The sequence below is a fragment of the Pseudorasbora parva genome, chromosome 19 (assembly GCF_024679245.1).
Source record: "Pseudorasbora parva isolate DD20220531a chromosome 19, ASM2467924v1, whole genome shotgun sequence".
Classification (NCBI taxonomy): Eukaryota; Metazoa; Chordata; class Actinopteri; order Cypriniformes; family Gobionidae; genus Pseudorasbora; species Pseudorasbora parva.
Window position 1 is genome coordinate 30,147,554 of NC_090190.1, and position 144,179 is coordinate 30,291,732.

A 144,179-nucleotide genomic window follows, 5' to 3' on the forward strand; every position below is an offset into this window, starting at 1 on the left:
GTTTGCAGTGGAGAAAAACCTAGTTTTGGTTGCTTTAATGTCGTGGCTCTGTCTCCTCCTTCGGTCGCCGACGCCCCACGTTATCTTTAGCGTTCACCAACGTGGAGAGACTCTTCCTGGGCATAAGTTGCACGTTACATAAACATTCTTACCTTTCACCTCAAGGAGGGAAAAGTAGTGCTTATACTTCTAGTTTGCGAAAGCTACTTTTGAAGTCATTGGACATGATATCGCTCTGACTCCTGATCGCTAGTCGCATGTGCCGTGTGTGTGTGCCCAACACGCACACACGATTGTTTTTGTGACATATGGGGACATTCCATAGACGTAATGGTTTTTATACTGTACAAACCATATTTTATATCTCTATCCCCTTACATTGCCCCTACCCCTAAACCTACCCATCACAGGAAATATTAAGCATTTTTACTTTCTAAAAAAAACTCATCCTGTATGATTTATAAGCATTTTGATAAGGACATGCCCAATGTCCTCATAAATCACCCTCTCCTTGTAATACCTATGTCATACCTATGTCACATACACATTTGTGTCCTCATATGTCACAAAAACATGCCTACATACACACAGCTGCAGGTCCGATGACAGAGTAACGCTAAATTATAGTAACGTCACATTTTATTCTCAATAACGGTAATGGTGTTGTAACGGTGGAAACAGTCATTTGTTTGATTACTCATTACTGAAAAAATTAACGCCATTAGTAGCGCTGTTTATCTATAATGCCATTATCCCCATCAGTGTTATAGTTTCACCAAATAAAATAGAAAAAATAATGTAATTTTTTCAGACAGGTAAACGCTCTAACGACACAGATGGTCTCACCCCAAATTCACATCATTGGTTGTGTGTTGCTGTGGTGGACTGGAAAATATATTTAATCAAAAATGAATTTCGATGCAAGAGAACCACTATGTTTACAAGGAATTCGGGGTTGCACAGACTAGTCGACTTTAATGCTCTGCTATGCTTGACGTCGACTAGTCGCTGGTCATTGCCTACAGAAGGCGCAAAAATGATAAGAAATTTTTGAAATCCACTTTTACGCTTTGTTTCCAAAGAGTTAAAATGACGAAAGCATACAGAGAGCGTTCTGAAAGACATTTAATTATACCATATAGCTGCTCAAAATCGACTGGGAGAATGCACATTTTAAACGGCTTATTTATAGAGTGGTGCAGATATGACATCACTTTGCTGGCCAAAACGCAGAATGAGTTAACATTTTAGCATTTCCGGTTCTCTTGTCCCGAATTCAACGGGTTTTTTGAATGGGGCTTTGAAATAAGGCTTGTGGTCAACACAATCTCAAGACATTTTATTCATAAAATACAGTTACGTGTCTTGAAAAAGTTGCTAACACGTGTCTAAATGGGACTACAGAGGCTGTCGCAGAGATTAAAAGCCATCATGCCAGCAAGGTAAACTCAGTCCGCTTTTATAGCCTCATGCCGGTGGGCCAACGCACTTTGGGGCCGGTAGTGTTTTTAACATTTTTTTTTAAATTGTACCACTGACAACATGCAGCGACAGCGGCCCATTGGTTTGTTTTCTGAATTGACAAGCCGAAGCGAGACAGACCTCCCCTCCATATTATGCGCTTTTTTCTATTTATTTATTTATCAGTATTTGAGCACATGGAACTGCAAAAGGCGAATATCCGCACAGCGCAGCCGCAGATGAACGTACGCTGCGTTTAAATGCTGCTCTTTGACTTCGAATTTTGTTTTGTACAATCGTATGATATGGAAACATTACAGGTTCTGTGTTGAATCAGCTGAAAACAGCCACGAGCATGTATTCATGACGAGGTAAAGTGGAAAACGGCAATACACACAAACGTTTCACTTTAGCACAACCACAATTTACATTGTAGCTAACAGCGAAGAAATATGGTGTTTTGGAAGAAACATTTATTAAAAATGTTGCTATATTACTTAAATTAATATTGCATAATATAAATCACTTTTATAGAGCCTGTTTTCGTATTTTCTACAGGTGTTTACATTTTTTTTACTTACAAATATAATAGTTTATTATATATGTTTTATATATTTTCGAAACCATATAGCCATATAATGAGGAGCAAAGTTTTTACAGTTTATGTTTTTTACCCTGTGACTACCATGATCTTACAAAACAGCTTTAAAGTCTGGATCCCATGAATTTAGGACAAAACTTTTTTCCTCTTTAAAAGTTTTATTAACTTTTTTTAAAAATAGATTTAATGAAATTGAATAGCCCCATGAAAGATAGATATCAGTGTCTTACTTAAATTATGTGTTAGCTCTTGAAAAATATGATTGTTCAACCCAAAAATGAGATCATTTACTAACCCTGATGTCATTCCGAACCTAAATTTATGTATTTCTGTTTAGCATAAAATAAAATAACTTGAGTCTGTTTTTTTTGTTCATACAATATTCAAATGGTAGCCTAACCAAAATGGCTTGGTTGCCAACATTCTTCAAAACATCTTATTTTGTGTTTCACCGAAGTCATACAGGTTTGGAATGACACGAGAGTGAGTAAATGATGACAGCATTTAAAAGAAGTAAATTTACAAGATACATTTAGTAAGTTTATCTGCATTTGCAGAAAATTAAATTATATCTATCATTATTTGTCCTTGTCCTAGTTTTATTTATATACTCCAATTTAAGGCCCCAACCCCAGCAAAAACATTCACGCGGAACTCATGGGCCGGATGTGCTGGGTATGCCAGAGCCGAATTTTAGCCCCAGTCCAGCCCTGTTTGAGATAAAAACTGAAAGAGTTGGAAGCTTAGTGATGGTTACGTTCAAGTCGAGCGCCCATGGTGTAGTCCGTTTATAGCCTACTTTAAGCGTTCTGGCGACTACATTTAGGCTTCAAAATTCATAAAAGTTGTGTCTTGATGGACAAAACTTATAAGTATCATAAACTTTTGTTGAACACAGAGCTTGTTTTTTTGCGATAATCGAAAATCCTATTGGGTTTTTCTCGAGGGTACCAGTGTGTTATTCTAACTGCCAGTTGGCCTACAAAAGGACATCATACCGGCACCACTCTATTGTGCACGGAAGTTAAACTAATGCTGCATTGTAACGCACACACATAGCTTGCACAGGTATCTATTCAGTAGTGCATAAATGTATAGCCAACACTGTTCTCTAATTTTATCAGTAAAAATAGCTTAGAAACCGAAAAGTACTAGCATATATTTTTATAAACTTAAACCCACACTATTAGTAGAGAGACAATACCAGAATTAAACAGCTTTTCTTCTGAGGTAAATTATTCCAGGATTATTCCTCATCGTGTCTCAAAGCGATGGAAAGAAGCCTACATGAATCTCACTAAAGTTGATGCGGGCGGTGATGTACTCTCATAGACAGCGTCAGAATTTGCCTTGGAAAAGAACACACTGTGTGGCCGCATATATCTCTAATCAAACAGATTACGTAAACAGAGAATATTTGTTTTTGATTTGCTTTACATTATTTAAAACCTGACATTTCAAAAAATTAGGACACATCTCATGTTTCTGTGACAAGTATTTACTAAGTTACAGTTCATTTTCTGACAAGTCTCAGAATGGACTTCATTGAGCGAGGGGCGTTCGTTTTCTTTATTTGGCAAAAAGCACAACATATCGTTTTTATCGAGTGTACACAGATAAAATTAGAAACTTAATAGATTTGATTGATGTGTAACACTTGCCTGAATGACCAAAATCGACTGAGTATTTTGAGTCTCTTGCACTAAGAAAAAAAAAAGCGAATTGGTCGCGCCTGAGCAAACGTCGACCTCAATTCACAAGCAATCGCTCGAGGAGAAATCTGTGAGAAATATAATGACCCAAAGACAAAATAATTGATAAAAAAATAAGCTGTTATGTAGGAGCAGTAACATTTATGTGAATAACAGATTGCATTTTTGTGAATTAGTGAGAGAGATTGCTTGTGAATTAACCCCTAGAGGTCGACGTTTGCGCAGGCGCGACCAATTCGCTTTTTTTTCTTAGTGTAAGAGACTCAAAATACTCAGTGGATTTGGGTCATTCAGACAAGTGTTACACATCAGTCAAATCTATTAAGTTTCTACTTTTATTAACCTTGTGGGCGGCGCTATGCACAAGGCAACCGTCTCAGCTCGAGGTTCAGGCTTATTTGTTAAATAATGAAGTCGACTTGACTTTCATCTACTCCAAGGAATAAAAAATAAAAAAACCTGGAAAGGTGAAAATTGTTAATATTTTTAAACAACAGAAATTTTAATCTATAAAATAAAACAAAAATGGAAGAATTTTTTTTCTTCTTATTTTTAAGTTTTAAAACATTTTCACTAGTGGTCTCAGACTCTTGGACCCCACAGTAAATCCATTTATTATTTTATTTTTATTTTATATTTGATTGAATGCGTCTCTTCAAAAGCACATCTTGAGTGTGGTTAAACATACCTGTAAAATGTCTAAATCTAAAGTGTTCCTCTGATACAGAGAGGAAATCAATTCCTGTCTGTCAGATTTCTCTCTTCCACATGGTTTGTTTTAGTAATTTGTTTTAACGCTGGCAATCTTGACAAGCTCAAGAAGGTGAAAATGGCAAACTATGTGGGACCAGCTGAAATATTTCAAAACGATTCTCAAACATTCCCTTAGTACATTTAAAATATTTCTTCTTGTTTTAGACCTATTGACATTTTCCAGCACTGGTAATTAAAAAATCATCAGATAATGACCCAGCAGTATAATGCTCTTCTTATTTATTCAGAATAAATGAATAAACACATTTATTATTAAATAGTGAAAGATACTCTCCATGACCTTTCTAGAGTTTGAATGCAAAGTATCTTTAAAAAAAAATTGTGCTGCTGGTATTGAGCATTGCACAACGACTGACTTTCACCTCTAGAATTCTTGATTCTTATTGGTCGATCTATAGTCACATGTTTTTTTATAATGATAGTTATTTTAATTTGTGCCATGCAACCGATTTCTGTAATTTCAAATGATTCAATAAAAACAATTAAATAATAATTTTATTACAATTATTAAGTTTTATTAACTAAGTATTTATTAATTTGTCAGCATGAGTTAAATACATTAGGTAATATGAACTAAAAAAATGAACTATACTTTTACAGCATTTATTAATCTACTGTTAATTTCAAAATGTACTAATACACTTTAAAGATCAAATATTGCATGTTAATTTTACATTTATAATGTATTAATGTTAATTAATGTTAGTTAATGCATAACGAGACCTTATTGTTAAGTGTTATCAAAATCATTGGTATGCTTTACAAAAAGGTTTCATTTGTTAACATCAGTTAATTTATTAACTAACTAACATTAACTATCCATGAATAATAAATTTGTTACTGTATTTGTTCATCTTTTTTTTCATTTTACTTCACAATGCATTAAATAATGTTAGCAAATACATTTTTTGATCTTAATAATGTATTAGCAAATGTGACCCTGGACCACAAAACCAGTCATAAGTCACAAGAGTATATCTGTGGCAATAACCAACAATACATTGTATGGGTCAAAATTATAGATTTTTCTTTTATGCCAAAATCATTAGGATATTAAGATCATGTTCCATGAAGATATTTTCCTACTGTAAATGTATCAAAAGTGTATTATTAGTAGTAATATGCATTGCTAAGGACTTCATTTGGACAACTTTAAATGCTTTACTTTCTCAATTTTTAGATATTATTTGCATCCTCAGATTCCAGATTTTCAAATAGTTGTATCTCAGCCAAATATCGTCATATCTTAACAAACCATACATCAATAGAAAGCTTATTTATTCTGAAATTTATTTGATGCATAAATCACAAAAAAATAAGACAATGGTTTTGGGGTCCTGGGTCACAAATGTTGAAATTAATATTCACAAAGATTAATAAATGCTGTAGAGTGCAGTTCATTACGAGTTCACTAATGTAGTTAAATTATAGTTAAATTTTTTATTCTTATGTTAATGTGAAATGTTACCAAATGTCCATTTGATTTATTTGTAATATTAGTCGTTTTTGCAACAACAACAACAACTCCATGGTGGTTTTATGATGCGATTGTGACTGTACATTATGTATCCCCTTACTGGCCTACGTCCGTCACATATAGTACAATAATAATATTTACAGCACTGTTGCATTTAGCCCCCTTAAGAGTGGCACTTCAGAGCCCCAAGTTTCACTTGTTCACCTTGCATTTCACAACACCGTTTAAATCCAGCAAATGAAACAATGATCTATTATTTCTTACTTTAACTAGTTTTGTTAGTCTATCATAGCAACGGCTCGTACACCTGCTTTTCTCCATTGTTACAGATGGGTCGTGCGCTATCATTCGGCACAATAGCTGCCTTTTAACTCACAGAAATAGCTTTGGAGTGACACATTAACACAGGTGTTCCTCTCACAGCTAAGTGCTCCATGAGGTGAAAGGCCTTTAAGTACCTGTTGATAGGTGACAGGGAGGGACATGTTAATAAATACTGTTAGGCTGCGGAGAGGGGCCTGGTGTAATCGTGTGCAGTAAGTCAGATTGCTGTCTGGCTCTCCAGCAACAGTAAAGAGTTAATGACACGCTGTGCCAACCGCACGCCTCCTCTGCCTCGCCTCTCTATTGTAAAGGCCCTGCGCTACACAAAGCTGAGAAGAGGGATGAGCGGAGAGAGGCGGCATGCCTGCCGATGAACAGGAAATGAAACAAAGAGAGAGAGGATGGCCTGATAGCAGTGATTATTACCCAAAATATCATATAAAGATGGCAGCGAGCATGAGGGGGAGGACTAGCGTGCCGCCCACTTAGCCTCGCATAATGAAAACGTGCAAGGTGCGAACGCGGGCCAGAATCGTGCTCGCGAATGTGTGTGTGAAAGCGAGCAAGGGGGTGGGTGGGTGCGCGGGGGGATAAATGCTAGGAATGCAAGTGTATTTTTCGTGAATCCGGCAGAATATCAAGGTTACTAGAATTCATTTGTCCTTTTGCCATTCTTCGGGTTTACCCTGGAGAGATGGACCACGGTTCCACCTTTTAAAAAGGTAGTTAATCTGGAACTGAAATGTATACCGGCTCGACGTGCCCTTGTAATCTGTTGCTCGAATGAAGGAGCCGATCAATCTGCTTTTGATTCATGGACATATTTCTCCGATTAACTCTCCGCTGCCATTAAAGTCACCGGAACACTAGTGAAACGAGGTTACAGCGTGCAGGGATAGGTAGCGTTTCCTGTTTATGGTGATATTACCATGCATTAACAGCTCTCGCTCTTCCAAACAAATGAAATCCACAGTAAGCTGACTTTAAATCGATAGTTTTCATCTGAAGCCTGCAGAAGTTTGACCGAGCTCAAACAATGCCTCGGACAATGAGCAGGGCGAATACATTTTAGGATTACGAGTGGGACGTGCACAAGCTGTGACTTTACTAAAACTGAAGTAAATTAAATTACACGTTACGAACAATGCTGTTTCTGATTGGACGAGCCACACCTGTAACTCCTGTGGATTCTATAATAATGTGCCAAGTTGCTTATGTTGCTTGGCAACCATGAACAGCCAACAGTTAATGATCTTAAAGAAATAATCATTATTATTTAAATTATTATTCATAAATGTAACTACTTGTATTGTTTTTTTTCTTTTCTTTGTATTTTTAACGTTTGGCCACTCAATATTAATGGTTTTGTCCTACAGGAATTTTCAAGCAATTTCTTTACTTAAATGTGATTATTGACTAAGGATTTTTAAAAATCATTTTTGATTCACATTGAATCATTCAGACTGATTTCTAAAAAAATAATAATAATGATCTGAACCTTTCTGCAAGTTTTACATTCAACAGCAAAGATCTAGCCAGTGAAATATTTTAGAGTATAATTAGAAGAAAAGAAAAAAAGAAATAATAATATATTCAATATGAATTGTCACCATTACAGTCATTTGTGTTTATAGGAAAAATTCAGGCTGATTTTTTTTTTTATAATGAATCATCCGTTAACAGATTTAGTCAATTCATTGAAAAGAACCAGCTCCGAAGAATGATTCACTCACTGTTTGAAATTCACAAATGCTTCTATTCATGAAATACAAATGAAATATTTTGAACAGAGCATAGACATTGTCACCATAAAATGTACCTGATGTATTCAGGTTTTCCATGACTGCGAGTTTGGCTTTGACTGACAAAAAAGTTCCCTGGCTTAAATTTTAACTGTGACATTTTTGAAATTGAAACCTGAAAACTTCCATATTAGCATGAGCGTGAACTCCCCTCCTTTACCTGCCGTCTGTTCCCGCGGTCTGACCTCCTTGTATAAGGTGTTCTATTATCTTTTAAAACGATGGGCAGATTCTATTTCCTGTCCATCAATCAGCCACTTAAAATGTACTATGCTTGAGATTATGACGAGCAAATTACACATACAAGAGCTCTCAGCTTCAAAATGGTTATGGGAGTCGTTAAGAGTGTAATTAACCTTGTGTTAAGTGGCATTTACTAATGATTAATGTGCAGTATTATAAAGGCAGATTGTTTCCTAAAATGAATACCTCGAACATACCCAGTTTAAGGCTAATTGATCCAGACATCAATAACCTGATGCGGGATCAATTACAGCGCCTATTATCAGAGCGATGGCAGAACGGGCCTGCTTTTAGTTGACACAAATGGCTTACTTACTTAGTGATATAAATTGATTGTGCCATATTTGCTGACAATACATTGTTGGAAGTATAGGTTTTGTTGTGAACTAAACTTTGCGTCTGGAGAGTTTGCGACGTACCAAATACAGGAATTTCAGTCTCTTCAAGAGCCGTCATGTCAAATCTTGATGAAAAGGGGCATTTGAGGACTCTCTCCTTGTTCTTTGTCCGCTCCGCTGACCCGCTGTTAAGCTCTGTATTTGTGTAGCTTCTGCTATGTGTTAGGCCTCTGCCCCTCTGTCCCTTTCTTTCTCTCATCCTCTCTGTCTCCCCCTTTTGCTCGCTCTAGTTTTACATGAGTCCGTGCATGTGTGTTTGTGTGCGTGTGTGAGGCCCTGGCCTCTCAGTCTGCCTTTCACAGAGCAAGATGCCTGTCATTCTAATCAGCCGGCTGCCCATCTCTTCCACCACCAGCTGGCTGAGTCAACAAGAGAGAGGGCGAGTGTCTGAGTTGACTGGGCTGCCAAAGAACATATGCCCCTGTAACGGTATCTACTCCCCGAGCCCTGAGCGCTGGAACTCGCAGTCTTCTCTAGCTGGCAGGGCCGTCTATGATCCGTGTCTGTTAAACCCATGTCTGACTGACACTGCCAGTGAGCTGGGTCCTGACACACTGACGCTCAGCCGATCTGACACGGCGGTGCTCGCGCTGGATTCCTCCGTCGGCCGCAGCAGCGGAGCATAGAGGGGAAGGGGGGCCGGAATGGAGTAGCGAGCACGAGACGACAAGATTTCAGACAAATAAGAGGGATGAGATAACGATGGATGGGTAAAATGACATTCTACAAGCAAGAAATGAAAAAATGTAGCACCTTTAGAGGTGACAAGAAACTACTGTCATCGCTCTCCGGCCATTTCTATTCAGTACTAAACGTCTGAATAATCAGGTAATTTCATGCAGTGCAATAAATGGAGACTGTAAAGGGATTAAAACACAACGGAAAACTGCACAGCGATTGCTGACCTCTCTGAAAAGAAATTTCTGGAGGCAGTTTTCTCTCTGAAACTACCTCCAGCCCTCAGTAATAAGCCGCTCCAGGGTGCTCTGCTTACCGTAGCGCGCCATCTGCTGGCTGCCTTAGTAACTGTAATAAGACCCTACTGACTCATTTGATGAAATGTCACTCATTACAATAACAAGATTTAGTGCAATATTTAAAAACAGGTTTGGTTAATTATTATTATAGATCAATTTCATACCGTTCCTCAAAAACTGTGATATTGTCACCATTTATGAGCACTTTGTGAGTAGGCTACCGTTAAATTGAAAAGTTTTGCGGTAGGCTAAGTCTTCTTTGACAGTTTTTCTATTCATAAGCTACATTTCATATCCCTTTACTTAGAACCTACCAGGAATTGGGGGAGCATGTTTTAAGAAGTTAGACCGTCATGTTTGTTTCATAAACTTCAGCTTTGCAATTTAATGTACGTCATTTAGGGAGCGTTTAATCCGCTGACGACAACCGTGTTAAAACTCAAGTGCAATGATGGTCGTTATAGCCGTAGGTTCAGTTCACCTTCATAAAGTCACTCTTGGCTCATTAAAGGTTCTCCCATTAACGATAATCCTTCAGCATTTGGCTTAAGGTATTTGGGCAGAGGAGAAGCACGCAAATGCTCCGCTTTGTCGACTTTACGGCAACACTGGAATACATTAAACTCCTGCGCCCTTCTCCATAACTGTTTCCCGCTGTGAGTAATTAGCATTTCTGGGGTAAAAGATTCCAGCATGATTGTCAAGTGTATTACAAAAGACTCAAATTACTCAGGTTTTTTTTTCTTCTTCTTTTTTTGCGACCATTTATCTAAGGACTGACAAAGTCTGCTTCTGTTCCTTGTAAAAGAGAAGGGAGGTGGGAATAAGTCTAAGACACTTTGCCTTGTTGAGAGAAAAAGCATACGAGAACCCTAAAATGAATTACATTTTACACGTCTTTGGATAAATATTCTTTTGAGGTAGTATATAGGGTACATAGTACTAAATTATAATATACAATTATATATAAATAGTAGTTTCCAAACAAATAAAAATAGTAATGTTGAAGTATAAAATGCGAAACTGTTTTTTTTTTTTTTTTTACATTGCTGGTCATTCAAGAAGTCTAACCACACTGACATGGCAACACTGGCTCATTGGTGTGTGTTTGGGGGCAGGACTGTCTGTTTGTTGACCAATGACTGACGGGGTGGGAGTGTTCTGGAAACAAGTTTGAAAACAGTGTTTTGCAGTTCCATCCACTTGGGTACCCCTAGTGGTGGACAACTTGCTTTTAAGACGGTCACGTGAACATATTGGGTTTTGTTGCCAGATGCCATTCATCATTTGTCTACTAAACATCCAGTTAAATACATCAGCACTTCTACTTATGCTATTGTTACCATCACTGTTTGTTTAGAGAGCTTTCCTCCTCCTTCGAGCTCATTACCAGCTCAATGCATGGGAAGAGGCCTAATCAGAAATTCCACTCCACTTGGTCCTTGAGAGTCGAGTCTTCCTATCACAGTTGCCAATACTGCGGGCTGTGCCTATAAAGAAGTCCCTAAAGAAAATTACACAAGAGTTTAAACCTTCAGGCTAATAGCATTGGCACAGACACTTTGCCAATATACATTTATCACCTTCAGCTCTGGCTGGGCCAAAGGTAGTGGGCCAGAGTCATGTCCTTCTTAGAAGTGTCTGGTTGGAAGATTGGACTGTCCGTCATCATTGGCTCTGCCCATTTCCCATGAGTGTACAGAAGGTTGAAGAGTTGTTTGTGTTGAAGGCGAAGTGATTGAACCATTGTCCTTACACTGCTCTGACTTTGAGAACATCAGTTCTAGGGCATTGTTAGAGATCTTTGCGCCACCAGCTTAGAGACCGCCGTTGACAGAAGAGGACAAGCGAGTTATAAATGGTACATGAGAATGTTTATAACCGCGCTAGTCCATTCATCTTAACTTGTGCTGGTCTAGATGAACAAATGACACATGAATCTGGTGGGCACACTAGAAGAGCTGTAGAATTAGCCCCTTTTGACTAATCCCACGCTAGTCGCTTTAGTCGAACACTGGACGGTTTGTTAAGAGTGCCTGACTGATATCCCGGGCCCTGTATTACAGGATTTACTTTAAACGGCTTCTTTAAAATGTTCTGTTTCTCTTTGCTGTTTTGTCCTTTTGTCACAGAATAGACTATACTGGTGCTCTTGCTATACTTCTGAAGGATTTCTGCCAAAAGCGCAGCATTAGTTTAAGCTGTAGGATCCAGCTACATACATCAACTGTTAAGTATCAGTAAAAAAAAGAAAATTAATGGGGAAGGGGGATGTATGAAATGTCCTTAATGTTAATGCTAATCACTTTTTGCCTATTAAGCACAAATTAGTGAGGGCGATGTTAAATGTCACTGGATGTCCTGGGAACCATTTGCACTTTTGAGAGTGCAGACCTACTGAATAGCTTCTGATTAGCATACTTTAGATATGGTTTAATTCTCTCCTCTGCTGATATGAGTCACGAATCACACAGAGCCATAAAGCTTTGACAATGATGCTAAAAGACAAAGGCTGCTGGCTGTCGGAAAAATTCCTGGACAGGTTGATATGTAAGATTGGGGTTGTTCCTCTTAAGGTACAGTATATGTGCCTAAAGTGTGTTAGGGAAAACAAAGTATATGATCAGCTCTAGAAGTAGAGTATAGCCGTTTAGAATGGGTTACAATTTCTGATAATGGAGTGATGCATTTATATAAAAATTCTGGCTAATACAATAATAATGTTAACGTTATGGCTGATAACCGTAAATGGCTAATATTACAATTCTGTACTATTTTGACCAAAAGAAATACATATGAATTTTTTTTTTTTTACAAATACATTTAGGCCATACAACTTTATACAAAATTGGATTTTAATTTTGAGATTTACTTAAAGATTACATTAAAAAATTTTAGTAAATGATTCGTGTTTTTAAAGACTAAAGGGTAAGTTAGCCCAAAAATGAAAATTCTGCCTTTATTTCCTCACCCTCATGCCGTTCCAGACCCATAAGACATTTGTTCTAGCCTGTCTCTACTCTCCTACATACTTCTGCTCAATTTTCATTTTCCTTCAGTACTACATCTGGGACTACGGTGTATTTTTAGGTTTTCTCCCCAAAAAAATGTACCAGTCCAATCAGCGGACAGAGGGAGTGGCTGAGAATGACGACGTTGATGTTGTGCGCCAGTTTGAGTTGTAGTTCAGTAATGGCGGCGGAGAGAGATGCGAACTAAACCATTCATTCCGTTGTGACAATGCTGCTGAAAATCAGAAGTTAAAGCCGGAGCAAGAACAATCTTTGCTGGGATTTGTTGGTGGCCATGATGTTGTGGCCCTCCTCCCAAACAGGGTGAATTCGGGAAAAGTTTGATTTTCCAGCTAACACCGTCAGTGGTGAAACAGTTGGCTGAAGCCCTATTCGGACAGTAATTATTTCTCTTGGGGTCGGAAGGTATTGCCATCATTTAAGTTACAGGGGCTAGTCAGTTATTTTATTGCCGCCCGTCTCCCACCACCCGCCTAAAAATCCCCGGCCGAGTTACCAACTGCTTTTGACAGACACCATGGTTGTGTGGTGATGTAATAGCTGTCCAAATCCACATCTCTGAGTTTTCAACAATATATCACTTCAAAATCCACTCTTTATATCCCTTTTGACCACTGCAGAGCACCGTACAGTTGGACTTTGCTGTTATTTGGATGCATTTCTAGACTTGTATTTCTTTAAAATGCTGCCAAGTATTGACGAGAGCAATATATTTCATCACCGCTCAAACAAATGAAAATAAAAGCATGTAAACATTTGAATTGGTCCGTTATTTATAGCAGCATTTATCATCATACCAATCATATGACATTTTGTTTACAGCATACAATCATGTTACGGACCACGTGAGCGGCGTGTTCCCGTTCACAAAACTCTCCCCTCCACCGTGGCATGAATAAATCACAATCTGAATGCACAACTTTTAGGTTTTATCCTATAGTTTTATCAGTGATGTGGCCTGCACAAGTGCACATTTATTTTTGAAGGATTTGTGTGAAACAGGCGAAGGGCGCGTGACATAGTGATTGGTTATGGCAGATCCAGCATGGCTCAGGGCAGATCTAATAGTTAAACTTTAACAGAGTACCCACCTTCGCGGACGTAAACGCTTGTCAATGGAGAGTGGCCAGACTCTATGTACAAATGAAATGTACGAGAGTCTGGTAAGACCAGACTACCTTTGTTCATCTTCGAAACACAAATGAAGATATGAGGAGCTCTTTTCCAAAACGCTATAAATGCATTTTAATAGTTTTCATGAAAATGTTTTTTTTTCTTTTTCTTTTTTTTTCTCTTTACCTTAACCCATACATTTTGTTAATATTCGATTTATCCTGTGAAAATGGTCTGTTGATTCAGTCTGAACATGTTAAACAATGATTGTTAAATGAAACAATATTGTTGATTATTAATTCAAAGGTTTTTTCTTTTCTTTTTTCAAAACACTACAAATCCATCCTTATTTATATGTAGTTGGTTTATGTCTTTAAAAAACAAAAACAACAACAAGCAACACATGCAGCATAAGACATCAGGGGTCAAGACGATTGCCCTTTAGAATCGCGGGGCGGGTGGAGGGGTGGGGTGGGGTGTCGTAGATTGCCGGTAAGAATCGCGATAAGATTCTGTTCCAGCCGGGATCGTGTTCGCGGGGGCACCTCAGCGCGACGAAAAGGCACTTTAACTTTCAAAGGGGCAGAGGCTCAAGACGAGACGAGAGGATATATCGCATTTAGGCTAAAAACTGGCTCGGCGCTTATAGCAGTTTCGAAAGAAACCGCATCTTGCAGTACATTTAAACAAGGAAATATAGCGATTTGGAACCAAAGATTGATGGAGCAGAGAATAGGTTCAGTACACAGCCAAATGGCATGACAAACTCTTTTCTTTTTCTTTTTTTGGCGTTTATTGCGTTTTGGAAAAGAGCTTTTCATATTTTTCTTGAAATCCGATGGCTCAGAAAGGCCTTCATTGATACCAATGTTATTTCCTCTCTTCATATTTTTCTTGAAATCCGATGGCTCAGAAAGGCCTTCTTTGACACCAATGTCATTTCCTCTCTCAAGACCCTTAAAGGACAACTCCGGTGAGAAATGAACCTAGGGGTAATTAACAGATGGTTACAGAGTAGATCGTTCTCTGGGATGCGTTTTCATGGAAATCGAATGTAAAGAGTTTTATCTTTAAAAACAGATTAGCTTATAACACTAGTCTATGGGGCACAGAGTAGTGAAATTAAATCGCTAGTTAATACCACTAACAAGGCTAAAAATAGCCTCACACTAACGCAGTAGCATAATGAGGGTCCCTACATGCAAACTGAAGCATTGAGAACTTTGTAAGAGTACAAACAGTTTAATAAGAAGACACTTTATAAACATAGTGCAGTACGCGTTCACGGACAGGCGCCATCTTGGAAAACAGTCTCGACTCATCGAGCCACGAGCGCTGTTCTAAGTGATGAACTGTGACTTGGAATCTCATATGGTTCGTTGTTTCTGGAAGAAAACACTGAACGCGACAGAGAAAATAAATAAATAAAAATAAAAATGTCCATGTTATTACATTTCACAAACTTAATTCCTATCGACCAGCTCACTTAGAACAGCGCTCGTAGATCGATTCATCGAGACTGTTTTTCGAGACGGTGCCTGTCCGTGAACGCGTAAGGCACTATGTTTATAACGTATCTTCTTATTAAACTGTTTGTACTCTTACAAAGTTCGCAATGCTTCGGTTTGCATGTTGGGACCCTCATTATGCTGCCGTGTTAGTGTGAGGCTATTTTGAGCCTTGTTAGTGGTATTAACTAGCGATTTAATTTTACCACCCTGTGTCTACCCTGTGCCCCATAGACAAGCGCTATAAGCTAATCTGTTTTTAGAGATAACAGATTCTCACCGGAGTTGTCCTTTAAAGGCATAAAAACATTGTTACAAAGCCATCTCACTACAGTGGTTCTATAATCATTTTACAAAGCAAAGAGAATAGTTTTTGTGCACAAAAAAACCTAAATAACAACTTATATAGTGATGGACCGATTTCAAAACAAAGCTTCAAACCGTTATGAATCAGCGTGTCGATCACGTGACTTAGGTGATCCGAATCATGAATCGACACACTGATTCATAACAGTTTGAAACTTTGTTTTGAAATTGGCCCATCACTATATAAGTCTTTATTTAGTTTTTTTTTTTTTCTCGCACAAAAACTATTCTCTTTTATGGGTCTTGTGTTCCGAAGATGAACAGAGGTCTTATGGGTGTCGAACGACATTAGGATAAGTCATTAATGACAGAATTAAAATTTTTGGGTGAACTAACGCTTTCTAAAGAAAAATATACAGAATGCACAGTACAATTTCACACTGAAAAAAATCTCATGTATTATTTAGCAATAATCGATTTGGTCCTGATATATTTGTGCATCACTAATAACCATTGTGGTATTTGTGATTTCAAGAGAAGCTAAAGAATATGATGGTACTACCATGGTATATGTTCCAAAAGCAGTATTTCCATGGTAACAAAATCTCTTTTTAGCAACATTACATCATGACTTTGCGTAAACATACACGCCACTTTCTAAAGGCAAGTGGCGTGTTATCTATACGCATTTTGAGCTATCCGCGTGTATGTCTACGCCGTGTGATTCCGTGTGTATGTCTACCCCTAACCGAAGCATCATCTCCGCGTGTATGTCTACGCCGTGTGATTCTGCCAACCTGATCTCACAGAATTACCCACTCTCAACAATATAAAACACGTAACAGGCAAATAAATGTACAGTCACATGTATTTATTGCAAAAACGGACCAAAAATAGTATAAAAGTATTAACTCATGTTGCATTCCAAGTCTTCTGAAGTCAGACGATATCTCCATGTGAAGAACAGAGTTGATATTAATGTTTTAGTCGTTGAAATGATGATCGCGCCCCGTCGTGAACAGAACACACACACACTCGTTAAAATTTCTGATTCAAATGATACACCAGACGACAATGATGAGAATGATGCAATTGGTCACGAGACACACGACAGCCAATGCTGTCAAAGCTGACCTGACGTTTCTTTAGGCGGCAATATTTGAAATGTATTATTAATCTTTGGCGGATGGACTCGACGTTACTGATCGCTTTTGGGAATTTTCTTCACACAAATCAATCGTTTGGCCTCAGAACATTGAATAAATTGCGCCTGCAGTCGTATCTGCCTGTTATCCTGTTTTTTATAATACACAAATGGGTAGGTTTAGGGAAGCGTTTGAGTTACGTGTTCAAAATGTGTCTGAATATGTGTGTCCACAAGGTAAATGAATTTACAAACATACTAAATTATGTTTTTTTGAAAATGTAAAAATGCAGAATGTTTCTTGTGATGGGTAGGTTTAGGGGCTGTGTGTGTATGATGGGTAGGTTTAGGGGGCTGTGTGTGTGTGTGATGGGTCGGTTTAGGGGTAGGGGCAGTGTAGGGGGGTAGAAAGAAATGGCATTGATAAACACGCTAAAAAGCGATTATGCGTCTTTATAGCACGCCAAAATGGCATACGAATTGGCGTGTCATACACGCCATTTCATGAGATCAGTCTGCTTTTTAGTGAATTTTTAGAACTGAAGGGTATAAATTAAAATGTTAATCAGACATTTCAATGTTTTAGTTAAAATGTCATTCTTTTTTTGTCATTTTAGCTAGCACGTTTAACGTTTAGAGAATCTTAATCGATCCATAACCGAGAGCTTTCACATCGAGAGACTTAATTTCCTTGGCCGCCAGCCTCTTGCATTTGACAATGGCGATGCGAGGCGAACAGAAGAGACTGTCTGTGTCCCTGATGACTAGCGTTCGCTCTCTCTCAGCTGTTTGGCTGTAAATAATCGTTGATATGCATAAACAGCTCTCTCCATTCATTACTGTCAGCATAGTGAGGGGCCTGCAGGCAGAGGTCGTCCGCCAGGGGTCCGCTCTCCGCTCTCAACCCCGCGGTACCCGTCACTCCAACCTGCTCCGCCGGTGCCCTAAACCCTCCATTAGCAAGGCTCCGGGTCACGACCTCGCTGTGGCATTTGCAATTCCAGATCGTTTGATTAGCAGCGTATTTACATATTTCCCGCCACAGACACTGTTGGGGTGTCGGAAACACTTGAAGTGTTGTAATTTTCTCTGGCCTTTTTGTCGTGTGGCGATCGGGGCCCACACACACACAAAACTGCACATGCACTTCTTTTCTACTCACCTCCGATGACAGTGACAGCGTCCTTCGCTTTCCTGCGACAACTCCATGGTTCTGCTCTGACCCTCAGAGAAGTGCCCAGTGAAGTGGATCACAATCCCATCTGAATTCACCAAAGATGCGTGGCCTTTTAAATCTAGTCTGATTAACGGCACTGAGTTTTTAATGCATGAATCAGATTTGACCAATGACTGCTCTTCATTCTGGGACTGAGAAGGCACTTTAACTGCTCCAGTCAAAGAAATTCATTTAATACAGCTGCAGAGTAAGTTATTGGTAGGAAAGAAAGATCACCGATGAGATCTGAATTTTCTTGCTCAAACAGGAAGTTTGGGCAGAACTTATTGCTCATTGCAATTTTTCTCCTATTTTATGAAAAAGTGAAAATGAAATAAAAAAAAAACACCAACATTGATGGTTTATTTAATAAAGCTATGCCAAAATGGAAAAGCCATGGAGGATAAATTAAGTACTTAATTGATTATCAGCCATCAGCAAGTGTGATTACCTCTATAACAGTTTGCTGGTCTTGAGCATTCAGGTGTGTGTTCACACAACACCAAAGGAGGAAAGACATCAGTAATGGTCACAGAGTAGCAATTGTTGCTGCCATCAATCTGAGAAGGATTATTCGGCCATTTACAAACAATTTGAAGTTTTTAACCATTATTCTACAGTGAGGAAGATTATTCACAGATTATTCTCTACATGCCTCAGTTAACATGCTACATGTTTTTTTTTTGTTGTTTTTTTTGCTGTATTTTCCTTATATTTTACCTTTAATTCCACACAGCTGTCTCCACTGTCCTTTGAACGGCTTGTTTGCTTCCTGCTTCCAGCGGCGTAGCACCAAATTTTGGGCCCTGGGTACAAACCATCTTGCTGGGCCCCCGCACCATGTATGTGTATGTATAGAAAACTGACTTGTAAGGGCCCCCCCCCCCTGCCTTGGACCCTGGTTACTCGGTACCCTTTATCCCCCCCAGTCCGACGCCCCTGTCTGCTTCTATGAAGTCCATCTCTCCGAAAAACGCAATGGTCTTAGATTGGTTAGATGGCCAAATGTAGTTTCATGTATTTTTATTGGCTGAAGTGCCAAGCACAGGTTGTCTGGAAACGCCACGGCCCTTACCATTACGGGCATGATTGGAATGCAACATGAGTTACTATTTTTAAACTGTTTTGGTCCGTTTTTGCAATAAATACTTGTGACTGTACATTTATTTGCCTGTTATGTATTTTATATTGTTAAGATGTGGGTAGGTTTAGGCTAGGAGTTGGGTTAGTTGTTCCAAAATATAAAAGTAGCCTTTAAATATTCATAAAATCATGTCTGCTTTTATAAACGCAAATAATTAAATGCGTCTGTTTATGACACCAAAGGTTTATCATTGAAATGAATGGAGCACCCAGCACCTTTAGCGTCTTTAGCACCTTTAGTGACGCGGAAGGCACTTGACCATGCTTCGGATATTGATGCCTTGAGAGTGAGAACAGGTTGCAAATTTGCACCTGAACAAACCATAAGACTTCTGGAACAATGTCCTTTGGACAGACAAAACCAAAGTGGAGATATTTGGCCATAATGCACACCACAAAGCTAGATGAAAACTAAACACAGCATATCAGCATGAACACTTCATACCAACTGCCCATCACGCTGATGGAGGGTTGATGATTTTGGGCTTGTTTTTCAGCCACAGGACCTGGGGCCTATACCATGAAGCCGGTTTAGCTGGCTTAAGCTTAGTTTATGCCAATCCTGGGTTTTGGGTACCATTAAAGTGTTTTGTCTTTTATCTGTGTTCATCGCCATAGTAACTTACGCTCCACGGCTAACCTGCTCCAGGGCAGGTTATGTTCTGAATAAGAGATCTCAAACTGAAATTGGACCAATCAACTGTGAGTTAAGTGACACGCTTCTGATGCAATAAAGTCACTCCCCCTGTTTCTACTCAAAATTAAAGGTCAATACATGACTTTACAAGAATGATTTATTACTGATTGAATGATTTAGATATCATTTATGTAATTATTATACCCTAAATCAATTACACATTTATCATTTTAGTTAATCAATCATTAATAGGCACTTTGTTCAAATTAATATAGACTATATAAAGTCATACAAATAAGCTTTCGAATCAATAAATAAAGCTATTAAAAAAAAGAAGCTTACTGAGCTTAAATGTTCAATTATCTATATATCAACTAAACTAACTTCATAACTTTTACTTGCATTGACGTATAATATTTGTTCTATAAGTTGTCCTCTTTCATAGACAGCTTTTTTCTTTTTGCTGTGTAAATTTGTTTAAATCCTTAATATTTTTCAGTCTTATATAATCTGCAGAAGAGAAAAATGAATCTCACTGCTTCTCTTGCAAGAAGTGAATCTTAGTTTCACTGATCCCCAGCATGTGATTGGCTGTTCACTACTGACGTCACAGCTAAACTCTAAACTCAGGATCAAAGCCTGAGTTGACAGAGAAAGCTGATGATCAGCATCACGGTATGAACAAAGCCTGAATATATTGGTTTGTTTTTGTCAACTCAAAACTAATTCTGTAACCCTGAGTTTGTTAAACTACCATCATGGTACAGGCCCCTGGGCACCTTGAAGTCAAAAAGTCAACCAACAGCTAAAGCTTGGCTGAAATTGGGTCCACTGGACAATGATCCCAAGCAAGCACAGCAGCAAATCTACAACCGAATGTGTGAAAAAGGAATCAAGGTGTTGCTCTAGCCCAGACAAAGTCCAGACCTCAACCTGACAGAAATATTGTGGTGGGACCTTAAAATAGCTGTGCATAAACAACATAATTGCCAACTTCAATAAACTGAAGCAACATTGTAAAGAAGAGCAGGCCAAAATTCCTCCATAACGATGCGAGAGACTGATACCGTCATACAGAAAACAATTCCTTCAATGCTACAATGCTAAAAATGTCTCTAAAAGCAACTGAATCAAAGGGTGTGCTTTGTTTTTAACCCATGGCTTTTCCATTTAGGCTTTATTTAAGTGAAATAAATAATGACACAGTGTCATATGTGATTTGTTGTTGTTCATCTGAGATTGTATTTACCCAATTTTAAGATTCATTTTAAGATTAATTCTAAAGGATGTCCTTCCTTTTTCACATGACTGTGTGTGTGTGTGTGTGTGTGTGTGTGTGTGTGTGTATGTATGTATATATATACATACATACATACATACATACATACATACATACATACATACACACACACACACACACACACACACACACACACACACACACACACACACACACACACACACACACACACACACACACACACACACACACACACACACACACACACAGGGGCAAAAAAAGTATTTAATCAGCCACCAATTTTGCATGTTCTCCCACTTAAAAAGATGAGAGAGACCTGTAATTTTCATCATAGGTACACTTCAACTATGAGAGACAGAATGAGTAAAAAATTCCAAAAAATCACATTGTCTGATTTTTAAAGAATTTATTTGCAGAATATGGTCACCTACAAAAAAAAGCAAGATTTCTGGCTCTCACAGACCTGTAACTACTTCTTTGTGAGGCTCCTCTGTCCTCCACTCGTTACCTGTATTAATGGGACCTGTTTGAACGTGTAATCAGTATAAACGACACCTGTCCACAACATCAAACGGTCAGACTCCAAATTTCACTATGGCTAAGACCAAAGAGCTGTCAAAGGACACCAGAAACAAAATAGTAGACCTGCACCAGACTGGGAAGACTGAATATGCAATAAGTAAGCAGCTTGGTGTGAAGAAATCAACTGTGGGAGCAATTATTAGAAAATGGAAGACATACAAGCCCACTAGTAATCTCCCTCGATCTGGGGCTCCACGCAAGATCTCAACCTGTGGGGTCAAAGTTATCACAAGAATCACAGGGGGGGACCTAGTGAAGGACCTGCAGAGAGCTGGGACCAAAGTAACAAAGGCTACCAGTAACACACTACGGCGCCAGGGACTCAAATCCTGCAGTGCCAGATTTGTCCCCCTCCTTAAGCCAATACATGTCCAGGCCATCTGAAGTTTGCTAGAGAGCATTTGGATGATCGAGAAGAGGATTGGGAGAATGTCAGATGGAACCAAAATATAACTTTTTGGTAAAAACTCAACTTGTCGTGTTTGGAGGAGAAAAAATGCTTTGTTGCACCATACCTACTGGGAAGCATGAGGGAGAAAACATCATGCATTGGGGGGTATTTTTTTGCAAAGGGACCATGATGAGTGATCCGTGTAAAGGAAAGAATGGGGCCATGTATCATGAGATTTTGAGTAAAAACCTCCTTCCATCAGCAAGGGCATTGTAGATGAAACATGGCTGGGTCTTTTAGCATGACAATAATCTCAAACACACTGCCCGGGCAACAAAGGAGTTGCTTCATAAGAAGCATTTCAAGGTCCTGGAGTGGCCTAGCCAGTTTCCAGATCTCATCCCCATAGAAAATCTTTGGAGGGAGTTGAAAATCTATGTTGCCCAGCGACAGCCCCTAAACATCACTGCTCTAGAGGAGATCTGCATGGAGGGATGGGCCAAACTACCAGCAAGTGTGTAAAAACCTTGTGGCGACTTACAGAAAACGTTTGACCCCTGTCATTGCCAACAACGGGTATATAACAAAGTATTGAGATTAACTTTTGTTATTGACCAAATACTTAATTTCCACCATAATTTGTAAATAAATTCTTTACAAATCAGAATTTTCTGGATTTTCCCCCCTCATTCGGTCTCTCATAGTTGAAGTGTACCTATGAAAATTACAGGCCTCTCTCATCTTTTCAATTGGGAGAACATATATATATATATATATATATATATATATATATATATATATATATATATATATATATATATATATATATATATATATATATATACACACACACACACACACACACAAGAACAAACTTTGTTGTGTCTTGCTTTTATCTGTTTTGGTCGCAGCATAGATTTAATTGTAAGCCTGAACAGCGCCCCACAGAGGTTTGTTTCTGGTCAGAGGTTTATTGTGTGGCTAGTAGATCAGACAGACTCCTGCAGTTGTTTAGCAATGTAATCCCAAGTCATTTGTCACAGCACAAAGCAGCAGCAGTAGCTATGCATGCACAAGAGGAGATCAATGCAATTAGCAGCCATTTCAATGCAAAGGACTTCAATACTAATGTAAGTGAACACACATGACAGAGAGAGGTCAGATAGAAAAAGAGGGAGAGAAAGAGATATGTCTGTTTGAGTAAAATGCAATTTAGGGCACATTATCATTTGGCTAATGTGTGTGTTTTAGACATTTAACACTTACACAAATAGTAAAGATTAATCCTTAATGTAGATTACAGTATTCACACGCTGCAGTGCAGTACCTTGAATAACAGTGTGCATAGATAGACTTTTAATATGCTGTCTAGTATTTCCCAGACACAGAAATATATTCAGAACAACCACATGATTTCAACTGGGATTTTGCTTTTTACACAACCCCTCAATAAACAAAAATAGTGACACTTTAGTTTGGGATCCAATTCTCACAAGTTGCTTATTAGCATGCATAGTATTGGCTGTTTATTAGTACTTATTAATGCCTTATTCTGTATCACCATATTCTACATCTCTTAATCCTACCCAATATCTAAACTTAACAACTGCCTTACTAACGATTATTAAGCAGTAATTAGGAGTTTGTTAATAGTGATAATTGGACCCTAATCTAAAGTGCGACAACAAAAATTTATATCGAATTATAGCATCCCACTAAAGGGACTCTTCAAGGGCTTGAATATTTTGAATCTGGTTGCTAAAAAAGTTCAGTGACTCAAATTTGTGAGTACTACTACAAACATACTTAAAAAAAAAGTATGTTCTACATAGTATGATTTTAATTTGGAATTACTACATCTGGCATGTTGTCAACTTCATGTGACTTATGGCATCAGTTACGTTACTTTATTCCCATTCACACCTCTTCTCCCGTGGCCTCATGGGATAGTAAAGTGTCCATTAGATGTGCACTCCGGAATCTCAGCAGATCTAGAAGGTCATCTGGGTACTTTAACCCAATTTTATGAATACTATGCATTTGGACATAATACTATTTTCAAAAACTGTCTTTCATCTAGTAAGAATGTAGTCATTCAGACACGGTGAGTCGACTCGTTCACGGTGGTAGATGAAAGTCGTTACTAAAAAATGGTGGTGTTTCTCAAAATATCTGTAGATGTAGAGAGTTTAAGCAACAAAATAATTTTAAGAGAAACATGCTTATCACACTATAGAAAAAGACTAATAAGTTTCAATAACATTATCACATGATTTTAATATGGTCATCATTCATTTTTGCACATATCTGCCCATCTGTCTTGTAAATTACAATGACACATGACAAATTAAACGCATTGCATACATGCTTCCTCTTTTTCAATTGGTCAAAACTGTCCCTCTCCTTCAATTGACTAGTCTTAAAACAGTGATTTGTGAATGTTATTTCACAACTTGAACTCAAATACGATTGGCTCTTACTACTCTTAGTCTTTAACGCCAGCAGAGCAGCCATACACTTCAAAAGGTCAAGACCTTAGTAAATGAAAAATGAGTCATAAAAAAGTCAGAATCGTCTATGTATGAAATGTCAAAGTGCCGATCGCTTATCACCCCTGATTGAGAAGCACTGGTCTAGATCAGTGGGTCCCAAACTTGTCCTGGAGGACCATCCGTATCTGAATCTCCATTTCGGGTCTTACAGTCAAAGCCAGTTTAAGGCAAGCCTCCCAGGTTAACAAAAGATAGTGTAACGCTGCGGTACGCAGGGAAGGAGGATGTTTTATTTGATCTACTCTTCAACATGTTTGCTGTTAAACATTTGAATTGATATAATTTTAGAGTTTACACAGATACAAATGATGTTTTCTAGGAGAAGTCACAGACAATTTGCCGACATGTATGATTTCTATGGTATCCACAAACAGTGATTGACTTGCACAACTCTGAACGAAATGCAATGACGTCAAGGCTGTAATGTGTTTGGTTATCAAGGCACACATGATCCAAGTTGGTCGTTATGCTTTCTCTAAGGGTAGAGCCATGGACCCTTGTATCGCCCATAATAAGACAATCTTCGAATAAGCTGATGAGTTGAATTGGGTGTGTTTGATGAGGGAGAAATACAAAATGTGCAGTGCCGGGGTTTTCCAGGACAAATTTGGGAACCATTGGTCTTGATAAATAATAACACCATTTAATATTTAACACCATTTAGACCAAAAGTAAGGGTAAAGTTTAATTTAAGCGGTTTAAAACTTCAACAGTTGACAATGTATGAGATGGAGATGATGTGATGATGACAGTTGGCAGGTTTTGTGAAGTTCATTGAACAAAATATATGTGGAGGGAAAAAGAAAAGAAAACTTTTAACCACACAAAATACATTCCATACATTCAACTACTACTTCTATTCAAACCACGAAATTAATAGTGTTACATAAAGAAAAACAATCCAATTGCAAATGAATTCATAACATGCTATTTAGTTTTCTTAGGTCTTCTGCTCTAGTACTTAAGGGGTTTAATTTAGTAAAAAGCTAACAGGAAAAGCTATTTATGTTTTTTTGTGTCCTAGGACAAATTTTAAAAGATTCCATGATTTACTGTTAGTAAATTACAATTAAGCAGTCACATTTCATCCTATGCATCAATTGCAGGAACATGAAGTCCCTATAGAATGACCAAAGGTTAAGTGCATTGCTCAAGGGCAGTGGTGATAAAACTGTTCTCAGTAACTCTCAGTTCCTGGGTCAACACCACTGCTTAGAACCTGCAACATGTTACAGTTTGACTGCTGAGCATCAACACAAATTCACACGAGAGATTCTTCTAAAACAAATTTGTAATGTAGGATCAGTTTTCTTGGCTTAGTTTCCAACACAAGGACTTAGGCAATATAAATGTTCTAGATAAATGTTCGTTTTGGACTGTTGTACATATCTAAATGCAATTAAAAGTACACAGCTGTGCAGGACTGTATCCGTAAATACCTAATTACCATATACAACATCCATAGAAATGCATGGACAAAATATCTTTGCTTTTAAGTTTTCGAACTCTAAAAAATATGGCATTCTAAAGCTTTATAAGTAGCAATATAAAACGCACTAAAATCCCTCAATCTAGTCTTGCGCTAATTACTAGTCTCTCTATGATGCAATAATTTAAATGATTATACAGACAACTCTTCATGTTAACATTAAAATAGATCCTTCATCAAAAACTTCAGTATTTTAGCATGGCTTTAAGACCTGATGTGCCATTGAATGAACAGTTTTCTTTCTTTTTTTGAGATACAATTATTCAGAATCCACTGAGGCAAACATGTTCGATAAAAAAAAAAAAGGAGAAACACATGAAAAATCAAGCGCGGACAAATAATATTCCTGACTTTGTTGGACCAATCAGATGACACTAACGCAAAATATGGCATGTGTCTTTACCATAAACTCTTCAGAAAGACAGTTTATGAATATGACACTCAACGCAAATGGAAAACCCATGTTACAATACAGCTGTGCTTACATAAATACTTTAAACCCCTAGGTATAACACAACACTAAAGAGTTTAGGACATATTTTGATGATAGTGCCAAGTGTTTGTCCAACCAGTGACAAAACACACACATCTATATTATATATGCCTATAATCAGCAAAACTCAAATCTAAGTACTGAATTTCACTGCATGTGAATGAATGAATGCAGGCTTTGGAATTTCATCTAACTCAAGTCCTGAGAAATAGAATGTGGAAAACACAATCGCACACGCACGCACAAACTACACTCGTTGCGGGCTAAGGCTATTTCATTTTACAACTAGTCATTCGGGGAACTCGGAGGCAGCATTTCAAGTTTAGGGGATCAGCGGAAGTCCTTGGGTTTGAGAACGCAGCTCACTGTCATACTCCATCAGCTTTAACCTTGTGTTGCCAAGGCTTTAGCCCTCAAGTGTTTTGCAAGTTCTGGATAAAGGAGGTGTAAACATGTTGCAAACATGTCGTCGGTCTGTTTTCTGCGTAGTTTCGTTTTAATCTAGAGCTTTGTGTCGGGTGAAAATCAAAAGGAAACACTTCCCATCAAACTAAACTAAAAACGCGATCAAATCCAATGCCGTACTTTACACAAAGTCTTCCTCGAATGCGCATTTGTGCATCAAACAGTCAATGATGGACTTTTTATAGTTTTCGATCATCATTTGGGCTGGTCGTGAGGAGGTGGGGGTGTCAGTGAGATCCGGAGGGGTCCGTGGGTTCATTGGTAGGGGCTTGGCGGAGTCTCCTGTCTGGGTACTGTGCGTTGTCGAAGGCTAGACGGTGCACGGTCTGGACATGAGTCTTCAGGTTACCTTTCTGCGAGGCGCTGTAAGGACAGTATCGGCACTGGAAAGGTCGCTCACCTGAAATGGACACACAAAAAACAAGATGAGGTCAGAGCCTGGACCCGAAGGTGAGAGCGGAGCCGAGGTTGGAACCAGAGAGGAGAGAAAGGTGACGTGGCGGTGATGTCGAAGGGCTGGCTTTGAGAGCGCTGCCTTCCCTTTTCAAGAGGAAAGAACAGAGGCAGGTTGGGAAGGTGGGGGGAGGGGCCGTGGCATGATTGATGGGCTGATGACATGCCATATGGAGACGGTTGACTGTTCCCCCCGAGGGGACGTCAGCCTTTTGTTTTCTGTTTCTGTCAGCTGTTCGTACAAACACACAAACTCACAGACACAGGAATCTCTGCCTGCCTGCCTTCCCCTGAGCAATAAGACGTCACACCGATGGTAGATGTCGAAAGTCTGGGCATATCAAGTTTTGCGAGGAGAGGCGAACTTGACAACCACACACAGACCTAGTTTCTCCTTCTGCCCATGTCTGTTTGGGGCTCAACACCGGAATAATTGTCAGAGTCCCAGTTTCGGCGTTTAATTAGACTGATGTACAACGTTGTCCTCGCGCAATCGCATAAAAATATCCCCCCACACCTGAGCAAAACAAATGAGTCTGCCATTCAATTTCTCCGTATTATTATTTTTGAAAAATGAATGAATTATCCACTAGGAAATAATTGTCATTCCGAGGGGCTGAAAAAGGGGTATTATCATAAATCATGCCTCATAAAAAAATGAAGACAGACACAATTAATCAGGACTATCTGAGGCTGGGTTGCGCTGGCTGCCTGATAAGGTCTGCGGCACAGTAAGAGCTCATCCAGGGGCACTGTGGTTCCCCAGAGGAGTGGAAAGTGAAACCCCGATCCAAAACAGAACTCACCAAATTACATTAAAGGTTATTGTCAGAACATCACCGAGAAGTGCGGCACAAATTTAATTTGACCTTTACTCTCTGCCTGCTTTTGCCATTTGTAATATGCAACACATGCAAAGGGGGTAATTCATTAAGGGTGGGCCTCCCCACTGCAGCAAAGCACATCTCCCACTGTTAAGGTAGATGCGGGATGCGATCCATTTGATCCCCTATAACATCTGTTTATTTCTAGAACTTTCTGCATAGTAACAACGATGGCAGGTTGAAACTGCACATCACAGAATGAAGAAAGGTGAAGAAATGACTGACAGGACAGAAAAAAAAAACACAAGATACACACAAATAATGCAAACAACCGAACGAAAAGTGAAACATACTTGTTTGGGGGCTTCTGTAGAGGATGGACTCCAGTTCCCATGAGTCCATTGGACTCAAACATCACTGTGGGAGCAAGGTGGCCGGGTTAAAAAGAGGAAATCAAATGTGAAAGTTGCAAAAATTGGAACTTGTTGCCTTTTATTGTTAGCCAGCACCGTTCTTGTACAAATGAAGTCAATACAAAATCAAAAAAGTCCCCTAATCACATGTGTGTCTCGAATAAAGTCTTGCTAAAATCTGTCTGAAATATAGAAACCACGGCCCAATCAATAAGGTTGATAAAACAACTAGCATTTCTATCTCCCTGTTTTACTGGCACATGTAAAATTGGTTTGCTTACTGCGTTTCACATCAACTTTAATGATGTTCTTGCTTTTCCTGGTCAACTTCGGAGCAAGTATTGAGCACCCTCAAAGCAGGAATCCATTTTAAAAGCACTAAGGTGCAAACCAAGAATCCACCCTCTCATCAAGCATTAGCCATAAAGGCCTTGAATTAGTATCACCAGTTAGCGTGGCCGCGGCAGACAGTGAACTGAAACTACCAATTTAAAGTGACACACAGAGTTAGTGTGCATGCTAATGGAGGCCGGGGGCCCCTGCCCCGCTTCATTTGGAAGCTCACACTGAAGAGAGCAATCACTGATGACGTAGATTGTACGTCTATGTGTATAGAAAGAGAGAGCTCTGTAAAATGTTGCATTTGGCCTCTGTCACTGGGGATCAGTCCGGCTAGTATGCAAAACCTTCACACACTCTTCAAAACAAAACATTAAAAAAAATTGTCCTCTTAAGATTTGAGCAGCTGCAAGTGAGCAAGTGCATTCATTTAAAAATGTGAAGGGAACCCTATTCATTTAGACTACTACGATTGGTACATGACCTCTTTATATTATTAAAAAGCTGCTACGGTGCATGCTAATGGTGTGTAATAGCGCTTACCCCCAGTAAACTAGAGGTAAATGTCCTAAATACTTATGCCAATGAATTATAACAAGCTCCCAGTTGCATAATATTTAAATAATGTAAACATAAAATGGCACACAACTTCATTATAGATTTCGGCGAATGAAAGTTTGTTGTTGAACATGAATGATGGATATAATCGTATGTGTGATGAAATGAAAAAGACCCCCTGATTGAATAGGTGTGTGTGCACGCGCGCGTGTGTGTGTGGTTTGACAAGAAGACAAGGGCAAACTGTCACGTTTTTTTTCAGTGAGCATTTGACGCATATCATAATGGACTGGTGACTGCTCAGCTTATTAGCATGCACAATTACAGCTCCATAAGTGACATCTGATTAATAATGTATACAATTTTCACAGGTCAGAGTCACACGCAAATATGTTTGCGGCGGAAAGAAAGAAAGACTCTCGTCCAAGGACATACAGAGATCGCTCGTTATACATACACACACTCACACACACACACACACACACATACTTGCACATAAATGCATACATGCACATATTAATATATTATTTTTTTATGCTAATATAAGAATCATTTAGCAGCTTCTGTCTTATCTAACTTGACTATAAACATTTTGATTTATTAATAAATTGCTTCAAATTTTTTATATAATATATCATATATTATATGTATTATACAACACTGATATTACGTCAAATTTAAAACTTGTTGGATAAATTGGATAATATTTATAAGGAAATGATAAAGCATAAAAATTATAGAATGTAACATTAAAAGCAGTATTTGATAGAACTACATAATTTATTAAATAAATTATCTTATAATATTTAATATTATATTTATAATGATAAAACTGTGACACAAAAACATAATTTTTAATAGGAAAGGGTATTTTGTGACTGGAGACGTGAAGTTAGTACTTTCACTTAGTTGCTGGTGTGTATGTTTGTTTTTAGTGTGTGTATCTCACCTGTGTGTGATCTCATGTGTGTGCGGTAATGGCTGGGCTGGTTGAAGCTCTTCCTGCACACCGGACACACATATTCCCCCTGCTGAGACCCTGACCTCGCCAACCCTACAGTTCACGCACACAAATGGAGAAAGAGAAATGAAAATTAACAGGAAAAACATGTAGCCGAACTTACACAGAACAGATAGAGAGGTTAGGAGACGGAGAGAGAGAGAGCATCATTAGTATGTTTTATGTGTCATTATGGGAGGCTACCTTCAGGGCTTGGATGGGGAGCTGTCATGCCGCATCACGAGAGCATCTCTGACAGCCTGACATGAACACAGGCCCATGTGACCGCATAAATTACTGTGAATTAAAAGCCTTGCCCTGTGATGTGCCCCCATCTGCGCTACCGTGTCACATGTCAGGTGTGCTGCTTTCCCCTTCCTCCCTCTCTCCTTGTCTCCTTCCCTCTCGCTCTCGCTGCTCTTTTCCTGCCCGTCGCTCTAGCTATGTCAGCCCTCGTCCGTGCGAGGGGAATCGCTCGGACACGAGCGCGTCGGTGAAGGACTCGCTGAAGTAACAGGAACCGATGTGGAACCTGAAGCAACCGCCATTCGTTTCCCCTCAGGGGCGCTTTAAGAGCGTGAGCTGAAATGCTGTCCCTTTGGCTCCTGTCCGTCACCTGGCACTGGTGGTCCTACCTGCTCCGACCCCTCGGGCCCTGCTTTTGTCGTAGCACCGAGTCGTGACTGAGAGTGTTGGTGGCAGTGGTAAGCAAGGCTACGTTTAGTAAACATGAGTCCGTGAGTTATTACCATAGAGAAGCGACGCAACAGGAAAAGCAGCGGACAGCACAAACAAAAGGAAAGTCTAATATTGGAAAGGTCACTTTATTGTATGTGACTCAAAGGGCTAAAGAGAGCGCTGATGATATCAGGCCAGACAGTTGACAGAAATTTTCGCTGTCTTTCCGCAGAACTACACTCACTGAAGCCGGCCAACTGGACGACCGCCTGGCAAAATGTCCTCAAATGAAGTGGAATGAAAAAAAAGAAGCATTTGAAAATATTTTTCAAAGCAGCTGGTGGCTTAATTTGACTCCTCTTGCTCTTTCGTTCATTCAGTCGTTGAGTTGGCTACTTTGCATATTTGTGGCGTCGAGGCGCTGTAACCCCTCAGAAAGCGCCCGGCATGCTGTTACGAGCGTGATGTTCAAGGCTCGGAATGCCTCTCAGCGATAGCTGTCTGAAATGTTTTTACACACTTTCGTAGGTTACACGATGATGAAGAGATTACTCAATAGTTCCATTAACCTTTGCGTATGCTGGCACAACGGCGTGTGGGGTGCTACGTGCCATTTTAGCCCTCACCGTTCTCATTTGTCATTTCAGCTCAGGAGTAAATGTAGTTAATGCGCCTTTGCTGAATAATTCAGGTACTGAGCCCTGACAACCATTTTTCAGCATGTCAATCTTTACCTGTTTTTCAATATTAATGCAAAGTTCCTGCAAAGTTAGTGCTATTGGAGAAATTATGACCCTTAAAAAAAGGTCTCAATAAATTCAAAATAAAACGAAATCTATTGTTTTAATGCTATCACATCATTATAATGTACAATATGAAAAATGCATTTTAATTTCCAAAAAGAATTTATTAAATCGTTATTGTTATCGAAGATTAACATTAGTGAGCATCAGATTAAGGCAAAGGCAAATTAAAATGCAAATTTGGGAAATGAGCATGCGCAAATAAATGTCAAATATTGACAGATACTAAGAAATTAAACAAAAAAACTTGAATACCAATACCAATATATTATATATTTAGATCTAGGCCTTTCTAAATAGAAAACATCAGATATTAAATGCTTTGTCACTGGATATTGGATAATATAACAAAAAGTAAACAACTGCTTTACATTTTACTTGAACAAATTTGTCTTATCAAGTTTGCGTACATCTTTTTTTATATTATTTAATTGTATTATGTATTGACATTATAAGCCACTGTGTTCTCTAAGTATCAATTTTGGTCACTAAAACTTTAAGTCTACTTTTACTTTTTCATAATTGTGACTCTAGACCACAGAACCAGTCACAAGGGTACATTTTGAGGGTCATATGAACGTTGAATAAATAAGCTTTCCATTTTTCTATGGTTTGTAAGGGTAGGACAATATTTGATCGAGATACAACTATTCTGGAATGTCTGGAATCTGAGGGTGCAAACAAATCTTAAAGGGTTAGTTCACCCAAAAAAATCATGTCGCTTGACACCCTTAACACCTTCGTTCATCTTCGTAACACAAATTAAGATATTTTTGTTGAAAGCTGATGGCTGAGAAAGGCTTCAGAAAGGCCTCCATTGGCATTCAGTGCATTTCCACTCACAAGACCCATAAAGGCACTAAACACATCGATACAAAGTCCATCTCACTACAGTGGCTGTACAATAATTTTACGAAGCGACTAGAATAGTTTTTGTGCGAAAAAAAATCTAAATAATGATTTTATCCGCCAAGTTTTTGTCTTTCGTGTAGGTCTCGGACGTGAACTCACGCGATAGCGCCGCTCCTCCTCTTCCGGGTCATTTCTCGCGCATGCGTCGAGTTCACGTCAATAACATGGTGGATAAAGTCGTTATTCTAATTTTTGTGTGCACAATATTTTCATTGCATTGTAAAATTATTGTACAGCCACTGTAGTGAGATGGACTTTGTATCGATGTGTTTAGTGCCTTTTATGGGTCTTGTGAGTGGAAATGCACTGAATGCCAATGGAGGCCTTTATGGCTGCATTTACACTGCAGGTCTGGATGCACAATTCCGATTTGGTGACTATATCCGATTTTTTTGACGACCTGCATACATCATCTTTTCAAAAGCGACCCGTATCCGATTTCTGCATTTACACTGTACACTGGCGAAACAGCTCAAGACGTTCTTAACCGGTGAAAGGAAGTAAAACAGCGCGATATGCAATGGACATTTTTTTTCCAACTATTTCTGTAAATGATTAAATGTGCACACCAAGGTTCTCGGTTACTGGGATATGTAAATGTAGGAGTTGGCGTTAATGAATGTACATCTTGCCCTGTTTGATGATTTAAGAGTCATAATCATAACAAATGGTACAGGAGAATATGGAAGTCCAGTGTGAACTAACCCATTGCAAAGCTAATTGATAAGATTCCTCAACACAAGTTTAGTAATCACATTTCAGAAGAAAAGAAATACGCTCAAAATACATCATAGGGGGACTCCAGTATTTGACATACAAATCCCTATACACATGCTCAATGTATCTTCATTGCACTGTTGTTACATTAGATCATGAAATCAAACCAAATTGCAAGTTTAAAAATATTAGTAGAAGTAGCAGTAGTAACAATCAACATCAAACCTGCTTACCTGCTTGCTCTGCAATGGCGTTGCTGAAGCCCCAGTGGTGGTAGAGTGCAGCTAAATCGTGAGGATTGCAGTTCTTCAGAAAACTCAGGATGTCCGTCACAGCTTCTGGACCGTCCGCCTTTGACTGTCTCTTGGACTGGGATTGAGAGGATGGGCCGCTCGAGCCAAGTCTGCTCCAGGGGTCATACCCAGCCACGGATGGTGTATCCTGAGCTTGAGAATCAGACCTGCTAGGGGTCTGAGGAGCATGGGCTTTAGAGCTCCTCTGATCCGAGAGGTTATGTTTGCTAGAGAGCATAAAATGAAGTCCTTCTTGAGGTAGCAGACAACTCTCCATCACTCTGCTTGCCGCCTTTGGGGTTCCAGTCTTCTGAGGACTTGCCGTGGGCCGCGATGAGCTGTTTTGATGGACGTCTGCTTTGTGTTTACTGCCTGCCAACTCATTCGTCCTGGACTTGCTGCTCTTATGTTTGGACGAGTGAGATGATGCCCCCGGTGTTGTGGCTGCGGGCCAGCTCTTGCTTTGCGAAGAGCTGGACTCTACGCTACTTGTCTGAGGTTTTGATTTCTTTGTCCCTCCAGGGCTGCAATCAGGTGGATTCGTTCGGGAAGTTCTCATCTGTGGCAGAGATGGGCAGTCCTTACCTTCCAGGAACGGAGGTGGCCCAGTGCGTCTCTTGAAATCGAGAAGCGATTTTGGCCCCTTGAGGCCGTTTCTTGGGGCCCACTTAGGCACCAACGTAGTGCTGTCAACTTTGTGTGCAATTCGTTGGTGGATCCAGAGAACTTCTGGATACAGTGTTGCATAAGAGCAATAAGGACACTGGTGTCTAACCAAACTGTTCAATAATGTAGAAGAAACCGCTTGTTTTTCGTTATCCACCTCCATGGAGAGATTAAGCAGATTAACATCCGCTTTATCTGTGGGGCTACTTTCTTCCGAATCCTTGCTCTTTTCATCCTCCGTCTTTGAAGCGGCGTCGCTCTTTGCCGCCCTCTCCAGGTGAGTTGAGGTGGTGTAGGGCCAGTAGGGTTGCTTCAGCAGGGCATTTCTCAGCCTTGGGAAACCCGTGTGGCTCGTTTGGTGAGTTTGGCTTTGGCTGAGTGAGCTGGTTAAGGCATCACTCCTCTGGCCCCAGTCCCCGATCGCCAAATGATGTGTTTGGACGTGGGCAGCGATGGCCGAGGACTCCGAGGTGCAAAAGTCACAGTGCTCACAGGTATATGGCTTTTTATCTGTCATGAAAACAACATACAGGATTTTGACAATAAGAACAATAGCAAAAAGTCTCAGAAAGTATAAAGTTAGCAATCATAACACTGAACTTAGATTCTGACAGTCAAAACAGTTTTAGAGTTTCACCACAAGATGGCACCACATAGCCATGTAAATGTACTTCAATACAATGTACTAAGCTTAAGAGAGTCCTGTACATAATTTTATATATATATATATATATATATATATATATATATATATATATATATATATATATATATATATATATATATATATATATATATATATATATATTTATTTTTTATTTTTTACACACACTTTGTGTTTTTTGAAATGTGGGGACTTTCCATTGGCGTAATGGATTTTACACTGTAAATTCTACCCTCCTACACTGCCCCTGCCTTTAAACCTACCCATCACAGGAAACATTCTGCCTTTTTACATTTTCAAAAAAACATAATTTAGTACATTTATAAATCCATTCCCCACAATGTCGGTGATCTCCGGTTTAAATTATATGGTGGGGATTCATTGTGTTCCCCACAATGTAATATAAACAGGTATAAACACACACACACACACACACACACACACACACACACACACACACACACACACACACACACACACACACACACACACACACACACACACACACACACACTCATGTCTGGTTCACTATCTTTGTGGGGACTCTCCATAGACGTAATGGTTTTTATACTGTACAAACTGTACATTCTATCCCCCTACACTGCCCCTGCCCCTAAACCTACCCTTCACAGGAAACATTCTGCATTTTTACTTTCTCAACAAAACAAAAAAACTCATCCTGTATGATTTATAAACCTGTTGAAAAGTGAGGAGGACCGCTGGCTGGTCCCTATAATGTAGGTGATCTCAGGTTTTACTATCCTTATGGGGACATTTGACATTTGTTCCCACAATTTAATATAAATAAATGTACACTTTTCTTCATCAAGGAAGGTTGCATTACATTTTTTTAAGACAGACAGTTAATACATTTAAAATGAGATTTGTATTTTAAATAAATTCTCAAATAAATCATGGTTTCCACAAAAGTATTAAGCAGCACAACTTTTCAACATTGATAATAAAAATAAATGGTTCTATTGTTTAATGAAATGCAAAAATTTTAAACTTTCTAATGAGTATGTTTATGGCATTGCATAACATATAAATGTAAATGATAATGTAAATAGTTACACAAGGTCAAAAAACTTTAATGGTGGTAGCACATTGCACACAGTTTGTTTAACAGTAGTACAATAGAGCAACAGATTACTGGGCCTGGGAACTTTGCCTGGGACTACCTCTTCTCATCTGTCAGCAAGATGTTTGTTTACATTTAACATGTCTGCAATCTCTCAGTAGCCCTCTCTCTCTCTCTCTCTCTCTCTCTCTCTCTCTCTCTCTCTCTCTCTCTCTCTCTCTCTCTCTCTCTCTCTCTCTCTCTCTCTCTCTCTCTCTCTCTCTCTCTCTAAAGCCATCTGGATTGCATTTGGTGGCTTACACTAGCTGCTGTGTAGTAGCTAGCAGCTACTAGCAGCCTTCAATCCACCCTCTCTGAGGTTACTTTTGAGCCAATTCGGAGAGGGGGGGTCCTCTGAGATAAACCTTACACTAACGTAATGGCCATAACTGCTTCCTTAAATTCTTTCTGCCTTAGAAAAGCTACATGAGGCAATATCATATTCTAAGAATAATTTGGTATGATTATGTATCTTTTAGAGGAGATCAACTGTAGAAAATGCGTTCAACAGTCACGACACCTTCATGAAAATATCAGCAGTGCGTGGACATCTGTTTCAACTCTTACACAATGAAACTTCTGTTCTGGAACATTCCATCTGTGTTAATCCCCAAGAGGACATCTTTTGTTTAAGGCAATTTATATTTCTTAACCTTGTGGTACCACTGGGCCAATCTCTCTAGATCTATAATCTATTCCTTTATAGACGATTGATACCATGATTTCACTAAATATGACAAGAATTATAAATCATCAGGACAGATTCAGTGCTCTATGGGGCATTTGGGGTTTTTTGAGATACCTGCCATCTGCAGTATTTTCCAATAAGTGTTGTGTTTTAAATGAAGGTCTGCATTAAGATGGGGAAAGTGGAAAAAAAGACACACAAATCTTTAGAGCTTGTCTTCCTGAGACAGGAAGTCTAGAAATAGCATCATGCAAAGAGGGCTGGACAGCTTCAGCTACAAAAGATTTAACAATTCACAGCCTGGTTTTGCACATTGATAACTAAACGTTGGGTATATAAGTGTGGGGAGGGATGTTTGGTAGGGTTGGGTGGATAGGGGGGCAGATGTGAAGGGTAACAAGTGATACACAAGTGAGACTAAAATGTATTTTTTTTTTAAATTACCCCAATCCTTTGACTATAGTCCTTTGAGTAAATAATTGTCATGAGGTCATTTTTTTAGTAAAACAAACCATAGGTACTGCAAATGGAAATCATAATAGTTTTATACTTGAGGGGAATTTTGTGCATAATGCTTAAAATGTTAATTTTTAAATTGAAAGCAAAGAACATGCTCCAGTATGAAGCTCTGTTTGAAATCATATATGTATTGAGGATTTAAGCTATGCACAAAAAGTACAGTATAACTGAACAATGTGCAGCAAGCAGTATTTGTCCACAAGGTGTCTCTGTCCTCCTTCAGAAGCAGTATATCATACAGTATCTGTCAAACCGGCCGTTCTTATATCCTATTCATGGAGATCTGCCTTTAGTACCTGATCTACAATATCTTCTAGTTTGGTTGATTCTCTAGTTTAAGTGTGTTTGATTAAAACATTGTAGGAAGTTGGATCCACAAGACTAGGATCTACAGCAGATGAACCTGCTTCATGTATGTTTCTGTAATTCTTCACTTAATCATCCCAGTGTAATTTATGATCAGGTAGCTGTTGTTAAGTTCACACATTCTTTGGAGCACTATCCCTTTTCACACTTCATAATTGAGCATGAGTAAAATTCAAGTAACTGTCAATTCTTTGAACTTGCCTGAAACTAATCAATGTCTTTAGGTTTACTTAATAATTATGTTGTAGCCAGGTACAGGGTTACAACACCCCAATCGCTGGGTTAAAACAACCCAATTGCTGGGTTAGTACATATTTGACCCAATATTGGGTTAAAACAACCAAGCATTTTTTAGAGTGTAGTAAAAATACAGAGGACCCATGGTGTAAAATATACATTCTGTAAAAAGGTAAACCATAAACAGACTCAAATTATAAAATTGCACTCCTTGCTGTGAATTTTAACATAAAAAACAATTTGAGCATCTGCACTGCATTGTGAATGTTTACAAAAAGGTAGGCAGAACGGAGTTCATAATATGTAATCAATTGATCAATTAAAGTTATATCAAATGTTCAAACGAAGAACACATTTCTGAGAGTACACTTTCTTACAAATTGTGTACTGGCTTTAAATAAGGAAGATGCCCTTACCTGTGTCCCCAAATAACCCTGCCCGTCGTTGATCCCTGAAGTGTCCTGCTGATTCCCCTGCTTTAGTTGGACTGGACGCTGCTTTACGGAACAGTCCATTTCCACCAATGGTTTCACCCAAGCCACCATGTCTGATGAGCATGTGGATCACCATCTGTTGCTGTGTGCGGAAGCCCTTTCCGCACTCCAAGCACTCTGAGGTTTTCTGGGAATTCTTACGGCTTGGACGAGAAGCAGGCCGGTACTCTGAGTCACTCAGATTCTCGGGGCTTCGCTCACCTGTCAGGACCTGGCTGTTCCTTTCTCCATTGCTGTGCTGATCTGTGTTGGAGCCTTGTGTTCCAGCACCTTTTCGTTTCTTGGTTGGGATACTCACGGTAGAATCGAGTGATTTTTTTCGCTTGTCCTGTCTGGTCAAGATGTACTCGCCCTTTTCCCTGTCATATGCTACATCTGCATCGGCTAACCTCTCTTCCCAACCCAGGCTCTTCTCAGAGACCTCCACCAGTTTGCCTCTGGTGGCCAGTTGCCAAGCCTGATAGCTACTTACTGGATCGAGCTCTGGGATTCTTTTCCCTAGAGTTGCCTCAATGGGGTTCTCTCCCTTCCCTGCTGGTTTCAAGTTTAGGCATTCCAAGAAGCTTGTCTTTGTGGCAGATGTGAACTCTTTATCACTATTGTTAGGAGGCTGCTCAACTTTTCTGTGGACCTGCTCATGCATTTGCAGGCTCTGGCGGTCATGGAAGAAGTTTCCACACTTGGCACAGAGTTCATACAGACACACTTCATTCACCAAGTTGGACTCCTCCTGCGCCACCTCATTGACAGTAGCTGGAGAGTCGCTCTTTGGTTTTACCTTGGTGTTGTGAGTCTTCATATGGCTGCGTAGGAACCAGGGCTCACGAAAACGGCGCCCACAGATCCGACACCCATGATCTAGAGTGTTCTGATGCTTCTTCATGTGAGCTTTCAGAAACCAGGCTTGGGTGAACACCTGGTCACATTGTTCACATGGGAACTCGCCTTTACCAAGTACACCGTCTGCGTCCTCGCTGGTAGAGACTTCTTTGGTGACAGATTCCTCCTCAATAGGATGTACCTTCTCAACGTGAGCCTGCAGTTGGTCCTCCTGCAAGGTCTCATAAGGGCAAAGTTCACATTGGAAGACCTTGTGAAGATCCTGCATATGTTGTTCAAGCTCTGCCGGACTTGACATTCTTTTCCTGCACAGAGAGCACTGCATTGACTGTTTGACATTCTCACTGGAGGTTCTTTCCTTCTTCCCACCTTTCTTCCTCATCTTGGTTGCCTCTTCACCGCTCACAACCTTGTTGCAGGCTGAGGTACTCTCAGTCGGGCTGGAGCAACCACCTTGATCTTCTGGCACCCCTCCCTCTTTTTCCCCTTCCTCATCCACATCTTCCTCCTCACCGCCAGTGCTCTGGCTGAGGCCATCCAGTTTGTGGCTGCGAATGTGGGCCTTTAAGCTACCCTTCTGGGCTGAGCGGTGATCACAGTGTGGACACTTGTATGGTTTCTCCCCAGTGTGCTTTCTCATGTGCTGGGACAAGGAGCTGAGGAAAGGAAAACTTCTTCCACAGAGTTCACAAGTGTGACCCCGGCTCTTCTTGCCTTCAGGGTTGTCCTGTCCACCCTTGGAGAAGGTCTCTTCCTCTGCAACTTCCGGCCGTTCCACCTCCATCTCAAGGCTTGAATATTCCACTATGCTGCTATCTGTTGTCCAATTTATTAGATCCTATTAAGTCTGTCTCGCCTGTAGTCATTCGGTCTGGGTAAAAGTTCTCTTTGTCAGACTTGTCATTGTTGGTAATTCTGTGTTGACAGTGTTGCTTTTGTCTGGAATATGTCTGGAGTTTTTTCTCCTATGATTCATCTTAACAGCTGAGGGTTTGCTTCATTCTGGTCACCTGAGAGGAAATGGAGACACACATTTGAGAACAAGACTTGCAAATGAGTAAATAAAGGTTATTCATTAATCCATTAGTCCATGGCAATGAACAAGTGGTTACTATGACAGACACTATGCATTTTTGTGTGAAAATACTGTCTAAATGATTCTTAATATGAATCAAATGCTGCTTTTAATCAAGTGCTATGTCTTAAAACTGTAGAAATTCGAAATAGTTAAATGGAAAAAAACGTAGACTCAGTGTTTGAGACCCCCAGCTAACAGTGTCCTTTTATATAATGTCATCTGAAAGTCTTTTGTTCAGTTAAATCTATTCGTTTAAGGCAGGATCCATACCGCATAGCTGAAAACAGAGGACATAGTACATTGGGTTTTATGCTCTGCACCATTTAAAAGTGAGTGGGAGAGGGACAAAGAGAGAGAAAGACTGCTGATGTCCTCAGTTAGGAGTCAGAGGGAACGGCATGTCTTAAGTATTGCATAAACACTAACTTATACAACATGCTCTCTGATTATTCTAACAAGACAATTAACACAGATATAGTAAATACACTGCTCTTTATTCTAACAAGCATGGCATTAATTGTTTCAAATCCACACCCTAGTCCAGAATCAGGATTTCCTGCCATTCTGTTTTGTTTTCAATTAAATCTAAACATAGCAAATTCTTTTTTCTTTTTTTGCATTCTTTAAAAACATTTAAGCTGTCTGACAAAATGTTTGTTGTAATACCCAACCTGACATATGTGTTAATCTAGTTTGTGCACTTTTTGGTTAACATGAACAAATATATACTACACTAAAGTGGAGAATGGGTCTGGTTGTAACATATGGGGCTGTAAGAAGAGCTAATACATCAGTAATATCAGGGTTTTAGGTCAAAAGTTCAATTACACAAATTAGCTCTTACAATATATTTTGTATTTAAAAGTTACAAATGTATATGATTTATGAATATTAATCATATCTACAGGCAATGGTTTGATCGTTTTTTGCGTGTTGTTTTATATACTAAAACTTTGAATTTAATGAATTTATCAATTATTGTTACTATTTAAATTTAGTTCTGGCTGTTCAATGGCAGGTTCTCATTGTGACCCCATATACTGTACATGTGACAACATGCCCCACGATCAAAGTGTATTCAATGAACTTTTCCTTTTTTCCTAGGCAATAACAGGAAATGTTCAATAGTTCAATAGTAACTAATATTTTTAAGGTTTGTGTGACAACTTGCCTCTTTCTCCCCTATAATTGAGTCTGTCTGTGTGTGTTTGTGTGAGTCTTTGACTGAAGGACAACAGTCCCAGTTAGTCTCCTCTCACAGTCAGTATGAACAGTGGTTGTCTGCTCACAGACCTAAATTCATTGTGTGTACGTGTGTGTGTGTGTGTGTGTGTGTGTGTGTGTGTCTGCTCAGGCGTAAAGAGACTATTCAGTGTTGAGCAAGAGAGGGGCCAGTTGGGATGAACCCTGAGGGCCGGTCCTCTCTCTCAAAAATCAATAATCCATTATATACCAACTACATTTCACCACTGGCCCAGCATCCCCCTCACACAAACAGACATTCTAACGCACAAAATCACACGCCTCTCCACAGTTCATCTTTTACGGTAAGTTAACTTGCTGGGCTATAAAATGCCAGGTAAGAAATTTAAAGAAGAGACGTTTAGGAAATTGGAAGTTTTCCTAGAGGTCCCATCATCCATTTATCTCGACTTGTATCCAATGTTTGCCTACTTATCTAGTTTATTTTCTTTGATTATTTGATTTTGCGTATTAGGGAGCATGTAAACAGTGTAGCCGTTATGACAATGGAATGGATGAGGTGCTTAACCGCATAATAACGGAACTGAACGTGCTGAGCTGGTAATGAATAGTGTTTTGCTGTTTGGTAAACCAATGAGCTGAGCATTAAATCGCCGTAACTATGATACCAAGAGGTTTGGGAGATGTGTAAGGACACACACTACACAAACACACACATATATATAACCACGTCAGCAGTGGGGTTATTATTGAAACATGGCCGTTCTCAGAGGGCTTACCTCAGCTCTGCTGACCTACTTATCCCCAGACAGTTCATCTCATCTTGTAGCTCCATCAATGCAGGATCAGTGCATTTTTCAAATTGAGCGCTGTGTGTGTGTGTGTGTGTGTGTGTGTGTGTGTGTGTGTGTGTGTGTGTGTGTGTGTACTCAAATCCTAAACCAAATTGTGCAATTTGTCCAAATGCGCAGAGACAGTTACCAAACCAATAACATGCATCAACAATGACAACAGAAGATAAAGATTCCTTAAGACTACAACCATGACATTGTTAATGCATCATCTGTCCAAAAACAGGCATTATTAAACAAAACAAACGTCAAATTAAGTTTTCCACTCAATGTGCAAATGGTATTTTGTTTTTATTCGAAACAAATCACAGTTATCACTGATGAAGCTCCCTTGTTATCCATAATTTTTGCGAAACTCGTATAGGTGCATATAGTCTCCATGGGCTTCCTCACTAACAACTTGGTAGTTTTAAAATCTCCCTCAAACTACAGTCTCATTGTGCCTCTCGCACCAGAACTGTCACAATAGCTCATGTCTATACCTCCTCTGAGCGGCGGGGAGTCCAGCACGCCCATTGTTGGATGCAGGGGTCCATCCTACGCTAGAGGCCTGTCTGAAGCATGTCTGGTTGGGGAAGACAAAGGGAAGTCCCTCCCGGTCCCATTTCGAAGTAGATCCTGCCTGGTACCATCAACTACTGATTACAGCTGCAATAAAAAGGGGGCCCTGGCGCATGTTTGCGGTTTGCGAGCATGATAGCAGGTGCCGAGGCTAACGTTGTCATGTTAAATTACGGAAAATATTCTGGCGTCCACGACAGAAGTAATTCCCCTAGGTTTGAAACCAAGGAACAAGAGGAGCCAAGACGAAACAGGCTTGGTTGGACATGCTACACGAAATGTCAAGTCCAGCAAAGTTAAAGTCTGTGTAATGGGGAATGCGAGTACAGATGTGGTCATATGATAAAAACCGAACGGAGAAAGAGCACAGACGTTTCTATTCAGCTGCAACGTAAAGCTTAGTGATACAGCTTGCACAGGGTGAAGGGCTCCTTTGTTCTGCAGTGTTTCTCAAATGAAGACACAATGAACACTACTTAACTGTAGCCTGACCACGTTACATTCAGGCATAAAACAAGATTTACAACTCAAGCTCTTTCCCCATGTTTCCTCTGTGACAGTGGTTATGATTGGCCGTTTGTGATTCTAGTGGATTCCACAGTTACGGATACAGCCACTGTTCATTTCAGATTCCTGAGGAACCTTTTTCCGAACCGTCTATGGCTGTTGCCCTTGCCTCAACTCTTATCATTCTTAAGACACATTTGCGGTAACATATACTGTATAATGTGAGCATCTTCAACAATTGCTCATCTTAAAGGAACAGTTCACTCGATCAGTATTTAGTCCGAGTCTGTTTTAGTGCTGTATGCTGGTTTAACACTACAAGTTTTAAAAGGTTAAGAGTTAAAAGTTTAAAGAATCACTACACAATGACATTTTATAACAACCAGGGGATAGTCAAGCTCCAAAAGGGACAGATAACACCCGAAAACAGTCCATGCAAGTCATTTTACACAGATTTGTTTATTTTTTGTCACTACACTACACTTTTTATTGGTTTAACTTAAAAAAGTAAGTTACCTGGTTGCCTAAAAATTTTGAGTTTTTGAAATAAAAAATTTGAGTTAATACAATGAAGGAAATTGGTTTAATAAATAGAAACTCAAAATTTTATTGTATCTGAACCACATAAAAAATCATCTCAATTAAAACACACAATTACCTAATATGCTTACAAAATCTTTAAATAATATTTGAATAAAGGTTGTCAATTCTCAAAAATGTTTGTATTGTATTAACTAACATTTTTAATTTCAATGAAGTCAAAATTTTAAGGCAACCAGGTAATTTATGTTTTAAAAAAAATAATAATTATACAGTTTATGATTTGTGTGATGATTCCTAAAATGTTTTAGCCTAGAAATCTAGAAGCACCCTAGCGGCAGCAAATCTAATCTGTTCGCGAGTGTCGTCTAGCAACTCTCAATACACGTCTAAGCTGAAAACGCCAAACTCTGGTCGGGCCAATCACATCGTTTATAGAGTTGGTGGGGGGGGGCTTAACATAATGACGGCAGAATTGCGCTTGCGTGCTTTTAGTAAACACAGAAGCTGGTGAACGGCGGTCTTTCGAATCAGCTTTGACCGCGACTCTGAAAGACTTGGAGTTAAGCTTTTCTCTGAGAAAAGAACAAAGAACGGCACTGAAGTCCTTCTTAAGAAGGAAAGATGTGTTCGGAGTTTTGCCGACCGGATACAGCGAAAGTTTATTCTATCAATGAGCTCTGATTCACCTTCGTTGCTCTGGTTGGTTGCAGCGCTATCCTATTGCGTGCACGCCGTGCAGAGGGAGTTTGAAAGACAACCGTTTATCCCGCCCCTCGGATTGAGCCCTGTCAATGGTGAGTTTCCAAACCAAACATCTTGACATCAGAAATGTTTCTAATCCACGAAAAGTTTTGGGGTTTATAATTATTATTTTTTTCATGCTTACCAAGGTATTAATTTGATACAAAAATTCAGTAAAAACTGTAATATTGTGAAATATATATATATATATATATATATATATATATATATATATATATTTTTTTTTTTTTTTTTAAATGCGTTTTTTTATTTGAATATACTTTCAAATGTATTTTTTTTCAAATTTAATTCAGCATCAACCTTATAGAAGGTAAAATAACAGCATTTATATGAAAAATAAATATTTTGTAACATTACAAAAGTCTTTGCCGTCACTTTTATAATCATTGTAATAAATTACTACTAACATTAAATTACTACCCCCCCCCCCCAAAAAAAAATGGTATGGTTAAAAAAATATATAAAATTTAAAAATATTAAAAATATTAAAAATAATTTTTACTTAAATAAAACCAGTGACTTTATATGCTACCAAATAAATCACATTCTTTAAGCTACTAGGAGCAATTTTACAGTACAGTGGCGCAAATATGCTTTGCAAAAATGTTATCTATCTTTATTAGTACTGTACTTCTGTGACACCACTACTGCTAAAGTAATTAAATCATAATTAAATAATCAATGATTGATTAGCAGCCATATGCTTTGAAAGTCTTTTAAAAAATGATGTCACATCTTTATGACTGCATTTACAAGCAGAAAGCACAGTTTACACACCACTGACACACAGAACTACACATGTGCCTGTAGAAACATGCATAGGCATAAAAACACACACAAAGACGGCCAGCTCTCAGTGGAAAGAAACAGCAGCACATATACAGGCCCGTATCTGAGAGACACAGCCCTGAGCAAGAGCTCCATTCTTCCCCTCCTCTCTTTTCTCTGGCTGATGAATGGCTATGGCGAATCAACTGTCTGCTCGCTTATTCAACCTGACGGCTAGTCCAGCTCAGCACAAACGCCCCATGCTCTGGACACTACTCCTCTGCTCTGAGCCAGTGTTTGTGGAAGAGAAAAAGAAAAAGTGCACGTGTGTAAATCTTCATGCGAAAGACAGAGCTAAACCAGTACATCGCACATATGGTTTAACACACCCTGGTTTTGAACCATACAGCGTGAGCCAAACAATGTGTGTGTGCTAGTATGTGTGTGCCCTGCGCACATATGTTAATTGTTGCATCCGTGCCAAACAAACATGTTGCGTGTCAGTGTGTGTGTGTTTGAGAAATCCTAAAATATCAAACACCACGAGAGGCCGAGCAAGGAGCTGTAGGTTTTGAAACAGAATCACAAACCAATACCACAGTGCAATGTGTGCGTTATTGACGTATGATGCTCATCTGCTAATAAGATTACACCGCTGCAGTGACTTCTTCACAAAGCAGTAGTTTTTTTTTAAGGTCAGCCAGAATTCATAACTAATGAATGGAACGATAATGACCTCGGATCACTGTCATCAGAATTATCAGACCACGGTTTCCCCAGTGGAGATTGCAGATGCGCGAGAGCTCCATGACCTCCCTGTGCCGTCACTACAGAATGCCACTCCCTAAAGCCAGAACACGGTTACACAAGCAATAAGCGAGGGATTATTTTCCTGTCAGTTTGCATGATGTCTGACTAAAGAATCTGGAAATCCTGAGTGATGATATCAGTGAACATTTAGACACTTGAAATTTGGTTACATTTTATTTTAAGGTGTCCTAATTACAATGTAATTACACATTTATGTAGTGAGTGATATTAACTAACTACATGTAATTACTATAGGGTTAGGATTACATTTGTTTTACAGTTAGAGTTGCATGTAATTATGCATCATTTATAGTTATTACTATAGTAACTACTATATGTAAAGTGTAACAACAAATCTGTAAAATAAAGGTAGCAGCCTTAAAAGTTATTTTGTTCAACAGAAATTATCAAAAGAATAACTTTACATTAGGAGTCCTTAACTAATATGTACTTACATTTAAATGAATAATGTGATATACTGCACTTACTCTGCACATATGTTTTTACAGTGTACTACTATTTTTACTGTAATTAATTTCTGTAATTACATTTATAATTACACTGTTGACCCATCTCTTACACCTTAACCTACCCATATCACCAAAACTGTACCTAACTGTACCCGTATCCCAGCTCAATAGCAGCACAAGTGTTTTGGAATACAATATGAACACAATAAGCACATTGTACTTATTTTTGATGTAAGTAAATAGTAGTTAAAGCCACCTAATATAAAGTGGGACCGAAAAGATAATGCATTGTATATATTATATATATATATATATATATATATATATATATATATATATATATATATATATATACATACACAATATGTATCTTATTTCATTGGCATGTTTTTGATATAAACTGCTGCAGAAAAAGTAAGATGCCATGCTAAGGCCCTGTCCCAAATGGCATCCTAAACATTTGCGGTCTTCCCCTGAGTGTGCACTTTCGTGACGTAACGCAGCTTTGACTGTCGGGATGAAATCTGCTGCGGAGTTCGCACCAGTGCGGGCTCGGCAAGTACGCTTTGAGGGCACATATCGACCATATGACTAAATGGGACACCCTACAGTCTCATGGACTAAACGGACACGCCATTGTAAGTCCACAGGACTGAAAGTGCATAAGAAGTTTGCCAATTGGGACAGTGTATAAATGTAAGTAAATAGAAATCTGCACACTGCTGTTGTTGCTCCCAAAGAAAAAGAAAAAAAAGACGTTTCAACCCAAAGCGTCTTCGTCAGACGTCATGCAAAATAGGGGGCGTGGTCTTGTTGCTCTCCCACGTGGAGAAGAGCGCACATTCAGCGCTTGCATCTCCCCGTTATGGTAAGAGGCGGGACCTTTCCGGGCAAAGTGCGCTAAGCTGCTGTCCAATCACAACACGGGAAGCGCTGGCCCAATCAGAACTCGTTACTTATTTCTGAAGGAGGAACTTCATAGAACAAGGAAATCATCAGGCCGTTTTTAGGACAGAGAAAACAGCGCTGTACAGATAAGTAAATTGTGTGAAAAATACTGTGTTTATTATACTGGGTAGGGCAGGGTTTAACTTCAGCGCTCCTCCTCTCCATCTCTCGCTCATTTTTTAAGGTCTATGCTAATAGCAGGCTAACGGTTGGAGGAGAGTGGTTAAGGATATTCAAACCCAAGCTGTCAAACTGCTGTTTTTGTAAAGGAAACGCCATTCCAGACCTGAAGTTACTTTTCAGATTTTGATTTAAGATTACCACGATAAAGTTTTTTCTGTGTATTAACTTGCACAGATTAATTGTTCACCCTAAGACATGTAATGTGTGCTAACAAAGTAAATAAGGTCAATTTTGATTTCATGAGGACTTTAAGTATCTAGTAACTAATTAAAGCTGCAGTCGGTAAGTCTTGCCTCTTTTGCATTTGCAGTTATTTGTGGAATTATCATCTTTACGTGGGTTGTGCATCGGCACGGCTCCTCAGCGCGGATGAATCTAATGTTTTAAGGAGGATGTGGGAGGATGAACTTTGGAATCACAGATTCTACGTCTTGGAAGTATGACCAAAAGAAAAATGTTCCCTGCTAAATATCATCTGAAAAAGTAACATGTCTGCAACTTTTGTTCTGACTAACTGAGAAAAAAAATGTGTGGTATCGAACGATCTAATCTATTTTAGCTCATATTACATCAAACCATGCAAATTATTATTATTGTTACACGTTATTCTTTAATGGTTAATGTTAACAACAACAGCATTATGTGACTATATATTTAGTGTGTATTAGCATTCCCTATAGATCTTTTTCTTTTGACTATGGATGAATCTCCACTTCTCACTGATGGTTGTCGTTTGGACCTTTCTGGATTACAATCCGCCATCAAAAGGATACGTTTAATTATCCCAACATTTAATTATTCCAAATTCTGTGAGAAAAGACTATAAATGATCCACCACCTGCAGCATCTTCACATGCGATACCACTACTAGCCAGACTCCTTTATGTATACAGACATGACGCAAATGACATGCTCGAATTCCCGGTGGAAATCCACCCGTTCCACTCAAATTATAACACGTTATTACAAGCTGACTTTTATTTAATCGGGCTAAGGTAAGGAGATAGTTTTGAACACTGGCTGGTTATGTACTTGCTCACAAATTGATTTTGGATCATTAAAGTTATTCAGATAACCTCATATTTTAGTATTTTCATTAGGATTCTATAAGCATTCCTTTACTTTTATAAAACATATACTTTAAAGGAATGATTCTGTCATCAAAGTGCATTATAAAAGTGACATAAGACAGACAGAAGTCATATTATCTCTATAATATTATAGTGTACATAGTTCATGCAGATCTGTGAAACAGGTGAATTGTCATGCACAGTAACATTTGTTTAGGATAATGGGAAAACGCTTCTTCATGTGTCCACAGGTGTTTTTTTTATATATTTTTTGGTGCAAGACAAAGCATGCAAGTGTGCACGTATTTCTTTCTTTCTCTCTCTCTCTGTGTGTGTGTGTGTGTGTGTGTGTGTGTGTGTGTGTGTGTGTGTGTGTGTGTGTGTGTGTGTGTGTGTGTGTGTGTGTGTGTGTGTGTGTGTGTGTGTGTGTGTGTGTGTATATGTGTGTGTGTGTGACAGCAGTGATAAAGAGATGAGAGCGGGACACCAGCAGTAATGCTTATGTAATATCTGCCTGAGCCTCTGCAGCACTCCTGATGGCAGTATGACATAACACCTTTGCGGTCACACAGCTCGTCCAAGAAACACACACACACATACACACTCAAAAAGACAAATAAGTTTCATCGGGTCTTGACCAGATTAACAACCAGTTGCTTACTGATTTACATGCAATCTCTTATGATTTGATAGTTGCAAACAGTAATAAAATGTACTGGAAAGAAATAAAATCTATAAAACACTTTTATCGAAATTCTCTCAAACAGGGGTTTGTTTCCCAAAAGCATTGTTAGCCAATGTTGCAAGTTCCGTCGTTGTTAACATAGTTCAACGTGTTGGTGTTTCCCGAAACCATAGTTCCAAAGAACATTCGCAAAACAGCAATGACAGCTCTCGTCATGTGGTTAGAAGCTTAGTTTCTTGTTTGCATGACGTGGGCTTAATAAATCCTTATCTTGAGCAAAATAACCAAGCTGACATTTAGTACAACCTATATCTTTTATTTCGAATACATACAAATGTCATTTATGTTTTTTAAGTTTTTCAAGAGTTTAAAGCACCTTTTGATGAGTGTGCATGTGCGGACATGCTCTAGTACGTAAGAACGAGCCTATTTGAGTCTGGAAATAAAGCAAAATAACTTAAAAAAGTAAGAATTAGTCCTCAAGTGCCGTGTCCATAATTTATAGCAAAAGAATCTAGCATGAAATCGATCTCAAAATAATTCATTAAAAGCAGTTATTACTCCACCAGCTGCATAACATCATTAACCAACGTGATTGAATGACAGATTTGCGACAATACGGTTTTGGAAAACATCGTGATTTAGCTAGTATATTTCTTCAATGATGCCTTGTACTATGGTAGTTAAGCAGTGAGTTAGGTCGTTGTACGGGAAACGCACCCCTGATATACAATTAAAGGTATAGTTCATCCATATATACATAACATGAAAATTCTGTCATCATTTATTCTCACCTTCATGAAATTTAAAATGATATACAAAAAGTATATTTTGAGGAATATACTGGTCACTTTTTCAATAGAATTAAAGTGAATGAGGACTGAAAAAGCACAAATTAAGTCCACATGACGACGTATGAGCAATGCTCAACATCTTCTGATGTCATATAGCTTTGTGAGGGTAACACACTCCAAAAAATGTACTTTCACTGTTGTTAGTTGCACTCAAATCATCCTTGTTCACATTACTTAAAAACTCATGTAACTACATGAACTTAAATTTACTGAGTTGTTTTTACTTCAAATTAGTATTGTCAGCTTAAAGGGTTAGTTTTCACCCAAAAAATTAATTTCTTTCATTAATGACTCACCCCAATGTCGCTCCACACCCGTAAGACCTCCGTTCATCCTCGGAACACAGTTTAAGATATTTTAGATTTAGTCCGAGGCCTTTCCGTCCTTTGAATGTAAAAATAAATTTAAAATATCTTAAACTGTGTTCCGAGGATGAACAGAGGTCTTACGGGTGTGGAACGACATTAATGCATGAGTCATTAATGAAAGAAATTTCATTTTTAGGTGAACTTACCCTTTAATAAGTGTTTGTTCGGTCAACTTAACATTGCTGAGTGAAACAAACAAACTGGCAAGTGGATCTGTAGTTCCCGGCATGCTTCGCAAGGGAATACATTAAACATTTTTTTTTTAAAGTAAATTCAACAGGTCATTTTTTTTTTTTTTAGTGCAGGCTGAAATTTAGAAGAAGCAATGTCTGTTTTGTGTACAAATCATCTTTTGGTGTCGGATCTTTTCAATGAATTATTTTCTTTGGGTAACTGTGATATTGTGACCGTAAGTGGCTTGCAGATATACCAGTGTGGTTGGCGTGGTCTAGAGCTGAACTATAATCTGAAGGCATTAACTTGCTCTCTAAAAAAAGCTCTCTGAACAGGGATTAGATTATCATGGTAAGGCCAGCTCAGACTCTCTTTCTCTCTCTATTTTTTGTCTCTCACTCCCCTTCTTTTTTGCAAACACTTTTTCAACAAATGAAGGTAAAATAGAATAAATGTGGCACAGGAACAGGAAAGGCTGCAAATTTGGGTCATTCATTCAGATTAACACAAAACCCTGCAAACCAAATTAAATTTTTCATCTTTGCATTTGAGCATATGTTATGGCACAAAGCAACCTAAACCTCTCCACTGGGTTTATAGCCTAAGGGTGAGCAATTGCTGATTGGAGGGGTTACAGAAGGCCCCTGGGGCCACTCAGGGTTAAAGGGATAGTTCAACCTAAAATGAAAATTAAGTCATAATTTAGTGTTGTTCTAAAGTTGTATGCCCTTCATTCTTAAATGGACCACAAAAGGAGAATTTTTAAAAGAAGCTAAAGGAGCCCATCCATATAATGGCAGTGAAAAGCAATCAGCATAAAGCTTGTTGACATGTACCATGTTCTAAGTGTATACAATATAAAATGTAATGTCTTATTTAATATATATCCTGACCTTGGCCAATGGTCTTCAGTTCACAGCTACGTGATGTTAGCACTCTGTTAGCGCTGCAGTTCACTCCATCTTTCCCAGAAAAAGCACACGTTGTGAGAAATCAAGATTTACTAAATTTTGTCATGAATTACACTTCTCTGAGGTGAATACATCCGTTGTGTTCATCATAAGCAGAAGTTATTATTCTGACTGTCAAGTGAAGTGCACAGATAGCTACTTTTTGGGGATTTATAGGAGTTGTATTTTGTGTTGCGCTTTTATTCATCTTGATATTTGTACAGCTTGTGTGCTTTTTCTAGGCAAGACGGAGTGAGCAGAGTCACACAAAAAAAAAGGATTTTCATTTAATAACAAATTAAATATTCACTTTAGTCCATAAAAAAGAAGGGCATATGGCATTAGAACAACACCAGGGTGAGTAAGTGATCACTTCATTTTCAGTTTAGAGTAAACTATCCCTTTAAGTGCCTGGCTTTGGGTTGCCAGATCTGCATGATCCATTTTATGGAATTACCTTTGTCTCAATAAAACTGAACAAAACAAAGATTTTTCAGAGACTATCAAAAATATGCCATTACAAAAGAAGAAAAACACATTGAAAATGAAAAAAAGGAACTCAGTCGCACAAATGTAACAGGATATTCAGTATGCTTCATTCTTTGTTAATGTTTTTCAAAGATTCGTTTTCGCAAATCGTGGATTGTGAATGCATTGCCAAAGATTTCGCTTACGTTTCTCAGTTTTTCGTTTTGACACAAACCTCTCGTGGGGGCGGGCTTAACAGTGATCTACTCTGATTGGATAAAGAGCTTTTGATGGACAGGTCCTCTCTGACATGCGCATAGTGGAATGATCTTGCGGTGATTTGTATTCATTTGTCGTAAAGATGAGATTAATTTGTCGTAAAGATGAGATGAAAAGGAGAGATATGGAGCGGTGACGGGCTTCATCTTCATCATCTTCTTCACCCGCTTGTTCTTCAAGGCAGCAATAAGTTTGTGTTATTGAAGTAACCAATAATATCGATAAAGGTTGTATCCATGTACAGTGTGCAACAGTTCTGGCTTTATTTGACACATGAATTATTTAAAAACGTTTTATATATCCATCATTCTGTCAACATTGGCGTAACTTTGTTTTAAAAAGTGGGTGGGACGTGTTTGTGTGTGTGTGTGGGGGGGGGGGGGGATTTATAATAAGATATCCAGAAATCAATTCAATAGTTCATTTATTAGCTTATATAAACCTCATGTTCAATTATAGCATACTGAATATAATCAGTGGTTGTATATCAAGAGCAGAGACAGTTTTTTAATGCATTTTATTTCATGATTTCACCGGAACAAATAGAAAGTCTCTGCAACGGCGTAAAGCGATTAAAGCGCTCGTCTGTGTGTAGACTGCACATGCACGCAGTCTCGCAAATCAGTGGCGCGTCCAAAACAGTGGACGCGCCACTGATAACAGCGGCAACGAGCGCCAAATCGCCTGATGCTCTGAAATGATGCTCTTCTAGCTAACCAGAGATGTTTTGTTTATATTATTTAGGTTCATCCGTCCAAGAAGTTAACACTTCAAAAAGTGATGGGGACATGTCCCACCGGGAAATTACGCCTATGTAGGCTATATCAATAACCCGCAACGAACTGTTGCACACTGTACATGGATACAACTTTTATCGATATTATTGGTTACTCTAATAACACAAACTTATTGCTGCCTTGAAGAACAAGCGGGTGAAGAAGAAGATGATGAAGATGAAGCCGCCGCCGCTCCATATCTCTCCTGAGAGCTCATAAACTAATACGAAGCACCGCAAGATCATTCCAATATGCGCAGGTCAGAGAGGACCTGTCCATCAAAAGCTCTTTATCCAATCAGAGTAGATCACTGTTAAGCCCGCCCCCACGAGAGGTTTGTGTCAAAACAGCAAACGAAAAACTGAGAAACGAAAACGAATCTTTGAAAAACATTAACAAAGAATGAAGCATACTGAATATCCTGTTACTTTTGTGCGAATGAGTTCGTTTTTTTCATTTTCAATGTGTTTTTCTTCTTTTGTAATGGCATATTTTTGATAGTTTCTGAAAAATCTTTGTTCAGTTTACTTGGTTCAGTTTTATTGAGACAAAGGTAATTCCATACCATATTAATACAAATAAAAACAGCCATCATTTACTGTCAAAAACATCCCAAAACAAGCTAACATCAACTCAAACAGCTGAAAACATCTAAAAACAAGCTAAAGCTACATTTGATTCATTTTTGACGTTCATGCACTTTAACATAGTACAGTTCATCCCTCCACTGCCTGTATGCTTTATTGCCCTTGATGGCAGCACAAGTGGGACACTCTTCCTCAGAACCGCCTGGCCTCCGTAAGTATATCTGCGTCCTTGGCGAGAGACGTGATCACGATTGCTCGGTTAGAGAGTGCAGGGCAGCCAGATGTCTTTCTCATGGCCTTCAAAAGTATTGTCTCTCCAACTGTTTATTTATTAATGTTGAGTTCACACTGTGTTAACTCTCCCCCTGCAAAATACTGTTTATTATACCAGAACCGTGAAAAGTGTTTTTTTTTTCTCTTTCACTGCCAGCAATTTTTTAAAAGTTGTCAGCCACCCCTAGCCAACTTTTATGGCCCCCAGAATATTTTGTTGTATGTAACACATAAAATAAAGAACAAAGCCCCTTCGTCAAAAATTAAGTTTTATTCTAGCTTCATGCATTATTTTTTTTATCAACTCTTGCATGTGGGTAAGTTTCATAATTTAATACAATTTTAAACAAAAAGTTGAGAAAATGTGCTGATAAAACATGTGTAAGCAATGCTTTTATCACTTATTTCTGCTTCTTTTGTGCCTGTGTTTTGATCCGGAGATTTTATACTCTTTCAGAAGATGCATAATAGCGCCCCCTACCTTATAACTGTGAAAACTCTGTGTACCCCTAAGGGAGGGGTTCTGGCAAACCAATCACAACGCTTGTGGTCCGTTTAGAATTTACGCTTTGTTACATTTTTGGAGAGGTGCACATCAGGGTACGTCTTCGCGTGCTGCACACAGCCTATGACGTAGCTGCGGTGTACACTTGACGCGGAAGCATAAATGGGCTTTTACACCCAAACTACCATGGGTGATAACCTTTAGCCCCGTAGTTCTGAGTGACAGTCATAGTATTTGTTTATTATTATTTATGACAACACAAATTCAATATGGGAAGAAAGTGGTGCACCAAGTACCGCCGGAATATTTACCATTATCATTCTTTAATGGGCAGGTATGCAACTCTCTTCTTTTTATTAAGATTTTTTTGGGGGGGAATAAAAATAGCCATTAAGAAAGTATTTTGTTGTCATGTTTCTTGTTGACTTACATTATGAATTTATGCATCAGGAGGTTTACTACAGTAAAGAATATGAATATATGCTTTAAGGTCACCGTTACAGTCTCTGAACAAGCTCAAGTTTCTTAAAACGTCTGGTTTCTCTACTCTGGTTAGTTCAGAGAAGGACAGGTAATCTAACACCACGAAAGCCATCTCAATCGCTCTCTTTCCCTCCCTCTTCTCTGTTCTTCTTTTGCATGTTCCTGTTCTGGTAAGAGAAGATCTGTCTCTTTTAATGAAACTGCCCCGTCACACCCATCTCCCATCTGGTATGTGTGCATACATGTGTGTGCTAGATGGCGGGTGGGGGAGGCTGCTGCAGAGGCTGTTATGTGTGTGAACATACATATAACCAGGGGAATAAGTACATGTGTGAGTGTGTGTTGTCATTTCAGCAGGAAACCTTTACTCTGATGAGAGGTCTCACTTCCTGTTTATAGAGCAACCACTGGAGCACAACAATAGCTGGAATTTTGATGGATCGGCAGAGAGAACGCCCAACTCACACCCTCCAGAAAGAAAGTTTCAGTTTGTCACTATAGCTGACAACAATACAATCTGCTCTCATCCCAAAATATTTCGGATTGAATAATCTTGACATTTCTTTCCCTTTTTCACGAGATTCACCCATTTACTCTTGGTGGTTTACTACAGCTCAGCTTTAACAATAGCCTCTCCTGTTATTGTATAAGGTTTGTTTTGGCTCAAGCCTGATCAAAATGGTGGTGTCGAGCATTCCCCTCACTGAGGGATATGTCATGTCGGGCTCGCTGGGATTTGAGGTCAGTCCAGCTGGATGTCTGGAGCCAAAATGAGGTGGATTACACCCTTTAATCCCAGTCACCCCAAGGAAGTGAACTAAAGCTGCTAGCGTCCTTCTCCAGACCACAGACTTCATTCAGCTGATCTTTTTTCAACCTCTTTAAACAGGCTTGATGAAGTGTGACACAACAGTGCTACTATCACTTGTCACGATACAAAAAAACAGATGTAAAAGAGTTTTGCCCTCAGGGGATCAGCAGCACCGACTGCCTAGATGAATTATATATTTACACTGTATCATGTGACGAGTGTTAAAACTTAGAAGGCATACAGTAGGCTATAAAACTCCTCAGAATTGATAAGACGAGGACTCAAAAAGTTTGGTGACAATTTTACAGTATGGTGTATATGCAAACATACGTTAATGCTAAAAGTTTCAGGAAATGACAGTTGTTCTTTTTATTCAGGCTACTGTTGTACTGTTGTACTCTAAAGGGGTTAGTTCACCAAAAAATTTAATTGATGTCATTAATGACCCTAATGTCGTCCCACACCCGTTAGACCTCCTTTCATCTTCAGAACACAGTTTAAAACATTTTATATTTTATTCCCAGAGCATAATGCAGTCTATGCACACTTTACTGTCCATCTCCAGAAAGCTAATAAAAACATCATCAAAGTAGTCCATATGTGACATCAGTTGGTTGATTAGAATCTTTTAAAGCATCGAAAATACATTTTGATTTCATCACGTGACATTGGCGATCCGAATCATTGATCGATTCATTGATTCATGGTCGTTTGAATCTTTAATTGAGGTTTGAAAACAAATGCGGAAGAGAAGACTGATGCTGAATAAAATTGTAGTTTTTGTTATTTTTGGACCAAAATGTATTTTCGATGCTTCAAGAGATTCTAATTAACCAAATGATGTCCCATATGGACTACTTTGATGATGTTTTATTAGCTTTCTGTACATGGACAGTACAGTGTGCATAGACTACATATGCTCTGGGACTAAAATATAAAATATCTTAAACTGTGTTCTGAAGATGATCGGAGGTCTTACGGATGTGGAACGACATTAGGGTGAGTCATTAATGACATCAATTACATTTTTTGGTGAACTAACCCTTTAATACATTAACTAAAAGTATAAATTTTAATGTAAAAAATCTATTAGGGAATAAATGCTGTAAATTCTCCCCACAAACAAAAAGGTTGCATAAACATCTAGGTGTTTTAGTGTTTTAATCAAACTTTTTTTTTGTAGCACAACATATTGATTTCAGATACAACACTGCAGTATCGAGACAAATCGATTTTTTATTATTTTTTTTGACAAGAGTTTACTGAAGATCTTCTTAATGAAATTATGCATATGCACTTAATTAAAAATGAAATTAAAAAAATGCATACAAATCTCAAGAAACAGACTTCAACAACTTTTAGAAATTTGAACAGAAGGATTGCACTGTATTGGATATGAGAGGTTTGGCACTGAATGCTAGCTTTATTTTTCTCAATAAGCGAATTCCCTTGAGCTTGAGCTATTAATAATCTCTGAGCTCTTTCTCAGAGGAACAGCTGTTGGGGAAGCTGAAATTTGCAAATATTCCCAACCTAACCTCATTGGAAAAACAGGCCTCTAGCCACATTTTTTCACCCTCAAAACTAAAAAAAATTGACCTGTGGACATAATTAATTGCATTTTCCAGGCGAAATTAAAGCTATTGAGAGTAAAACACTTGTATTTGTATTCACACAAATATTTTTATGATTATAATAAGATCAGCGAAGACCTATTTTTGTCCAGTTCTTTATATAGTGCATTACCATAGTGCATTTGTAAATTAATAAATTTGTATCTCATAACCAGCTGACAATAGTAAACATGTTCGGTACCTCAACTGGTACAGCAATGCGCTTGCTATGCGGAGTGTTTGGGTACAATTGAAACACAAGTCCTGATAAAAAACTCAAAAACATGTGCAAGTAAGCTAAAATGACATTACTGCCTCAGCATGTGTTTTTATCTCACATTTATTTGTATTAACACTATCAGTTAGGTCAAAAACACAGTGTTGGTGTTGTTTTCAAATTAAATTAACCTTTTACTTCTACTCAACAGGCACTTCACTTTCAAATTCCCGTGATATGTACAACATCCAAAGCAAAACTGAACGTGCCTCTAGAGCCACACACTGGATAAATCAGTTTAAAAGTGTTGAATGTGCAAAAGGTTTGTTTTTTCACCGAGCCTGGGTTAAATACTTCAGATTGTTTTTCCACTTAAAAATATCATAAAGATCATTGGCCTCCCACATGACCAAGACATACTCTCACTTCCTATTTATACAATCACAATCCTTTCAAAATAATATATACATCCATACATTTTTGAAGCAACAACCGATCAAAGCATGTGCAAAATATTTAGCTGCATTAAATACAAAGTACACAAATGAAGATATAACGTGCTGTGCTTTTCGACATGTTGTTTTACAGACAAACTAGACTCTGAATAATTTACAGCAGCAAGGCCTTGACATCCACAGGATCCAATTAGTTGAAATCCACATGCAATCAGTCCACAGGAAAAAGGCACAACAGGGACATCTCCAGAGAGATGAGACACTATTAGCAAGTTTCTAAAATACAGAAGACTAAGTGGACTGCATTAAGAGGAGAGCAAACACACCGCTGCTTTAACAGAACATCAGATCAGTGAGGAAAGAATGTGATATTCTTATACAAATAACTCAGTCACTCAAACTAACCTCTGATAAGACTGAGTAACAGCTGTGCTTTAAATAGCAATAGCTATAGTGTTAGATATTTAGTTTGATATTGTATGATAGTGCAGTACAACATTATATTTAGAACTATAGTATGATCTGCAAGGACATTTGCTTGTGGTTTTCAGTTGAAGTACCCTCAAAAATGTATTTAAAAAAGTGTTCTAAAGTTCCTAAAGTGTAAAAACAACTTTCCCTAAATCATGGTAAGAACTATTCAGTTTGTGATGTCAATGGTTTCCTTCAAAACAAAGACTGTAACTATGACTTTGTTTTTTATGGAAGCTTGTTTCAACCACAGAAAAAAAAAGAAGAAAAAAAAACTTTTTTTTCAGAACTGTAAGATATCTGTAAGAAACTCACAATTTTGAGTTATAAAGCCAGAATTGTGAGTTATAAAGTCAGAATTGTGTGATATAAAGCCAGAATTGAGAGTTATAAAGCCAGAATTGAGAATTATAAAGTCAGAATTGAGAGTAAAAAAGTCAGAATTGAGAGTAATAAAGTCAGAATTGAGAGTAATAAAGTCAGAATTGAGGGTTATAAAGTCAGAATTGAGAGTAATAAAGTCAGAATTGAGGGTTATAAAGTCAGAATTGAGAGTAATAAAGTCAGAATTGAGAGCTATAAAGTCAGAATTGAGAGCTATAAAGTCAGAATTGAGAGTTATAAAGTCAGAATTGAGGGTTATAAAGTCAGAATTGAGAGTAATAAAGTCAGAATTGAGAGCTATAAAGTCAGAATTGAGGGTTATAAAGTCAGAATTGAGAGCTATAAAGTCAGAATTGAGAGTAATAAAGTCAGAATTGAGAGTTATAAAGTCAGAATTGGGAGTTATAAAGTCAGAATTGAGAGCTATAAAGTCAGAATTGAGAGCTATAAAGTCAGAATTGAGAGCTATAAAGTCAGAATTGAGAGTTATAAAGTCAGAATTGAGAGTAATAAAGTCAGAATTGAGAGTCATAAAGTAAGAATTGTGAGTTATAAAGTCAGAATTGAGAGATATAAAGTCAGAATTGAGTTATAAAGCCAGAATTGAGAGTAATAAAGTCAGAATTGAGAGCTATAAAGTCAGAATTGAGAGCTATAAAGTCAGAATTGAGAGCTATAAAGTCAGAATTGAGAGCTATAAAGTCAGAATTGAGAGCTATAAAGTCAGAATTGAGTTATAAAGTCAGAATTGAGAGTTATAAAGTCAGAATTGAGAGTTATAAAGTCAGAATTGAGAGATATAAAGTCAGAATTGAGAGATATAAAGTCAGAATTGAGAGTTATAAAGTCAGAATTGAGAGATATAAAGTCAGAATTGAGTTATAAAGTCAGAATTGAGAGTTATAAAGTCAGAATTGAGAGTTATAAAGTCAGAATTGAGAGCTATAAAGTCAGAATTGAGAGTTATAAAGTCAGAATTGAGAGTTATAAAGTCAGAATTGAGAGCTATAAAGTCAGAATTGAGAGCTATAAAGTCAGAATTGAGAGCTATAAAGTCAGAATTGAGAGTTATAAAGTCATAATTGAGAGTTATAAAGTCAGAATTGAGAGTAATAAAGTCAGAATTGAGAGTTATAAAGTCAGAATTGAGAGATATAAAGTCAGAATTGAGTTATAAATTCAGAATTCAGTTATAAAGTCAGAATTGAGAGTAAAAGTCAGAATTGAGAGTAATAAAGGCAGAATTGAGAGTTATAAAGTCAGAATTGAGAGTTATAAAGTCAGAATTGAGTTATAAAGTCAGAATTGAGAGTAAAAGTCAGAATTGAGAGTTATAAAGTCAGAATTGAGAGTTATAAAGTCAGAATTGAGAGCTATAAAGTCAGAATTGAGAGCTATAAAGTCAGAATTGAGTTATAAATTCAGAATTCAGTTATAAAGTCAGAATTGAGAGTTATAAAGTCAGAATTGAGAGTAAAAGTCAGAATTGAGAGTTATAAAGTCAGAATTGAGAGCTATAAAGTCAGAATTGAGAGTTATAAAGTCAGAATTGAGAGATATAAAGTCAGAATTGAGTTATAAAGTCAGAATTGAGAGTTATAAAGTCAGAATTGAGAGTTATAAAGTCAGAATTGAGAGCTATAAAGTCAGAATTGAGAGTTATAAAGTCAGAATTGAGAGTTATAAAGTCAGAATTGAGAGCTATAAAGTCAGAATTGAGAGCTATAAAGTCAGAATTGAGAGCTATAAAGTCAGAATTGAGAGTTATAAAGTCATAATTGAGAGTTATAAAGTCAGAATTGAGAGTAATAAAGTCAGAATTGAGAGTTATAAAGTCAGAATTGAGAGATATAAAGTCAGAATTGAGTTATAAATTCAGAATTCAGTTATAAAGTCAGAATTGAGAGTAAAAGTCAGAATTGAGAGTAATAAAGGCAGAATTGAGAGTTATAAAGTCAGAATTGAGAGTTGTAAAGTCAGAATTGAGTTATAAAGTCAGAATTGAGAGTAAAAGTCAGAATTGAGAGTTATAAAGTCAGAATTGAGAGTTATAAAGTCAGAATTGAGAGCTATAAAGTCAGAATTGAGAGCTATAAAGTCAGAATTGAGTTATAAATTCAGAATTCAGTTATAAAGTCAGAATTGAGAGTTATAAAGTCAGAATTGAGAGTAAAAGTCAGAATTGAGAGTTATAAAGTCAGAATTGAGAGCTATAAAGTCAGAATTGAGAGTTATAAAGTCAGAATTGAGAGCTATAAAGTCAGAATTGAGAGCTATAAAGTCAGAATTGAGAGTTATAAAGTCAGAATTGAGAGTTATAAAGTCAGAATTGAGAGCTATAAAGTCAGAATTGAGAGCTATAAAGTCAGAATTGAGAGCTATAAAGTCAGAATTGAGAGTTATAAAGTCAGAATTGAGAGTAAAAGTCAGAATTGAGAGTTATAAAGTCAGAATTGAGAGTTATAAAGTCAGAATTGAGAGCTATAAAGTCAGAATTGAGTTATAAAGTCAGAATTGAGTTATAAAGTCAGAATTGAGAGTAAAAGTCAGAATTGAGAGTTATAAAGTCAGAATTGAGAGTTATAAAGTCAGAATTGAGAGTTATAAAGTCAGAATTGAGAGTTATAAAGTCAGAATTGAGTTATAAATTCAGAATTGAGTTATAAAGTCAGAATTGAGTTATAAAGTCAGAATTGTGAGTTATAAAGTCAGAATTGAGAGTAATAAAGTCAGAATTGAGAGTAATAAAGTCAGAATTGAGAGTTATAAAGTCAGAATTGAGAGTTATAAAGTCAGAATTGAGAGTAATAAAGTCAGAATTGAGAGTTATAAAGTCAGAATTGAGAGTTATAAAGTCAGAATTGTGAGTTATAAAGTCAGAATTGAGAGTTATAAAGTAAGAATTGTGTGATAAAAAGTCATAATTGTGTGATATAAAGTCACAATTAAAAGTTATAAAGTCAGAATTGTGAATTATAAAGTCAGAATTGAGAGATATGAAGTCAGAATTAATTGTTATAGTCATAATTGGGTGATATAAAAACGTTCTCAGAATTGCGAGTTTATATCACACTTATACTTGGAATTCTAACTTTACAATATGCAATTATTACCTTTTTTTTTTTTTATTAAGCTTCCATATTCTGTTGAAAACAAAATCAGATCATTTGAAGAAATGTTTCAGCTGTATTTGTGCTGATGTTGTTGTTTTTTTGTTCCACAAAACAATAAAACTCCATAGGCATTTACATCAACACGAGTAAGTAAATGATGACAGTTTTCATTCTTGGGTGAACTATCTCTTTAAGAGTCAATTATTAAAAAACAACAACAGCAAAGCTGCATCACTAATGGTGGTTACAGTGACACATGAGGGTAAACAACAACAAAAAAATAATAATAATAATAATAACAAGGCAAGTCTAGATAGCAGAATCTATTCTAGACAGTCATCTTTTAGTTATATAGCGATTTCAGCAGTTTACAAAGCAATTCAATACCGGAAACTACTATGTGAAACTGTTATTAAAATTCCTTGTGCCTTTATCATTTAGATTGGGTGGTTTGGCTGTTTCAGTTCTGTCTAAGGGTGGAGTCACCACAACGGTTTGTGTGGTTTCCAGCCAATAGCAACAATGTCTTGTTTCTATTATCTTAAATGGAACATTTGTTAGACGTGTGATTGTGCACTACTGAATACAATATCATAAAGGGTTCTTAGCACAGCATAGTCAGGATTGGTCTAGTGTAGATTTATGTCTTGATGTGCTGTGGTTTGGAGAGTATTATGTTCTAAATGTATAACATGATCTGGTTTAACCTGGTTTGGTATCTAATTTGGCCTTTCATGGTATCATATGATCAGTCTTTGCTGTGGTCTTTCAATCTCTCAGCATTGCTATGGTCTGGAAAGTTTGATATGGTTGTTTATGCTGCAATGAGGTATAGACACAATTAAAGGTGCTCTATGTAAAAAAAATTCTGGAAATATCCCAAAACCACTAGGCCAATGTTATATATTTTGATCAATTGAGTAGGCCCACTTATAATATCCCAAATGTTTCCAACTATTTGTAAATCATAAGAAAATAGCTATTTCTACCAAGAACCGGGACATGTAAGGGCGTCACTGGTCAATAGCATTGTATCTGCGTTACCCTTGGTTTTTAGCAGAAGCACTTTACTCTTAGCAGTGTGCAACAAGTGTCACAGCAGCCGCTGAGCGAACGCACAGAGTAACGTGATAACAATATTTTCAACACACTCAAATGTATCTATGATAAACAGAGCTGCGTTAGCTCATACTCATGACCAGAAAAGCGGACATGGCTTTGGGCAACTGTGGCATAATAAAAGTGCTGCTGCTCAGGAGGCGTGTGTTGCGTTCGTCTTATTAACAATCGCTTCAGCAGCCTTGCTCAGCTCCCTCAATACTCGGTCCTGCTCTGCTTTACACTACAGTAACGTTAATAACCGCATCCATGAACATGATTTCTGCCTATCACGAGTCCCATCCCGATTCTTTCCTCCGGCTGTGAGGTGAAGACCACATGTCCCAAGATTCTGAGCTCAAACTTGGCGTCATCAAACTACGCCTTTGTTTTCAATAGGCGCCCTCTAGCGGACAGAATAGTTACATAGTGCACATTTAAAGGGGATAGTTTACCCAAAAATGAGAATTACACTAATTACACAATAGTTTGGGGTCTGCATGATTTTTTAATGTTTCTGAAAAAAGCTTATTTTCACCAAGGCAACATTTCTTTGAGCAAAAAAACTGTAAAAACAGCATTATTGTGAAATATTATCACAAGTTTTCTATTTAAATATATTTTTAAGTATAATTTATTCCTGTGGTGAAATTTTCAGCATCATTACTCCAGTCTTCAGTGTCACATGGTCCTTCAGAAATCATTTGAATATGCTAATTTATTTTTTGATGAATAATAAGTTTAAAAGGAAATGTATTTGAAATAGAAATCTTTTGTAATACTGTAAATGTTTACTGTTTCAATTTAATGCATCCTTGCTGAATAAATGTAGCCCGTATGCCAGCTGAACTTAGCCCCGCCCACATTATTTGAGGTCGGGAAGTTTGGTCTGGACTTGATCCGTTATGGAGAAACTATTATCTAACCAAAGCTGTTCAGACCAATCAAATAGTCAGGACGGGCTTTATACGATGATGGACAGATGATCAGCGGTAACGTACTCATCAACAAAAAGAGTGCTTGGGTTGAATTCGTTCTAATTCTAAATGGAGAACTTGTTCGTATATGCATTCACCTTTACTGTTTCTCTGAAAAATTATGATCGTGTTAACAAGTACTTATAGTGTATACTTTAAGATCGTTTAAACTAATCTTCTACTTCTTCCAGCATGCGTGCAGTTGAGTTCTGCTACTATGCGTTAGTGATTTCATTCATGAACGATTCACTATTTTTGAACTAATCTTCAATATGACTCGGGAACGAGTTGTTTCAGAGAGGTGAACTAATCAATTCTGTTCTTGGGACTGCATGCACTGCTTATGGGACTAACGACTCAAACCCGAAGACAGGAGTGCGTGTACAAATCTTTCCAGGGAATAGACGTGATTAAATGTGAAGTGACAATAGATAGAACGACTCGGATTCGGAGGTGAGGTGAACTAACAGACTGCATAGCCTGAAGACTCAGCTAAGCAATTAATGAATCATTTCTTTCCTAAAGTTCAGCCTTGGCTGCCTTAGCTTATAATTATTTTTTTATTCCAAATGTGATCAACGTTTGCATGAGTACTAGATGTGTTAGGTAATTTAACATGTGACATTTTAACTATATTCTGCTGAAATGAACAAAATTACTTGAAAAAATATATGTTCATTTTGCTGAACGAGATTCAAAGATCCGAGTCCGTAGTATAGGCTCAACATACGTTACTTTCTAGAGTTGCTCTGATTGTTTTTAAGTTTATCCAATTGAGTGCAGAGGCATTTTCTTTTCTGGTTCGGTTGAAACACGCCCCATAATCACTGCCCAATGGAGCAGTATCAGATCTCATTCTGACAAATATAAAATCTGAGTATGACGTCAGGCTAGAATAAATTTAATACTTTCTTCAAAATTGACTCAACATCATGTTGTTCCAAACCCCTTACTTTCTCTCTCCTGAACACACAATTCATTTTTGAAGAATATACGGGCTGGTCTTTTCCATATAATGAAAGTGCATAACAATCTTGGGACATGTGGTCTTTATCTCACAGCCGGAGGCAAAGAATCGGGATAGGACTCGGGCAGATATCATGTTCATAGGTGCGATTATTATTGTTACTGTAGTATGAAGCAGAGCAGGGCCGAGTGTTGTGGGAGCTGAGCACGGCCACTGAAGTGCCTGAAGTGCAACACACTGGCGAGCAGCGGGACTTTTATTATGACGAGATACAGTCGCCATTTCCACTTTTATGTTCCTGAGTATTAAGTAACGCAGCTCTGTTTATCATATCAGATACATTTAGGAGTGTTTAAAATTGTTATGACGTCACTCTGTGCGTTTGCTTGGTGGCTGCTGTGACACTTGTTCACACTGCAGTAAGAGTAAAGCGTTTCTGCCAAAAACAATAAAACCGGAAACCGAGGGTAACGCAGATATGATGCAATTGACAGGCGACTCCCTCAGACGCCCCGGCTCCTTGGTTAAAATAGCAATTTTCTCACAATTTACAAACAGTTGGAAACATTTGGGATATTGTAAGAACTAAACTGAACAAAATATATGACACTGGCCTAGTGGTTTTTGGATATATTACTGCAAAAATACTACATAGTGCACCTTTAAAAAAAATTAAAAAAGCACCATAAAACAAAACTATACAGACAACATACACACAATCACATTCAGTAAATAAAAAATAACATTTCTGTTCATTTCTGACACAAAGCTATTGTATGGCTTTAGAAGCCTTTGAATATACAGAATTTATAAGCATCTTTTATGTTGCTTCTTTTATGTTTTTGTTGGAGCTTAACAGTTGCAGTGCCCATTTACTTTCATTATATGCTGAAAAAAACTATCCCCTTAAAAAAGCAAAAGACCATGGCAACAGTTCAGAAGAACTCTACTAACTACATGCTGGACACGATGGCAGTGAGGTCATGGTCAAAAGCAGGGATGTGTGCAGTATACAGTACCAACCTGTTCCTGTTGGAACGTTGGACAGGAAGATACACACTGCCATCACTTGTTGTGCTCTCTTGTGCCAAAGCTGTGCCCTGCTTAGCTCTCTCTGTCTCTCTCTCTGCCCGCTGATGCCAGCTCACGCATGTGCCAAGCCCTCCACCAGACACTGGGCATTAAGCACGCCCAACACAGCTGATACACACACAAATCCTGGATACAATCATTCCAAAACGGTTTTTATGATCAAAACACATTTGTGTTTACTGCAAGTAATACAGCCATGACACCACCAGCCGGTTTTTCCACTGTGATGCTGATTAGTCAGCATTACTGAATTGAAAGATAAGGGAACTGCCATCACTTCTGGTTTAGTCAAGACAGATAGTATCCCTTTGTGCATGTATAAAACAAAACATGGGCATATTAAGACATGTATTCCTGCCTTAACACTCCAGAAAAACAAGTACAGGTAGCTAACCTTACTATACTGGTTGAGGCTGTAATTACTGCCAGATCAAAACCCAATTATTACTTTAATATGAAGTGAAATCACATTTTGTAATAAATAAATAAATATTTTTATTATTAATTATTATTATAATTATTTAATGAATAAAAAATACATAAAAAATAAATGTAATATTTTTGAGAATGTATGTATTTAAAGGGTTAGTTCACCCAAAAATGAAAATGATTTCATTAATTATTCACCCTCTTGTCGTTGGACACCCGTAAGACCTTCGTTCATCTACGGAACACAGATGAAGATATTTTTGCTGAAAGCTGATGGCTGAGAAAGGCTTCAGAAAGGCCTCCATTGGCATTCAGTGCATTTCCACTCACAAATGGACTGCATTTACAAGACTCACAAGACCCATAAGGCACTAAACACATCGATACAAAGTCCATCTCACTACAGTGGCTGTACAATAATGTTACAATGCAACGAAAATAGTTATTGTGCGCACTAAAATTAAAATAACGACTTTATCCTCCAAGTTACTGACGTGAACTCGACGCATGCTCGAGAATATGACGCAGATCCGTCGTTCAGATACATGACCCGGAAGAGGAGGAGCGCCTCTATCGCGTGAGTTCACGTCCGAGACCTACACGGATGAATTTTGGGATTTTTCCAAATAGAAATTCACTGCACATATGTCAGAATAACAACATTTGTCACATTAAAAATGGACATGATCCGCCAAGACAACTGTAACACGTCTAAATAGTTATTTTGCACTTGAAATGTGTCATCTTTTAAATAAATGGCACTTGGTTTGAATTGTTTTTTTTTTTTTCTATGTAAAGCAATGACATATTTTGGGGCATATGTATGCATCTAACACTGTGCTTAATATAAAACGCCAGATATGGTGCCTAATCAAAAACAAACAAAAAGCACAAATAGGTATATAATCAAATAAATATCAACCAATTTAAGAAGACATCTGTTCACTCTTAACCTGGACGTCTTAACTCAGCAAATTAAATTCTTCATGCGAAGTCTCTCCTCCCCCTCAGCTGCACTTAATCCCAGTGATTAAATCATTTTTCTTCAGCCCTAATTTTGCCTGTTACAGGACTCTGATGGAGGATGGGCATTCTCTCTATTGATTGGTGGGTTGAGCAGATTACCCTAATAGCGGGATTACCGCCCACATGTTGACCACGCGTGTTGGAGCTGCTCGGCCGTGGTGCCAGCTCCCCATCAGATGGCCCGGGGGAGCGGTGAAGACATAACACACCACTCAATGAGAGCGCGTGTCTGTTCATCTGTCTGCAGGGTGCGCATTAACAAGTATTTGGCAACTCATTAAGTTCTTTTATTTGCACACTCATTAGTCATCTCAGCTGTGTTGTCAGTTAAGATGTAGTCAGGTTCACCAATGCTTTGATAATTATCCCATAGAGCTGCCTTAGCTCATCTTGACAGCTTGCTTGGAAGATCGAACATGATGGGTCCTATATAAATTCAAGTAGGTACAACACTACAAATGTAGTCTCAGCTTCAGACGTACATTGGCCTGTTGGATGAATGTCGCATAAGGCACTCAAAATAAGAACCACTTTAGGAGTTTCAAAGTTGTCATATGATTGGTTGAATTCTACAGGATTTCAAGGTACACGTGTGTCGCGCTCTTTACCGTCCGCCTGGAAACAAAGCCCCTGTGACGCCAAACCCCCTCATTGAAGATAAAAGTCACTGTGTTTACAACAACTGTGACAATGAGCACTTATTAGGATCAACTAAACGCTGGATTTTCAAATATATAATGGTGTGTGCACACCACACAAAAAGCGACTTTAATTATTTGTGTGAGTAGATTACATACAAAGTAAATGCAAAGACGCGAAAAGACGCAAATTCGCACTGGGCAACGCGAAGTGCACTGCAAAAAATGCTCTTCTTACCTAGTAATTTTTTGTCTTGTTTCTAGTCTAAATATCTAAAAATTCTTAAAGGACAACTCCAGGGAATTTTTAAGTTAAAAGGGTTAGTTCACCCAAAAATGTAAATTATTTCAGTAACTACTCACCCTCATGTCGCTGGACACCCGTAAGACCTTCGTTCATCTTCGGAACACAAATGAAGATATTTTTGTTGAAAGCTGATGGCTGAGAAAGGCTTCAGAAAGGCCTCCATTGGCATTCAGTGCATTTCCACTAACAAGACCCGTAAAGGCACTAAACACATCGATACAAAGTCCATCTCACTACAGTGGCTGTACAATAATTTTACAATGCGACGAAAATAGTTATTGTGCGCAAAAAAAATCAAAATAATGACTTTCTCCACCAAGTTACTGACGTGAACTCGACACATGCTCGAGAATATGACGCAGATCCGTCGTTCAGATACATGACCCGGAAGAGGAGGAGCTCCACTATCGCGTGAGTTCACGTCCGAGACCTACACGGAAGACAATAACTTGGCGGATAAAGTCATTATTTTGATTTTTTTTGCGCACAAAAACTATTCTCGTCACTTTGTAAAATTATTGTCCAGCCACTGTAGTGAGATGGACTTTGTAACAACGTCTTTAGTGCCTTTATGGATCTTGCGAGTGGGTCAGTGGAAAAGTACTGAATGCCAATGGAGGCCTTTCTGAAGCCTTCCTCAGCCATCAGCTTTCAACAAAAATATCTTCATTTGTGTCCAGAAGATGAACGAAGGTCTTACGGGTGTCCAACGAAATGAGGGTGAGTAATTAATTAAATAATTTTCATTTTTGGGTGAACTAACCCTTTAATCTTGATCTTTGTGGTATATCTTTGTGAGTACAGTCTATAGAAAAAAACGAACCGGATTGGTGCTTGCAACACAGAGTTATTACAGTTAATGCCCAGAGCCCCCACTCAGCTAAAACGGCAGCTATGGGGGTAAAGACGTAAAGGGTGTCTTTGTGCCTCTTAACAGACACAAAATGCATTTAAAATGTCTGTCCAACATGAACAGGGCCCTTACATGACAACAAGATGTGTTTATCCACTTAGCCATTGTTTAAATTCACCTGTTTTAGGCGGCTAGCTGTATCTCGCGCTATAGTCCCGTGGGAACTTGGTTGTAGCAGGAAAAAAGGCAAATAGTCCAGTTGGGAAGAGCGTCGTGTGTGTGAAGATTGATCTCATTGCTCAGATCATCGGCTCGACAGTTCTCAGTATTGAACGTGACCAAAAGAAACGGTTTTCAATTCTGTACTGCTGATCCGACCGCTGCTCGTTCAGTTACTCGCGCATGCTCAGTATCAGCGGCTCGTGAGTTCATCAGATCTCTCAGCAAAACATGACTCAGTTCAGTGAATGGTTGGAGTTACAACATATAATTCAAGACATTAGTGTATTTCTAGTCAGAGGGACTGTCACTCATGTCAGAAAGTGAGTAACTAAAGTAACTTGTGTGATCAGCGCTGATTTGAGACGCAAACGGTTTAAAACGATTCAGTTCGATTTGGTGAACTGGTTCGCCCGGTTCACTAAAATGAACCGGTTAAAAAGAACGATTCATTCGTGAACCGGACATCACTAGAGTGAAGAAGAAATGGTTCGCGTTTGTGCCTTTCCGAATTGTGGCAACAGAATGTGAAAATTTGCAGCGAACACTTTGACAAGGATAACTAATTTAGACAGACACAACACAGAGGGGCCGGTTGAAGAAAAATGCCATTCCGTGGTTAAAGACAGGTGCAACCACTGTGGAGGTAATGCAAACTTTATTTATCCTTCCATTTGGGCACACTCGACTTGAGGAAAGATGTGCGGTAATAAAATAATCATGCTTTACACACACAACGCTCTTTCCAACTGGACTATTATCTTTTCCCGGCTACTACTGTGTTCTCACGGGACTTTAGCGCAAAACTACAGCTAGCCGTCTAAAACACTGTTTCAGTATTTAGGTGAACAGCTAGCCATCTAAAACAGGTGAATTTAAACAATGGCTAAGTGGCTAAACGCATCTTGTTGTCATGTAAGGGACCGGTTCATGTTGGAAAGGCATTTTAAATGCATTTTGTGTCTGTCAAGAGGCACAAAGACACCCTTTACGTGCATGCCCCCATAGCTGCCGTTTTAGCTGAGTGGGGGCTCTGGGCATTAACTGTAATAGCTCCGTGTTGCAAGCACCAATCCGGTTCGTTTTCTATAGACTGTATTCACAAAGGTATAGCGTAGCAATCAAGATTAACTTAAAGGGATCCCCTGGTGTTGAGACTTGTATGCCTTAATATAACATAAATGATGTCTCTTGCTGAAATATGTAGTAGAAAACCCATGAAAGATCTACGTTATTTAACAAATCGATTTTATATTTGGACCATGGGCGGCGCCATTTTGTTTGCGTTCTAGGTTGATGATGTAGAATGGTTGCACTCGGCAATCAGCTGGCGTTACCCGTAGCTATTTGTACCACAATGCAACTCGAAAATTGTTTCAGAGTTAAACAAAACCAATGAATTGCTTTGTGATTGAACTTTAAACACACTCAAACATTCATCTAATACAATACAAATGTAACCCTGAAAATGTGATTTATTATAACTGAATTAAACTGACTAAATTGTACTATGCCAAAGTAATTTCAATGCAGAAATACCCTAACAGGAAACATACTCAGAATGTTTAAAATTCTGGCTAAAATTCTGGCAAGGTTCTCTCAAAAGTTATGAACAAACATTCCTTCAGTAACATTAATAGAACGTTTGTTCAATGTTATCTGGTCTTTAATAACGCTGTCAAACATTAGCACAAAAAATGATTTATACATCATTCATGAAACATTTTCTGAAACAATTTAGTCTAATGTTTTTTCTTTTTTTTATTAGTTTGACGTTAAGGCCAAAATATGCTTCAAAGGAACAGGCCGAGTTCACTTTGAGAGTTTGTTTTGGGAGTTTCTTTCCAGAAAAGTTCACTCTGGCTGGTAAACACCTTTGTACTACCATCAGTCTTTAGCTATTATGTAATAGGTAGATGTGCAGCACCTTTTTCAATGTTGAAATCTTTTCTGGTTTAAAAATCTTCTCCCGTTTATAAATACGCTTGACATGATTTTACTGGAGTGCTGAAGAGCTCATGCAAACATGCTTATGCAATACACATCAGATGCTTTCGTAACTGCTGTTTTCTCACCACTGTTCTTTTTGCTTTGTGTTTATTTTGTTGAGAGTAAATTGAGAGGAAAGAGTGTGTGCAGCACATATAGTATTTACATGTTTATCTAAATGTTGCTCTGATCAGTGTGGCCACAATATTTCTAACTTCTTTTTTACCCCTAAACAAAGATCGAAAAACAACTTTTGCCATTTCGGGTATATTAAGCTTTTAATCTATTTTTTTTATGTACTACATATTTGGTAGATGGTTCTGAGAACATTCGAAAGTTCCTATAACACTTGCAAAATGAAAAAAAAAAACATTCCCTTTATGATTTCTCTAACGTTCACCATGAACCAAGCAAAAATTACATTTTGAATGCTCTGAGAATGTTCAGAAACAATGTTATCATAACCTAAAGCCATAAAATTATATTTTTTCTGTTGCTAGAGGACGCTTAGTCAAAACAAAGGTGTAGCTGCTTGATAACGGCTTGACTTTTTGGAGCTTTTATTATGCCGCAGACGACTGCATCCGCTTTTTCTGGTCATGCGCACCTAGCGCTCATATTAGATGTATTATTTGAGTGTGTTGAGTGTATTTGAGTGTGTTGAAAGTAATGTTATAATGCTTCTCTGTGTGTTCGCTCAGTGGCTGTGATACACTTGTTGCACACTACAGTAAGCTAGAGCTAAATCGAACGGAAATTGAGGGTAACGCAGGTATGATGTCACTGATAGGAGACGCACGGACACGGTTCATCGCTTATTTCTCTGTATTTGAAAATTCTTGGAAACATCTGGAATAATGTAAGTGCACAAGTCAACAAAATATGCAACATTGTTTTAGTGTTTTTCGGTTATTTCAATCCAAAAATCGTACATATTGTGCCTTTAATAGGAATGCTAGCATTAAAGGGACAGTTCGCGCAAAAACGAAAATGTATTTACTGTCATTCCAAACCTCTAATTTATAGCACAATGTCCAAGCTGTTCTCTTCCATATAATGAAAGTGAATGGTGACCATCTTATATGGGGCGATACAGCTAAATAAAAAATAAAATGTATTATGAAATAATGTTTCTTTTTTTTAAACAAAGACCAGTAGAATTTTTTTTTTAATTTAACCATTGTATTTTTAAAGCTACACTATGTAACTTTTTTAGTTTATTCTTAGCTAAAAACAATTAGTTCTTTCAAAAATATATGTGCTCATTAATATATATTTACTTCTTTCAAGTAATAAAGTATTCTCATAAGTTTATAATATGCCATTGAAAATAAATACGGGTGAGGGGTTCGAATGCTGGTCGCCATGTTGCCCCTCCATCTTGAAAGTACATTAGCTTAAGAGGGACATACCCATACATTCAAGCTTTGTCTTTCGTGTTTTAACACTCAATGGCACCATGTCGAATGTGAAGAGGAGGATTGCCATGTTAATCTTGGACTAAATCGGCCACCGTAGGAGTTAAAACAAATTCAGAATTGAGAGGAACAGAAACTAATATTCGCTGGATGGTCATATACCTTTACATCACTAGATGGGGGAAAATATCACACACTGTAGCTTTAATTTATTAAGGCACACAAATAATTTTAGATTTAACAGACAAAAACTAAATAAAAATGAAACAAATATCTTCTTTCTTACATCTCTTATGAAGACTAAATAAATAAATGTTAAAGGGATAGTTCACCCAAAAATGATAATTCTGTCATAATTTATTCACCCTCAAATTGTACCAAACCTGTATGAATGTATTTCTTCTGCTGAACACAAATTAAGATATTTTGAAGAATGTGAGTAACCAAACAGTGTATGGTCCCAATTGACTTTCATAATATGGGGGAAAATACTATGGAAGTCAATGGGACCCATTAGCTGTTAATTTAAAATATCATTCTTCAAAATATCTTCTTTTGTGTTCAGCAGAAAAAATACATTTTATACAGGTATGGAACAACTTGAGGGTGAATAAATTGTGACAGAATTATCATTTTTTGGTGCAACTATCCCATTAAAGAAACTCTTGAACTTAATAAATGTTACAAAATGTGTGCAATCCAAGTGTAAATGTAAAACAATCAAGGTACAATATGAGGTACAATCTGTAAGATGTAAAACTTAAATGAGGTAAAAATGTAAAAAATAAAACCAACATCTTTTAAGTAGAGCGACAAACATAAATATGCAAAAATCTATATTAGCAGATAGCAGATTTTTTTTATAAAAAATACACACAGTACTATTCACATTTAAAACACAGAAGTGTTACAAAACTAACGCTCAAATAGTAATATTCACATATACATGGCATTACAAATTGTGAGCAAGGAAGACAAGTTGGTTATATCATTGTTTCGTTTGATGGATTTCTCATTAGGCATTGAGTACCCGTCCATTGTGGACTGCTTGTGGGTTTGTTTGTTGAGGTGATGTAGGTTGTGGCGATGATGAAATACACACAACGGTGTTCTGATGTTGGTCAGAAACCAGAAAAACTGCCACTCGGGCGAGCTGACATGACCAGTCTCCTCATCGCCGACAGGCACGGCACTCATTTTTGCATGTGTTTGTATGTTTGGGACCGCGACCGAACCCCACAGCAACGCAACTTGTTATTGGCTGTTTACTTGTCACTCGTAGCACGCTTCTTTATCAAGTCATATATGAACCAGGGATAGATGAGGGTTGTTCAATTAAACTTACACTCATCTATTTACATTTGAATGGTTTTAATGCTTTTTCCATCATTATCAATAAAGGTGTATCATTGATAAATACCCATATGGTTTTATCGTTCAGCCCCGCCGTCTAATTTTTAGTGAAAAACAACTTAAATGTCAGTCTTTTCTTCATGCAGAGCTACTGTATGCTTTTAGATGACTTAAAATATAGTGCATGACTACTTTTTAAATGCTTTTCTAGTACTTTTTTGGAGATTGATAGCCTTAGTCTCTATTCACTTCCATTGTCTGGAAAAGAGCAGCTCAGACATTCTGCAAACCATCAACTGTTCCACAGAAAAAGAAAGTCATACGGTTTTAAATTACAAGATGATGAGTAAATTATGACTTTTTTTTTTCGTGTCACACATCCCATTAAGTTAACAATTGAGCATTTTCATTTAACTCGCTCGCTTGCCGTAATTCAGCCAAAGGTGGATTAGGCCCACAATGGAGAGGATTCCGAAAATTTATGGATATTTCCTTTCAGAATTATTGCTCCTGGGGATAAATGGCAAATGACTTTGTCTCTCAAACTGAACTGTGTGTGTTTTTGAAGCCATTTTCCTGATTATGATTCTATTAGACTGGATGTACACCATTCAGCTGTTTATCAAACAGACAGTTATTCAAATTAATCCACAACAGGTAAAACTGCACTTCAGTTGATGACATACAGTATGCATGACCCAATCCTCCAAACCTCTCTCTCATCTATCTATTTCCGTACGTGGGTGTGTTTATGTGTGTGTATGTTTAATTTAATGAGCAACGAGAGGTAATGATGCAGCAATGAAACATTTAACAGCTGTGTGACATACTATAATACACATTACGCATACTGTAGCAATAATGTCAACTCATTAAATCTACTTCCCTACTATGAATGTTTTAATAATCAACAGAACGCATCATAAACCATTACTGCAGTGCGCACACTTCCCCATAAGGATCTTGCAATCGCGACGCTCGTTATTATGTCTTCTGAATCCGAATGTCACTAATGGCTAAGCAGCCTTATATTGCTTTGCTTCAGTATAACAAAGGCATTAAAATATTAAAGTTGCAAATGTAAGCTTTTCTCATGTGTCCAGATGGGGGAACTAGAAGCTTATTCAGGCCATGGAAAAAGAATTCCAGTAATCTACTGCTGATCCTTCACAATGCCACCCTTGTGCCTTTTGTTTTAGCCTCCCTACTGCCTGTACTCAAAGCCACTGATAATGTTAATGGTCCCTTCCTCCAACTAGCGAATCTTGAGCTATTAGGGGTTGCGAGAGGACTGGAAATGCTTAAGACATAGTAGAATGTCGAGGGGACGTACAGGGTCAACTTTGCAAGGTCACCACAAGTTCAAGCCATAAACCTCAAACAGAAAATAGCCCGGCGACAAAGGGAAATGTCAAATTAGGAATGTTATTTAACCCTCTGTAGTCATGCAGAAGATGTATAACATGTCTAGGTAGACTTGTGCTATTAAATATTTCAGATATCTGGATCTTTTATCATCATTACATAAACAACTTGGGCTCCATTTCAATGGATTTCAAGGATTTTGTCCATTGCTGTTTTTAACTTTCAAATTTCTTTCCATTTTCATTCAGAGAAAAGGATCTTAAAAGCCGAATCTTTTGAAGCTTAAATGTTTGAACCCGAGCCCCCTGGCTCTTTTCAGAGGAAAAACAAATCTACAAAAAAAGGGGGGAAAAAAACATCTTATCACTTTTCCTTACATCTCAGAACAGGGATTTCATAGTTTGCGTAGGTCTCTTCACAACTCGAACAAGCAGTTCAACACCCACTCACTTATTCCCGAACGAACATGCCGGAGTTTGTTTGATTTGCACTGTCAAAAGGTGTGTAGTGCGTGAACCGAAGCCATGTAAACAACTTTCTTCATTGAGGCTGAGCACAATAACCAGCTGCACATAAAAGGGAAGTGACTTTAGCAAAGGCCCATGCAAATATCTCCCGCTGCTGCTGCAAGGTGAGGCTTTTGTCTGTCAGGACGGAACACAAGAATAACTCTAGTGTTTAGTGTCATCTGCATCTTTTTAACCCAGGGCTACCTCTTGAAAACCAAATAAATTAGCTAACACAATAAAAAACTTTGAGGAGTTGATTACTTTCACATATCTTTACTAACTTTTGTTTTAGGAAAGGCAGTTCCTAGAGTACACAGGGTGAAATTTTGAGATTAAATGGATTCATTTAGATTTTAATTACAAATCCACAAGTATCGCACTTCTACCATACAAAGCCAGTATATGTAAACCAGCAAAACCAGAGCATTCGAAGTATCCCGTTCAAAGTCATGTTGCTCAGAAACAGACCCCCCATCACAAAGCAAAGGGGTATTAACTAGTAGGCTATGCTGACGCCATCCCCGCAGCAGCCCCCCAACAGCCCTTATGCCAGCAAATTCACCAAATAATACAACAACAGAGCCCTGCACATGCCTGTTGGGTCATTTACCACCAAATCTCCCTCAAGATGTTTGACTGTTACATGAACTTTCAGCTTCACACAAGCAGATGTTCCTTGGCACCATGACAGCCACGATAATGATAATGCACACACGTATCACCCTCCTCCCCTTTAATCTGCTCATTATCATTACAACACCAAAACCAGTTTAACGGTTTATATCGAAACTGATAAGCACAATAAATATAGTAACATTGAGCATGCAAACTTGAACATCTAGTTACATAAAAACAATCAAGATCATAGGTTTCTCTCAAGTTTAGAGGTTTGTTTGTAGGTGTTTACCTTACTAATCAAAGTCTGCTGCATAATCACATACTGATACTATAATTAGTATGCATACTAATTAGTTTAATTAAGTTTTAAAACTGTAAAAAGCTTACCATACGTGTTTATTTATTTATTAAGTGTCCGCGTGAAAGATCAGGCATGTACATTCTTTAGGAAGCACGAACATCCTCTGCTGCTTTTCAAACGCTTCATTCACATAGCCTATTCCTTATCCCCGTATAGTGGAGATCCCAATTCAACAGGACCGTTATCCAAAAATTCCCTGTAAATCGCAGTCCGTCGTCCTCCAGAGGCTTTGAGCCTTGATAATGGTAAGCTAAATGCGAACTGACAAGCATCCGACAAGCTTTCAGGGAGAGGGGAGGGAAAAAAAACTGAACAAAACAAAAAAGTAAAGCACCAAAGCCCCGCCCTAGACCGCAATAGCTCTGAAAGTAACATTGGGTTTAGATTTAAGACCATACGAAGCCATTGATTGCTATTGTGTATTGTACTCAAAAAAAATCTAATAGATCATGTTTAAAGTAATCATGTCGGGGAAAAAATCAATAGGATGATGGAAGATAGCTGTAACCTAATGTAATGCTGGGCATTGCATGGTATGTTTTTTCCATCTAAAATAATTGGTTTTCAGTGATGTATAATGTGTTGCTCTGCATCAACAAGTTTATTATTTAAACGCACAGCTGTTTACCTACTTGGGTTTTGGGATATAGTTAGGCCCATATAGCCTAATAACGATTCGAGCAGAATGAATGTAGCCTATATGCGAGTAGGCTAAGCAAGCTGGTCGTTACATCTGCTAGAAGTTATGAACAATTCATATTCAAGGCATTTAGTCACCTAAAAATAAAATATACACGAAACTTCGGCTTGCCAAATCAAAAACATGACATTTCTGAATGATGACAGATTTAAAGTTGGGGACCGGTTAGGTTAATGCCGTTATACGTTCTTAAATGTCTTAAAACACTTGTAAACTGTAGCCTAGTTTACACCGGTATACATCGCTTACATAGGCTACAGCAGCCAGCAGAGCGATTCCAAGAGTCGGAATAAAAGAATTCCGACTTTATTATGAACCGGTTCGTTACAACGAAACAAAAACAGATAGCGTGGATAGTATGCACACTGGGATGCAGGGAATGACTCCTACGAGTCTGTGTATTGAATCAAAACATGCAGAGCGATCGCCTACAATTCCTAAACGAATGGCTCTTATGAGTCGGTTCAGTTTAGTGAATCAAAAGCACTTTAATCCGACTCATTAAAACCACAGATAGCTACTTTCTGTTGCGATTATACTATTTAAAATATAAATAAATAAACGAATCAAATATTTTATTTGTTTGTCCTATAAAGGCCAACTAGGCTTCCGGATTGTATTTATCACTTCTAAAAACTATGTGATAACCGACACTCGATCGTTGCCAGAAATGAATGAATGAATTTTATTCATTTCTGATTTGTTGTGCTATGTAGAAATCTGAAATGATCTCTTCGATCTCACCAGCAACAGACTGCTGAGTGCAGCAAATAGCCTACAATAACAATGTCATACTTCGAAAAATGTCTTCCTCAAAAGTAAAAAAAAAAAAAGAAAAAAAAAAAAAAAAGACTCGTGGAATTATGGAATTCCTATCGGAATGGTCTTATTTGCATACAGATGGTTAAAAGCTCTTGGAGTAACTTCCTAAAAATAGCCCATGGACGAACAGAATGGCTATGGCAGAGGTTATCCTATGTGAGTGCGACACGATAGGCTTTATTGCTATTTACATTAAAGAAAGTAATCATTCAGTGTGTGATTTATCATTTAAAGCGAATTGCCCATTGATCTATAGGCTACTCTTAATCTAGCCTCAGTTACACCAGCAGCGCTGAAACAATGCCGATTCGCATCACGACAGCAAGTCCCAGCGAAATCTCTCCGTCCAATCTCCCTTCAAAGTAGCGAACTATTATTAACACATTAAGCGATACTGCTGTTTATGATTGATTCTTTCTCAGAATTCGATTGGAAACTTACCTCGGTATATAAATGACGTAATGAAGTTGTGGGGCAACGGCACAAACGCAAGGTGACACTCCGAGATGAGGATGATGATGATGATGATGACAAACTGAGTGGCATCCGCAGTTTCCAAACGACTCCAGCGTTGAAATCGTAAATCAAAGCGATCAGATCCGCGTAGGTTTGCAGTTCGAGGAAATTAACAATGTGATGACATCGACCGACGTTGATTCAGATCGAGACGGATCGACAGCGAAGTGCCCCGTGTGTTTGGTGCGACACCTGGAGCGGCTATGGTTCCGTACCTCCCTCTTTCATTGACTATTGTTTGTTCAGCATAAAGTTAGGTGATGCAGAAGTCTGGCGTTCAGAAGACTTGAAATGGTAATGGTAGGCTACTATGTATACTGGCAAACAAAATGATTGTGTAGCTATGATTACTGTTACTTATGATTATAACAAAATGATTTGGGAAAAGATAAATCACACAGTGGCTAGCCTATATGGGTCAAGTAGCCTACGTGACGCTCAGGTTTTTTCTTTTTTTCTTTCTTTTTTTCTTCTTTTCTGGATCTATATTAGGTTATTCAACGAGATAATTTAATATATAAACAAACAAATAAACAAACAAACAATAAATAACATGTTAAAATAATTAATGTTTTATAAATTAAATATGTATTTTAAGTCAAAATAGGATGCTGGAGAAAGTAACAAAAGACACAAAAAACAAAAACTAATTTAGTCTTAAAACATTTTTTTATCATGTTAGGCCTATGTATTATAATACATAAGTATTAATAAATAAGTGTGGCAACCAACATGCAGGAAGCCATTTTGATCCCTTTAGACCAGTGTGTCAAGATCATTTTTTAAACTTCTGAATTCAAATGTTTTTTGATAAAGTAAAAATGCAGAATGTTTCCTGTGATGGGTAGGTTTAGGGGCGGGGGCAGTGGAAAGAAAATACGTTTTGTACGGTATAAAAACCATTACGCCTATGGAAAGTCCCCACATTTCACAAAAACAAACGTGTGTGTGTGTTTTTGTGGACACAGATGTGTAACACAACATAGGTATTACAACTTAAACATGGTTTATCAGGATGTGTGTTCAATGTGCAAAGAAAATGATTTAGTTACTTGACATTTTTGAGTATTTTTGTGGTTGTTGTTGTTGTTGTTGTTGTTGTTGTTGCAGAAAATGATTCCATAACTTGTGTTTGTCATCTCAGACATATTTATGTGTCAGTAACTGTAAAAAAGAAAAAAAAAAGTCTCCAATTGAAAAATTTCTAGTGACTGAATACATCTAAAATTTTCAGTTGGCCGAATTGAAATACTGTTAATAGATGCAATTTAATTCACAGAAATTCAATTCGGCCGATTAAAAAAACGTAGATGTGTGCAGTCACTAGAACATTTTCATTTGGAGACCTGAATGTTTTTTACAGTGTTGCATATCATTTATCTGAAAATGTAAAAGTGCCTATTTTATTTAAGAGTTGCTTGTAATTTTTATTGTAACCTTTATTTATGTTTTTACTGAGTTACTATCCCTTTACTTGAATAAAAAAATTATTTTGTTCTTTTCATAGAGCCGCTGCTTTAAATTCTTTTTTAGTCACCACACTTGCCCTCTGAAAAAAAAACAATGCAAATTAAAGTTAGTAGTCCAACTTAATCACTATTGTATAATTTCAGCTCTTCCTTACGTAACTTTCAGGCCTGCCACGCAGAAGTGGATAATGCAGTAGCTGTTTGGCTGGAGCTGTTGCAGGACACCTATGTGAAGAGTGGTCATTAGTGGCTCTCACCAGAGGCTGTGACAGCTGTCGCTTGTGGCTGCCGCTGGGCCCCAGTGCCTCCCCCTCGCCCGCTCCACAATGCTCCAGTATGAACAGTAGGTCTGAAAAGACATGCAACCTGACTCCCTCATCTCCATTTACCCATCTCATATTTAATCCCAGACTCACCCTGTCATTAACCACCAGCCACACTACCTCAGGCCCACAGCTTTGATCATTAATCAACGCATTCGCGCAATTATCGAACGGCACAGCTGCCCGCCTAACAATACGTGTTTTGCAAACTTTTTCTCTCACTTACATTTCCTATCATATTTTGTATTTGAATGCATCATTTATTCTGTCTAATCATCTTGTGTAATTAGTGGGGTACAATTAGGCCTGGTCGGTAGTATCAGGACTGGCACCCTTTTAAGGGCTTGTTTTTGAGATGGAAGTCCATGAGCTAGAGTCGATGGATTTTTTTTTTTTTGGTTGTGGGGGAAGGGCAATTCTGAACTCTTTCACCCGACAATTCCTCTCAGGCACACACAAAACCTCACACACAGGAGTCTGGACACAAGGGGGTGATAATAAGATGAGTATAAATTATCACATGTGAAATGCAAATGAAATATTGTAACAGGAGCATGAAAAGGGGGGTTACAACTGAGCCTGAATACATGTGTCAATTTAAACGTTTGTTTCCAGCCGGACAATATATGTTCTAAGATTGATTTGCTAATGTTAATATTAAGTTAAGAGAGAATTATGTTGACTTTCAAAACATCTATTTTTTTTCCTTGGTTATGCAAATATTAAAGGGATAGTTCACCCAAAAATGAAAATTGTCATCATTTACTCACCCTCAAGTTGTTTCAAACCTGTATTTCTTCTGCTGAACACAAAAGAAGATATTTTGAAGAATGTCGGTAACCAAACAATGGTCCCCATTGACTTTAATAGTATTTTGGACTTCCATCAACTGTTTAGTTCCCCATATTCTTCGAAATATCTTTTGTGTTTGTGTTATGCAGAACAAAGAAATCTGTACAAGTTTGGAACAACTAAACGGTAAGTAAAAGATGACACGATTTTCATTTTTGGGTGAACCATCCGGAACATTCCATATTATAATCCCCGTATTCTTCAAAATATCTTCTTTTGTGTTTGTGTTATGCAGAACAACGAAATTTGTACAAGTTTGGAACAACTTAACGGTGGGTAAAAGATGACACAATTTTCCTTTTTGGGTGAACTATCCGGAACATTCCATATTATAATTCCATATTCCATATTATAATCCCCATATTCTTCAAAATATCATCTTTTGTGTTTGTGTTATGCAAAACAAAGAAATTTGTACAAGTTTGGAACAACTTAACGGTGAATAAAAGATGACACAATTTTCATTTTTGGGTGAACTATCTGGAACATTCCATATTATAATTTTGCAAACATGGGAACGTTACTTTTCAATGTTCTTTGAACATTCTGAAACAAGTAGATGAAGGTCCAACTAGCATTTCAGAAGAAAAAACAACATTCCATTTACCAAGTAATGTTTACAATTTTGTGAGCATAATGAAATACCAGATACTGTTGAACAATTGTTCTATTGACGTGACTGACGTTGTTTCAAAGCTTTAAAATCATTTACATTTAGTCTGCAACCTATTCAGTTGCATCCCCGGGTGTATTTGCATTGCAGACACACTTTGCCCTCACAAAGAACACTTGTTTCTTCTCCTTCTTTTTCTTGAGGTGTTTGCATTCTGCTCCAGAAAGTGTTTGCATTGTGCTCTGCACTACAGATCCTTATGATCTGAAAGCAGCAACCTGTTGTTTTCCACAGCAGCGTGGAGCAGAACAACTTTGACTCTGAGAGGTAGTTTAAAGAGAGAGAAGTGGGGGAGGATGCATGTGAATATTCTTCCAGCAGGTCAGAGTTCACGGGCTCCATCAAGAAGTGTAGAATGCTTTTCCTGTTCACCTCCAACTGTGCGCTCTATAGAGACAACCGAATTAGACTCATTTATAACTTGGTGCACTTGAGGTCCGGCCGTTTCATCTGAAATCGATTCGTTTTTTTAACCGATGCGATCTCTCGGCACTGTGGTAAAACAGGAAGAATCAACTTTCTTTTAAATCTGGGACATATAGTAGCCTATCAGTGACATCGGTTAGTCTACTCAGAAGCGGAATACGATGAAACGTTTTGTATAGAATGTCGCAGGAAAAGGAAGTCTAAAAATAGGTCAAACCAGCACATGTGTTTTGGTTTCTCATTGGTTAAAACATTTCAAACCATGTTATATACTTAACCCCTCTCCTTTAATCCCTTGTTTTCTGATGTGCAGTGTCGGGCCTGTTGCTTTGACAACAGCAGAATGTGGTGAATATTTCATGACGGGGGGAGGGGAGGGGTGGCCCGCCAAACTTTGACCTGGGGACTAATCTATTCAGACAAAAAGAGGCAGACAGGAGTTGGGTCCTGAGACAATTAAGGTGCACTGTGGTCAACTCTTTGTGAGTTCTCTCATTTAAGTGTTATGTTTACAAATCACTCCTGCTGTTTTTTCAGCTTTAAAACATTGTTCAGTTTTCTGTAGACTTCTGCATTCTTATAAGTCAGTCTCTTTTGTCTTCGACTTGTGATTCACTTTCTTTGGCGCTAACACCAGACAGTGTTAATGAAATGGGAATAGTCATGAAGTGACTTTAAAAAATTGTCCTTTTTAACACTGTGAAGCTGCTTTGAAACAATCGTCATTGTAAAAGTGCTATATAAATAAAATTGATTGATTTGATTGATGTGCTACACTGTAAACAAAAACAAATGTGTTGGTTTAACTTAAAAAAGTAAGTAACCTGGTTGCCTTAAAATTATGAGTTTATTGAAATTAAAAATTTGAGTTGATACAATGAACACTGTTTTTTTTTGTTTTTGTTTTCACCTTTATTTAACCAGGAAAGTACTCGTTGAGATTAAAAATCTCTTTTTCCAGAGTGTCCTGGCCAAGATAGGCAGCAGTACAACCATACAACGCATAATACACAATAACATACGACAAATAAAATAGCAGATACAACAACCACAAATCCTTAACAAATCATGCCGAACAACCAGATGTGGCTGCTTCCAAGTCGGTTAATTTCCTCCTAAAAGTAACCAATAAGAGAAGCTTATTAAGTTTCAAATGTTTCTGTAACTTGTTTCATGCAAAGGGGGCAGCAAAGTTAAATGCCTTTTTCCCCAGCTCAGAACTAAAATTTGGTACAGACAGAAGAACAAGATCCTGGGACCGAAGATTTTAAGTCCCAATAACTTTTACATTGATGTAGGACAGAAGGTAGGATGGAAGAAGACCTAAAATAGCCTTATATATATAAAAACATACCAAATATACTGTAAAAATAAAATAAAAACATTTAATGTCATTGTGTTCTAGAAATTGTTGGGGGTTTTGTTTAAAACATTATACATTATAAATTACACAAACAGATTTGTACATTTTTGTACCGTAAAAAAAAAGAAGAAGCAAATACAGCAAAAGGTCTGGCAGCTTATATTTTTACGGACATTTTTTTTAACAAGTTAAAGCTGTTGTTCAAAATTCAAAATACACGTAAAACACCTGTAAATATTCTGTCAAAATAATATACGTTGCTTTAGATCATAAAAACTTTCTAAACACCTTTGAGATTTTTGTTAATAGCCTTTAACTTATGGTGTTTGATTGTATATAGCACTAAAATAATTTCAATATTATTTTCAATATTCCATATTCAAACTAATCATTTGTTTTTGAGACAGATCAACTTTACCCATCAAAGAGAAAATATAAATATAAATAAATAAATATAAAAAATATATATATAAAATATAAATATTGCCATATGTTTCTTTACCTCAGTGAAATTTCAGTAATGCATTTCGTCATTGGAAAGTTTATACTGGTCTCAATCATATTGAAATTATTAATGTGATTATTATACATTTGGAAGTATTTTTAGTGGCCTAATACAATTTTGTTTATACTGTATGAATAACACAAATAAAGTTTTTGTTTCATGTGTTTAGAAAATGACCGTATATTCTACAGAAATAAGGAACTCTAGCATTGACTAATAAAATATAAAAAACTATAAAGAATATTAAAATATGAATATTAAAGAATGGATAATAATCCCAGATATTTTTTTTTTGAAAATATATAACAATTATTTATTTATATTTTTTTAAAGTCAAGGGTTGCCAAATGCCTTTTTTTAATATATAATGAAAAATATATGTGGAAAATATTACATTGTTAAATAATAATAGGTGCCACAGAAGGTTATAAGAATATACTTTTTATCTAAAGAGATTTTCTATGCACTAATAGCAGGGAAGGTCCCCCTGGAGCACCTTATGGTTAAGGGCCTTGCTTAAGGGCATTGAACGAGAAGACGATCTCTTGAACTCCCCAGGGCCCCCGCAAGCTTGCAATTGAACCTGGAGCCTTTGTGTTCATAGCATGGATCCTTGACTCCATCATGCTAGTTAAAAATTCTAGGCTTGTTCAAAGACTGATACTCCCAAACAGAACTTGGAGGTGCTGCAGAAACTCTTCTGTCGTCCATTACTGCGCAAATCGCATTTATTTCGTCTCTCATCATCCATCAAAGTATAGGGGCTTTCATCTGGCAGTGTCTCTTTATACCTGTAATTAGTTTTGGTACAGGAGATCGACTCTATTAAAACAGCATAAAAAGAATAAAGAGGTTTGTGTTTCCTTGTTGTGGATGCTCAGGAGCTCTGCCTAATAATGGCTGATAGATTCGTTCTGTCAGGCTGTAGAGAAAGTGCTAGTCTGGCATGTTTATGACATTACCTCAGAGTAGGACCAGGGCTGGAGTCAGCTGCTCATGGTCCAAAGGGGTTTGTTATGTGTCCTGAAGTCACATAGAATGGCTTTGTTGCTCGGACTACACAACAGCTATTATCAAGCTTGCAAAAATATGTTCTAAGAAACATTTAATTTTGGAATTTTGAAAAATATAAAGTCTTTTTTTTTTTTTTTTTAAGGAAGGTTAAGGAAACATTCAATTTTATAATTTTCCAAATATTGAGAGGATATTATTTTTGAATGTTGCCTGAATGATCCGAAACAAGTAGTAACATTTTTAAAGTGCACCTATTTTTTATTTATTTAAAGGAACACTCCTTTTTTTGAAAATAGGCTTTTCCAAGTTCCTTAGAGTTAAAGAGTTGAGTTTTACCATTTTTGAATCCATTCAGCCGATCTCTGTATCTGGTGGTAGCACTTTTAGCATAGCTTAGCGTACATCATTGAATCGGATCAGACCATGAGCATCAGACTCAAAAAAATGACCAAAGACTTTCAATATTTTTCAAATTAAAACTTGACTCTTCTGTAGTTACATCATGTACTGAGACCAACGAAAAATGAAAAGCTGCTAATTTTTTTAGACCAATATATCTAGGAACTATTTTCTGCGTTATATCACTGTGCCGCTTCACTCATGCTACGGCAGGAAAGATCCCTGATTATTGAGACACCCCTCGCTGCAGCCTGTAGCACGATGACATAGCTGGATCAGATCCAATACGTACTGGATGGTGGATCGTTATGGCGACGTCATTCACACCGATCTCTGGGTTAACTTATAATGCGTATGCGCTAGTCTTAATGTATGATCATTATTGTATATAGATGATGTTCTAAACCGTGTAGTTGTAGTACTGATAAATACTATTAAGTAATTATTGATGAATAAATCATCTTTTCATAAGTTTCGCTGTACATGCATACAAAACAGTTAAAATTTGAATATATTCTGATCATACTTGCTGTTGAGTGGAAGGAAAAATGAGTGAAGTAATTGTCTCTGTAATTTTAATCCTCAAGGTACAATGCAACACGGTCTGTAAAGAACTTTAAAATACCAGTAGTCTATAGCCTAGAAATCTAGATGCACCCTAGCGGCAGCAAATTTAATCTGCCTGCGAGTGTCGTCTAGCAACTCTCAATACCCTTCTGAGCTGTATTCCCCTAAATCTTGCCGGGCCAATCACATCGTGTATAGAGTCGGTGGGCGGGGCCATAATGACGACGGCTGAGTTGCGTTTGCGTGCTTCTAGTAAACACAGAAACTGTCGACTGGCGGTCTTTCGTATCAGCTCTGACCGCGACTCTGGAAGACTTGGAGTTAAGCTTTTCTCTGAGAAAAGAACAAAGAACGGCACTGAAGTCATTCTTAAAAAGGGAAGATGTGTTCTGAGTTTTACCGACCGGATACAGTGAATGTTTAATCTATCAGCGAGCTCTGTTTCACCTTCGTTGCTCTGGTTGGTGTAGCGCTGTCCTATCGCGTGCAGAGGGAGTTTGAAAGACAACCGTTTATCCCGCCCCTCAGATTGAGCCCTGTCTATGGTGAGTTTCCAGACCAAACATCTTGAGGTGGGTCTGGCTTGTCAGGCTAAGTAGTCTACACATTCAAGGGGAAATGCAAAACGTGTGTCCTGATGGCATGGGCATGTTATTAATCATTATTTTTGCGCGAGCGGTTTGATTATTTATCTATCCAGCAAAACTCTCCTATGCATTCAATGATGTCCCCAAAACTCTACTGCGCATGCGTAATGACGTCATCGAATTGTGAATGAAACCACCGCGCATGCGCGTCCAGTACGTGTTGTATCTGATCTTCTTGTGATTATTATGCAGGAATGAGAGAATAGTTCCTATCTATATCGGCCTTAAAATCAGAACATTTTCCCTTGGTCTTAGAACACAATGTAACTACAGAGGAGTCAAGTTTTAATTTGGAAAAATATTATCTTTGAAAAAATAAAGTCTTTGGTCATGTTTGAGCACGATGCTAATGGTCTAATACGATTCAATTATGTATGCTAAGCTATGCTAAGAGTGCGACCGCCAGATACAGAGATTGGCTGAATGGATCCAAAAACTGTTTAACTCTAAGGGACTTGGATTTCTAAAAAAGTGGAGTGTTCCTTTAAGCTGCTGGCCGTAACATTTTTGTGTTTAAGATTTACCAAAATTATATAATGAGAAAGTACAACATGAATCAATTTTTAAACCGTGTTTTTGTCTGACCCTGAATCATTATGGTACACTTATAATAAGTTTTTATATTGGGACTATTTCAGACCGGTCTGGTAGGAACCGCTGCGGAGGAGCACAGTACCTGCGTGACTAGCCATAGACATAAACACAGAGAGAAGTAGCTCCGGCTGCAATGTTCTTCCACAAGGCTCTTCTCTTTAATAACCGCTCGAGCGCAAAAAATTACGGACTGCAGCTTTAAATATTCCCATTCATGCAGTGTGTAATATAGATGTTTGTGAATGCAAATGTTCTGCAAAGTTGTTGTCGAATGTGCACAATAAATAAAGTTATTGTCTCCCAAAAGAAAGAATCGACTATGAATACCTTAACGAGTCGTTTTTTGTTTAAATCTTATTTGTACTTCAATGATATTTGCAAAATGGCCACCTATGTATGTTGTACGTTGTCGACATACACTACTCAGCATTAACAAGTGTGTGAGAAATGTCATGCTCAAGTTGTCCTTGCCTTGGAGGTTTGGGTTGAATAACTAGCTCTTAAAAATGTTCATCATCGGACTAGCGCTTGGATTGATATGGTAAAATCGATACTATCTATCATTACTATCTTTACAGTGTGTACAATAGCTGAAGTGCGGAAGACCAATCAGAACAGACATCTGGCCAATCAGAGCAGAGTAAGCTCGCGGAAAGGAGGGATTTAGAGAGACTGATTCCTCCTTTGAGTCGTTTGAGAATCATTTAACAATGTGATGTCCAATGCATATCATGAGAAAATGTAAGTGTTTTTTGACCTTTGATGCATTTAGGAGATCTCCAAAGAGCTGGTATACAACAAGCGTATTCACGGGTTAGTGACATCACTAACCCTAAACTTTACATAACCCTGCCCCTGGGAACACGGAACAAAGGGATGTAGCCATGTTAAGAAGAGGAAGAGTTGTTGTAGTACAGCACATTTGGGAGTCTGCTCAAGCTGTCACATCCGTCACATTTATTGCAATACAGTACATAACACAAATGCAATAGCATGTCATAAAATCAAGATGACAACATAAGTTATAACTATATGTTCAGTCTTCATGCAGCATATATTCTCTGGCTCCGAAGACATAATAGAACAGTTCCCACACGCGCGATGTATAGATTACCTTGACAGAATATTGTAATCAATGACTTGAAGATACTTGACTCCGTATCAGCTACATAAATTAATCAACTGACGATTCACAAACATCCTGTTGTATTCTATGTTGTCACTGCTTGTTGAGTATCTCCATCATTGTCTGACTTTGATCATAAAAGGTTGAACAGTTTCAGACCTTTTTCAGTTCTCCACCCTCTTCTAGAAAAAGGGCTGGGAGCAGCAGCTTATTTGCATTTAAAGGGACAAACACACAAATGGGGTGTTTTTGCTCATCCTCAAAAGTGACAATTTTCAATAACCTGAATCAGAGACGACAAATAAAAACCGCATTGCAGGTGTTATTTTATTTTATTTTATTAAGAATTAAAAATAAGTATAATATAGTAAATATTAGTAGTCTAGCAAAAATAAAATATAAGTGAAATATTGCTAGAATAAATAAGTTTAATAAAAACACAATAATTATTATTATTTTTTAGTTATTGGATAATTTCTGTCTTTCTGTCTGTACGTACATACGTACAGCCAAACTTTGCAAAGCTGCTGTTTTTCTTTACCTGATCACCTGCTCCTCCTCTCTCTCTGCTTTTCTACCCTGCTGCAGCCATGGTATATTTACCTCAAATCTGTTATAAAAACATGTTAAGAAATTATACACCTCATAACGTTATGAAATTTGTGTATAATCATTCATAAAATTCTAACATAGTAGAGATTATAAAATGAAAGAAATGAAGTATTGAAACCGCCAGTAGTTGGCAGCGATTCACTGTTTAAATGAGTGAGCCACTTAAATTGTTCATTTTTCCAACTCGTTCAAAAGTCAGATTAATTTAAGAAGAAAACAAATACCGATGTGAATACTGACATTTTGTTATTGACATTTACAGACACTATTGAAAAATTAAGTAGCAAAAGACGGCTGCTTTGGTAACTTGTTATACTGATAGTTATAGCTAAATACATTGCAATGGATTAGCTATAGCTAAATATATGTGTACTTAGCTATTACACAATATCTCATACCTCATTCTCAGTACATGCTTTATTTATTTTTTGCATCGCTCTCTGACCAGCAGTTAGTCCGCTGTGCAGCACTTCATTTTTGGCGATAACGTTACCCGTGTGCTGTCCCGTTCAAACACCACTCGCGTTGTTTTGGTGAAAGTGCGACTCATTGGTTGGGCATTACCAATCGGTTCAATGGAGGGGGAGTATTTTTTGTCCGATTTATTATGACGAATTCATATTTGATTAGGAACTAAATTATTGTTTCAAAACAAATGAATTGAGGGATTTGAATAAACTATGCCCCTGAGTCACATGCAGTTGCGCTTAAGAAAACCACACATCATTGGAAGTGTCAAACATCAATTATTAACTAGAAATACTAACATAGAGTAATAATCATTTATATTTTGAATGGGAATCGAGTGGACTCGGAAATAAGTCCGAGTCCTAACATGTTCGAGTACGAGTCAATTCCAAGTCCAAATGGACACGAGTCCATGACGAGTCCGAGACACAAGTACAAATCACTGGCCAGCAGAGGGAGCCATTGCTGCATGTTTTCAACACGCGCATGGGGAGTGGGATCGCACTCACTGCTCAGCTCGTAGCTGCAGGCATTCATGTAAACGGAGCGGCCGGCAGAGCAAAGTAAGTGTTTTAAAGTTCCCGTTCTTCGCTATTCCATCTTTCAAACTTTAGTAAGTGTGTAATGTTGCTGTTGGAGTATAAATAATACCTGTAAAATTATAAAGCTCAATGCCAAGCGAGATATTTTATTTAACAGAAGTTCCCTTTCAAAGCCTACAGCGAACGGCCAGTTTGGACTACACCCCTGCACTTCCTTGCTTGAATGACATCACTAGAACCGTTGGTTGACTAACCCTCCGCCCACAAGGACACACAAAAAAGGGGGCGTGGTCTTGTTGCTCTCCCACATTCAGCGCTTGCATCTCCCCGTTTTGGTAAGAGGCGGGACCTTTCTGGGCAAAGTGCGCTAAGCTGCTGTCCAATCACAACACGGGAAGCGCTGGCCAATCAGAAATCGTTACGTGTTTCTGAAGGAGGGACTTCATAGAACAAGGAAATCATCAGGCCGTTTTTAGGACAGAGAAAACCGCGCTGTACAGATAAGTAAATTGTGTGAAAAATACTGTTTTTTTTACACGTGAAACATGAACTCATGTTATATTGCACACTGTAAACATAATCAAAGCTTCGAAAACACGCGAAGAATGGGACCTTTAACTTCTCAACATGATAGCTCTTACCTCAGCTCATTCATCACGATGAGTGTAATCGTACTCCTGCTTCGTTTGTGACACTCACTCAGCGGCTAAATCACAAAATATTGAACACACACCTTCAGTTTTTAATTGTAGTGTCTGTTCTCTAACTGAACTGATTTTATGAAGATGATTGGAAAGTGAAAGTGATTCAGTAGCGGTGGCTTTGGGAGTGGCCTCAGAGGGCAGTGAAGCATTCTGGGAATTGTTTTCTTTCATCCCCATGAGACAAAAATACATTTTCTGTCTTTTCTCAGTCTGGAAAGCACCAAATTCAAAAATAATTTCTACTACATTAATGACCCAGTCTAAATACAGATTCATCTTCCTAGCGCTGAAGTACTCCTTTAACAGTCTCTGTATTCTCTAATGTTTTCATTTTTGTTCAGTTAAAAAACTTGTTTGGAAACATTCCATTTTATCATTTTGCAAACATTAAGGGGAGGTTACTTTGGAATGTTCTGTGAACTTTCAGAAACAAGTAAAAACATCTAAAAAAAACATTCAACAAAAATTTTAGGGGGGGGGGGGGGGACACGATGGAAAAAAGCCTTTACAGTTTTTTGTGCTAACATTTTGACAACATCCTGTTAGTTGTTGTTTTTTTTTCAGATAAAAAAGGTCGACAATGTGTAAATAATGTTTTTGTTTTTAAAGACCAGATAACTGAACAAACGTTCTATTAGCTTTACTGGAAGAGCTTTTATTCATAATTTGAGACAACCTTTCCAGTCAAAGTTCTGGGAACGCTGATAATGATAGACTGGTCCAAACAACTGTACTTGTGTGTGTGGTGTCATGCAGGCCTACCTGTATGGTCACAGCCATTCTAGCCTTTGAGAAATGACAGTATCGGGTTCTTAGTTTTCATTCATAAACCACATTTCTAATGCATTCATAATATACTACATTGGCCTAATAACCAGAAAATCTGATATCTCTCAGAAATGGACGTGTGAGGAGGAGAGAGAGAGAGAGAGAGAGAGAGAGAGAGAGAGAGAGAGAGAGAGAGAGAGAGAGAGAGAGAGAGAGAGAGAGAGAGAGAGAGAGAGAGAGAGAGAGAGAGAGAGAGCAGGGGCGAGGGCAGATGGTCGGGCTGGTGTGGAGTCTTGCTTCAGTGGAAATCCCTGAGTGCTTAACCCCTCCTCCACTAGGGAGAGATGCGTCATGACAACAGTTCTCCCCCCTCCCTGCGGCAGATCCTCACTGCTATCACCAATCCGGGCCCCCAGAGGAGAAGAAACAGCTCTGTCAGTCTGCCTCCGTAATGCTCTTCACATCTGCCTTTGTGTAGGTTCAGGGAGTGAATAGATCGTCAGACAGACAGACAGAAAGATAGCTAGACAGACAGACAGAAAAATTGTATCAATAATTGAGTCATAATAAATGTATACGATATTTGACCTGAATATTGAAATAAACCTGTGCTCATCTCTTCTCTTAGAGCCACTGATGCCCTCTACTGGCTCACTGCAGTCACAACACCCACCTTATGAATACAGTCACTGCAACAGGTAAATGATATTACAGTGGTTCTCACCCATTTTGATTCCAAGGTCCCCCACGTTATACAGTAGGCTAATAATAAAATTATTACCAGAAATATCTCAAGAACTGAATTAGTGTGTGGGATATATATATATATATTTGTAAAAAAAAAAAAAAAAAAAACAAAAAAAAAAACACTCATAAATCGTAAATTCTACCTCATGAAAATTTTAAAAGCTTGACATAAATGGACAAATGTATATTAACATTTGCATGACTTCGTTTTAAAGTTTCCGAGACTGTGGGATGGTGGTTTATGCTGTAAAAAAGAGAAAATATTATTATTATTATTATTATTATTATTATTATTATTATTATTATTATTATTATTATGTCAGTTTACATCTTGATTTGTAGCTATTTTACCTTTACGTTTTAATGCACATTTGCCATATTTTAATTATTTTAATAATTTTAAGCCATCGTGGCCCCTAATAGAAATGTGCTGAGGGCCCTTAGTAGATCTGGCCCCATAGTTAAGAATCACTAAGACGATACATGTATTTTCAATTTGCAAAAAAAAAGATATAAGGATAATGGATAATAATTTCAGAAAATAAAAATGCTGAAAGAAAGAATGAATGAATGACTGTAAATACTGTAAATTGGATACTTGTGCTAAGACTGTAGAGAGTAAAAAAAAAAAAAAATCCAAGCTTCATATAATGTAAATGTACAGATTTAAAGTATGGGTCTATAACCCCGCAAACTTCACTTCACTACTACACCGAAGGAGGGCAGTGTTTGACGCTTTATAATAATGCGATCTAACACCTGTTGCCATGTGCAACAGAGCACATGGAATAATGGATTTACGAGAGCATTCATCATCTACAGGGACATAGATGCTCTAAAAACAGATCAAACATTATCTCTTCAAAGAATCCAGTGACACATCATCCACTTTTACTGGGTAGATCACGCAAGTGTTTTTACTATTTATTTGGACTTTGAGGGGGGGAAATGTGCTGGGATCACGTTCAAAGAATTTGACGTGACAGATCCTTTATAACGAAAAGTCCATTTGTGAACCCTCCAGCTCTCAAGAGCGTGTTTGAAGTCATGCAATATTATGTGATTGTGTGTGTGAAAGGAAATAGTCCCATTGACGACGACCGAGGTGCAGTCATTTAATCATTGACTGTTCTTGGGTTTTGTTGAATGTTTGGATGAGTACTTTCATGTTGTTTGAGTTTTAATGATTAGTCATGAAGCTGTAGCCTACTCTTCTATAAAAAAAAAATAAAGTCTGGTGTGTGTATCTGTATTTTCACATAATTTGTTTCTTGTTTGTAGGCCCAGATCAAAAAGAGAATACATTGAGACGCCATCAAAGCTGCTCATGTATTTTTAAGAGAAAGAAACGTCTTTGGTGAGGTGTGAATTCCCACCTTCTTAGCTAAGCATTTTTTTTATTGTGAGAACGTTATACATGGGGATTTCAAATGCTATATAAACGTACAGATGTAGCCTATAGTTTACTTCATGCTTGTGCATGTTATTTTAAAGTTAACATGTTGTTTTTTAAACCAGTGTTCCTTTCACCAGCAGCAATGATAATTTTTATTATTGTCATAGCTTTGTATTAATTAAAATGCGTAGTATTTATGGCAAAGTTATGTTAATGGTGTCCTTGAATGAAAAATTGAATTAACCTTGCCATGGATGTTCAGTACATGGACATCACATACTGTGAGTCTCAAACACTATTGCCTCCTACTTCTTATGTAAATCACGTGAATCCAAAACACAACGGGGGGAAAAAACATTCTTCTCAACATAAACCCAACAGTGACGCAAGCATTGGATCACTTATATGCACGCCCCCAACATTTGCATCTGTCCAAACATGTTCATTGTCAGGCGGAAATGGGAGCGAATCATCAAAACAAGCTGCTCGCATGGACACACGTCATGTTCCAGGCTGTGCAGGAGACTTTTCTACCCTTCCCACAGATAAAAATGTCAACAGTCATGGTTGATGTTTATTATAATCAGATACCACAACAATTGAATTCAAGATCGTTCGTTTGTTCGGCCCATTTCAAGCAAGTTTCGCTCAGCGTCTTAAACTGAAGAAAGTGGCAATTACAACTGTATTCCTGCAAGCAGTAAGTAGCGATTTATCCATTTATTGACCATTTAAACAATTTCTGATTAAATTGAACGTTTCTTAAAGAGATAACACAAGGTGCTTTCAATAACAATAGGAAACACCATACAAAACTAAATAGTGTGTCTAATGACAAAGGGTAATATTATTTTGTATTACAAAATACAATCGTAGATACTTTGCTTAGATCGTTCACTCGAACCTTTTAGCAAACGTCACCTTTTCCACCATAAGTGAAAACGACAGCCATTTGACATGGCACTTATATAAAAATATAAGTTATATATTTATATTTTTGAGAACTGAAGTATGGTGTTTCCTATGATGGTTTTGCCTATTTGTATTTCAGATTAGGCTACTTCACAGTAACTGCGTAACGTTAGCCTACATTGTGACTAATATTATATAAACATGCAATATCATTGACGGAAAAAAAAACAAGTCTAAAATGAAGGCTGAATGACACTTTAAGCAGAACATCTCAAATGGAGATTGCTAAAATGCAGCTTACTTGTTTATTGGTGTTTTCAGTTCACCGGTGTGCGAGAGAGTGCTTGCGTGCATATGGTTGCCAGATTGGACATGTTTAGGTATAACACTGGATATCATACAGGGTTTTTTTTTCACAGAAAAGCTCTGTTTGGGGGATGTAATTACGGAAATATCTCGCGCACGGATGATATGAAAACACCAATAAACAATTAAGCTGCATTTTATCAATCTCCATTTGAGATGTTCTGCTTAAAGTGTCATTCAGTCGGTCTGTGTTCTGTCAGGACGGTCAGGACTCACGAGCCGCTTCACTGAACTGAACTTCACTGAACAGCTGTGAGCTGCTGAAATAAGCCAATCAGAGCAGAGCTCAATATTAATATTCATGACTCTTCCAAATAAGGCAAAAACAGAGAATTACATCCTAGGGACAATTTATAGGGTTGTAAATGGACCTGTAAAACTGTATCTGGACAAACTTTGCCCTTAAATAAGCCACATACCCTTTATGTAGATATCAGAGAACAATTTAACATATTGTTTCACATCATTCTAGGGCACCTTTAAATCTTCTGGCAAATACTCTTTGACAATTGACACGTAAGTGAAGTATTTAGAAACCGTTTAGACATTGTCAGTGACATTTCAAGAGACCTGTTTTAAGGGCATTTCAAGAAAGAGTGTCTGTCCACAACATTCAGCCTACAATTGACTAGGCCGAACACACCACACAAAGGTCATGGCAATTATTTAGCTAACATTCACTTAGAGAGAATCTCCTAAATCAGTGATTTTCTGTCTCTCTTCTTGCTCTTTCATCTCCACGTTTAAAAGTTTTAAAGGAAATGGGCAGTTCACATGGCATGCATTAAACTGCATTATATATGCATTGTACTGTCCCCAAAGATACAGCCAAACAATATTTTTTTTGTCATCATTTGGTTAGCATTTTATTTTCATAGACACATTTTGTCCATGGAAATAAAAAAACCTGTCTCATTTTATAACTTTAGTATTATTATTATTTTATATTTTATTTTCTTGTGTGTGAGTGTACTCATATGTACGAAGTGCTGGGTAGTAACATGTGATCTGGATTATGTAAGCAGATTCCAAAAATTAAGTATTTAGTACCAAAAATTAAGTAATTAGATTATATTATTTTTTTAAATACTCATAATCAGACTACAGTTACTTTTACATCGATTACATGTTATGCAATGGCAGATTATTCATAATAGATTGATTCATTAATTTACATCATTTCATATTTACATGTAATACAGGGATTCCCCAACCTTTTTTCAGTTGAACCTCTTTGACTTAATATGTTTACTTGAAGTACCTCCTGAGATGTTAAGTTAATAAGTTAGGTTAATAATAAAACCAAGTAAATAACAATAATAATAAATAAAGCTGCAAGCAGCAATTATTGGGGCCAAGTACAACAGAAGCAAACAAGAAAGCTAGAAGCAGACTAACTGCAAAAAATAGTAAAAAAAACAAAAACATTTGGATACAATATTAAGCAAAATAGTTGAAAACCCATAAATACATTTAGTTGTAGAGCCAATTTCATGTTTTGTTTCATTAGGGTGGAGAATGTGGTCCCACTGCTTTTTTACTTGTCCTCAGAGTTATAGATATTTGCACTTTTTTTATAGACATTTGTACAAATGCAATCCAATTTCCATATTGGCCATTTTGGCTGTCAGCCATTTTGCATTTTTGTTGTAAAATGCTGTATTTCATATAGTGTATAGCTATGAAACTTGGTATGGGTCATTGGCACGGTGCCCTGAAGGAGCATGAGAAGTTTTGAGCCAGCTCCACGCTGGAAATAAGATTACATTCGACTTAGCATGCCATCCCGAATCTAACGAGACAACTTTTATGAGTTTTGGCCAAACCTTGTATCTTGTACCTCCAGACCAGGTGGCACAGTACCAAAACACAGCATGTAGCCTCATGCTCCTGATGTTATGTAACATGTTTGGTCAGAATACGATAAAGCGTTGTGGAAATACAGACTTATGCCTATTTTAGCAAGTGCTGCGTAAAATAGGTTTGCAAGTTTTTTGAAAACAATGATGAATTTTTGTTGCTATTATCTGAAGATGATCTGGTTACATTTTCGTGCAAATCAGATAACTCATCTAGGAATAGTAGGTTTTTTGACGGGAAAATTGGCACTACCGAAATTACATCATAGGGTTCAATTGAAATGTCTCAGAGGGAAAAAATATTTTGTTCCTTGCCCTTACGGTTCAAAAATTATTAGTACAAACATAAGTGCAACTTTGGACAGTTGGTGGTGCTTGAGGGATTGGGTTAGTTTTCATAATTATATACTTAAAGGGATAGTAAAATCAATGGCTCCAGTTAACTGTTTGGTTACTGACATACTTCAAAATATCTTCCCTTGTGTTCAGGTGAAGAAAGAAATTCACACATAGGTTTGAAACAACTTGAGGGTGAGTAAAGGATGACAGAATTTTCATTTTAAAGTGAACTATCCCTTTAAGAACGGATGAAGAAGAATAGAAATGCCACCGATTACAATGGGTACCTTTACGCACCATCGGTGCTTGGCCCCTAATAATAAAATAAAGTTCACAGTTCTCGGATGTCAGTTACTGGTCACATGACACACAGGTAAACAAATAAAATACTTTTCCTTTTTTTATTTATTATTATTATTTTATTAGCTTTTCATTAAACTCACAAACCCCCTGCAGTTCCATCCCCGTCTGGGAAACCATGCGTAATGTAAAATTGATTTCACTTCTTGTGGTTGATAACAAAGAATGAACTATATTTCTTTCTTTTTGTATTTTATATCAATATGGTACAAATTTATCTTATTCAAATCAATATGGTAAAAGTTAAGTGAAAAATAATCTAAAAGTAATCAAAAAGTAGTCAAATGATAGATTATATTGATTACCATAAATGTGTAATGGATTGCGTTACTACCATTTGTATGTCATTTGGATTCAGTAACTGACTATAATTTGTAAGTAATCTACCCAGCACTGTCTTTACAGAATAATGTATTAAGATGAATGGCACACATAGACAAACAATTGCAACATATTGTCATTATGGTGTACTGTTCATGAATTTACTAATTATATTCATTTTGTTACAATTTTTTTTAATCTGGAGTAGTGACAACATTTATTTAAACTAAATAAACTAAATAAATAAAAACACATTAAGTGACAGATTTTTGAGGATGAACAATCAAACACAGACTTCATACATTTCTGATTCTTTATTTAACGTTACTTTATAAATAAAGGGAGGGTTAAAGATATAACATCAGAACACCTGGCCACTTCAGAATATCCTGTGCATTATGGAAAGTGTAGCACCATTTTGGAGACAAATCCAGCGCTGACAGGGAGAATATTTGACCTAATGTTTATTCAGCACTCTTTCAGAAACCGTACATACAGGAAGAGTCTATGAGACGCGAAACAATGAACATTATTAAGACACATGAGAAACATCACAGGAAAAAAAAAAAAAAAATCAGCTGAATAAACTCCATTTCACTCTTTCAGAATTCCTGGTTTATCATTCCCCACATTTCCCTTCTTACACTTTCATGTTTCCTTCCTTTTCTTTCCACCAGTTTCACACCCTTTAAGCTCCCAGTGACTGTTTGTCCTAGATTTCTGCTTGTCTGTTATTTAAATATTAATCCTACCCCTGGTAATTACATGAGACCTTTCTAAAATAACATCAAAATTGCACATATAATGACACAGACAACTTTTACAGGCTGTTTTAACACACATAATGCAGTGCAACATCTGAGGGCATACAATCCAAGCTTCATATATGCTTAGAATCTATTCCCTATAGTCCACAGAATTGGGTTTTAGTCCTTTTTTAATGATTTTAATGCGTGTTCCTAATTAAAAGCTAAATAATTTCTCAAATAAATCAATTTAATATTAGGTAAATGTTAACTGGTCACCATTTTTATATTTGTCAAAACACAATAAGGAATCCTATATACAAATTCCTGGTGCAAAGTAAATAACCAATATATAATGCAACACAAGGACCACAAAAAACATAAACGTCCACAAATACACAGCACATCACTGAGGTTGAACATTGATCTCAACAAAACCATGGAGAGGCCTTTTTTTTGTAGCACGAAGACTAAGGTCACACAAACAACCCATTGTGTAAGATACATCTGAGACTAATTCAGAACTATAAGATCATGGGTTCTGATGGCCATTATTTCCAACTTATGTTTAAAGGTTCTTAGTTAATCTGCATTGCTGAGGGCCTTTTTTTCTCTTGGAACAGTTTAGAATGGGTCTCTTCAACTAAATTTTGGAGGGAGACTTTCAGTATAGCAACTAGATGTATCGCATCACCTGACCATTGACAGTTATTGCAGCAGTTTTGCACACATACAGTCAACACATGCTTATGAAACCCTGCAGGAATGTAACAGATACTTGGATTGTATCTCTATCTAGGAAGCGAAGATGGCCAATGTTAGTCTGTTAAACTCGCTGCGATTTGTGAATCTATAGGGCAGAGATCCTCCCTCTCGTGTTTTTCCTTTTCGTCCGTTTCACTCTCTTCCATCTTTGTGTTTTTCTGGTCGGCGAAGGGCTCAGAAGATGGTGCTCCAGCGTTTGGGTGGAGAGCGAGATCGGCTTTCTCCCTGAGATAGGAGAGAAAACCAGCCACGTCATATCAGATGCGTAACACAAAACCTTCTCGACACTGGTGTTGGATTATACAAGGTCAAAATCAACGTTGCATCACCGTTAGTTCTGAAATGTATAACAAAAGAACAAATGCTGAAGCGTGCACGGAAACAGCACATAGCATCAGCAGGATGGGTGAAGGACCGAATGTTCAATGACACAACTAGAGCCTTTTAATAAAAAAAAATTGAAGTAAAGTTGAGTCATCCGTATTGTAGGCGCATTACCCAGCCAAAACAGTATGCTACGTTTCAAAAAGAGTGATCTGAGCACTCAGCGTTCTAGTTCTACAGCAAAACGTGGAGAGCCAGCCTGATTTGATTGTGTCCAGTTCAGGAGAGATTGTCATGGGAAAAGTACAAAAGGAGAAAAGGAAATTAGCCAAGAGAGCAGATGAGGTAGATGATTTGAGCTGAACGTGTGCATCATACTGCTTGGGTGTAAAAAATAGTGCCAATCCAAGCTTTAAATGAATACTGAACTGTTTTTTTTTTTTTTTTTTTTTTTTTTTTTTGTAAAAGATAAAAGGTCCAATGCAGTTTCCACCAAAATATTGAGCAATTTTTTTCAACCTTGATAATATTAAAGAACCCCTGAGGCAGATGTTTAATTTTTAATGTTGTTTGCCTCTCTATGTGGTGTTTTGATTATGCTTTCAGACAAACCATGTGCAAAATCGTGTCATCACCATTGTTGAGTATTTTTCCTTAAAGGGTTACTTCACCCAAAAATGAAAATTCTGCCATTAATTACATGTCGTTCGACACCCGTAAGACCTCCATTCATCTTCCATTGACACCAATGACATTTCCTCTCTCAAGACCCACAAAAGGCACTAAAGACGTCGTTACAAAGCCCATCTCACAAAAGTGGCTCTACAATCATTTTATGAAGCAACAAAAATAGTTTTTGTGTAAAAAAAAAACTAAATAACGACTTGTATAGTGATGGGCCGAATTCAAAACAAAGCTTCGACCCGTTATGAATCAGCGTAACGATAGGATCGCGTGTCAAAATGCCAAACTGCTGAAATCACGCGATTTTGGCGATCCAAATCATGAATCGATACACTGATTCATAACGATGATTCGAAGCTTTGTTTTGAAATCAGCCCATCACTATACAAGTCGTTATTTAGTTGTTGTTTTTTTGCGCACAATAACTATTCTTGTCGCTTCATAAAAGTATTGTAGAGGCACTGTATTGAGATGGACTTTGTAACGACGTCTTTAGTGCCTTTATGGGTCTTGAAAGAGGAAATGACATTGGTGTCAATGGAGGCTTTTCTGAGCCATCGGATTTCAATAAAAATATCTTAATTTGTGTTCCGAGGATGAACGGAGGTCTTACACAGGTGTTGAACGACATGAGGGTGAGTAAAAATTGACAACAACAAAAAAATCATCTTTGGGTGAACTGTGCGCCAAATCAGTATTTCTGATGGTTCATGTGACAGTGAAGACTGGAGTAATAAGTTATTTTAAATTGAAATATTTCACAAGACTACTGTTTTTACTTTATTTCTACCAAATAATGCTATATATCATTATTGGTCTCTATCCACTTTCATATATATATATATATATATATATATATATATATATATATATATATATATATATATATATATATATATATATATATATATATATATATATATATATATATAATGAAAATGGATAGAGACCATGCCATTTTTCTATCTACCTTGGTCTCTATCCACTTTCATTTTATGAACAAAAAACACCTCAGATATGCTAATTAACAGCTTTACTTTCCATGGAAGAAAGAAAGCCAGATTTGAAAAGACATAAGGTTGAGTAAATGATGACAGATTTTTTTTTTCCCTTTCACTGTGAACAAGACGCAGGTGATATTTCTTAATCTGCTGAAAATCTAATCTTTTTTGGAATAAACAAGAACAAATTGACATGAATACTTTTATGCCCTGCCCTGTACCTGACAAAAGTCCTCAATACTTAGGTTACTATGAGGCTCTAAATGACTAAATGAATATAAGCAAGGGTAGGGTGCATGGTAAGACTCAACTTTCATTGTAAAATTGAAACAGAAGAGACGGGCATTATTTATAACATGAATAAAAATTGATTTTGAAAAACGTAAGTGAATAAAAGCCTCTCAATGACTGCTGAAAGACTAATCAGCCTTCACTGACAGTTTAGGTGTCATTACTGTGGTGAAAGATGGATATTATTGGACTCGCATACTGAGGGTGACTGTGGGACAGAAACAGAATCAGTCAATAGTCTCATCAAGGACATTCTCATTTACTTTTCCACATGCGTCTTCAAGCACAAACAGTGAGTTCTAGATGGTTTCAAAGCAATACTCAAACCTCTATCCTGTTATTGAGCATATTTAATAGCCTTAATTACATCTCAATGTTGAAATTGCTTTCTGCGTTTTCATAAAGGTGCATCAATCAACAGTAATTGCGCTTAAATGAGAATAACCTCTTTTATAGATATATATTAAAAAACCTGTATATGATAGTTTTCTCAGAGGATCTAACACTGATTTCCTTTTCTGCTGTTTTAGGCTCACCAGGTTGAAGATTCTGGAGAGTGTGTTCTGTTCTCGTCTGCGTCTGTGAGGCGATCTAATGCTCTCCGAGCCACGCGCTGACGGGGAAGCCTAAAACACATAGTTTATGAACACAGAGAGGATACTGGCCCAGTGCTGTTTAATGATATACTATATAAAAATAGTTTTTGTCATATGTCAAACTGTGTATTAAAACAATGTATGACATAATGTTCAGCATTGGATGATATTTAAGGGATAGTTCACCCAAAAATTAAAACTGTCATCATTTACTCACCCTCAAGTTGTTTCAAACTTGTATACATTTCTTTCTTCTGCTGAGTTACACAAAGGAAGATATTTTTAGAAGATGGAGAACTAAAAAAGTTGATCAACCCCATAGTGGAAAAATACTATTGAAGTCAATGGGGTCCATCGACTGTTTGGTTGTCAACATTCTTCAAAATATCTTAATTTGTGTTCAAGAAATTCATACAGGTTTGGGACAACTTGAGTGTGAGTAACTGATGACAGAATTTAAATTTTTGGGTGAACTATCCCTTAATATGGTTAGTTCTGTCAGAAATCACCCTCATGTCGCTCCAAACCTGAAAGTTCATCTTCGGAACACAATGAAGATATTTTTAAGGAAATCCGAGAGCTCTCTCACCCCTCCATAGACAGCTATTTAATTATCAATTTCAAGGCCCAGAAAGTTAGTAAAGACATTGTTAAAATTGTTCATGCGACTCCAGTGGTTCAATCTTAATTTTATAAAGTGAAGAGAATACTTTTTGTGCGCAAAACACAAACAAAATAACAACTTTATTCAACAATTTCTTCTAGCCTGCGTCAGACTCTTAAGCTGTTGACGCAGAGTAAACAGTGCAGCACTTCCTAGTTCTACTGCAGAACGACTTGTGCATGTGTGTCACGGTGCTCACATGAACAGCGTCGGCCAATGGTAAGCCAGGGTTCTGGAAGTGCTGCACTGTTTGCTCTGCGTCAACAGCTTAAGAGTCTGACACAGGCTAGAAGAAATTGTTATGAATAAAGGTATTATGTTTGTTTTTTTGCGCACAAAGTATTCTCGTCGCATTATAAAATTATGGTTCAATCATATGAAGTCATATGAACCATTTTAACGATGTTTTAACTACCTTTCTGTACCTTGAAAGTGCTTATTAAATTTCTCTCTATGGCGGGTCAGAGAGCTCTCGGATTTATATATCAAAAATATCTAAATTTGTGTTCAGAACATGAGCAAAGGTGAGTGATTAATGACAGAATTTTCTTTTTTGGGTGAACTAACCCTTTAAAGGTGATTTGTGTGCGTCCAGCTATTGCATAAAGCATTAAAAAAAAAATCATAAAATTCATATTTCTGTCAAAATGTTTGGAAATGTTCCTATTTAAAAAAAAAACTTATTTGAAAACCATTATTTTTCCAATTTCATGTGATGGCAAACGACACACTTCACCTTTAAGGAAGTCTTAGAAATATCTATGAACATTCACAGAACTGCAACTCTTTCCTGTGTTCATAATGTTGCAATATAGCATTTTTGTCCTCCTTTTTTTTTTTTTTTTTTTTTGGTTGGTGATGCATTTCTGCACCAACGCTTAGAAATCAAGTGTGATAGCAGGTTGCAAAACAAGGGATGTTACATGTTTGCCACATATCGAGTATTATAGGAGGGGGTGATTTAGGGTGCATATGAGGACAATCACATGGGTTATTTACATATTTCGATCTGCCATAGGAAAGTTTTGCCAGCCAAAGAAAGGGTTTTTGTGTGTGTCTGTCAGTTTTAATGTTCAAATGCATCCAATGCTGCATGTGTTGGAGCCTGTGGAGTTAAACAACATGTGACTTAAACACAGGGGCGCTGGTGAGTCAGTCAATCAGGACCTGGGAAAGGAGTAGATGGGTTGGAGTATGAGTTCATGGGGTGAGTGAACAGTTTGAAGACCCCTAGAGAGAAAGCTGCTTTACCGGCTGCGACTCAAAAAAAGTCTCGCTGTCTCAAAGTCATCAAGAAGCAGAGAGTCGCTCTGGGTCAGGAGAAATTCCATCATAAAAGAAAGAGCGCAACAATCAAGTCAAAAGAAAATATACAGAAAAAAAGAAACTGAAATTTCTCTAATAATCTTAATCATTCCAGTGTCTGAGATCACTCTTTTATAGTACAGCTGAAAGCTGTGGAAATTCATAATCACTTAGGATAAAATTACAAGACTTCTAAAGTAATGCCCTTTTTCATGCATTTTTGTCTTTACACCATTTGTTTGGCAATGAAATCATGCATTAATCTTGCATTAATTAGTGAAATAATTATATTGAAAGCATTAAATGTGGCTAAATTTAAACTACAGTGCAATAATGCTTAAAGCTACACTGTGTAACTTTTTTAGTTTATTAGCTAAAACACTTAGTTTTTTCATAAATATATGTGCTCATTAATGTATATTAACTTCTTTCAAGTAATAAAGTATTCTCAAGTATTCTCTCTATAATAAAGTATAAAGTAATATAAGTTTATAATATGCCATTAATAATACATACGGGTGAGGGGTTCGAATGCTGGTCGCCATGTTGCCCCTCCATCTTGAAAGTACATTAGCCAAAGAGGGACATACCCGTAAATTCAGCTTCGCTTTTCGTGGTTTAACACTCGATGGCACCGTGTCGAATGTGAAGAGGGGGATTACCAAGTTAATCTTGGACTAAATCGGCCACCGTAGGAGTTAAAACGAAATCAGAATTGAGAGGAACAGAAACTAATATTCACTGGATGGTCATATACCTTTACACCGCTAGATGGGGGAAAATATCACACAGTGTAGCTTTAATAAACTCCACTTAGAAAATGGCACGGGCTTATATTTCCTGGCCCTCAAAAACACTAAAAATGTGATCAATGTGGAGTTTTGTAAAGAATGAACCCACGCATCCTTATAAAACATCGTATCCCACAGGTTAAGGAGAAGATCGCATGAAGCGCAGCGAAAAGTTCAGCAGCTGCAATTAGAGCGATGCATTGGTTAATTAACAAAGAAGAGAACAAATGATAACACGACAGCTCTATTAGAAATGAGACACGGGACAGGAGGGCGTCCTGCAATCAGATCTGTTTAAGGGGGTGTGAATGCAAACGTGAATCACGTCAAGGACGAGTGACGTACCAGGCCCAATACTTCTCTCCACTGCAAATGAAAAGAAAAGAAAAGAATGTAGAACGATTCTCTCTTGTTTCTTAGATGTAATTATAATTTCATTGCTGAATACGAGAGGGCATAGAAAATTATCATGGGTTAAACCTATTCTCTCTAGAATGTTATGAACATCAGTCTTGCTCTGCTACTATTTATATCCCGAGCACTGCTAAATGAACTACAGATGATTGCAAATCAATATACCAAGAAAAAAAAGGAGTTAGATAAATGACAATAGAAAAATGGGATGTGAGACTTACCCTTGACTTGGGACGAGGAGAGGACACCTTTCAAGAAACAAATTAAAACTTTTAGTCAGGGAACATTTTTGGTATTCGAAAGGCACAGGCACAGTTTTTAATGAAGAGGCCTGAGCATTATAACAAGGCACTGCGTTCTCCAGTGTAATACAAACAAGATAAGCAACAAGGACTTTTCATTTTAAAGATGTTTACAGGGGTCGTTCATTTGGCTTTTGTTCAGATGAATAATGAAGGCAGAGCCTGTATCTTTTTAATGAACAAGCCCACACAACTGAGGAACAACCGTGCAATTAATGTTCCCCAGAGAAAAAAAGGGGAAACGTTACAAGCTATAGTTTCCACAGAACTGATTTTGTGTTTTTCAGGGAAAAATCCATTTCATATCTTACATCACAAAAATAAAAAGTGAAGAAGGTGATGATAAAGCGAATGACATCACACTTCAAGAAAAACATCTTTGCTCTGGCAAGTGGAAGTTTCCACGCATACAAATTCTCAGCTTTTTCATCTGAAGACATTGACTCATTCTTTACGACGGTGTGAAAGAAAACCTTGGAAATTTACGATGGTAGCAACATTTTAGGTTGTACTAATGTAACTTAAATTTACTATATTTCATTAGCTATTGCAATGTGAACACCTATACTAATATCTGTTTTACCTTTGTAATACCTTTGTACCTTTGTGACAAGCACAAAAAAACGAATGGTGTTGAGAAAGCCACATGATGAATCAAAGCTTATCACAAGCAGCTTTGCCACAAGCTGAGAAGAAACTATTAATATATAAAAGGTGCACAGTCATTCACACGTATACTTAACACCATGGTAACACAACACTAAAGTAATGCGTATAAATACATTTAACAATAAACCCTGATAAAGCCCAATGTTACCAATGAACAGGTTTGAAATCATTATATATATATATTTTTTTTTTTTTACAGTTTACATAGCAGATAATCTAACACTAGTGATGTAAGTGTGTGTGTAATGTTGTCTGTCTGAGAGAAAAACAAGTCTGGACTATTGTAGCAAAGAAAACACGGGCTGCATGTTGAACATGACGACAAACTTGGCCTGCGAAGTTGGCCTGACACAATGTTGCATGTCTAGGACGAAAGTTGCCTTTTGTTTGGGTTGCCTTATTGATGTTTTGGTTTGGTATTAAGCAGTCCTCATCAACTATGTATGCTCTTTCTTATAATATATATTTGACCCGATACATTGGATGAGGTTATGTTTTCCTGCTGCTCTGTGCTTTGAGTGCGGTAACAACCTCAGTGGGAGCTAAAGTTGAGAACACAAGGAGGTGTGAAAATATCATTCTCATGTCCCCAGATGAATTGATTTTTTTTCTTCTCCTGAGGTTTCTTTTGCTAGTTTCACATGATTCTTTGAAATTTGGGACTTGTACACAGAAACTGTACTTACAAAGCTCCTGAAGAAATGCACCACGGGGTTGACATCTCCACGACGACGGGTGGAAGAGTGCTGGGGTCTCTGTGGAGAGGAGGATAGATGACCACGAAATGAGCCCTTCAAATAAATGAAAGAGAAATGTCCAGAGTCAAGGTGTAACATGCATTAAGACGACAACTTCTTGGACTGGAAATTTAACCAATATCGATTCAGAACACTATTTTTTTGGTCCCCTTTAGACATTCTGACTACGTTGCACCCACATGTCAACTAACTCTACCTAATATCCGCAAATACTTTATTTTTATGCTCCCCAGCAGACATTCAACTTAGTATATGTTTTTAAAAATAAAGGTTCTTAAATGGTGTTTAGCAGGGTGTATGGTTCCATGAAGAACCTTTAATATCCAAAGAACCATTCCTTTGCACACAAGGTTCTTTATTGTACAAAAATGTTTAGACTATAAAATGGTTTGAAAAAAAGACACTTTCACAAAACAGTTATTTGGGGAACCAAAAATGGTTCTTCTATGGCATCACTGTAAAAAAAACTTTTTGGTTCTTCCTGTGCGCCTTTATTTTTAAGGGTGTAAGTAACTTTGCAAGCACATCAGCTTACTCTACTAACCCAAACCCTAACAGTCTACTAATACTCAACTACTCTAATTTAGTTGACATGCAGGCGCAATATTCCTTATAGCCAACAGAATGTCTAAAGGGGACCATCAGAATAAAGTGGTCCCCGTTTGTTGGCCAGAGGAGAACTGGCCCCACGACTGAGCCTGCGGGTTCTCCCAAGGTTTTTTCTCTCCATTTTTTCACCTGAGGGAGTTTTGGTTCCTTGCCACTTTCGCCTCTGGCTTGCTTAGGTTGACATTTAATATTCAACAATATTATTGATCTGACTGCATTGACACCATTGTATGAGAACTGAGCTGGACGATGACATCACTGTTTTCTCCAGAGCTGCTGAATAGATAAATTAACTAATTACTAACTAATGATTTTTACAACGGAAATAATACTTAAGCTGGACATTGACTGCTGTACAGCTGAAAGGAACTGTGAAGCAACTTTGAAACAATTTGAATTGTAAAAAAAGCACTTGATAAATGAAGGTGACTTGACTTGACCAATCCAGGTTTTCAGTTTCTGTGACTAGCCTGCCAGGAGTAAACATAGAAGAGGCAAAAGCGGAAATAAAAATATCATGCTAATCAAAATTGCTTTGCATATAAACTAACATGCTTTGAACATCAATGACTTTTCAAAAAGGAGGTATGAGTGTCAAAAGATAAAGCTCTAGCTAATTGCACTTTACTGCCAGAACAGAACACTCCTATAATGATATCCCTTGCACTGCAAACAGCTGTGTCCAAAGCTTCTTTTGCTATGGCCAGTTGCTGCTAAAGAAAGCAAAATAGAATTCTCAATGAAGTTGTCAGTTGCTGAAGTAGAATGAACTGTGTTTTGTTTGAGTCGTTCATTATTTGAGATTTAAGACCATTTCTTTGTTGAAATGCTCTGTAAATTAAAACTAATAAAATCGTTGTATCTGGTAATAAGACTTGAAAGTATGGATATGAAATTTTCTGAAATGTTTATATTTGACATTTCACTGATATAATATAACTTTGTGCATTATTTATTGATATAGACGTTATTAGGTGGGAAATAAACAGAACACTAAATAGTAGGATTTAAATTGTGAGCGATACACATACAATACTATGGCAATACTGCAGAATACCGTCAGGCATTTCTACCAATGCATGTTAGGTCAATAACATAATTTGTTTAATGCAAGCCAAAATGAGACGAGGCAGCCTTTTTGCAGCACATATGCATTTAAACTCCCGTTCATTAAGAACCTCTCTAGCCCCAAGTTGCATGTCTGTAAACGAATTCAACACAAATCCAATCACCAATGAGTCCTAAACTATATTCGAATTCAGCTTCTCAATCTGGAACCAGTGTTTCCCCCACGAAACCGAGCAAGAAGTTGTCGCATGACATGTTTTAAATTAAAATGACTCACTTTTGCCTTTCTCTTTTTGTCTCCTCCAAAGAACCTGCCGATCTGATCCAGGAGACCAGGGGCCTTCTTCTTCCTGCCCAGCCCGAAGGCGCTTTGTCCCGAGGTGCTTGCGGTGGCCATTCTAGGTGTTGATCTGTTTGGTGGTCTACAGTCTGGACGGCCCACGAATGTCCTTCTTCGCTCAATCCAAATTCCGCTCTGGGGACGCTCTGCAAACCTTCCCGATAGTCTTCGGCACTTCTAAGGAAGAAGGGCTGGCCTTTGAAGGTGTCGTCCCCTCCGTTGCATGGCATCACGGGAGATGAGGTGGGTCTGTAATAGCGTCAGTGATTCTGGGCTGGCGCCAGGCATTCTTTCGAGCCCTATGCGCCCGCGGAGGGTGTCACTACCCTGCTCTCTGATAAAAGGAGCTGCTATTGTTCTAGTCCACATCTGCCTCGACTTGGGCCGAGCACAACAAGGCCTGTCTATGAGAAAGAACCAGAGCGCAGTGAAGAACGGCTTCCGCACAATCAAACCATTGTCGTGATGACTCATGTTCATTATACAAATAGTTTACATTGAGAAATAGCATATTTGCAGCGTGTAGGGTTTGGAATCGTTCGCTGCGGACATATGTCGCCATGCTTCATTCATGCAACACGATAAAGCGCATCTCCAGACATTTAAGGAACACAGACACATAATGTTGTCATGCTTCAGTTGAAGCAACACGCCTTGTTTTATTTCGAAATGCTGTGAACTAGTTCTTGGACTGATTTCTGAAGTGTGATTTGTGCAACCTGCACTCGCCCACTCATTCTGTTCCCCTCACATCTTGAAATTAATTTTCAATGACTTTGCAATTCATTAACCAACCGCTGTGTGTGATACTCAGCATGGTCGCCACCGTGCTTTTCAGAGAAACATTATGAATGTACGTGCGAATGAGGGTGAATGCCGTTTTTTCCCCTACTTTTTTCAAAACAATTGCCAGTTGTTTGTGCTGCCAGTTTGGCCCAGAGAACAAAGGCCACAGTGTTTCATAGTAAAAAAAAAATGCTGCTTTTATTATTCGGTCATTTTTAAAAATGTATTCTCTTTTTCTTGTTCTTGTTGTAGTATCTTTTGCAAAAACTGACATTTCTGATCATATAAACAAAGGATTTTCCTTCGCTATGATCACCCAGATGTGAGGCTGTGATTTCCTTTGTCCTCAAGATGTTTTCCACAAGGTCATTAGCAGAGGAAATTCATTCAAACAAGCTAAAATAATGAGGCATATGTGAAATAGCTCAGGAAAACAACACAACGCAGGCAGAAATGAGGCACTGACTTTGTAAACACATCTAGTCAATTTAATATACCATCAAATCTAGACATGCAGCAATTTTAAAATAAGGCTGTGATTCCAAATGGAAAGCTGAAGTTAGATAAAGCTAAATGTTGTAAATGCATCATGTTCAAATCTCTTGATGTCTTCTCTTTCTAAAATGCAGCTAAAGACTGTTTATTTGCTTTTTTCTTCCTTATAATGCATATTCAAATATAAAGGTATTTTAAGTAATCAAAAATCTCTATATAAATGCACGTTTCACTACTGGCATAAATTGATTTTAACGTATATTGTCCATAGCTGACATTGCAGAGCATTACAACCACACAACAACAAATGTTGGCTCAAAATTGAAGATAATGTAGGATGCGTATAAATACTATGAGTATTTATGATTATTACTATCTTATGGAATGTATACAAAATGAGTTTTGGCATGCATATGGTCCGCGTTTTTTTTACATGCATATGATACGGACTTTATGGCGTATTATACGTACAAACCACCCACCCCACCATCCTAATCCTACCCAAGAGCGTGTCATATACACGCCACAAAGTGCGTATCACGAAAAACTGCGAAGAATATGCACGCCTAATTTTGCTATATCCATTCCATGAGATTTCACACTCGTACTATTAATATGCATTACCATGTGATCGTGTTGCAAAGCATCTTGTACACAGAATGTGTTGGTGATGAATGAGAAAATTGTGACATTTGTAGTATTATGTCTATTTAAAAAAATCCCTATATTCCCTATAGGACCCTTACAACAATCTATGCTGTTCAGTCATAAGCATTTACGGGTGGAACTGAACACAAACAAATTTTGACATATTTTCAGTGTGTACATTTGTGTGATTATTCTGAGAACACATTGAGTATTTTCAGAAGTGCACAGCAGCCACAAAACATGCCCTTCACAATGTTTGTCTATGCGCATATTCAACTAAGTTAGCCTGGGCTCATAGTTTCAATTTATAGCAAACCCTGCAGCTCTATAAATGGAGCTAGAAGCGTTTTTGTTCACTCTGACCGGTCCACAGAAGCTCATCTGTTGGCCGAAGGGCTGGCTATCTACAAACCTCCCACTGATCTTTAAGAGATCAGTGCAGGAATGCAGGGAGTGGGCAGGTTGTACTTCAAGTGCCCTTGTGTTGAAGACGAGAGGCTTTGTTGCTCAGAAAAGGGTGAAAGAGACAGGAGCAAACAATACAATTCTTGATGTGATCTTGTGGGATACAAACATGGGAGAGAGCCCAAAACAACGAGAAGTATGCAGATCACGACCAAGACGCCCACAGAGCAGCTTTGGCCCGACCACCACTTCCATTTGCTATAGAGAAATCATTGTGAAAATAACTGGAGACCAACATAGTGTGCAGTTTAAACATCTATTTCCCTGAAAAGTCAAATAATAATCTCCAGCTGAAATACAGGATGACATGATTGATCGTCACAGATGGTAAGCTCTGTCTACGAATCCATGAGGAACCAATCTAAAGGCCAGACAAAAAATCCCTGGATGGTGTATTGGTTGACTGTAGAGCATATTTAGCACCGCAAGTAAATGGACTGCATTTATATAGCGCTATTAACAGACCCTATGGCCATCTAAAGTGCTTTACATTTTTGCCTCACATTCACCCATTCATACACCGACGGCGATGCCAGCCGTGTAAGGCGCCATCCAGCTCGCCGGGAGCAGCTGGGGTTAGGTGTCTTGCTCAAGGACACCTCAACACTTGGTCAAGTGGAACCGGGGATCGAACCACCAACCTTTAGGTTTGTAGACAATCTACATTAACCACTGAGCCACTGCCGCCCCAAGTCAGCACTATTTCACAGACTTTACAGATTTATCAGTTTTGAGGATATATTTTCATGCAGGTAAATGTCTACACACTTTTTCATTATCATTACACTCTCAGGAAAAAGGTACAGTGCTGTCACAAGTACAAAAGTGAAAAGGTACATATCAGTACTTTAAGAGTGTGTATTAGTACCTTAAAAATACATATTAGTATAGATTTTGTACCTTAGGGTTACCGCCCCATTGACAGCAATTTACCTTTTTTTCTGACTGTATTTAACATAATATAATGAATGAATTATAGTGGACTCCAAAAGTGGACTATAGTGGACTCCAATTTGTGCTTCAGTGGAAGACATTTTGTACAAATAATTCCATATGTTACACTCCATAATTCCATATGTTACAAAAATTCTGGGTAAAAAACAACCCAATTGGGTTGTTTTAACCCAGTGATTGGGTTGTCTTAAGCAAATATTTAACCCAACCGAAGGGTTAAAACAACCCAATTGGGTTGTTTTAACCCAGTGATTGGGTTGTCTTAAGCAAATATTTAACCCAACCGAAGGGTTAAAACAACCCAATTGCTGGGTTAGTCCATATTTGACCCAAAATTGGTTTAAAACAACCCAGTATTTTTTTAAAGTGTACTAATAAATTAACTATTTTAAAACATTTTTTATATTTTTGTATTGCAATTATTCTTTGATTTAAAATTGCTTACTTTTTTTAAATTTCAGAATCAATATCCTATGAACTATACGTGAAAACAGGAACTCCATTAAATTTGAAACCTCTTTGTACAAATCTTTGTTGCAGAGTGAGCATTTCTGTGAGTTTTTGCCCATGTGTGGCGGTGCCAAGTGTGAGGGCATGATATTGTTGCGACATAAAACAAATGGCAGCATTATGCTTATGTCCAGCATTGAGAGAGGATGCCAAGAGTTGATGGAATCATTGGCGGCCTATCACTGAGGCATTAGCATCGCCTTGTTTACTCGCAAGAAGGAACAATTAGGGCAGGCCTCCGGCACACTGAGATCAGATATACCAAGGACAAAGTGCATAGAGAAGTTCTGGTTTGTTGCCGTTGCTGTATTCCTGAATATATTTTGAGACTATTCAAAGCTTTTCCAGACATGTATAGTGATTTTTTTGCACATTTGTACACAACAACATCAACAAAAAAAACTTTTGTGTTGCATTAAAAAAGAAGCTTTTAAGGGAACTATACTGTGATTCCAAGAAATTTATCAAATATATCTCCAAAATCTCACGTTCAAGCCACTGAGCATTCACAATAGCTATTCTTTATAACACACCAGTATTAGAGATGCAGGAGGGAGGAGGTCGCGGATAGCAGCGGACATGTGAGATAGCAACACCTTCCGGGGGCCACATTGATGAAGGATTGTGAATCCGTAGTAATCAATGACACATGAGTGGCAGGCAGTGTGACATATGGCACGACATAAGAGTTTGTCTATGGGATGTGTACAGGACATAGAGGGTTGTGTTACAGAATTACAGCATTACTGGAGGAGCCCTGTCCCTGAGTGCTGCCACAGACTTAACACACAATGGAGTCTTTGTAGCGTAATTCAAGCAGTTTTTTCTTCTTCACAGTTGTTATTCTGTGACTCAGAAAGCCTTTATTTTTTATTTTATCTGTATGTTTTATTGTTAGACATTGCAAAATGGACAGTGTGTGCCACATGCGCTGAAAGCTAAAAACACTTTTATAATCTCATTCTGTTTTCTATAAACAAATAGTTTGGTTCTAAACTTATTTATTTGGTTACACTTTATTTCGATAGTCCACTTTAGACATTCTGCTAACTATAAGTAACTTTGCAACTACATGTCAACTAACTGTCATTAGAGTATTTGTAGACTTTCAGTAGACTGGTAGGTTATGGTTAGGTGTTAGGGTTTGGGTTAGTAGAATAAGTTGAATTGTAGTTGCCAAGTTACTTATAGTCAGTAGAATGTCTGTTGGGGGACCAACAAAATAAAGTTTTAGTAAATGTTAATCAGACAGTCTACAAATACTCTAATGACAGTTAGTTGACATTTAGTTGCAACGCTACTTATATTCAGTAAAATCTCTTTATTCCTGATTCCTGATTCAGCATAAGATAATAATAAATGAAAAAAAAAAACTAGGAAATTAAGTCACATTGTGAAATACAGTACATTGCCAAAAGTTTTGGGATGCCTGCCTTTATGCACATGAAATTGAATGATATCCCATGCTTAATCCGTAGGGTTTAATATAGAGTTGGCCCATCCTTTGCTTCTATAACAGCTTCAACTCTTCTGGCAAGGCTTTCCACAAGATTTAGGAGTGTGTTCATTGGATTTTTTGACCATTCTTCTTTTGTGAGGTCAGACACTGTTGTTGGACGAGAAGTCCTGGCTCGCAGTCTCCGCTCTAATTCATCCCAAATGTGTTCTATCATGTATGCTTATGTGATATACACTGACCTAAATGATTATTAGGAACACCTGTTCAATTTCTCATTAATGCAATTATCTAATCAACCAATCACATGGCAGTTGCTTCAATGCATTTAGGGGTGTGGTCCTGGTCAAGACAATCTCCTGAACTTCAAACTGAATGTCAGAATGTGAAAGAAAGGTGATTTAAGCAATTTTGAGCGTGGCATGGTTGTTGGTGCCAGAAGGGCTGGTCTGAGTATTTCACAATCTGCTTAGTTACTGTGATTTTCATGCACAACCATGTCTAGGGTTTACAAAGAATGATGTGAAAAGGGAAGAACATCCAGTATGCGGCAGTCCTGTGTGCGAAAATGCCTTGTTGATGCTAGAGATCAGAGGAGAATGGGCCGACTGATTCAAGCTGATAGAAGAGCAACTTTGACTGAAATAACCACTCGTTACAACCGAGGTATGCAGCAAAGCATTTGTGAAGCCACAACACGCACAACCTTGAGGCGGATGGGCTACAACAGCAGAAGACCCCACCGGGTACCACTCATCTCCACTAAAAATAGGAAAAAGAGGCTACAATTTGCACAAGCTCACCAAAATTGGACAGTTGAAGACTGGAAAAACGTTGCCTGGTCTGATGAGTCTCGAATTTCTGTTGAGACATTCAGATGGTAGAATCAGAATTTGGCGTAAACGGAATGAGAACATGGATCCATCATGCTTTGTTATCACTGTGCAGGCTGGTGGTGGTGGTGGTGGTGTAATGGTGTGGAGGATGTTTTCTTGGCACACTTTCTTGTGTTTTCTTGGCACACTTCTTGGCATCGTTTAAATGCCACGGCCTGCCTGAGCATTGTTTCTGACCATGTCTATCCCTTTATGACCACCATATACCCATCCTCTGATGGCTACCTCCAGCAGGATAATACACCATGCAACAAAGCTCGAATCATTTCATATTGGTTTCATGAGTTCAAATGACAAATGCCATTGTCACTCAAATGGCAATGAGTTCACTGTACCAAATTGGCCCCCACAGTCACCAGATCTCAACCCAATAGAACATCTTTGGGATGTGGTGGAATGGGAGCTTCGTGCCCTGGATGTGCATCCCACAAATCTCCATCAACTGCAAGATGCTATCCTATCAATATGGGCCAACATTTCTAAAGAATGCTTTTAGCACCTTGTTGAATCAATGCCACGTAGAATTAAGGCAATTCTAAAGGCGAAAGGGGGTCAAACACAGTATTAGTATGGTGTTCCTTATAATCCTTTAGGTGAGTGTATAAACTATATTAAAAAAGGTTAAATCAATTCCACAATATATATTATTATATCACCCAGCAATCAGTAATGCTTAACACCTTTGACTAGCTAGTTCATAAAGCCAACAACTAATTAACTATCAAGACTCGCTATTTTACCCTTTCGCTGGGAGTGCACTGAAGCGCTTGTTGAGTCCTTCTGGATAGTCCATGTTGAATCCAACGAAGTTAACTTGAAGGTGACCTGCAGAAAAAAAAAATCAGGAAGTGTGGCTTCTCAAAGAGATCGAGCTAAGATGTTTATATGGGAGCTCATTAAAACCTCATCAGTCACACCCATTTTTGTGAGGTTACCAATCAGAGATGTCCGGGAGAGTCTATCTTCTGCCTTCATTCAATGGTCTGAAGAATGTGTGAAGTTTCTACCTTACAGTATGGTAAAACTAGTATGATGCATTTTATAGTAACATAATATAAGTGTGCGTTTACTCCGCCGGCGGCAAGAGTGGCAAGGTGGCCGGAAGTCATTCACTTTCAATGGGAGCCGGGCAGCGAGCTCCGACGAGAGCGGCGCGGCGCGTCTTGGACGATTTGGGCGCCGGGGAGAGTTGAAATCAGCTCAACTTTATGGCAATGAGCTATGACGTGGTTCGGCGGCAACAGGCGGCAACCAATCAGAATGTTGAAGTGCTCCGCTTGAGAGGAATCCAGAGAACACAGGCATATAAACTTTGGTTCCTACCACATTAGTTCCCAAGCAAAATGTAAGAGAAGTTGATCATTGCTGTGCGGGATTCCCAATCATTTATAACAAGACATTTATAGTGATGTGTAATTTGTTAAGAAGTCGCGCAACACTGTTTTTATAGGTGCTAGAATGCTTGTTTTTCAGTGGGTATGCAGTTCATTCTTACTTTCACATTTAAACGATTTCATGAGATTAATTTATACCCTACTTGTGTTCAGTCTATCCATCAACATGCTTGTTTAATTTGCAGCCTCTTTAAATACAGTTTATAAAAAGAAAAAACATTCGATCTACGTCAGAGCGGCAGCGCGTCCACGAAGCATTCTAGAGCGACGTTGACAGGGCGGCAAGAGCGAATTTTGACGCTCTCACCGGTGGCGGTGTGAACGCACGGTTACCATCAATTAAGACTTTAGAAGAGGATTATTTCAATACCAAACAGATGGGGTCAGCAAACATTAAAAACAGTGATGAATATTTACACCTGGATATGAGCATTTTAAGTTACATTCCCACTTTGTATTAGGTGGCCTTAACTACTATGTACTAACGATCAAAAAATAAGCACAATGCAATTACTGTGTTTATATTGCATTGTAAAACACTTTTGCTGATATTGAGGTGGGATACGGGTAAAGTTAGGGACAGGTGTGGTTTGGGGGTGAGTTTAAGTGTAGGTTTAGCTGTAAGGGATGTGCCAACTGTTTAATTATAAATGTAATTATAACAGATGTAATTACATGCATGCCATTTTTTAAATGGAAGTACAATGTGAAAAAATGTATGTACACAATAAGTGCATTGTATCAAATTATTAATTTACATGTTAGTACATAGTAGTTAAGGCCACCTAAAATAAAGTGGGTCTGAAGTTTCAACACCACAATTAAAGAGGTATAACTAAGCTAACACTTTCATGCATCGAGGTCACTACAGTGGACAGCTATTCAAAAAGCATTTTTTTGCATATGCATTGGTTTTGATGGCATAGTTGCACCATCAACCTCTACAGTTGAACCTTTTGCATCTTCCTATACATTGACACCAAGTGACCAAAATGGCCAATGGCCAGTCAGAAATGCCAAATTGCTCCGGAATGTCCATCCATTCCTTCTATCTTAGGAGACTCTTGCAGTTTAAAAAAAAAAAAAAAAGTATAGTGGTATATGTGTATAAGTAAAAGTATAAGTTAAGTATATGTGGTATGAGTCATACCACAGTTAAATTTTCCAATTATTGATTTTAAATTTGGAGAAAATTCTGATTAATCATCTGTCCACTATAGTGGACATCATGCCTCAATAGCAATGGTCACTGATTACTCATCACTGATCACTCTCACCTGCTGTACCTCATTACCGGGCCCATATATTCCTCTTTCTCACTCAGTCTGTTGTCAGATCGTTGCAGTGTGTCTTGTGGTTCCTGTGTGTTCGTGTTCTTCGTGGGATTGCTTCGGCTCGGTTCTGTTTCCGCCCGACCGCGTCTGCCCTTGTCTCCCTGCTCACGGAACATCTGTGTCTGCCGGCTCTCCGCATGGACTGCGCTGCTTCACTGCCCCATTACCACCTGAGACTGATCTACCTGACTTTCTTGTGAAAGACATTCGTGCTACCTTACTGAAAGACAGAAATCTTTATTATTTCGCAATTGGATCTTGCTGTTCTTTCTTCCCAGCGCTCACGACAGAGCGATCTGACCAAAGATGGATCCAGCGAAATTGATCGAGTTACAGGAGTATTTGACTGCCCACAGTCAGCGGATGGAGCGGCAGGAGGAGCATGTCACCGCCAACGCCCGAGCCGTGCAGGCACTAGTCAAGCAGGTGTCCGAGCTCACGACTCAAATCAAGCAACTGACATCACCCAGTGCGCCCAGCCCGCCGTCCGTTTCCCCCAATCCAGCTGCCAGCCCTAACCATCAGGAACCACGCATCCCCACACCTGAGAGATACGCGGGTGAGCCTGAGTTATGCAGACCTTTCTTGACTCGCTGTTCTCTGTTCTTTTCACTCCAACCGCTTACGTTCGCCACGGAGAGAGCAAAGGTTGCGCTGGTGAGGCGGCGGTCTGGGGAACGGCGGTGTGGGAGAACGACCATCATTGCTGCTCTTCGTTCCGAACACTCTCAGCGGAACTTAGACGGGTCTTTGACCGCGCCGCTACGGGTCGTGAAGCGGCCTGCCAGCTCTCAGAATTACGCCAAGGCAAGGATTCTGTGTCAGATTACATGATCTAGTTTCGTACGTTGGCCGCTGAGAGCAAGTGGAACGAAGAGGCGCAGTGGGACAGATTCCTGCATGGGCTGGCTGACCGTGTCCAACGTGAGATTTATGCCCTGGAGCTTCCCCACCGCCTTGACGACCTCATGGACCTAGCACTTCGAGTGGACTCCCGATTGGAGATGCGAGGCTGGCGCACCCATGTCAGAGAGCCCACCGAGCTGGTCCAACCATCGGCGAGAGACACGGTCAGCCCACCCAGCGACACCGAGCCCATGCAGGTGAGTCGAGCTCAGCTTTCCCGGCAGGAGAGAGAACACCGAAGAACCGAAGGACGGTGTATGTACTGTGGTGCGGCGGGATATTTCCTCAGTAACTGTCCACTAAAAGATCAAGCCCGGCAGTAGAGAGGAGGCTACTGTCGGGTGGAGCTTCACTGAGGAAATCCTCGTCCGCAACTCTCTTGCCGGGAAGAGTGCAATGGGCAGACCGGTCACATAGCTGCAAGGTTTTTTTGGACTCTGGAGCCGAGGGTAATTTTATGGATCGTGCACTGACCACCCAACTCCAGATTCCTACGCACCCCTTCAACACACCCATTTCAGTACACGCCATCAACAGACAGACTCTGCACCATCACTCACACCACTGAACCTATCACACTCACCATCACGGGCAATCACACTGAGACCATCACTTTTTACATCACTGACGCACCCCTCATGCCCGTCGTCCTCGGTCATCCCTGGTTGGTCAAGCATAATCCCAGGGTTGACTGGGGACGCAGTTCAGTATCTGTTTGGAGTAATCAGTGCTATGCCTCTTGTCTTGTGTCTGCTCGTACGTCTGTGTCTAGTTCTGTGTTACAGGAGGAGGCGGTGAATTTGTCTTACGTGCCCGAAGAATACCACGACCTGAAGGAAGTGTTCAGTAAGTCCAGGGCTGCTTCTCTTCCTCCTCATCGTCCCTATGACGGTGCAATAGACCTTATGCCAGGTACATCTCCGCCTAAAGGCAAGCTTTACTCACTTTCTATTCCAGAAAGGGAGGCCATGGAGAAATATATTTCTGATTCGCTAGCTTCCAAGTTCATCCACCCCTCTTCTTCTCCGGCGGGGGGAGGGTTCTTTTTTGTGGGTAAAAAGGATGGGTCCCTGCGACCTTGCATTGATTACCGAGGGCTGAACAACATCACAGTAAAGAATACTTATCCTTTGCCGTTGATGTCTTCAGCCTTTGAGAGGTTGCAGGGAGCATCCATATTCACAAAATTGGATTTACGTAATGCCTATCATTTGGTCCGCATAAGAGAGGGGGATGAATGGAAGACTGCCTTTAACACCCCCAGGGGGCACTCTGAATACTTGGTCATGCCTTTCGGGCTGTCCAACTCCCCAGCAGTCTTCCAAGCACTAGTCAATGACGTGCTTGGAGACATGGTCGATCAGTTCATTTATGTCTACCTCGGTGACATTTTGATTTTTTCTTCGTCTCTCCAGGAACATGTCCAGCACGTTCGACTAGTGCTCCAGAGGTTGCTAGCTCCAGAGGTTGTCAAGGCGGAGAAATGCGCTTTCCATGCACAGTCTGTTCCATTCCTTGGACACATCATCTCGTCTGAGGGAATGCGCATGGATCCCGACAAGGTTAAGGCTGTGATAGATTGGCCAACCCCAGATTCCCGCAAGGCCCTGCAGAGGTTCCTAGGGTTCGCAAATTTTTATCGACGTTTTATTCGTAATTTCAGCCAACTAGCCGCGCCTCTGACAGCGTTGACCTCCCCCAAAGTGACGTTCAGGTGGTCTGGTGCAGCCGAAACTGCATTTACCAACCTCAAGAGCCTCTTTGTTTCGGCTCCCATTCTCATCGCCCCTGATCCATCATGTCAGTTTGTGGTGGAGGTGGATGCTTCAGAGGTGAGGGTAGGAGCGGTTCTTTCCCAGCGCTCTCCCTCGGACGACAAGATGCATCCGCGCGTGTATTTATCTCACCGTCTGTCACCAGCCGAATGTAATTACGACATTGGTTACAGGGAACTGTTGGCAGTTAAGCTTGCATTGGAGGAATGGCGTCATTGGTTAAAGCGGGGGAGCGGGGGTTACTTTTATCGTTTGGACCGACCATAAGAATCTGGAATATATCTGCCAAAAGACTCAACTCTAGGCAGGCTCGGTGGGCTCTTTGTTTCGGACGTTTTGAATTTACTCTATCGTACCGCCCGGGTTCTAAGAACATCAAACCCAATGCTTTATCTCGCGTTTTTGACCGCTCCGAACGCCCGTCTACTCCCGAATGCATTTTTCCAGAGAGACTCATCATCTCATCACTCACATGGGAGGTCGAATCGAAGGTCAAATCAGCCTTAGAAGGGGTAACGCCTCCGCCTGGTGGCCCACCGAATCGTTTATTTGTGCCAGAGGGAGTTCAGTCCAACGTAATTAGATGGGGTCATAGCTCCAATGTTGCTTGCCATCCGGGAGTCAATAGAACCAAAATTTTGGTACAGCAACGGTTTTGGTGGCCTGGTATGGCTCGTGACATCCGGGAATTTGTTTTGGTTTGTTCAGTTTGTGCCATGGGTAAGACTTCCAATCGCTCCCCAGGTGTGGGTTAATCCAACCGCTGTCTGTTCCTTCGAGACCCTGGTCCCACATCGCTCTAGATTTTGTTACCGCTCTTCCGCCCTCCCAGGGCAAGACGGTCGTTTTGACCGCCGTGGACCGGTTCTCGAAAATGGTTCATTTGATCCCCTTGCCTAAATTACCTTCCGCCAAGGAGACAGCGGTGGCTGTCGTAGACCACGTCTTTCGCTTATATGGCCTTCCGACAGACGTGGTTTCCGACAGGGGGCCCTAAATTTGTATCCAAATTTTGGCGTGAATTCTGTAAATTACTGGGGGCGACAGTTAGTCTGTCTTCGGGTTTCCATACCCAGAGCAATGGTCAAACTGAACGAGCCAACCAAGATCTTGAGCGAGTGTTACGATGTATTGCCGCCAAAAACCCTTCCTCTTGGAGCCAACTGATTTCTTGGGTTGAGTACGCTCACAACTCGTTACCAGTGTCAGCCACAGGCCTCTCTCCGTTCAAGTGTAGTTTAGGGTACCAGCCACCTATCTTTCCCAGTCTGGAATCCGAAGGCCCGGTCCCCTCCGCACACACCATCTTCCAGAGGTGGAATGGAACACATGGAATAGAGCCCGTGAGACGCACCAAGGCCCAAGCTGATCACCACCGGTCTAAGCCTCCCGTGTACGTCGTGGGTCAAAAAGTGTGGCTTTCTACCAAGAACATTCTGTTGCGTTCCCTAAGTAATAAGCTCGCTTCCAAATTCTTTGGCCCGTTTCCTGTCACTAAAATCATTAGCCCAGTGACAGTCCGCCTCAAACTACCTCCAGCGTACGGGAGGATTCATCCTGCCATTCCTGTTTTTCAGTCCCGCATTAATCCACCAGATTCATATATTCAAATCATATATTCAAATGATTGTGCTTTACCCCCTCATAGCCTCCTGAGACAAGAGATTTATGCATTTTATTTCTGGAAAAATTCCTCCTCCTAGATCATCGGAGGGATGTTTGGCCAAAGGCTAAAGACTACAGCCAGCAGAGGGAGCCATTTCCGCATGTTTTGAACCCACGCATGGGGGATGGGAGATCACACTCAGAGCTCAGCTCACAGCTGCAGGCACTCATTTAAACGGAGCTATGGTGAGCAATGTAAGTCGTTTAACTTCTCAAATTAATTTCTATGAAAGTTAAGCTTGCAAAGGCATGAACTAAAACGCACCAGACTGAACTCGCGTTGTGAATGTATGCCGCGAGTGTAGTCACGATTACCTCAGCTCTCATCATGAGAGCTCATTCAGCTCATTCAGCTCATTTATCTGACTCCTGCAGTTAGTGCTGTGATACTCGCGCGGTGACTCATTCATTATATTGAACAGACACGTTCAGTTTTTATTTGTAGTGACTTCTCCAACTCAGTCACAGTAATCCAGAAGGTAGCTTTGGGAATGGCTTAACAGGGCAGCGAAGCATTCTGGGAATTGTAGTTTTTTTACAAGCCTACAGACTGAACTAATTGGGCCTACGACCGTCCGATCAGACTCAGGCAGCTTCGGGCTTATAGACGACCCTCAAAAAACCCTGATAGCAGTCAAAGCCAACTGTCGAGGTAGCCAGAAACTGGGAACTCGTTCCCTCAGGGAGGCCTGGTGAGGTCTACTACCTGCTAGCAGCTCGTGCTAACCGTCAAGTGACTGAAGACCAGGAACACACACCCTCAGGGGAGGCCTGGTGAGGTCTGCTACCCTATAGCAAGCCCTCAGGGAGGCCTGGGGAGGCCTGGGGAGGCCTATTACCTGCTAGTAATTCATGCTGACTGTCACGGTGACTGGTGACCGGGAGCCCGCCTTCAGGGAAGTCTGGTGGGGCGAGGTGTCTGCTACTGAAGCCGACATTGTTGGTATCGTACTCATATCGACATACACATAGGGCCATCCTCAAGAGGCCCCTCAAGGCTGACTACCTGGCTGGTTGGAGTCTACTGCCCAGACTGCCCAAGCTTGCTGCTCACAGCCAGCTGGTCTAATAAGCCCCATTCCCACTGAGGCCTACTGTGTGACGGTGCAGTCTCACCGGCAGGGCCTATGAGCCTGGAGCCTAATTACATTGCCCATAGCAGTATACTTGGCAAAAACACCCTGGACCCTCTAAACGAGGGGAGTTCAACTTATGTCACCCACCTCCATGGAGGTCCTGAGTCTTCTAGCCCTAACCCTACCATTTACATGCGAGGGCGTCAGCCATGGCAATACTCTCGGCTTCAAAGGGAGCGTATTAACAAACCATCATAAAACAAAAGTTGCGAAGTGCTGCTCAACCCAAGCCATTGGTGAAGCAGAATGATACAGAGCTAGGAGTGGGATACTCAAATATATCCAGACTTATCAGGGGAGTACTGCCACCTGGCCATGATATATAAATAGGGCCAGGGCCTGCCAAAAGCTGGCAGCAAAAAAATAGCTCTGGGAGACCGGGTCCATCAAACCCCAGTCTCTTCGTGAATAAGCGAAAGACGGCCTAACTCAAGCCCCATGACCAATGGCTAAGTCGCTATCAATTATGCCTCAACACTAATCTGCATCACTCATAGATCCAGAATGCAGAGAAGGGGACGGGCCCTGGCCGGACAACTCTCAAATGAGAGGAGGCTGACATTAGGGATTCTAAAAACCTGCATTCACTTTGTGAAGGGCCCAGGGTGACAGCACTTTTACAAAATGCCTCTGTCATTCCTAGAAAGCCTAGGCCAGCTAATGTGGCAGCCCTGGTGATGGCCGGCCTGCAAGCATAGATATTTACCCGAGGCTTGGAAGAGCTACAGCCTCACAAGATAGGAAGCACTTGGGCAGGAAGTGTCCGAAGCCCCAGGGGGCTTCTATGTCCAGCCCGGATATAGATCTAACTGAAGTTCACGTGTTGGTCTAAACATACACTCTCCAATGTCTTTGCACTGAGAGGAGACAAACAGCATTATCCTGAGGTGGCTATCAGCCCAAAAGGCCTATTTTTGTTTAGGAAACAAACCCGCAGGCTTAAACTAAGCGGCAGCAACAGACATCCAAATTAGTCTGGTAGAACATCCACTTGCCTAGCAATGCACTACATGCCCGCAAGAATGATCGGTGGCCTCAAAACTACTCTCACACTAAGAGGAGGCCTATTCACTGCGCACAGTTTCAAATAAATACCTAGGGTTGTTTTTGTTTTCTTCTAACAGTTTCTCGAAGAGCTATGGTAGCAATGTGTCCATCTTAAACATAATCAGAATTATTAGCTAATAAGGGCAAATCGACATACTCTGGTACTCTGTTGGGAGCATCTGAGTTGGGTTTCCACAGTTGTACCTTGATAGGTTTTAGAGTTCTCTGATGAAATCACATTCTCATTTTCTGACATCAAAGATGAATTCAAGAAGTTCAACTTGAATGAAGTTCAGTTGCAATATCTCACATCTATATTTTTTGTAGTTTTGTAGTGTTCACATAATTTTATAGAATTTTATTGATTTGTTAGTTAAATACACACAATATTGCCATGTTATTACTGTATTAAGTTTAATACAGTATCTCTTCAGTTTAAACCTTAAAAGCATGTTGTCCACCCATAGGGGACATTTGAAAAAAAAATTTTTAAATATGTGTAAAAAAAAACAAAAAACATTTTAAATCTTGTTTTGCATGCCCTAAGAGCAAAAACAAATCCTGTCTGAGGTTATCATAATTCATGCATTAAAGGGCTTAAGTGGATAGGGACATTCATAAAGAAATACTAATTAATATATAGAAATATTATTATACTATATACAGTTTGCTTTTGGATAAAATGGAGCCAGTGTCCTTTCTTATGTGTATTGAAAGTTTTGTAATAGCTGGTGATGCATGTCTGATGATGGGAGTGTCACCCTGTCGCGCCCTTCACCCTTCTCCACTCTCCTGTGCTGTCTTTGAAGCTTGAGGAGAGCCCCAGACACCGTCTCTGCTGGGGTAGTCCAGGGAAGCAGAGTAGATAATGGCCTTGAAGTTCTTTTGCTACTCTTGGAGGCCATGGCCAGTGATCAATATGCTACAGCAGTGTTTTTTATTCCTTCATTATAACTGTAGGCAAATCTGAATCGCTAATGCTCTTTTATTCCTTCATTTTAACTGAAGGCAAATCTGAATGATGTTCCAATTTAATCTTAATCAACAAGTAGAACTAAATATGACATCTCCACCTTATCTTATTTCTTATTAACACAGAAAATTTTAGATTCAGTCATACAACTGCAGCTCATATGCATAAAATTTGGTATTGGAGGGCCGGAACTAGTTTATACAGGAGATCAGCAGCCTAATAAAGAAGTTGACTCACACAAATTATTTTATGTATTTTGAATATACAAAAATACTAAACTTAAATGTATTAAAATACAAAATACTTTTTATCCCAAAGGGATTTAAAATACATATTGTAAATATCTGAAATACTGTCCATCCCTGCCCCTTGTACAGCTTTTCAGGCTGCTTCCTTGGCTTTGTTCTTGTTTTTGTTGCTGCTTGATCTCGTTCCTAAGCTTGGGGTGCTCCTCAAAAGGGGAATATAGCAGTTCATCAACATTTGGTAGATGCTAGTAGAAAATATATGCCTGATGCTAGTAGAAAGTCAGTTGGTTCCAAAGCATTCAGAAGAGAATGAAGGTAATGCTGTCATTATGGGCTCATGGTGAGGTGCAGATTTACTTTACAATTGAAGTCTACACTGGTAGTGGTACAAGAGCAACCACATTTATTGAGAATAGGAATAGTAGAAAAATTGATTGCCATATCCTGTGATTTTTAGGTCAAGATTTTCCTTTTCTGTTAAACCTGTTGCCTTCTAACACTGCTTGGAGTATGGTGATGACCCGGGCTCAGGTTATGCAGTCTGTGGATGAGTCTGAAAACCTTAATAATCTTCCATTCTTTGATGCTGAGCTAGAAGCTCAGAGAGTTGATGGCAGCTATTGATTTCTATAGTAGGAAAAAATACTATGGATGTCAATTGCAGCCATCAACTCTCCAACATTCATTCAAATCTTCTTTTGTGTTCAGCAGAAGAAAGACACTCATACAGGTTTGGAACAACTTGAGGATAAGTAAATGACAACAATTTTCATTTCAGGGTGAACTATCTACCTTTAAAGCTGCAGATTCACCTTACGTAGACCTCAATCTCTTAAAATATCACAAAATAGCCATGTCAGCCACTTTCTCAATAAACATAAGATTGTTTTTATCATTTGTGTTTCAGTGGAAACAGGCTAAACTGAACAGAGATCAGTTATATTCCCTAAATGTAATATTGATCCAGGAATATGAATAATTACCTGATTAGTAATTAGAGGAGCAGGAGATTATTATTATTTGAGACAGGGACAGTGCACAGTAAAAACATTAGCCCTGTTTATAGCAAGGAGAGATGCATTGCACCAGGTTTTAGCACATTTCTATTTTCCACCCATAGTCCCTGGGCAGGTAGAAATAGAAACATAGCCTACAATAAATTAACAGTTACTAAAATCTTAGTTGTGCAAATTATCAATTACAGAGTTTTAAATCCACACATATCAATATCAATCACAGATTTTTAAATATTAAATACACACAACAATGAAACCCCCTCCCATCACCTTTTATAAATAAATACCCCCCCATCACACAACACGCAATCACAAATGTCTACAAATTTGCTGTGGCAACATCCAATTTTTTGTGAGACATGAATGTTTTAAAATACGTACAAGTAATCACCTCTGAATTCCATTGCTTTATTAGCCTAGAAATCTAGACGCACCCTAGCGGCAGCAAATTTAATCTGCCCGCAATTGTTGTCTAGCAACTCTCAATACCCCTCTGAGCTGTATTCCCCTAACTCTTGCCGGACCAATCACATCGTGTATAGAGTCGGTGGGCGGGGCCATAATAATGACGGCCGAGTTGTGCTTGCGTGCTTCTAGTAAACACAGAAACTGGCGAACGGCGTCGGTCTTTCGAATCTTTGACCACGACTCTGGAAGAGCGGCCTTGGAGTTAAGCTTTTCTCTGAGAAAAAGAACAAAGAGCGGCACTGAAGTCATTCTTAAAAAGGGAAGATGTGTTCGGAGTTTTGCCGACCAGATACGGCGAATGTTTAATCTATCAACAAGCTCTGTTTCACCTTCGTTGCTCCGGTTGGTGTAGCGCTATCCTATCGCGTGCAGAGGGAGTTTGAAAGACAACCGTTTATCCCGCCCCTCGGATTGAGCCCTGTCTATGGTGAGTTTCCAGACCAAACATTTTGATGTGGGTCTGGCTTGTCAGGCTATTGCTTTATGGCAACTAAAGAAAAAAAGGATTTGGAGAATTATATAGAGTAATATAAATGCGTATTTGACGTGCTGTCCCGGGGGAGGGATTCAAGCTCGAACTTGGCACGAAACCAGAGTACCCCCCCCCCCCCTTCGTGTAAGTGGTTAGAACTAAAAGATCAAAATGTGGAGAAGGGGTGGAGGAGGGATGCTGATAAACTGTCAACAGAACAGAGGTAAGACTGCTGCGTGTATATATACACCTCTTGTTGATTAGCTGAGTGCTCTCCACCTGTGTCAATTATCTGAAAGCCCTCCTCCCGAATCTTTGTTAATAAACATCGCTTAGGAATACTGTATTCTCCTCTTGCAGCTGATCGGGTAGCTCTTATTTTTTTCTCTTAGTTAAGTGTAATATTTTTTTTCAAAGGAGGAGCAGTTGCATTATAAAGGATTTTAAACAATAAACATACATTTGTGTGCATTATTACATGTTCAAAATTAAAGATACTATATTTGGTGAGTATCTGACAGTGATGAAACTGACGTGTTTTTTTGTCATGAATCTTAAGAGCACTTTTATATAATGATTCAAGTGGTTTTATGGCTGTTTTACATGCTTGAGACCAACTTGTCATGCAATAAAAAAGATGTGGGAGAATCATTGCATTTAAACATGTATGTGATGCATCAACAGTAAGAGAGTGTGGCTAGGTGAACGAGCGAGGGACATGGGAGGAGCGAGTGAGACCGGGGACGTGATTGCGAAGGAGCGTCACCTGCGAGCCACACCGGTCTCGAGTCCTCTCATGAGGGAGCTCGGAGGCATTTAAGGAAGAGCGAGACCAGTCAAGGACGAGAGAGGACCAGGTCTGGACTTTGAGGGTTTTTGACTTTGACGTTGAGTTTTGTTTATGTTTTGTTATGTGTGTGTTATGCGGTTTACTTTCGTTTTGTTTATTTAAGTTGTTGAATGTTCGCCGGTTCCCGCCTTCTTCCTTCCTATTTCTATGAACGTTATTACATTGGTGCCGAAACCCAGGAGGAAGGAGGGACACGCTTTCGAAGAGCCCTCGCTGCTGAAGAATGTAGTGCTGAAGAGTAAGGGCAGCGCGGATAGAGAAGGTCCGCGAGAGGCTGCCCGAGGCGGTGGTGCTGGAGCGAGTAAAGACTGGTGGGACAGAGCGCTCGCTGCCGTGCCCCTGGGTCGAGGTGGGGTGGCGGCCGTCCTGGAGGGAGCGGAGGAGTCGCTGGTGTTTGCCGTGGGCCGGAGCCTGCTGCCGTCTGCCATGATGGGGAGCAGCAGGGAGCACGGGGCTCGCTGCCGACTTCCTTCAATCGGAAGAGCCACCGCCGGCCGCTAGGGGGCGGAGGAGGATCAGGCCGTCCACCGGGCGTCCAGCACCATCACATAGCACCGCGAGGATGAGCCTCTCGGCTGGTGAGGACCGAGCGGCAGTGTGTCGGGGAACCAGATTTATTTATTTTTTTCCCTATCTCCACTCTCTCGTCCTGTCGCTCGGTCTCCATCTCCCGGTTCTCTCGTCTCGTCTGCCTAAACCCCAGACGCATGAGGCACGGAGATTGGGGGGGGGGGGGTGAGTTGGGGGGTTGTATGTGGCGAGGTGAACAAGCGAGGGACATGGGAGAAGTGAGTGAGACCAGGGATGTGATTGCGAAGGAGCATAACCTGCGAGCCACACCGGTCTCAAGTCCTCTCATGAGGGAGCTCGGAGGCATTTAAGGATGAGCGACACCAGTCAAGGACGAGAGAGGACCAGGCCTGGACTTCCCGTTGAGTTTTGTTATGTGTGTGCGGGCAGTCGTCCGTGAGGGGCTGCCCGCGATTTACTTTCGTTTTGTTTATTTTAAAAAAGTTGTTGAATGTTCGCCGGTTCCCACCTCCTTCCTTCCCATTTCAATGAACATTTTTACAGGAGTTTCTTATGTGTCTGTAGTTTCTGAGAATAAATTTCAGTGTGTTACTCGACATGATTTTTAAAACTAAGAGCATTATGAGGGTAACCCCCTAAATATTTGAATTCATTCACATTTTTAATTTGTTGCCCATTTACTAAAATGTCAGGTCAATCTTTTAGTTTGCTCCTGTTTGTAAATAACATAGTTACAGTCTTTTCAACATTTAAAGTCAAACAGGAGTTTTGTAACCAATTAATAACCTTTTGCATTTCCTTAGTTAAATTCATTGAAACTGGGCCGAGGAAAAATAATTATGTGGCCCGGAGCTGGGCCAGAAAACATTTGCTATGTGGGTTCAGTAGCATTTTTCCCATGAGTATATAACACAGCATCATCAGCATACATCTTCAAATCAAAATTCTTACATACAGATGGAAGGTCGTTAATAAATATGCCAAAAAGCAGTGGCCCTAAAATTGATCCCTGTGGCACTCCCAGGGTGCATGCTTTAAATGGGGATAGAGTATTTCTCACCCGCACACACTGATTTCGGCCAATTAAGAAAGATTTGATCCAATGTTGTGTCTTTAGAAAGGTCATAAGTTGACAATATGTTTAATAGTATGTCATAATTAACTGATAATCTAAATAATTATCAAAAGATAAGGCACAAGTCAGGTGATTATGCTGTCGACAATAACCCAATGTATAGTCAATGTCAGCATTATCAGGAGGTGCTTCTCATTTTTGAAATTGTCCATCTTCATCTTCCTTCACTCCTAAAGGAGCAAACAGCACTGATGAATGAAGACATGGGCTGTGTGTGCAGGGTGACATTCTTGCTCATGTTCAAGTCTCCCACTTCAAGAAATCTGTTAAATGATATTTTAACTTTATTCAGGAATTTCCCAGTAAACATTACTAAAACAAGATGCATTTTTTAAGAATGTAGTTTTTTTTATTACAGTCAGTAAAAATACAAATCAAATGCAAAAAAACAAGCACACAAAATGAGAAATAAGGTAGATGGAGCATTGTTTGAAATTGTACATGAGAAGTCATATATGTCATGTGGTTCAACACACTACAGGATGCACCTGGGTTTTCTCTCTAATAAAGAAGCATCAATTAGGCTACACATGCTTAACCGAAATGGGAGTTTACCAATCAGTGGCCAATTTCAAACTACAATAGATGTTTTTCAACCATTTTTCAACCGAGGCCCTGTCCCAAATGGCAGGGCTAAATGGCTAAACCCTCACGGTCTTCCTCTGAGTCCATTACTTACGTAATGCCACTTTGACTGCTTTGACTGCATCAGTGCAGGTTTGGCAGAAGTGTGCATCGAGGGCAAATACAGACCTCGCAAGCACCCTTCTAAAACCTAAAATGACAAATGGGACACCCTGCGGTCTCGTGGACTCAACTGACGCTGTCTCCACCCATGTGTGCTGTTGACTTTCATCACAAATTCAATGCGGATCCAACATATTTCAATGCTGAGCCAACATACTTCACACATTGAAATGTCAGTCTAAACCAAAATGATGGTTTGGATTAAAACTCAACATTGCATCAATGTTACCATGCTGTCTGGGTGGTAACCTGGATGAACTGATTCGGTTTAAGATTCCCAGTAATATTGCAACAGACCAAACGTGTTTTGTTTTCACTGTATCAGCAAGATATACTTTGACAAGTCAGAGAGGAAGTGAGAAGTCTGTAGAAGGCAGAGTAGGTGAGGGGTTTGTCTTTCAAGAGGAGGTGTTGTATCGACAACAGGGAGATAATTTACAGATAGTGGTACCTAAGGCAGTTCAAAATATAGTCCTGTCTTTGGGTCACTCCCTTCCTTGGGCAGGTCACCTGGGAAATGTTGGCTCAAAATTGGGAAACCTTTTTATTGGCCTGGCCTTAAAGCAGATGTAGTAAAATTATGTAAAACCTGCCCATAGTGTCAGTTGACCTCTAGACTCCCCTCTAAAGTTCCCCTTCATGCTCTTTCAGTTATTGGAATTCCTTTTGAATGACTTTCTATGGAAATTGTTGGTCCAGTTGAGAAAAGTAGAGCAAGACATTGATGATAAGTATTCAGAAGTGTGAGAGTTTTCTGACCCCTCCATAGACAGCAACACAACAACTACTTTCAAGGTCCAGAAGGGTAGTAAAGACATTGTTAAAAGAGTCCATGTGACTCCAGTGGTTACAACCTTAATGCTATGTAATGACAAGAATACATTTTGTACACACACAAAAAAAAACTTTTTTATTTAAAGGGCAACTCCGGCGGATTTTTAAGTTTATCTTGATCGTTATATCTTTGTGAGTACAGTCTATAGAAAAAAAACGAACCGGATTGGTGCTTGCAACGCGGAGTTATTACAGTTAATGCCCAGAGCTCCCCCCAGCTAAAATGGCAGCTTTGGGGCCATGCACTGTGTTTTATCAAGGGCAGCGTCAATGCAGCAAGCTATCAGGAGATTTTGGAGCACTTCATGCTTCCATCTGCTGAAAAGCTTTATGGAGTTGAAAATTTCGTTTTTCAGCACGACCTGGCACCTGCTCACAGTGCCAAAACCACTGGTAAATGGTTTACTGACCATGGTATTACTGTGCTCAACTGGCCTGCCAACTCTCCTGACCTGAACCCCATAGAGAATCTGTGGGATATTGTGAAGAGAAAGTTGAGAGACGCAAGACCCAACACTCTGGAGAGCTTAAGGCCGCTATCGAAGCATCCTGGGCCTCCAGAACACCTCAGCAGTGCCACAGGCTGATCGCCTCCATGCCAGGCCGAATTGAAGCAGTCATTTCTGCAAAAGGACACCTTTCTTTTATTGGTCGGATGAAATATGCTAATTTTTTTAGATTTCCCAGTGAGAATTTTGGGTTTTCATGAGCTGTATGCCAAAATCATCAACAATAAAAGACCTAAAATATTTCTGTTGGTGTGCAATGAATCTAAAATATATGAAAGTTTAATTTTTATCATCACATTATGGAAAATAATGAACTTTTATCACATATGCTTATTTTTTGAGAAGGACCTGTACATGAAAATGTCATTTCCGACCCTGTACAGGGTCCACGGTTGTATACAGACATTGGGACTAAACAGCAACTTAGGTTTCTTATGGACTTTCTATGCTTTTAACAGCCTGAGTTTCCCTAGTTTATTTGTAATTGTGTTGTTTTAAGGTCTTGTGTGAATGTGTAACTACACCATTCTTATCCACTTTAACCCCTGTTTTAAGTCTCATTCTTTTAAACACCTGACAACTCACACATTAAGACCCCTTTTTAACTCTTGTAACCCAGCCAATTTGACTGATCGTTTCACACTACACTGATACAATGACTATATAGTGAATAAGTACATAGAGGATAAGTTCATAGTGTGTAGTGTGTCATTTGGGAAGCAACTACTGTTTGTATATAACGGAGCTTGAACAGGGTGCGGGATTGTTTTGTACGTAATTTTTAATGTTACCGAGAGTTCAAGTACACTGTGATATGTATATGAATAAAACGAACAAAAAACATCAACTAAACAATTACACTTAAAACATTTTTCCAATTGCATTTGCAGAAAGTTCATAATTGCTATGAATTAGGCTACAATGTATGTCAGGTGTAGCAGGGACAATGGGAGATAAGGATCTTTTAGCAGACTGTCTAAATTTCATGAACATAACGAAAAAGTCATCAGGGGAACTTGTTGGATTGGCAGCTAAGATGGCTGGAGAGCATTCGTTGACAGCACCAACTCAACAACATAAATAGATCTCCCTCGAGGACCACAAACGGAAAAAGGAATCTTCTTTTTTAACTGTTCATTGAATCCGGCATAATAAAAGGAAATCAAAGCACTGTCATGGTCTGAAGAGTAAAGACCGAAAAATCACTAGTATGGCCCTTGAGGGAACGATCATCCTGGGTGCGGAGGAGAAGGCATTCTGCTGCTAGATCCATGCCCTTTCAAATGAAGTTATTGCCCTTTCAAATGACATTTATGTGTATGTATTTTGTAGATGTTTTGATCCTAGTGCATTTAATTAGCTATAAATTGTATGTATGTGTATGTGAATACAAGCCATGGCCTTGGTGTTGTTAGCCATGAGCTAAGAGTCATTTTTCACACAGAGCAGACAAACATGCTGCACTTGTAAAACTCAAGCTCAATGAGATAAAAAGGGATGCACTACCTGCTAGGAATTCAGAGAATATGGGTTGCATCACCTTGACCTATTTTATTTTAATCAGAAAATTCTCAGAACCTCTGAAATAGAGAAAAATAAGTCATTCAGATAGTGGGCCCATTAACTTCATTAGTGTCATTTTTTTTAAACCTGAACTACAGAGCTTATACTGTTAAATACAAATCTGAATCAATGTCCTACATATCTGTACAATATACAGGCTTGTAATGAAGCATTAAAAGCATTAAAGTGGTTATTTTATTAGACTACTGGAGTCTTTTATTTGAAGCATGTTGGACCAAGTAATATGTATGAATCAGAAGACTGAATAAGTATTCAACTGTGCCCATGTCTTCTAGGGTAATGACAGAAGACATGAAAGAGATCTGTTTTTATTAGTGCTGTTGTTAAGGGTTAAAGCACAACGTGCTGAAACCCTATTGTTATTGTTCATTTTCCCATGATGCATCATTCTCCATCTAAAATTGATTGGGCACCATAAATCGTAGAGTTTTGAAACAGTCAGCGCTGGTAGTATTCACACAGACTACAAATGTCACAAAGCTTTGCCTCAATCGGACGCTACAGCGCTCAAAAGTACGAAATGGATCAAGTGTCTTATATCGTTGGAATGCATGACAAAATGCTTGTATCGGGTTGGTTTTGTACTTCAGGTGCCAATTTCAATTCATAATAATGCTCACTAAGGGGAACCAAAATGTTTGATGTGACCAGGGCCACTTTAAAGGAGTACTCCAGCGCTGGGAAGTAGAATCTGTATTTAAACTAGGACATTAATGTAGTAAAAATGTGAAATTATGTTTTTAATTTGGTGCTTTCTAGACTGAGAAAAGACAGAATATGTATGTATGGGGATGAAAGACTACAATTCCCAGAATGCTTCACTGCCCTACAAGGCCACTCCCAAAGCCACCGCTACTAGATTACTGAATCACTTTCACTTTCCCACCGCGACCGCGTTCATTTTCATAAAATCAGTTCAGTTAGAGAACAGACACTACAAATAAAAACTGAACGTGTGTTCAATATGTGATTTAGCCGCTGAGGGAGTCTCACAGCACAAAACGCTGCAGGAGTCACATTGACAGTCATGGATGAGCTTGTGATGAGAGCTGAGGTAAACGCGTCCGCGGCATAGATTCACAGCGCATGTTCAGTCTGGTGCGTTTTCAGCTCATGCCTCAGAAAGCTTAACTTTCATAGGAATTAGTTTGAAAAGTTGAAAGACTTACTTTGCTCTGCTGGCCGCCGTTTAAACATGAATGCCTGAGGCTGCAGCTGCGAGCTGAGTGCTGTGAGTGTGATCTCCCATCCCACACGCGAGTTGAAAACATGCGGAAATGGCTCCCTCTGCTGGCTGTAGTCTTTAGCCTCTGGCCAACAATTCCTCCGATGGTGCAAATTGACGATTATTATCAAAAAAAATGCTGAAAACAGTTGTGCTGCTTTAAAATGTTGTGAAGAATGTTGTGAAGAAGCACCATGAGCAACAACAATTTTAAACACTGATAATAATCATAAATGTTTGTTGAGCATCAAATCCTCATGAGAATGATTACTGACACTGAAGGCTGGAGTAATGATGATAAATTCAGCTTTGAAAATTGCATATCTTAAATAAATGCAGCACACACACACACACACACATATATATATATATATATATGCGATAAATTATATCGGTCATAAAAAAATGGTATTATGACATTTCTGTCCTCCTCACTTCCGAACAGATGGCTACGCCCCTGCATGTATATATTCTCAATCTGAGGTCACATGAAAAAAAATCTCGCCGATTGGCATCTCAGTGGCGCTATAACATGGGAAAAAAATCATCACAGCTCTTGTGATGAATGTAATCTGACTCCTGCTGCGTTTGTGCTGTGACACTCGCTCGCCTCAGTCACATTATATTGAACAGACACGTCCGGTTTTTAATTGTAGTGTCTGTTCTATAACTGAACTGATTTCATGAAAATGAACGCGGTGGGAAGTGAAGTGATCCAGTAATCCAGCAGTGGCTTTGGGAGTGGCCTCATGTGGCAGCGAAGCAAGCGCATTCTGGGAGTTCATGAATACTATCAAAAGTGCTCCAAGGATGGAACAGTGGAGAACTGGCCACAGTTTAATGGTTGGCCAAGGCTCATTGATGCACGTGGGGAGCGAAGGCTGGCCAATGTGGTCCGTTTAAACAGACGAGCTACTGTAGATCAAACTGCTCAAGAAAGTTAATGCTGGTTCTGATAGAAAAGTGCCAGAATATACAGTGCATCTCAGTTTGTTGTGTATGGGGCTGCATAGCCGCTGACCAGTCAGGGTCCCCATGCTGACCCCTGACCCCGTCAAAAGTACCACCAGTGGCACATGAGCATCAGAACTGGACCACGGAGCAATGGAAGAAGGTGGCTTGGTCTGATGAATCATATTTTCTTTTACATCCCATGAATGGCTGGGTGTGTGTGCGTCGCTTACCTGGGAAACACCTGGCCCCAGGATGCTTTATTGGAAGAAGTCAGAGGCAGTGTGATGCTTTGGGTAATGTTCTGCTGGGAAACCTTGGGTCCTGCCATCCATGTGGATGTTACTTTGGCACGTACCACCTACCTAAGCATTGTTGCAGACCATGTTCACCCTTTCATGGAAACGGTATTCCCTGGTGGCTGTGGCTCTTTCAGCAGGATAATGAGCTCTGCCACTCAAAAAATAGTCAGGGACGTTTCAAGGAGCACAACAATGAGTTTGAGGTGTTGACTTGGCCTTCAAATTCCCCAGATCTCAATCCAATCGAGCATCTGTGGGATGTGCTGAACAAACAAGTCTGATCCATAGAGACGCAACAGTGCAACTTACAGGACTTAAAGGACTGTTGCTAACATCTTGGTGCCAGATACCCCAGCACACCTTCAGGGGTCCAGTGAAGTCCATGGTTCGACGGGTCAGGGCTGTTTTAGCAGCAAAATGGGGACCAACACAATATAGTTCATCATAGGTCATAATGTTATGCCTTATTGGTTGTATATATATAGTACAATAATGTATACTGTACTAACATTGTTACAAGTATCATTCAATATTCAAAAAGCATCAGAAACTACTGTAAATATCAAGCAAGATTTACCATAAACTGACATCTCAACCGTACGGTAGAGTTTAAACTCTTTTAGTTCAAAATGTATTTATTTTTTTTACAAAAAACAGTCTGAGGTTATGTTAAATAATAAGAATTTTAAGAAAAATATTTTTTTCATTGGCTCCTTCTAGAGGTGAGAGTTAAAGGGTTAAAAACCTACTTTTGTGAACTACTACTAGGCTTTTCGCTTAAACTCAAAAAAACAAATGCAGTACAATTCTTCAGCTCGACTAGATCAATAATTACCAGAACATTTTAAACGTTGAGACAAAAGGCATAGTTATTAGATAGGTTATAGTAAAAATTGGACGCTAATCATTCTTTAAAATATCTTCTTTTCTGTTTTCCACAGAAGAAAGAAAGTTATATATGTTTGAAAAGAGTGAGTATATAATGACAGAATTTTCATTCTTGGGTGAACTGTCCCTTTAAATGAAAATTTGTTTCAAATAAGTTCGTTGGATGAGTAAAAAAAATACAATGCAACTGTATAATGAGAGCATATTTTATGTATTTAATCAGGTGAGTAACAACCATTATAATCACTGTTTGCATTTTGATTTCAAATAAAAATATTGGCTAAACGCAAACAGTGTGACTCAATTTAATAACCAGAAACACACATTTTAATTCTGAGGTTCATTACAAACTATTTTATACTTTTGTGATACAAGTAAGGGACAGAACCACATTTCTCAGTGGTAACTAATCACAAAGGCCATCTCATAATATTTTAGAAATGTAGCATTATTATTCCATCTCCATTATTCTATATCTGCTTCACAGACAGTGAGCAGGAACTTCAATAGAAATTCATCAGTTGTAGCGAGCCAGCCAGAGATGTGTACACAATGTGTTTGTTTTCCTCCTGAACTGTTGCTATTTTTAGGGTGCAAAGGTCTCTTCAGGTTCACACAATAATACATGTTGGACTGAGTCATCCATCACCGCTTTCCATTAAAGCTAAACAAACATGCTCTGAATGTTGTTAACTGCATAATTTAACCAATTATGAAATGTGTAAACACTCATTAACTCTGAAGTATTAAGTAATTCAACATTTTAATTTGTCAAAAGAATTTACAGATTCACAATATATGTCTGTTTCTATAGTTAGGCAACTCTTCATTTCTCTCTCTCAAGGTAGATGTGGTTCTGAATATGGACGTGTGTAGTTGAGGGATGAGGTGAAGACAAATGCAAAGGGCAGTTTGTATGTTTTGGGGAAACATACAAACATATGTCCTCTGTAGCCCTGTAGCCCAAGATTGGTTTCCCACTGAAGATAAGCAGGGCTGAGCCTGGTCAGTACCTGGATGTCAGACCAACTGGAAAGACCAGGTTGCTGCTGTTAGAGGTGTTAGTGAGGCCAGCAGGGGGTGCTCACCCTGTGGTCTGCATGGGTTCTAACACCCCAGTATAGTGATGGGGACACTGTACTGTCAAAGAGCACCATCCTTTGGATGAGACGTTAAACTGAGGTCCTGACTCTCTGTGGTCATTAAAAATCCCATGGCACTTAATGTAAAGAGTAGGGGTGTAACCCCTGTGTCCTGGCCAAATCCCCTTTATTGGCCCTTACCAATCATGGCCTCCTAATAATCCCCCTCCACTGAATTGGCTCTACCACCCTCTCTCCTCTCCACCTATCGCTGGTGTGTGGTGAGCTCACTGGCGTCGTTGTACTGTGGCTGCCGTTGCATCATCCAAGTGGATGCTGCACACTGGTGGTGGTTGAGGAGAGATCCCTGACATAAGTGTCAAGCACTTTGGGTAGTGCATTAGTACATATGAAAGCGCTATATAAATTCATTCATTGCAACACACATTCCACATGTGTCTTAAGGTAGTTTTTCAAACATGTCCTGGAGGCACCATAGCCCTGCACATTTTGTGTCTCTCTGTCAATACAAAATGTGCAGGGCTAGGGTACTTCCAGGAGAGGTGGAAGACGGTTAAAAACATTTGAAAAAGTCACAGCAAGGAATTAATAAATAATTAATAAATAAATATATAATTACATACATGATAATAATTTGAACATTTATTTGAAAATAATTATGATGTTGTGTAGTCTGTAGATAGCTACAGACCTCCAAACTTTGTGTGGCCTTCAGATTAGCTTAAGAACAGTGCGTAGAGAGCTTCATGGAATGGGTTTCCACAGCAGAGCAGCTGCATCCAAGCCTTACAACACCAAGTGCAATGCAAAGTGTCGGATGTAGTGGTGTAAAGCACACCAATGGACTCTAGAGCAGTGGAGACATGTCCTTTGAAGTAACGAATCACGCTTCTCTGTCTGGCAATCCAAGAGTGGTACTTGCCTGACTGCATTGTGCCAAGTGTAAAGTTTGGTGTAGGGTGGATTATGGTGTGGGGTTGTTTTTCAGTGGTTGAGCTTGGACCCTTAGTTCCAGTTAAAGGAACTCTTAATTCTTGTGTACCAAGTGATTTTTGACCATTTTATGCTCCCAACTTTGTGGGGATAGTTTGGAGATGACCCCTTCCTGTTTCAACATGACAAAGCAAGGTCCATAAAGACATGGACGAGGGAGTTTGGTGTGGAGGAGCTTTACTCCTGACCTCAACCCGATAAAACACCTTTGGGATGAATTAGAGCGGAGACTGCGAGCCAGGACTTCTCGTCCAACATCATTGTCTGATTCACAAATGTGCTTCTAGAAGAATGGTCCAAAATTCCCATAAACACACTCTAAACCTTGTTGGAAGCCTTCCCAGAAGAGTTGAAGCTGTTATAGCTGCAAAGGGTGGGCCAACTCCACATTAAGAACGGGATGTCATTAAAGTTCTTGTGCATGTAAAGCCAGGTGTCCCAAAACTTTTGACAATATAGTGTATGTTCTTGACGCCTAAGCGTTGTTTATTAAATTATATGAATTTCTAACTATACAAGGCTATTATTGACACTGAAAAAAGTGTAAAGCCTGACCAAATACAAATCATGAAAAATGGAAGTAATTGGGAATCATGTAACAAACATATTTTTTTTAAATAACATTGGCATCATCAGAAATAAACCAGTCAATTTTTTCCCCTTTTTGCATGTATTTTTGTTTGTCTTTGTTGTGGCTCACATGTGGGGCTACAGAGCCCATAAAGGGACATGGTGATGAGATGGAAATGGTAACACTTTATTTTAGGGTTCAATTATCGCTATTAACTATAATCCCTTATTAATCCCTTATTCTGCATGACCTTATTCTACATCCCTTGAAAGTACATTAGCCAAAGAGGGACATACCCGTAAATTTAAGCTTCGCCTTTCGAGTTTTAACAATTGATGGCACCGTGTCGAATGTAAAGAAGGGGATTGCCATGTTAATCTTGGACTAAATCGTCCACCGTAGGAGTCAAAACGAAATCAGAATTGAGAAGAACAGAAACTATTATTCACTGGATGGTCATATACCTTTTCACCGCTAGATGGGGGAAAATATCACACAGTGTAGCTTTAAATATATAGATGCATGTGTGTGTATTTATATAGATAATAATTACACATAGTTTATTATGCACACATAAACTTTTATTTTGGATGTGATTAATCACGATAATTTTTTTCAGCATTTTTTCCACTAAAGAATATAAAAAAAATATTTGGGTCTGTGTATACAATATATACAGTCTGTGCTTGAAAAAATAATGTCTATTAGTTTGTTTTATGTTAAACCATTTTCACATTTCTTTTGAGATTTATGTATTTTATTATAGATATATAGATCCCATTCATTCATGCACCTGTCTGTAATGTGTAAGATAAGAATACAAATTATATATATATATATGTATATATATATATATATATATATATATATATATATATATATATATATATATATATATATATATATATATATATATATATAGCAGGTAATTCTCAGAGTATGTCGTTATGACTAATTACCTGTCGCTATGACCCTGGAAATGAAAATTTATTCGCTGACTTATCTATAACAGGTATGTCACATAACCTGTGAGGAAACTAACACTCGAGCCATGTGCTCACAGCAATAATTGAAACATGGAGCAAAAATATCCGGACAACACTCAAACCAAAACCAAACTAGACAGGAGTGGTGGTCTCTCGACATTATGTTCTGCACACGGATCGAGAGCCCACAGCCTGAGCGCACTTAAAGCTCTCACTCTCACACAAGGACAAGACAATACATACCGTGAGTGTCAGAGGTTTGTCGTAAAGCTGAGAACCAGCGTGAAAGAACCCTGGCATGAGAGCTTCTACTCAACTTGACTGGAGTCTTGAGAGAATAATGACGCTCCCTTACCCCCTCTACAGTTCAAATGAAGCACCACAATCACTCATCCCTCCGTTTCCTCGCCTGTGTAAAAACCTCCAACAGGTCATCCAGCATTCACAATAGAGGCTTGTCCGAGTACTTACCTTTAGAGGACAGATGAGAGGGGAATGGCATTGGGAAGACTGAGCTGAACTGCGCTAACCTTCCATCTCAGATCTACTCACGATTTCACTTATGAGAATATTGCTTCGGGTTACATGGAAGCATAATGATCGTGGTGAATTAAAGGAAGCATAAGGAGTGTGGTGAATTAACAACATCACTCAGTGCAGCAAATGTCATCAGAGATGTGTTTAATTTTGTATATTATTTCACTTTAAAGCAATATGAAACAATTCATTCATTTGAATTGGATTACAGTGCCAAACAATGAGAGACATAGCACATAATACAGAAATCAATAACATTTTGCAATTCATTATTTCCAATAATGAAATATTCAGGTGAGTTTTGATTAATAATTTTTATGCAGCAGACTCAAGTTTGCACATTATCTAACCGGGACGAAGCAATTCATTATTGTAATCAGGTGCTCTGAATGAGTGTCCAACACAATTATGCATTTTATGGGCGATTTGATTACAGTAATCAAGAAGAGATTTGCCTATTACAGAAATGAAGGAGGAGAGAGACTAATGACTAACTTTATGCTTCAGGGCATGGCATAAAGCATTGACTTCTTATTTAAATGATCATTTCTTTTGTTTCCTCTGTAATTTCTTTTGTCTTTTTTTCCCGAGGCCTCCGTGTTCGACGTCTCTGTCCGTGGTGCTGAAACAAGCAATATACTAATATGCTGACCATCACTCTTTTGAGAGCTCTGATGACTCCTTCTAAGCAACAATTGTCCTCACTTTTAATAAACATGTGATTAAAATGGATTCTTAGATGACTAATGATCTTTGTGAGGGGCTTAACCACATTGTGTTTGATTCATCTGACCCAGAAAAACATGATCAGCTCCAGCGCAGTCTCTCACACTGAGAGAAAAAATGTTTTGGTCTTTGAGAAGAGGCAACCGGTCACCATGGTAACATCAGTACCTCAGGATCTCACAAGGGCAGCACACAAAAGGCTGGAGGGCTCCAAAACAATCT

At 38.7% G+C, this 144,179-nt stretch overlaps 2 protein-coding genes and 1 long non-coding RNA gene across 10 annotated transcripts; 1 reads left to right on the top strand and 2 right to left on the bottom strand.

The window, feature by feature from the left end:
* Positions 1-23,636: 23,636 nt before the first annotated feature.
* On the bottom strand, positions 23,637-80,446 carry znf516 (zinc finger protein 516). Of its 3 annotated transcripts, XM_067424827.1 has the most exons (6): positions 78,151-78,405; positions 38,768-40,695; positions 34,032-35,267; positions 30,638-30,742; positions 28,732-28,795; positions 27,362-27,501 (listed from the first exon to the last, which is right to left on the bottom strand). In XM_067424827.1, exons 2-6 carry the CDS (start codon positions 40,467-40,469, stop codon positions 27,498-27,500), a joined length of 3,111 nt encoding a protein of 1,036 aa, XP_067280928.1. In that variant the 5' UTR covers positions 40,470-40,695; positions 78,151-78,405; the 3' UTR covers positions 27,362-27,497. The 3 variants fall into 3 exon arrangements, with proteins under 3 accessions (XP_067280927.1, XP_067280926.1, XP_067280928.1); XM_067424826.1 differs by lacking the exons at positions 28,732-28,795; positions 78,151-78,405 and adding an exon at positions 80,088-80,446 and having other exon boundaries at positions 23,637-27,501; XM_067424825.1 differs by lacking the exon at positions 28,732-28,795 and having other exon boundaries at positions 23,637-27,501.
* LOC137047263 (uncharacterized) lies at positions 78,231-93,933 on the top strand. Its single transcript, XR_010899191.1, has 3 exons — positions 78,231-78,369; positions 81,798-81,974; positions 93,843-93,933. It is a non-coding gene; the product is annotated as an uncharacterized lncRNA (long non-coding RNA).
* Positions 93,934-99,813: 5,880 nt separating this feature from the next.
* mbpa (myelin basic protein a) lies at positions 99,814-111,086 on the bottom strand. 6 transcript variants are annotated; one of them, XM_067426767.1, is made up of 6 exons: positions 110,779-111,086; positions 108,753-108,821; positions 107,317-107,343; positions 107,027-107,047; positions 103,862-103,951; positions 99,814-101,250 (listed from the first exon to the last, which is right to left on the bottom strand). In XM_067426767.1, exons 1-6 carry the CDS (start codon positions 111,069-111,071, stop codon positions 101,079-101,081), a joined length of 672 nt encoding a protein of 223 aa, XP_067282868.1. In that variant the 5' UTR covers positions 111,072-111,086; the 3' UTR covers positions 99,814-101,078. The 6 variants fall into 6 exon arrangements, with proteins under 6 accessions (XP_067282868.1, XP_067282871.1, XP_067282869.1 ...); XM_067426770.1 differs by having other exon boundaries at positions 108,753-108,857; positions 110,779-111,029; XM_067426768.1 differs by lacking the exon at positions 103,862-103,951.
* Between the last annotated feature and the right edge of the window lie 33,093 nt (positions 111,087-144,179).

Bases quoted from the DNA above. Each gene is read 5' to 3' on its own strand.
- znf516 (XM_067424826.1), bottom strand. From the start codon at position 40,469: ATGGAGGTGGAACGGCCGGAAGTTGCAGAGGAAGAGACCTTCTCCAAG. The intron at 35,268-38,767 runs GTAAGGGCATCT...TTTTCATGACAG, and splicing joins AGGGTTATTTGGGGACACAG to ATAAAAAGCCATATACCTGT. The intron at 30,743-34,031 runs GTAAGCAGGTTT...CGTGAACTGTAG, and splicing joins CGCCATTGCAGAGCAAGCAG to GGTTGGCGAGGTCAGGGTCT.
- mbpa (XM_067426766.1), bottom strand. From the start codon at position 111,071: ATGCCATGCAACGGAGGGGACGACACCTTCAAAGGCCAGCCCTTCTTC. The intron at 108,858-110,778 runs GTGAGTCATTTT...ATTTATTTGAAG, and splicing joins ACAAAAAGAGAAAGGCAAAA to GGCTCATTTCGTGGTCATCT. The intron at 101,251-103,861 runs GTGAGCCTAAAA...CTCCTATCTCAG, and splicing joins TCTCCAGAATCTTCAACCTG to GGAGAAAGCCGATCTCGCTC.